Source organism: Heptranchias perlo, chromosome 40, assembly GCF_035084215.1.
Source record: "Heptranchias perlo isolate sHepPer1 chromosome 40, sHepPer1.hap1, whole genome shotgun sequence".
NCBI classification, from domain to species: Eukaryota; Metazoa; Chordata; class Chondrichthyes; order Hexanchiformes; family Hexanchidae; genus Heptranchias; species Heptranchias perlo.
In genome coordinates, this window is record NC_090364.1 from 4366350 (window position 1) to 4501078 (window position 134729).

At 47.3% G+C, this 134729-nt stretch overlaps 17 protein-coding genes and 2 pseudogenes across 17 annotated transcripts; all 19 read left to right on the plus strand.

The window, feature by feature from the left end:
* The first annotated feature begins 1950 nt into the window (after positions 1-1950).
* On the plus strand, positions 1951-4758 carry LOC137305529 (ferritin heavy chain B-like). The gene is made up of 4 exons (XM_067974390.1): positions 1951-2081; positions 3409-3555; positions 3971-4096; positions 4445-4758. The coding sequence occupies exons 1-4, from the start codon at positions 1980-1982 to the stop codon at positions 4598-4600; spliced, it is 531 nt and encodes a 176-aa protein (XP_067830491.1). The 5' UTR covers positions 1951-1979; the 3' UTR covers positions 4601-4758.
* Positions 4759-7374: 2616 nt separating this feature from the next.
* LOC137305335 (ferritin heavy chain, oocyte isoform-like) lies at positions 7375-9993 on the plus strand. Its single transcript, XM_067974177.1, has 4 exons — positions 7375-7552; positions 8295-8441; positions 9118-9243; positions 9644-9993. Exons 1-4 carry the CDS (start codon positions 7451-7453, stop codon positions 9794-9796), a joined length of 528 nt encoding a protein of 175 aa, XP_067830278.1. The 5' UTR covers positions 7375-7450; the 3' UTR covers positions 9797-9993.
* A 2975-nt stretch (positions 9994-12968) lies between these two features.
* On the plus strand, positions 12969-15768 carry LOC137305528 (ferritin heavy chain B-like). The gene is made up of 4 exons (XM_067974389.1): positions 12969-13092; positions 14421-14567; positions 14983-15108; positions 15458-15768. Exons 1-4 carry the CDS (start codon positions 12991-12993, stop codon positions 15611-15613), a joined length of 531 nt encoding a protein of 176 aa, XP_067830490.1. The 5' UTR covers positions 12969-12990; the 3' UTR covers positions 15614-15768.
* A 2670-nt stretch (positions 15769-18438) lies between these two features.
* Positions 18439-21845, plus strand: LOC137305535 (ferritin heavy chain, oocyte isoform-like). Its single transcript, XM_067974395.1, has 4 exons — positions 18439-18571; positions 19342-19488; positions 20529-20654; positions 21068-21845. The coding sequence occupies exons 1-4, from the start codon at positions 18470-18472 to the stop codon at positions 21218-21220; spliced, it is 528 nt and encodes a 175-aa protein (XP_067830496.1). The 5' UTR covers positions 18439-18469; the 3' UTR covers positions 21221-21845.
* A 2459-nt stretch (positions 21846-24304) lies between these two features.
* LOC137305538 (ferritin heavy chain, oocyte isoform-like) lies at positions 24305-27271 on the plus strand. Its single transcript, XM_067974398.1, has 4 exons — positions 24305-24439; positions 25410-25556; positions 25977-26102; positions 26462-27271. The coding sequence occupies exons 1-4, from the start codon at positions 24338-24340 to the stop codon at positions 26612-26614; spliced, it is 528 nt and encodes a 175-aa protein (XP_067830499.1). The 5' UTR covers positions 24305-24337; the 3' UTR covers positions 26615-27271.
* A 2418-nt stretch (positions 27272-29689) lies between these two features.
* On the plus strand, positions 29690-32477 carry LOC137305531 (ferritin heavy chain B-like). Its single transcript, XM_067974392.1, has 4 exons — positions 29690-29812; positions 31130-31276; positions 31692-31817; positions 32167-32477. The coding sequence occupies exons 1-4, from the start codon at positions 29711-29713 to the stop codon at positions 32320-32322; spliced, it is 531 nt and encodes a 176-aa protein (XP_067830493.1). The 5' UTR covers positions 29690-29710; the 3' UTR covers positions 32323-32477.
* Positions 32478-35153: 2676 nt separating this feature from the next.
* LOC137305537 (ferritin heavy chain, oocyte isoform-like) lies at positions 35154-37703 on the plus strand. Its single transcript, XM_067974397.1, has 4 exons — positions 35154-35286; positions 36028-36174; positions 36851-36976; positions 37377-37703. The coding sequence occupies exons 1-4, from the start codon at positions 35185-35187 to the stop codon at positions 37527-37529; spliced, it is 528 nt and encodes a 175-aa protein (XP_067830498.1). The 5' UTR covers positions 35154-35184; the 3' UTR covers positions 37530-37703.
* Positions 37704-40674: 2971 nt separating this feature from the next.
* On the plus strand, positions 40675-44653 carry LOC137305539 (ferritin heavy chain B-like). The gene is made up of 4 exons (XM_067974399.1): positions 40675-40805; positions 42726-42872; positions 43291-43416; positions 43771-44653. The coding sequence occupies exons 1-4, from the start codon at positions 40704-40706 to the stop codon at positions 43924-43926; spliced, it is 531 nt and encodes a 176-aa protein (XP_067830500.1). The 5' UTR covers positions 40675-40703; the 3' UTR covers positions 43927-44653.
* Positions 44654-46775: 2122 nt separating this feature from the next.
* Positions 46776-49716, plus strand: LOC137305530 (ferritin heavy chain, oocyte isoform-like). Its single transcript, XM_067974391.1, has 4 exons — positions 46776-46919; positions 47690-47836; positions 48875-49000; positions 49391-49716. Exons 1-4 carry the CDS (start codon positions 46818-46820, stop codon positions 49544-49546), a joined length of 531 nt encoding a protein of 176 aa, XP_067830492.1. The 5' UTR covers positions 46776-46817; the 3' UTR covers positions 49547-49716.
* A 2366-nt stretch (positions 49717-52082) lies between these two features.
* Positions 52083-54942, plus strand: LOC137305536 (ferritin heavy chain B-like). Its single transcript, XM_067974396.1, has 5 exons — positions 52083-52207; positions 52949-52996; positions 53223-53321; positions 53568-53693; positions 54049-54942. The coding sequence occupies exons 1-5, from the start codon at positions 52106-52108 to the stop codon at positions 54202-54204; spliced, it is 531 nt and encodes a 176-aa protein (XP_067830497.1). The 5' UTR covers positions 52083-52105; the 3' UTR covers positions 54205-54942.
* Positions 54943-57253: 2311 nt separating this feature from the next.
* LOC137305527 (ferritin heavy chain B-like) lies at positions 57254-60331 on the plus strand. Its single transcript, XM_067974388.1, has 4 exons — positions 57254-57395; positions 58469-58615; positions 59044-59169; positions 59535-60331. Exons 1-4 carry the CDS (start codon positions 57291-57293, stop codon positions 59688-59690), a joined length of 534 nt encoding a protein of 177 aa, XP_067830489.1. The 5' UTR covers positions 57254-57290; the 3' UTR covers positions 59691-60331.
* Positions 60332-62808: 2477 nt separating this feature from the next.
* On the plus strand, positions 62809-65612 carry LOC137305540 (ferritin heavy chain B-like). Its single transcript, XM_067974400.1, has 4 exons — positions 62809-62951; positions 64023-64169; positions 64606-64731; positions 65100-65612. The coding sequence occupies exons 1-4, from the start codon at positions 62847-62849 to the stop codon at positions 65253-65255; spliced, it is 534 nt and encodes a 177-aa protein (XP_067830501.1). The 5' UTR covers positions 62809-62846; the 3' UTR covers positions 65256-65612.
* Positions 65613-67963: 2351 nt separating this feature from the next.
* On the plus strand, positions 67964-70511 carry LOC137305336 (ferritin heavy chain, oocyte isoform-like). The gene is made up of 4 exons (XM_067974178.1): positions 67964-68113; positions 68851-68997; positions 69675-69800; positions 70194-70511. Exons 1-4 carry the CDS (start codon positions 68012-68014, stop codon positions 70347-70349), a joined length of 531 nt encoding a protein of 176 aa, XP_067830279.1. The 5' UTR covers positions 67964-68011; the 3' UTR covers positions 70350-70511.
* A 2217-nt stretch (positions 70512-72728) lies between these two features.
* Positions 72729-74996, plus strand: LOC137305541 (ferritin heavy chain, oocyte isoform-like). The gene is made up of 4 exons (XM_067974401.1): positions 72729-72866; positions 73627-73773; positions 74028-74153; positions 74509-74996. The coding sequence occupies exons 1-4, from the start codon at positions 72765-72767 to the stop codon at positions 74662-74664; spliced, it is 531 nt and encodes a 176-aa protein (XP_067830502.1). The 5' UTR covers positions 72729-72764; the 3' UTR covers positions 74665-74996.
* Positions 74997-77317: 2321 nt separating this feature from the next.
* LOC137305409 (ferritin heavy chain, oocyte isoform-like) lies at positions 77318-79666 on the plus strand. The gene is made up of 4 exons (XM_067974238.1): positions 77318-77419; positions 78135-78281; positions 78504-78629; positions 78978-79666. The coding sequence occupies exons 1-4, from the start codon at positions 77318-77320 to the stop codon at positions 79131-79133; spliced, it is 531 nt and encodes a 176-aa protein (XP_067830339.1). The 3' UTR covers positions 79134-79666.
* Positions 79667-82185: 2519 nt separating this feature from the next.
* Positions 82186-84556, plus strand: LOC137305410 (ferritin heavy chain, oocyte isoform-like). Its single transcript, XM_067974239.1, has 4 exons — positions 82186-82287; positions 83040-83186; positions 83438-83563; positions 83916-84556. The coding sequence occupies exons 1-4, from the start codon at positions 82186-82188 to the stop codon at positions 84069-84071; spliced, it is 531 nt and encodes a 176-aa protein (XP_067830340.1). The 3' UTR covers positions 84072-84556.
* Positions 84557-122123: 37567 nt separating this feature from the next.
* On the plus strand, positions 122124-124926 carry LOC137305337 (ferritin heavy chain B-like; annotated as a pseudogene).
* Positions 124927-127776: 2850 nt separating this feature from the next.
* LOC137305341 (ferritin heavy chain B-like) lies at positions 127777-130713 on the plus strand. Its single transcript, XM_067974180.1, has 4 exons — positions 127777-127918; positions 128993-129139; positions 129566-129691; positions 130060-130713. The coding sequence occupies exons 1-4, from the start codon at positions 127814-127816 to the stop codon at positions 130213-130215; spliced, it is 534 nt and encodes a 177-aa protein (XP_067830281.1). The 5' UTR covers positions 127777-127813; the 3' UTR covers positions 130216-130713.
* Positions 130714-132928: 2215 nt separating this feature from the next.
* The window catches only part of LOC137305338 (ferritin heavy chain, oocyte isoform-like), a 2540-nt pseudogene continuing 739 nt past the window's right edge, over positions 132929-134729 (plus strand).

Consider the following 134729-nt stretch of genomic DNA (forward strand, 5'->3'; position numbering starts at 1 on the left):
TGGTTAGATCGAACCCACTATGAGCACCTTCACAAAGGTTGCAGTGCAAGGTACTCCTGCCCATCACCTTAGCAGGAGCCGGAGCTCCATCCTTCCCTGACCGGATTTAGAGAAACGTCAGTAATTCTGATCTCGGAATCATTTCCAATGGATAAGTTTCACCATTCTCCCCGTCTCTTTCCATTTGTACTTTTTGCCTGGACAGTGAAACAGCAAGAGAGATTAATCATTGAGACAGGGGGTTACCAAACACAGAAAATATCAGATAGTCTGTTCACAACTGTGGGTCAATATCTACACAATCAGCGTTACACAGTGTTTGCCTCTCACTGCAATCCCCCCACCCAATCCATTCAGCTTGACTCAAACATCCTGCCCTTTAACCTCTGGCGGATAGACCAGACTTATCACAGCACTTGTAAACTACGTTGAATATACTCGACTTTTCAGGGGTGAGGCAAAGGGAAACGAAGGGATCTGGATAGGTGGGGAAGGTGGGCTGCTGAGTGGATAATAGCATTTAATGTGGGAAAATTCAAGGGAATGAGACTGAGGAATATGGACTGTCCTGTCCACAGTGGGAATATAATCTAAATGGCTTGAGGACACAAGCCACCAACAGGGGAGATGAGTCTGGGGATACTGGAGGAAGATAACGTGGGGAATGTACAGATGACTGAGATAAATATTTGCTAGAGTGGCTGACTGAGAGCTTTCAGTTTTAGGGATCAGTCAATGGTCCACAGTCTCTTCCCCGTGCACTGCTCTGCAATTTATTGTTTGTAAAATTTCATGATGACAAAACAAGAACTCAACATGCCGTGGTCCCCTTCACTTTCCAGCCGATGTGTGTACAGATGCTCACTGACCCTAGAATTGATGGAGTATCGAAGGACTTGTGTTTGACACATTCATCACACCCACTTTCCATTCGCCTGACTCGCTGTTGGTTGCTGTTCACAGGCTCTGATCTGTTTGGATGTTGCCTCAAACCCGCAGCTACCTGCCAAATAACCAACTCACGGACCCATCCAGAATTATTCAAAGACACTGACCCGCAAACAACAATTAAACCTGTGGTTCTGGATCTTTGAACCGTCACTATCAGTGACCATAACCGATGGGATGGGGCAGATCCACCAATTGACAATTTGGTCCATTATGGTCAAGTGCCCGGGTGGCCCCGGAGAGGGAGCATGTGGTGTCCACCGTTACGCTTGATGCCTTCCGCGACCGGTGGGCACCGCAGGGTATAGACTGTCTTGTGGACATCAATAATAGAATCCTGATTTAATTGGGAAAGTATCCTGTTGTTTTTCGTGGCACTTGATGCTTATTTTGGCATCTTTTCAGTTTGATTGGACCATCCAATATTAGTGGTGCCCTGAGAGGGCCACTTGTGATGGTTTATGTTTGGTGACCCTGGGGCAACCCAGAACCTCCCTTATTGGTCCATCAAAGAAAGGTCGATTATGGTCAATAATATGGTCACTATCAGATTTTTTTTTCTTTGGAGTGTGGGATAGAAGAGCAGACATGTTTTTTTAACTTTTTTTTTCCTTTCTTTTTTTGTGTTTTAGGCCCCCCCTTTTATAAGAAGGGGAGGGGGGTTGGGTGTGTTTATGTGCAGTAAATCAATAAACCCAAAATAAGTGTCATTTTATAATTTTATTACATCGATCCAGGATGCACTCCAGTCCCTGCGGTGCCCACCGGTCACGGAAACAGATTTTCCAGTTTGAGGAAAGTCAGAGCAATTGGATCTTTATTGGCTCTGGGTGTCATCTCCCCTCCTCCCTTTTCTTGATTGGTGTTCTGAGAGAGGATGTAATTTCTGATTGGGTATTGCCAACTGTCACTCATCATCTAGGCTGCCACGCCCCGGATTAACCAGCAGTATAAATATGGAGCTTTGGGTGGCTGTTTTTCAGTTTCTTGTTTCAACAGAGTTGTTTAGTTTTGTTAAAGTTAATTTAAAGATGGCTTCCCAAGTGTGTCAGAACTATCACAAGGAGTGTGAGGATGGTGTCAACAAGCAGATCAATATGGAGCTCTATTCCTCCTATGTTTATCTTTCTATGGTGAGTTTTGTTTCTTTGACCCCTTCACATTGGAGACTCTAATGTGAAATTACAAAATTCTGTTTTCTCCAACTCATCTATTGCCTTTCCTCTTGTCTGCCCCCCCCCCCCCACAATTGATTGATGGATGGTGAGTGTCTTTTTAAAGCTGTAATATAATGTGATTTATTGTATGGTCATATCAAACTGTCTCTCTTCCTTGCAGTAGTTGCACCCCATTCTATATCTTAAATCTTAATTGTTCACTTTCCTGGTGTCTGAGCTTTTTATTGAAGTTGTTTTGCAATGCACTCTGCATTCAATGCCTGGGATTCAGATTTCTTACCCTCTATTCTGCATCTCTCCACAGTCTTTCCCCACATTCTCCTTGCAATGAGGGGTCATAATCTTAAATTAGAGCTAGCCCATTTAGAAGGGAAGTGAGGAAGAACTTTTTCCCTCAAAGGCACTGGAAATCTAGAACTTTCTCCCTTGAAAGTCTGTGGATGTTGGGGATTAATTGGTGCTTTCAAGACTGAAATCTTTTGTTGGGTCAGGGTATTGAAGGATGGGTTGATGTACAGATCCATGTTCTAATTAAATCATTGAGTTGGCTCAAATGGCTGTATGTCCCACTCCTGTTTCTATGTTCCTAACCTTCACTTTTTAAGTACCAACTTGTCCCTGTCTGTCTTCTCTCTCTGCCTTTGCTCTATTGGTGGGAGGGCCTTCAGCCATTTTGGTCCTACTCAGTGTAACTGTTAACCCCTCTGCCTTCCTACCTCTGTCTGACTCTCAAGGCACTCAAATGCTAACAGTTTCTAGTCATCTAACTTATTGCTTGGGATCTGTTTCTCCTCTGAAATGCCTTGATGTTTAGTGTTGAAGGTGCTAAGTTAATGCTGTTTGTGGTTGTTGTGGAAAGGGGTTTGCTTCAAATTTCAGTCATGCCCCTGAATTGGTTTGTACAAAATAGATCTGGTCAATAACCAATGATTGGAGATTGTGATACTGGTGAAAAGAAGGATCTTAGTCTTTATGTTTCTTCACTAATTTCTAGAGATATAATTCAATCTTGGGTGTGAAGATTAAAGTGAAGTATTGTGTTGATTATGTTCAAAGCTGAATTGGTAATTTTCCATTAGCCAGCTTCCTGATTGCTAGGAGTGAGATTATCTCACTCTACCAGGTTAGTGAAGCCAGTCAGCCTGTGCTAGTTTTCAGAACCATCTGCATACAAGCTCAGTGAGACTTGAGCCCTTGACAAAAAAAAAATTGTGGTTGGCTTTATGTACAATTCCCCATGATGATCATTCTGATACCAACTACTTCTTTGATCTCTACACAGTCCTATTACTTTGACCAGGATGATGTTGCCCTGCGTCACTTTGCTGAGTTCTTCAAGGAGCAGTCACATGAGGAACGGGAGCACGCTGAGAAACTGCTGAAATTCCAGAATCAGCGTGGGGGCCGAGTCACCTTTGAGGACATCAAGGTTTGATTTAATGACCGAGTGGCCTTCTGAATGGCTCCCCTTAAACTAACAATTTTAAATATTTCTAAAGCAATTTGTTCCAATGCACATAATTACATAGAATGTCCAGCACAGAAACAGGACATTTGGCCCAACTGGTCTATGCTGGTGTTTCTGCTCCACATGAGCTGCCTCCCACCTTCATCTTGCCCTATCAGCACATCCATCTATTACTGTCTCCCTCAGCACTTCCCCCTTAAAGACATCGATACTATTTGACTCCAGTGGTTGTGGTGGTGTAATTCAATATTCTTGGGACAATTGGTTCATGGTGACATGGACCTCTGATTGCTTTTTCACCCCAATTTTCCTTCAATACTTGTGTATTTTGTTGAATCCATTAAGTGAACTGGCTGAGACCTGATTCCCTTTTCAGAAGCCAGAGCAGGATGAGTGGAGCAATGGTCTGGAGGCGATGCAGAGAGCTCTGCAGATGGAGAAGGATGTGAACCAGAGTCTGCTGGATCTCCACAAACTGTCCACTGAGAGGACAGACCCTCATGTAAGTTTTCAATGTGGGCCTTTGGGTAAGTTGGAGGTGGTGGAAATTTACTGTCCTTGAGCTGATTCAAAAGATCTTCATACTCATAGCTTTGTTGGTGTCATGCTCAAATTTTTTTGGGTGAGGGGAGACAGGAAAAGGAGATTGCCCTATTGTCTACATTAGAAGTAAATGTATCTGATCCCAGGATCTAAGCACTTAATAGAGCAAAGTTACTGTGCAATAGTGCATCAATCTGAAGTGCACCACTTGACTATCCTCCAGTCCAAGAGGATTAAAATCCAAACTCTAGGGGAAGTTCCTTGCTATCTGCTGCTGGACATAACTATTCTCCATCTTTTCTTCCAGTTGTGTGACTTCCTGGAGACCCACTACTTGGATGAACAAGTGAAGATGATCAAGAAGCTTGGAGATCACATCACCAACCTGAAGAGACTGGGAGCCCCTGAGAATGGCATGGGAGTGTACCTGTTTCACAAGCTCACCCTGGGGGAGAGTGATTAAACTGACTGCAGGGATAAAGCTGATTGTTTAGTTCTCCTGTTTATATAGTCAAGAACCCCTATCCTGTAGCAATGGTGACTTTGTACAAAGAGCTGTGAGACCTAGACTCTTGATGTGAAAAGTAATAGTAACTGGAAATAAACTGTTACAGAAGACTGGGTTTTGGCTCCTTGTAAATTGAGTGATTGCTTATTTTTCAGATTAACATAATTCAGTTGTTATAACAAATTGCATTGGGCTGTGTATTGGCTTTATGGTGAGATTCTGCCCTGTGAATTTTTTTTCTTCTGGGGTGTGTGGGGCCACTGTGTCTACCTTGAGTGTAAATTGTATTTATGCAGCTCAATGATTACTGCTGATTTCAATGCAAAGAACAATACAGTAACACAAGTTCCTGTTCCTACTGGTACTGCATATTATCAGCTGTTTAACTCATCACTGGTGCAAAATCAGCTGCTGTAACATTTTGTTACAACACAAGGAAAGTAAACTAGTAATTTCAGTCCAAGGGGCAATCTTATTTTAAGAATAGTATCTGCCAGTGGAAAAGCAGTCTTGATGCTTTTCTTTTCAAAGGAAGAGGCTACTGACCTCAGGGGTTAGCTGGGGTAGCTTATGAAATCACTCATTACTGCTCCTAAAAGACTGTTAGTTTGTCATCAAAGGGGTCTCTGATGGGGCAGTGTAGATTCCCGGTCGGGAGGGGATAGGATTGACTGACAACTTCTTCGTCTATTTCCCTTTATTGTCTTCACCACCCCCACTTCTAACCCCCTATTAAGCTCCCACATGAATAATACATTGGGTAAAGTACTGGAATACCTCAAACTAAACTCCAGCAAAAAATGTTTTCCTCCTGGAAGATGTAATAAATGCACAAAACAAATAACTTTAAACATTGTTAAATAGGTAAGGCTCTTAACCTCTTCCATACTGCTATTGTTCCATCAATTCATAAACCAATACAATCAGCTCCTCTATGAATTTGTATTGATCCCATTGTGCAGTTAATACAAATTACAATTTGACTGGATCACCGTTTCATTGAAACAAAGTTAAATAGATATTTTGCCTGAAACTCCACGTCCCTGTTCCATCAATTAATAAACACAATACAATCAGCTCCTCCATAAATGTATCAATTTGCCTGTAGTTCTATTGTGTTCCATACCAAATTGTAATCATCTTTTCCAAATCCTATTTGTTCTCCCTTTGTCTCTTTCACACCTATGAATGGATCAAATGTTGATGCTGTAATTACCCAGTGTTTACAAGTGAAGTTTAGGAGCTGTGTGATTGAATTGCAGTCTTCAGTCATTCCACGTTAATATCTTTACATGGAGTAAATAAGGGGAAACTGTTTCCAGTGGCAGACCAGTTAGTAACCAGCAAACACAGATTTAAGGTGATTGGTAAAAGAACCAGAAGTGACAAGAAACTTTATTTTCCCAGTGTTCTGATCTGGAATGCATTGCCTCATCGGGTGGTGGAAGCAGATTTAATAATTTTCAAAAGGAAATTTGATTATTACTTGAAGGGGGAAAGAGCAGGGGAGTGGGACTAATTGGATAGCTCTTTCAAAGAGCCAGTATAGGCACGATGGGCTGAATGGCCTCCTTTTGTGCTGTAATACTAGGATACTATGATCTCTAAAGGCACTTTTGGGGTATCAATGTCACCACATTTCATACGTTGTTGAGCCACAATTTTACGAGTCAGTGTGGATTATCTGATAGCTGTGACTGCTGCATCGGTCGAACCTTTGAGGTGTAGTCACTGTTGTAATGTAAGAAATGCAGCAGTCAATTTGCCTCCAGCAAGGACCCAAAAACAGCAATGAAATATTGACCTGATAATCTGTTTTAGTGATGTTAGTTGAGGGATAAATATTGGTCCAGACATTGGGGAGAACTCCCCTGCTCTTCCTTGAAATAGTGCTGTGGGATCTTTTACATCCACATGAGAGGGCAGATGAGGCCTCGATTTAATATCACATCCAAAAGACGGCACCTCTGACAGTGCAGCACTCCCTTAGTCAGTCTAGACTTTGTGCTCAAGTCTATGGATTGGGACTTGAACCCACAACCTTCTGACTCTGAGGTGAGAGTGCTGCCACTGAGCCACAGCTGACACAAATGGAGATGTTTGTGTGGGTGACATTGAATTCAGTAATCTTCACTCCCTCTCATTCTCGCTGAATATCCTGAATTTTACCAAACAACATTTCATGAGAATCAAAACTAAAAATGACACATCCCACAATGCTTTGCCCAGTTGATGCCCCCATGCTGCCAATCCTCAGACACACCCATTCTCTATATTAGAACTGGGGACGATTCACACCATCCATGGGATGGAATTTCCATTTCTCTGTCCAATGGTTGGTTTGCAAATTCACTCAAGACTACTTGATTCCTCTGAATATTGTCTCAGCGTCACAATTACTTACAAGTAATAAACTTGACCAGATTATGAAAAGCCACTTCGGTGAAAATATCAAATTATGATCAAATAATTCAAAGTTGTCATTCCGAGAGATTGAAACAAAGAGAAACTTTCAAATTTGAGGGAAGTCAAAGACCCCAAAAGCAGTGACATCACCGAGACTGATTATCCAAATCGGCCTTTATTCCAAACCTCTGATTGGCTCTGGGTATCAACCCCTCCCCACACTGCCTCTCTGTTAATTGGTTAAATGGACGATTCCTGATTGGCGATCATTGGTGCTGTCATTGCTGACCAAAATGCAGGCCGTCCCAGTAGTATAAATACAAAGAGCTTGTGAGTGAAGAGGTTAGTTCTAGAACTTTTTGAGCAATAGTTGAAAGTGTTAATATTGAAATAGTGACAATGGCCTCCCAAGTGTGTCAGAACTACCACAAGGAGTGTGAGGATGGTGTCAACAAGCAGATCAATATGGAGCTCTATTCCTCCTATGTTTACCTCTCCATGGTGAGTCTTTTATTAATTGCCACTGCATTCTAAGTAGTTGGAATTTCTCCTGTTCAATAAACTGGCTCTAAAATGTGTTTCTCTTGATTTTTTTCCACCTCCCTTGGAAGACAAAGCTTTGGCCAGTGAGTACTTCCAGTGTGTAATACAGGATAATCTTGTTGAGTTAATGGACTGCTCCTTGCAGCAGCTGCACTCTATTGAGGGGTTTAATATACTCCTGGCTGAGCTGCTGCCTGAGTTTGGAACAAATGCAGAAACCTGGTCAAGTGCTTGTCAGCATTTGTCCAATTTCAGTTTCAATGGGGTGACTGCAGTCAGTGAAATGTTGACAGGTCCTCACTAGTTTTCTTGCCTTGAGACTCCTAGTAATGAAGCTTTCTTCACTGTTCCTAGATCTCTATTACACTAAATGATTGTCCAGTGTAAAACTGCTGGGAAATGGAGTAATTGTCCCTTATTCCTCCACTAATTTTAGATTAGTATGGAGAGTAAATGGGGTACCACTGGCTCAGAAGTGAAGTTTGAGTTGAGATGAAATGTAATCCCTGACCTTAATTGCTACTTTTCTCTGATCCATTCATTATCCTATTGGGGAGGGGGAAGCTATTGACCATGTTGTGAAGTAAATTGAATTTTACTAGTAAACAAATGCTATCTAATTTCTAAAACTTTGAGCATGAATTGTATGTAGGTGAGATCTAGGTCTGACATGATGCTGTTTTCAATATTCTCTCCACAGTCCTATTACTTTGACCGGGATGATGTTGCCCTCCGTCACTTCGCCAAGTTTTTGAAGGAGCAGTCGCATGAGAAACGGGAGCACACTGAGAAACTGATGAAATTCCAGAATCGACGTGGCGGCTGTATTGTCTTTGAGGATATCAAGGTTAGCTGTGGAGAAATATTAGTGACTGGACCACAGTTGAAAACCACATATGGCAGGACATTGGAGGAACAGACCAGGTGGAAATATAATTCCTTGAGTGCAATTTGCTAAAACCAATAGGGATAAGAGGTACAAAAGCCAAGAAGATTGTTGTGATGAGGGACTAGTTTGACCTTTCACCAAAGACCATTTCTCAAGGGGCAGAGTAGATGAACATGAAGTTGAGAAAGTGGCAATATTGGGTTTATAGAGGATATTGTCCTTCTGTGGTTGTATTAATATAACATTGTCATACATCCTTTGCCTCAAGATAAGTAGGGAAACATTGAAATGTCTGACTTGATATTAATGTATTAATCAATGAGAATAAAACATAACTCCTTTCATGTTGTAGGAGGTACAAGTACCAATAATACTTGCATGTCTATGCTTACAGGTAGGGGAGTGGAATTAATTTAGATTCCTCTGTCAAATCTAGGACACATGATTGGCTGAATGGCCTGTTTTGTGCTGTTGTGTAACTAATCTTGGTGTGACTTCTTGTTTTGGTGATTTCTCATCTTTCTTTGTTCAGTTATCTGGAGTATAAACTAATCTCCATAACTCCAATTCTTGCATGAAGTTAGCAATGAGATCACCAGATGTTCATGGAATTTTACATCTTCTGAACTTTCAGAAGCCCGAGCAGGATGAGTGGAGCAATGGTCTGGAGGTGATGCAGAGAGCTCTGCAGATGGAGAAGAATGTGAACCAGAGTCTGCTGGATCTGCACAAACTGTCCACTGAGAGGACAGACCCTCATGTAAGTTTCTAATGCCTTGTGGTATTAATATATATTTCATAACTTCAGGTTGTCTAAGCCAGTGCCATCCTTCAAACATCAGACCAAATTCTGTCCAATGGCTTTTCACTTCTAAAGCCTGATGTACTGGATTGATTCAATTGGATGATTTTCAGTAATGAAATTCTCATTAGTAAATCTGTTTGTTCAACTTAATGGACACCTTACAATTAGTACTGGTTTTGGTGAGGGGCAGATATCGAACAGAGATCTGGAAACAAAGCCCGGTGGGATGGTTTGGAGTAGGAGTTGACTTGTGTAATGGCAACTTTCTGTCTCCTACTTCAATTCTAATGTGACTAGATCCTGAAAAGCAATGTGGTCAAATAGCTGCCTTAATGAAAATATCTCCCTTTCCCAGTTGTGTGACTTCCTGGAGAGCCACTACTTGGATGAACAAGTGAAGATGATCAAGAAGCTTGGAGATCACATCACCAACCTGAAGAGACTGGGAGCCCCTGAGAATGGCATGGGAGTGTACCTGTTTGACAAGCTCACCCTGGGGGAGGAGTGACTGGACTGTTGTCCATGTTGCAGATATTCAACTTGTGTATTGAAGTGTTATGTTGTCATCTCTCTGAACTGGGAATGGAATTCCAAGTCTAAGATTAACTTCCAAACATTGTAGTTGAGTATTCTTGCAGCTGAAATAAAACATTTTGATGTTGAACTGGTTCCTTTTTTTTCTTCTCAGTAACTGAGCACATTGTAACACCAATGCATATGGCCTTGTGTCAAATAACCTATTTTCTTACCAGAAACTTTTTTTTGTCACCTTAATAAAATCTGATTTGTTTGGGCGCATGGGTGTTTTAACCCCTTCCCCTCCAACAGGCTTAATTGGGTTTTGTAGCAGTCTCGGATGGCCATAGCGACAAGTCAAATTTTGGCCTTCAACAGCTTTTATTATTTATCCTTCTGTAGAAGAGACTGGAGTGTAATCTGATTACAGTAAGACCTCTTGCTCCACACCTTCCCTGTATGCTTGAATCCCTTTTGGTGTGTGTTTTTTTTATTTGTTTGTTAGATGTGGGTGTTGCTGGTGATTACAGTAGTCAACCTTCTGAATAAACAACCCCACTAATTACGGCTGACCCTTCCATTGTAGCACATGAGGAAAGTGTTCCCTGTAGCATGTATTCAAATTTAAGTATTTACAATAATCCTAGAGCAAAATAAGAAATCTCCAGTTTTTCCTTCTATGGTGACCTGGCTCTATCTTCCATTTTCAGCTCATACTATTTTGTTTCAATCTCCTTTCCCAGCCTCTCTCTGCTCACTTCACCCACCTCTTACAGCCTGGACCCCACAGCCTCCAAAATACTTCCATTTGCTACTGCAAATCTGGGCCCTCCTCTAGGTCTCCCTTGCTGAATTCTGCTGTTTTATTAAACAGTTCTTGCCCCATTCCCCTCTTGCTCCTTGTGTGTACGGTCTTCATGTAATCCTATTTGGCTTAGAACCAAATGACACTAGATCCCAATTGCTAAAGCTGCCACTTAGAAATCTATTAGAGAACAGAGTCAGCTAATTATAGGATAAACCACCAACTACTTGGTCTGTTTAAAGCTTTATCTGAATTTGCACTAGTGATGTTCAGGTTATTCTCACACAGGGACCACAATCAGATCAGTCCATCAACCCCACTTTTCGTTGCTTCATCTTTCCTTCACGAGGTTCCACCTTTGACATGTTTTTTTTTTAGCCTGTTTCTTGTTGATCCGACCGTATTCTGATGTGATGTGATCTGGAACACGCTATCCACTGAGCCCCATCCTTCCCTGACCGCATTTAGGGAAATATCAGTAACTCCCCTTTCTAATGAGAAAATTCACCACTCGACTCTTTCCACTTGGTGTTTGACTGTCCAAAAAGTACAAGAGATTAATCATTGAAACAAGGGGTTACCAAACCCAGGAAATACCAGATAGTCTGTTCACCACTGTGGGCCACTGTCCAAACAACCAACGCTACCCACAGTGTTTGCTTCTAACTGCAATCCCTCCCAACACCAAATCCCCACCAACCCCCCAATCCCTTGCACTTCACTCAGACATTCTGCCCTTTGACCTCTGGCGGATAGACCAGACTTATAACAGCTCTTGTAAATTACATGGAATGTATTAGGCCATTCAGGGGTGAGGCAAAGGAAATACGAAGGGATCTGGATAGGTGGGGAAGGTGGGCAGCTGAGTGGAAAATAACATTTAATGTGGGAAGATTCAAGGGACTTAGACTGGGGAATATGGACTGTCCTGTCCGCAGTGGGAATATAATCTAAATGGCTCGAGGCCACGAGCCACCAACAGGGGAGATGAGTCTGGGGATACTGGAGGAAGATAACGTGGGGAATGTACAGATGACTGAGATAAATATTTGACAGTGGCTGACTTGGAGCTTTCAGTTTTAGGGATCAGTCAATGATCCACAGTCTCTTCCCCGTGCACTGCTCTGCAATTTATTGTTTGTAAAATTTCATGATGACAAAACAAGAACTCAACATGCCGTGGTCCCCTTCACTTTCCAGCCGATGTGTGTACAGATGCTCACTGACCCTAGAATTGATGGAGTATCGAAGAACTTGTGTTTGACACATTCATCACACCCACTTTCCATTCGCCTGACTCGCTGTTGGTTGCTGTTCACAGGCTCTGATCTGTTTGGATGTTGTCTCAAACCCGCAGCTACCTGCCAAATAATCAACTCACGGACCCATCCAGAATTATTCAAAGACACTGACCCGCAAACAACAATTAAACCTGTGGTTCTGGATCTTTGAACCGTCACTATCAGTGACCATAACCGATGGGATGGGGGCAGATCCACTAATTGACAATTTGGTCCATTATGGTCAAGTGCCCGGGTGGCCCTGGAGAGGGAGCATGTGGTGTCCACCGTTACGCTTGATGCCTTCCGCGACCGGTGGGCACCGCAGGGTATAGACTGTCTTGTGGACATCAATAATAGAATCCTGATTTAATTGGGAAGGTATCCTGTTGTTTTTGGTGGCACTTGATGCTTATTTTGGCATCTTTTCAGTTTGATTGGACCATCCAATATTCGTGGTGCCCTGAGAGGGCCACTTGTGATGGTTTATGTTTGGTGACCCTGGGGCAACCCAGAGTCTCCCTTATTGGTCCATCAAAGAAAGGTCGATTATGGTCAATAATATGGTCACTATCAGATTTTTTTTTCTTTGGAGTGTGGGATAGAAGAGCAGACATGTTTTTTTAACTTTTTTTTTCCTTTCTTTTTTTGTGTTTTAGGCCCCCCCTTTTATAAGAAGGGGAGGGGGGGTTTGGTTGTGTTTATGTGCAGTAAATCAATAAACCCAAAATAAGTGTCATTTGATAATTTTATTACATCGATCCAGGATGCACTCCAGTCCCTGCGGTGCCCACCGGTCACGGAAACAGATTTTCCAGTTTGAGGAAAGTCAGAGCAATTGGATCTTTATTGAATTGTCAGCCAATGATGTTCCTCCTTCAAAGTTCTGACTGGCTCTGGGTGTCATCTCCCCTCCTCCCTTTTCTCGATTGGTGTTCTGAGAGAGGATGTAATTTCTGATTGGGTATTGCCAACTGTCACTCATCATCTAGGCTGCCACGCCCCGGATTAACCAGCAGTATAAATATGGAGCTTTGGGTGGCTATTTTTCAGTTTCTTGTTTCAACAGAGTTGTTTAGTTTTGTTAAAGTTAATTTAAAGATGGCTTCCCAAGTGTGTCAGAACTATCACAAGGAGTGTGAGGATGGTGTCAACAAGCAGATCAATATGGAGCTCTATTCCTCCTATGTTTATCTCTCTATGGTGAGTTTTGTTTCTTTGACCCCTTCACATTGGAGACTCTAATGTGAAATTACAAAATTCTGTTTTCTCCAACTCATCTATTGCCTTTCCTCTTGTCTGCCCCCTCCCCCCAATTGATTGATTGATGGATGGTGAATGTCTTTTTAAAGCTGTAATATAATGTGATTTATTGTATGGTCATATCAAACTGTCTCTCTTCCTTGCAGTAGTTGCACCCCATTCTATATCTTAAATCTTAATTGTTCACTTTCCTGGTGTCTGAGCTTTTTATTGAAGTTGTTTTGCAATACACTCTGCATTCAATGCCTGGGATTCAGATTTCTTGCCCTCTATTCTGCATCTCTCCACAGTCTTTCCCCACATTGTCCTTGCAATGAGGGGTCATAATCTTAAATTAGAGCTAGCCCATTTAGAAGGGAAGTGAGGAAGAACTTTTTCCCTCAAAGGCACTGGAAATCTAGAACTTTCTCCCTTGAAAGTCTGTGGATGTTGGGGATTAATTGGTGCTTTCAAGACTGAAATCTTTTGTTGGGTCAGGGTATTGGAGGATGGGTTGATGTACAGATCCATGTTCTAATTAAATCATTGAGTTGGCTCAAATGGCTGTATGTCCCACTCCTGTTTCTATGTTTTAAACCTTCACTTTTTAAGTACCAGCTTGTCCCTGTCTGTCTTCTCTCTCTGCCTTTGCTCTATTGGTGGGAGGGCCTTCAGCCATTTTGGTCCTACTCAGTGTAACTGTTAACCCCTCTGCCTTCCTACCTCTGTCTGACTCTCAAGGCACTCAAATGCTAACAGTTTCTAGTCATCTAACTTATTGCTTGGTATCTGTTTCTCCTCTGAAATGCCTTGATGTTTAGTGTTGAAGGTGCTAAGTTAATGCTGTTTGTGGTTGTTGTGGAAAGGGGTTTGCTTCAAATTTCAGTCATGCCCCTGAATTGGTTTGTACAAAATAGATCTGGTCAATAGCCAATGATTGGAGATTGTGATACTGGTGAAAAGAAGGATCTTAGTCTTTATGTTTCTTCACTAATTTCTAGAGATATAATTCAATCTTGGGTGTGAAGATTAAAGTGAAGTATTGTGTTGATTATGTTCAAAGCTGAATTGGTAATTTTCCATTAGCCAGCTTCCTGATTGCTAGGAGTGAGATTATCTCACTCTACCAGGTTAGTGAAGCCAGTCAGCCTGTGCTAGTTTTCAGAACAATCTGCATACAAGCTCAGTGAGACTTGAGCCCTTGACAAAAAAAAAATTGTGGTTGGCTTTATGTACAATTCCCCATGATGATCATTCTGATACCAACTACTTCTTTGATCTCTACACAGTCCTATTACTTTGACCGGGATGATGTTGCCCTGCGTCACTTTGCTGAGTTCTTCAAGGAGCAGTCACATGAGGAACGGGAGCACGCTGAGAAACTGCTGAAATTCCAGAATCTGCGTGGGGGCCGAGTCACCTTTGAGGACATCAAGGTTTGATTTAATGACCGAGTGGCCTTCTGAATGGCTCCCCTTAAACTAACAATTTTAAATATTTCTAAAGCAATTTGTTCCAATGCACATAATTACATAGAATGTCCAGCACAGAAACAGGACATTTGGCCCAACTGGTCTATGCTGGTGTTTATGCTCCACATGAGCTGCCTCCCACCTTCATCTTGCCCTATCAGCACATCCATCTATTACTGTCTCCCTCAGCACTTCCCCCTTGAAGACATCCATACTATTTGACTCCAGTGGTTGTGGTGGTGTAATTCAATATTCTTGGGACAATTGGTTCATGGTGACATGGACCTCTGATTGCTTTTTCACCCCAATTTTCCTTCAATACTTGTGTATTTTGTTGAATCCATTAAGTGAACTGGCTGAGACCTGATTCCCTTTTCAGAAGCCAGAGCAGGATGAGTGGAGCAATGGTCTGGAGGCGATGCAGAGAGCTCTGCAGATGGAGAAGGATGTGAACCAGAGTCTGCTGGATCTCCACAAACTGTCCACTGAGAGGACAGACCCTCATGTAAGTTTTCAATGTGGGCCTTTGGGTAAGTTGGAGGTGGTGGAAATTTACTGTCCTTGAGCTGATTCAAAAGATCTTCATACTCATAGCTTTGTTGGTGTCATGCTCAAATTTTTTTTGGGTGAGGGGAGACAGGAAAAGGAGATTGCCCTATTGTCTACATTAGAAGTAAATGTATCTGATCCCAGGATCTAAGCACTTAATAGAGCAAAGTTACTGTGCAATAGTGCATCAATCTGAAGTGCACCACTTGACTATCCTCCAGTCCAAGAGGATTAAAATCCAAACTCTAGGGGAAGTTCCTTGCTATCTGCTGCTGGACATAACTATTCTCCATCTTTTCTTCCAGTTGTGTGACTTCCTGGAGACCCACTACTTGGATGAACAAGTGAAGATGATCAAGAAGCTTGGAGATCACATCACCAACCTGAAGAGACTGGGAGCCCCTGAGAATGGCATGGGAGTGTACCTGTTTGACAAGCTCACCCTGGGGGAGAGTGATTAAACTGACTGCAGGGATAAAGCTGATTGTTTAGTACTCTTGTTTATATAGTCAAGAACCCCTATCCTGTAGCAATGGTGACTTTGTACAAAGAGCTGTGAGACCTAGACTCTTGATGTGAAAAGTAATAGTAACTGGAAATAAACTGTTACAGAAGACTGGGTTTTGGCTCCTTGTAAATTGAGTGATTGCTTATTTTTCAGATTAACATAATTCAGTTGTTATAACAAATTGCATTGGGCTGTGTATTGGCTTTATGGTGAGATTCTGCCCTGTGAATTTTTTTTCTTCTGGGGTGTGTGGGGCCACTGTGTCTACCTTGAGTGTAAATTGTATTTATGCAGCTCAATGATTACTGCTGATTTCAATGCAAAGAACAATACAGTAACACAAGTTCCTGTTCCTACTGGTACTGCATATTATCAGCTGTTTAACTCATCACTGGTGCAAAATCAGCTGCTGTAACATTTTGTTACAACACAAGGAAAGTAAAGTAGTAATTTCAGTCCAAGGGGCAATCTTATTTTAAGAATAGTATCTGCCAGTGGAAAAGCAGTCTTGATGCTTTTCTTTTCAAAGGAAGAGGCTACTGACCTCAGTGGTTAGCTGGGGTAGCTTATGAAATCACTCATTACTGCTCCTAAAAGACTGTTAGTTTGTCATCAAAGGGGTCTCTGATGGGGCAGTGTAGATTCCCGGTCGGGAGGGGATAGGATTGACTGACAACTTCTTTGTCTATTTCCCTTTATTGTCTTCACCACCCCCACTTCTAACCCCCTATTAAGCTCCCACATGAATAATACATTGGGTAAAGTACTGGAATACCTCAAACTAAACTCCAGCAAAAAATGTCTTCCTCCTGGAAGATGTAATAAATGCACAAAACAAATAACTTTAAACATTGTTAAATAGGTAAGGCTCTTAACCTCTTCCATACCACTATTGTTCCATCAATTCATAAACCAATACAATCAGCTCCTCTATGAATTTGTATTGATCCCATTGTGCAGTTAATACAAATTACAATTTGACTGGATCACCGTTTCATTGAAACAAAGTTAAATAGATATTTTGCCTGAAACTCCACGTCCCTGTTCCATCAATTAATAAACACAATACAATCAGCTCCTCCATAAATGTATCAATTTGCCTGTAGTTCTATTGTGTTCCATACCAAATTGTAATCATCCTTTCCAAATCCTATTTGTTCTCCCTTTGTCTCTTTCACACCTATGAATGGATCAAATGTTGATGCTGTAATTACCCAGTGTTTACAAGTGAAGTTTAGGAGCTGTGTGATTGAATTGCAGTCTTCAGTCATTCCACGTTAATATCTTTACATGGAGTAAATGACGGGAAACTGTTTCCAGTGGCAGACCAGTTAGTAACCAGCAAACACAGATTTAAGGTGATTGGTAAAAGAACCAGAAGTGACAAGAAACTTTATTTTCCCAGTGTTCTGATCTGGAATGCATTGCCTCATCGGGTGGTGGAAGCAGATTTAATAATTTTCAAAAGGAAATTTGATTATTACTTGAAGGGGGAAAGAGCAGGGGAGTGGGACTAATTGGATAGTTCTTTTCAAGAGCCAGTACAGGCACGATGGGCTGAATGGCCTCCTTTTGTGCTGTAATACTAGGATACTGTGATCTCTAAAGGCACTTTTGGGGTATCAATGTCACCACATTTCATACATTGTTGAGCCACAATTTTACGAGTCAGTGTGGATTATCTGATAGCTTTGACTGCTGCATCGGTCGAACCTTTGAGGTGTAGTCACTGTTGTAATGTAAGAAATGCAGCAGTCAATTTGCCTCCAGCAAGGACCCAAAAACAGCAATGAAATAAAGACCAAATAATCTGTTTTAGTGATGTTAGTTGAGGGATAAATATTGGTCCAGATATTGGGGAGAACTCCCCTGCTCTTCCTCGAAATAGTGCTGTGGGATCTTTCAAGTCCATCTGAGAGAGCAGATGAGGCCTCGATTTAGTATCACACACAAAAGACGGCACCTCTGACAGTACAGCACTCCCACAGTCAGCCTGGACTTTGTGCTCAAGTCTCTAGATTGAGACTTGAACCCACAACCTTCTGACTCTGAGGTGAGAGTGCTGCCACTGAGCCACAGCTGACACAAATGGAGATGTTTGTGTGGGTGACATTGCATTCAGTAATCTTCACTCCCTCTCATTCTCGCTGAATATCCTGAATTTTACCAAACAACATTTCATGAGAATCAAAACTAAAAATGACACATCCCACAATGCTTTGCCCAGTTGATTCCCCCATGCTGCCAATCCTCAGACACACCCATTCTCTATATTAGAACTGGGGACGATTCACACCATCCATGGGATGGAATTTCCATTTCTCTGACCAATGGATGGTTTGCAAATTCACTCAAGACTACTTGATTGCTTTGAATATTGTCTCAGTGTCACAATTACCAGCAAGTAATGAACTTGACCAGATTATGAAAAGGCAACTCAGTGAAAATAGCAAATTATTATCAAATAATTCAAAGTTATGATTCCAAGGGATTTAAACAAAGAGACACTTTCAGATTTTTTTTTCTTTACCAGTGACATCACCAAGACTCATCACCCAAACCGGCCCCTGTTCCAAAGCTCTGATTGGCTCTGGTTATCAATCCCTCCCCCACACCGCCTCTCCTTTTTTAATTGGTGCCTGGATTCATGGAAGATTCCTGAGTGGCTATCGGGGATTGTCAATCATCATTGGTGATGTCATTTGTCGTTTCAATGCAGGCTGTCCCAGTAGTATAAATACAAGAGCTTGTGAGGGTTAAGGGTAGTTTTAGAGCAACAGTAAAAAGTATTGATAGAGGAATAGTGAAGATGTGTTCCCAAGTGTGTCAGAACTATCACAAGGAGTGTGAGGATGGTGTCAACAAGCAGATCAATATGGAGCTTTATTCCTCCTATGTTTACTTCTCCATGGTGAGACTTGTATTAATTGTCACTGCATTCTAAGTAGTAAGAATTTCTCCAGTTTAGCACTGGCTTTAAACTATATTTCATTCCTTTTGCCACTGCCCTGGGTGCAGGGAGGGGGTAACAATTTTTGGGTCGTGTGTAATACATGGTGATCTTGTTATGTTATTGGACTGCTCCTTGCAGCAGCTGCACTCTATTGAGGGGTTTAATATATGAACCTGGCTCAGCTGCTGCCTGAGTTTGTAAGAGAAGAGCAGAAACCTGGTCAAGTGCTTGTCAACATTTGACAATTTCCAGTTTCAATGGGGTGACTGTAGCCAGTGAAATGTTGACAGGTCCTCACTAGTTTTCTTGCCTTGAGAATCCTAGTGATGATTCTTTCACTGTGCCTAGATCTTTATTACACTAAATGTAGATTCCAGTGTAAAACTACTAGAATGAAGGAATTGTCTCTTGTTCCTCCACCAATTTTAGATTAGAATGGAGAGTAAATGGAGCTACAACTTGTCCAGTACCTAAGTTTGACATGAAATTCAATCACAGACTTTAATTGTTACTTTTGTCTGAGTGATTGGATCTTTTGCCCTCTTATTGGGGAGGGGGAAGCTATTGAATATCTTGTGAAGTAAATTGAATTTTACTTGTCAACATGGTGTCTAGTCTCTAAAGAAACTTTAAGTGCTCACTGACAAGGGGGTGGGGGGTGAAATAATGAATAATTGTATGTAGGTGAGGTCTCGTCTGACATGATGTTTTTAATATTCTCTCCACAGTCCTATTACTTTGACCGGGATGATGTTGCCCTGCGTCACTTTGCTGAATTCTTCAAGGAGCAGTCACATGAGGAACGGGAGCATGCTGAGAAACTGATGAAATTCCAGAATCAGCGTGGAGGCCGTCTTGTCCTGGAGGACATCAAGGTTAGCTGTTGAGAAATATTAGTGACTGGGCCACAGTTAAACTACAAATGGCAAAATGTTGGAACAGACCAGGGTGGAAATATAATTCCTTGAGTATGGACACACTTTGCTGAAACCAGTAGGGATAAGAGGTACAAAAGCCAAGAAGATTGTTGTGATGAGGGAATAGTTGGACCAAAGACCATTCTTCAAGGGGGAATGGATCAACATGAACTAGAAGAGGCAGTGTTGGGTTTATAGAGGATGTTGTCCTTGTGTGGAGGTTTTAATTATTAATGGTATTGACATAAATCCTTTGCATCTATTACAAGATAGTGTAGGGAAACACTGAAATGTCTGACTTGATTAATACTGTGTTCAATGAGGTAATAAAACACAACTCCTTACATGCTGTATGAGGTACAAGTACCAATAATACTTGCATGTCAATGCTTACAGGCAGGGCAGTGGAATTAGAGGGTCTAGAATGAGGGGTCACAGTCTCTGGATACAGGGTAGGACATTTAGGACAAATGAGAAATTTCTTCACTGGGGGTGATGAACCTGTGGAATTCTCTAACATCGAAGGCTGTTGAGGCCAAGTCACTAAATATACTTACAAAGGAACTGGAAAGATTTCGAGACACAAGGCATCAAGGGGTATGGGGAGAGAGCAGGAATATGGGAGAGAGGATCATACTGAATGGTGGAGCAGGCTTGCCTGGCCTACTCCTGCTCCTATTTTCTATGTTTCTATTCCTCTGTCCAAGATCTAGGACACATGATGGGATGAATGGCCTGACTTGTGCTGCAAATGTGACTAATCTTGGTGTGATTTCTCTAACATGTTTTGGTGATTGGTTTTTTTTAATCTAAAACTTGTTTTGGTCATTAGTTCACAGTACAGTCTCTCCCTCTTTGGGCGGAGCATGAGGCATGTGGTCTCTATTCACATAGCAACAAGTACTTAGTTCAGTTATCTCACTGTCTCCAATTCTTGGATGAATTTAGCAATGAGAGCATCAGATGTTCATGGAATTTTCCATGTTTTGCTCTTTCAGAAGCCAGAGCAGGATGAGTGGAGCAATGGTCTGGAGGCAATGCAGAGAGCTCTGCAGATGGAGAAGAATGTGAACCAGAGTCTGCTGGATCTGCACAAACTGTCCACTGAGAGGACAGACCCTCATGTAAGTCCTTAATGCCTTGTGGTATTAACATTTATTTGTTGATTACTTCAGGTTGTCTCAGCCAGTGCCATTCTTCAAACATCAGACTGAGTTCTGAATAGCTTTTCACTGCCAAGCATGGTGTACTGGGTAGATTCTATTTGGAAACTTTCACCAATGACCTTCTCAAGAGTCCATCTGTTCAGCTTGATGGACACGGTGATGTTAGTACCAGTCTTTGTGAGGGGCAGACATTTGAAAAGAAGCGATGGTGGGAAGTTTTGACGCAGGAGTTGATTCTTGTGGAATAGTCACTTTTTATTAGGACAGATCTCCTGAAGTTGGAGAGTGACTAGATCCAGACTGCCTGAAAAGCAATTTGTTCAATAAACTGATCCAATAGCTGCATTAATGAAAATGTCTCCCTTTTCCAGTTGTGTGACTTCCTGGAGAGCCACTACTTGGATGAACAAGTGAAGATGATCAAGAAGCTTGGAGATCACATCACCAACCTGAAGAGACTGGGAGCCCCTGAGAATGGCATGGGAGTGTACCTGTTTGACAAGCTCACCCTGGGGGAGGAGTGACTGGACTGTTGTCCATGTTGCAGATATTCAACTTGTGTATTGGAGTATTATGTTGTCATCTCTCTGAACTTGGAAAGGAATTCCAAGTCTAAGATTAACTTCCAAACATTGTAGTTGAGTGTTCTTGCAGCTGAAATAAAACATTTTGATGTTGAACTGGTTCCTTTTTTCTTCAGTAACTGAGCACATTGTAACACCAATGCATATGGCCGTGTCAAATACAAAGTTTCTGGTAAGAAAATAGGTTGTCACCTTGATAAAATCTGATTTACTTGGGCACATGTTTTAACCCCTTCCCCTCCACCAAGCTTAATTGGGTTTTGTAACAGCCTCGGATGGCCATAGCGACAAGTCAAATTTTGGCCTTTAACAGCTTTTAATGTTTAGTCTTCTGTAGAAGAGATTGGAGTGTAATCTGATTACAGTAAGACCTCTTCCTCCACACCTTCCCCATATGCTGGAGTCCCTTTGGGTGTGTGTTTTTTTAAAATATTTTTTCATTAGATGTGGGTGTTGCTGGCAATTACAGTAGTCAACCTTCTGAATCAACGACTCCACTAATTACAGCTGACTCTTCCATTGTAGCACATGAGGAAAATGTTCCCTGTAGCAGGTATTCAAATTTAAGTATTTACAATAATCCTAGAGCAAAATAAGAAATCTCCAGTTTTTCCTTCTGTGGTTACCTGGCTCTTTCCTCCATTTTGTTTCAATCTCATTTTCCAGCCTCTCTCTGCTCACTTCACCCACCTCATACAGCCTGGCCCCTACAGCCTCCAAAATACTTCCATTTGCTACTGCAAATCTAGGCCCTCCTCTAGGTCTCCCTTGCTGAATTCTGCTGTTTCATTAAACAGTTCTTGCCCCATTCCCCTCTCGCTCCTTGTGTGTACGGTCTTCATGTAATCCTATTTGGCTTAGAACCAAATGACACTAGATCCCAATTGCTAAAGCTGCCACTTAGAAATCTATTAGAGAACAGAGCCAGCTAATTATAGGATAAACCAGCAACTACTTGGTCTGTTTAAAGCTTTATCTGAATTTGCACTCGTGATGTTCAGGTTATTCTCACACAGGGACCACAATCAGATCAGTCCATCAACCCCTTCCTTCATTAGGTTCCACCTTTGATATGTTTTTTGTTGATCCGACAGTATTCTGATGTGATCTGGAACACAAGATAACCACGGAGCCCCATCCTTTCCCTGACTACATTTGGGGAAATATCAGTAACTCCCCTTTCTAATGAGAAAATTCACCACTCGACTCTTTCCACTTGGTGTTTGACTGTCCAAAAAGTACAAGAGATTAATCATTGAAACAAGGGGTTACCAAACCCAGGAAATACCAGATAGTCTGTTCACCACTGTGGGCCACTGTCCATACAACCAACGCTACCCACAGTGTTTGCCTCTCATCGCAATCCCTCCCAACACCAAACCCCCATCCCCCACAATCCCTTCAACTTCACTCAGACATCCTGCCCTTTGACCTCTGGCGGATAGACCAGACTTATAACAGCTCTTGTAAATTACATGGAATGTATTAGGCCATTCAGGGGTGAGGCAAAGGAAATACGAAGGGATCTGGATAGGTGGGGAAGGTGGGCTGCTGAGTGGAAAATAACATTTAATGTGGGAAGATTCAAGGGACTGAGACTGGGGAATATGGACTGTCCTGTCCGCTGTGGGAATATAATCTAAATGGCTTGAGGCCACAAACCACCAACAGGGGAGATGAGTCTGGGGATACTGGAGGAAGATAACGTGGGGAATGTACAGATGACTGAGATAAATATTTGCTGGAGTGGCTGACTGAGAGTTTTCAGTTTTAGGGATCAGTCAATGGTCCACAGTCTCTTCCCCGTGCACTGCTCTGCAATTTATTGTTTGTAAAATTTCATGATGACAAAACAAGAACTCAACATGCCGTGGTCCCCTTCACTTTCCAGCCGATGTGTGTACAGATGCTCACTGACCCTAGAATTGATGGAGTATCGAAGGACTTGTGTTTGACACATTCATCACACCCACTTTCCATTCGCCTGACTCGCTGTTGATTGCTGTTCACAGGCTCTGATCTGTTTGGATGTTGTCTCAAACCCGCAGCTACCTGCCAAATAACCAACTCACGGACCCATCCAGAATTATTCAAAGACACTGACCCGCAAACAACAATTAAACCTGTGGTTCTGGATCTTTGAACCGTCACTATCAGTGACCATAACCGATGGGATGGGGCAGATCCACCAATTGACAATTTGGTCCATTATGGTCAAGTGCCCGGGTGGCCCTGGAGAGGGAGCATGTGGTGTCCACCGTTACGCTTGATGCCTTCCGCGACCGGTGGGCACCGCAGGGTATAGACTGTCTTGTCATCAATAATAGAACCCTGATTTAATTGGGAAAGTATCCTGTTGTTTTTGGTGGCACTTGATGCTTATTTTGGCATCTTTTCAGTTTGATTGGACCATCCAATATTAGTGGTGCCCTGAGAGGGCCACTTGTGATGGTTTATGTTTGGTGACCCTGGGGCAACCCAGAACCTCCCTTATTGGTCCATCAAAGAAAGGTCGATTATGGTCAAGAATACGGTCACTATCAGATTTTTTTTTCTTTGGAGTGTGGGATGGAAGAGCAGCCATGGTTTTTTTTCTTTTCCTTTTTATGTGTTTTAGGCCCCCCTTTTATAAGAAGGGGAGGGGGGTTTGGTTGTGTTTATGTGCAGTAAATCAATAAACCCAAAATAAGTGTCATATTATAATGTTATTACATCGATCCAGGATGCACTCCAGTCCCTGCGGTGCCCACCGGTCACGGAAACAGATTTTCCAGTTTGAGGAAAGTCAGAGCAATTGGATCTTTATTGAATTGTCAGCCAATGATGTTCCTCCTTCAAAGTTCTGACTGGCTCTGGGTGTCATCTCCCCTCCTCCCTTTTCTTGATTGCTGTTCTGAGAGAGGATGTAATTTCTGATTGGGTATTGCCAACTGTCACTCATCATCTAGGCTGCCACGCCCCGGATTAACCAGCAGAATAAATATGGAGCTTTGGGTGGTTGTTTTTCAGCTTGTTGTTTCAACAGAGTTATTTAGACTTGTTAAAGTTAATTTAAAGATGGCTTCCCAAGTGTGTCAGAACTACCACAAAGAGTGTGAGGATGGTGTCAACAAGCAGATCAATATGGAGCTCTATTCTTCCTATGTTTATCTCTCTATGGTGAGTTTTGTTTCTTTGAACCCTTCACATTGGAGACCATGTAATATGAAATTACTAAATTCTGTGCTATATCCACCCTGCCCCCCTCCCCTGACTCATGTTTGTTAGGTAAGGGTGTCCAGAATATGGTGCTAAGGCTTGTAAATGGAGTTGAGGTCTTGATCTCCCATGATCTAATTGAATGGTGGAGCAGGCTTGAGGGGCTGAATGGCCTAATCCTGTTCAGTGCCAGCTTGTACCCTATTGTAATTTCTCACTCCCTTTGCTCCATTTTGGCCCTATTCAGTGTAAACTCCTTTACTGCCACTACCTTTGTACATCTTCACAAGACACCTCAAATTCTAACTATCTTAACTTAAATTCCTTGGTATCTGATTCTCCTCTGCAATGCTTTGATGTATAGTATTGATGCTGCCTGTTGGTGATTTTGGGAAGTGTATTTTAAGAAAACCTTTTCCATGGGATGAATGCAGCCACTAAAACTCAGGTCAGATTATCTCCTCTTTGAAATAAATGGTTATTGATTAGATCTCTGTTTATGTTTAGGTGATTGCTTGTAGTTCTAGTAATGCCCCTTAATTGGTTTCTATAAAATAGACCTGGCTCAATACATGATTGGGGAGTGTGATACTGGTAAAATTTAGATCCTTTTTCAATGTTGCATCACTAATTTCAAGACTTACAATTGAGTACCAAGTTTAAAGTTAAGCAAGTGTAGCTTTGAGCAATCAAAGCTGAATTGGTAATGATTTTCCATTGGCCAGTTTCCCTATTACTAGGAGTGAGATTATCCGCCATCATGACCAGATTAGTGATGGAAGTTGGCCTGTACTTTATTTCACAAAAGCTGCATACAAGTTCAGTGAGACTTGAACCCTTGACAAAGCCAACTTCAATATTTTACTGATTATGTACAATACCCATGATGAATATTCTGAGATACCCAACTACTCTTTTGATCGCTCCACAGTCCTTCTACTTTGACCGGGATGATGTTGCCCTGCGTCACTTTGCAGAGTTCTTCAAGGAGCAGTCGCATGAGAAACATGAGGATGCTGAGAAACTGCTGAGATTCCAGAATCGGCGTGGGGGCCGAATCATCTTTGAGGACATCAAGGTTTGATTCAGCAATGAAGTGGCCTTCTGTATGGCACCCCTGGGATTGCCTGTTTCAAACACTACCTTAATAGCAATTAGTTTGAATTTGCAGCACTGAATCAGGTCATTTGACCCAATTGGTCTATGCTGTTTATACTCCATGAGCTTCCTCCTACCTTACTTCATCTAACCCTATCACCATATCCTTCTTTTCTCCCTCATATACTTGTCTAGCTTCCCCTTAAATGAATCTGTTCTTTGCCTCATTAATTTCAGTCTGGTGGTTTAGTTCAGTAATTCTGAATTCTTGTGACACAATTGGTTGATGGTAACATGGATTTCTGATTGCTTTTTCACCCCTATTTTTTCCTTCAATGCTTTCTTGTGTATTGTTAGATTAATTCATTGCAAGTGAACTGGCTGAAACTTCCCTTTTCAGAAGCCAGAGCAGGATGAGTGGAGCAATGGTCTGGAGGCAATGCAGAGAGCTCTGCAGATGGAGAAGAATGTGAACCAGAGTCTGCTGGATCTGCACAAACTGTCCACTGAGAGGACAGACCCTCATGTAAGTTCTTAATGCTTTAATGTGGGCTTTTGGATAAGTTGGAGGTGATTGAAATTTACTCTTTAGCCTAATCATAAGATGTTCATACCTAATAATAGCTTTGTTAGTGCCTCTTGGTTTTTTTTTGAGGGGGAGAAGAGACCGGAAGTTAACCCACTGTGTACATTAGATCCTGGGTCACTTACTTCTAAACACTTATTGTACAGTAAGTTTCATCCAATGATGCAAAAAATCCATCAAAGGATCACTAATTGACTCATCCAAACCAAGAGGGTTACAATCCAAACCTTTGTGGGGAAGCTCAGATGTTCCTTTATCTGCTGCTGGACATAACTATTCTCCATCTTTTTTTCTTCCAGTTGTGTGACTTCCTGGAGACCCACTACTTGGATGAACAAGTGAAGATGATCAAGAAGCTTGGAGATCACATCACCAACCTGAAGAGACTGGGAGCCCCTGAGAATGGCATGGGAGTGTACCTGTTTGACAAGCACACCCTGGGGGAAGAGTGACTGGACTGCAGTCTACATTGCAGAAGCATTATATTGTCATCAATCTGAACTAGGAATTAGATTCCGAGTCTAACATTAACTTAGAAACATTCTAGCTGAAATAAAAACTTTTTGGTGTTGAATTGATTACTTTTTTTTTTCTTCAGTTAAGTAACTGAGCACATTTCAGATCAATGATGGTGTCCTTGCATCAAACAAGAATGACTTCTGCTAAGAAATAGATTGGTCTTGATGAAACATGATTTGCTTGGGCATATGGTTGTTTTAACCCTTTCATCTCCAGAATACTGAAGTTGGCTCAGTGGCAGCCTGGGATAGTCTTAGCTGCAAGTCTAATTAGCCTTTTAACTGGTTCTACGATTTGGTGCACAGTAGAAAATAAACTTGCTTATAATCTGGTTAAAGTAAAACCTTACCTCTCATAATTGATTATCTTTTCCAAGAATGTGCTGTTACAGTACTGGCTGCTTGTTGTGAAAAGGTAATCTGCCACATTACTGCTGTTAACTGTTCTAATCTAACTGCCAGGATCTGAGGGGTGACTAAGGCCAATGGTTCAACAGGGTACATTTTAGTCTTGCTCCCCTTTTGGAAAAATTTAAATGGAAGTTCTTAAATCTAAATTTCATTATTCACACTAACAGACAGTCAATTTGTGGATCTGCAACCTTCCCATCAGTATTGTACAACTAAAACCTGCCATTAAAATTCCAAATACCAGGGGGTAGTGGGAGCTGAGGTTTTTTTTTTCACAATAGGTGTGGAATTTTATCCTGCACCATCTCCCTCTCTGTGGTCTTCAAAGGTGCCTTGTTTCAAGCTGTTGTAGGGGTACAGTAGTCCAGTACTTGTTACTAGACGAGTAATCCACGCAATTAATTCAAATTTTTGAAATTAGAAAGCTGGTATAAAGTGACTATGAAGCTGTTGGATTATTAAAATTCCACCCCGTTCACTAATCTTTTAGGGGAAAGGAAACCTGCCATCCTTACCCAGTCCAGCATCGAGGTGAATCCATTCACAGACGAATGTAGTTGTCTCTTCGCTGCTCTCAGAAGTGGCTCAGTAAGCCAGTTGGTTAGATCGAACCCACTATGAGCACCTTCACAAAGGTTGCAGTGCAAGGTACTCCTGCCCATCACCTTAGCAGGAGCCGGAGCTCCATCCTTCCCTGACCGGATTTAGAGAAACGTCAGTAATTCTGATCTCGGAATCATTTCCAATGGATAAGTTTCACCATTCTCCCCGTCTCTTTCCATTTGTACTTTTTGCCTGGACAGTGAAACAGCAAGAGAAATTAATCATTGAGACAGGGGGTTACCAAACACAGAAAATATCAGATAGTCTGTTCACAACTGTGGGTCAATATCTACACAATCAGCGTTACACAGTGTTTGCCTCTCACTGCAATCCCCCCACCCAATCCATTCAGCTTGACTCAAACATCCTGCCCTTTAACCTCTGGCGGATAGACCAGACTTATCACAGCACTTGTAAACTACGTTGAATATACTCGACTTTTCAGGGGTGAGGCAAAGGGAAACGAAGGGATCTGGATAGGTGGGGAAGGTGGGCTGCTGAGTGGATAATAGCATTTAATGTGGGAAAATTCAAGGGAATGAGACTGAGGAATATGGACTGTCCTGTCCACAGTGGGAATATAATCTAAATGGCTTGAGGACACAAGCCACCAACAGGGGAGATGAGTCTGGGGATACTGGAGGAAGATAACGTGGGGAATGTACAGATGACTGAGATAAATATTTGGCAGAGTGGCTGACTGAGAGTTTTCAGTTTTAGGGATCAGTCAATGGTCCACAGTCTCTTCCCCGTGCACTGCTCTGCAATTTATTGTTTGTAAAATTTCATGATGACAAAACAAGAACTCAACATGCCGTGGTCCCCTTCACTTTCCAGCCGATGTGTGTACAGATGCTCACTGACCCTAGAATTGATGGAGTATCGAAGGACTTGTGTTTGACACATTCATCACACCCACTTTCCATTCGCCTGACTCGCTGTTGGTTGCTGTTCACAGGCTCTGATCTGTTTGGATGTTGTCTCAAACCCGCAGCTACCTGCCAAATAATCAACTCACTGACCCATCCAGAATTATTCAAAGACACTGACCCGCAAACAACAATTAAACCTGTGGTTCTGGATCTTTGAACCGTCACTATCAGTGACCATAACCGATGGGATGGGGCAGATCCACTAATTGACAATTTGGTCCATTATGGTCAAGTGCCCGGGTGGCCCTGGAGAGGGAGCATGTGGTGTCCACCGTTACGCTTGATGCCTTCCGCGACCGCTGGGCACCGCAGGGTATAGACTGTCTTGTGGACATCAAAAATAGAATCCTGATTTAATTGGGAAAGTATCCTGTTGTTTTTGGTGGTACTTGATGCTTATTTTGGCATCTTTTCAGTTTGATTGGACCATCCAATATTAGTGGTGCCCTGAGAGGGCCACTTGTGATGGTTTATGTTTGGTGACCCTGGGGCAACCCAGAGCCTCCCTTATTGGTCCATCAAAGAAAGGTCGATTATGGTCAATAATATGGTCACTATCAGATTTTTTTTTCTTTGGAGTGTGGGATGGAAGAGCAGACATGTTTTTTTAACTTTTTTTTTCCTTTCCTTTTTTTGTGTTTTAGGCCCCCCCTTTTATAAGAAGGGGAGGGGGGTTGGGTGTGTTTATGTGCAGTAAATCAATAAACCCAAAATAAGTGTCATTTTATAATTTTATTACATCGATCCAGGATGCACTCCAGTCCCTGCGGTGCCCACCGGTCACGGAAACAGATTTTCCAGTTTGAGGAAAGTCAGAGCAATTGGATCTTTATTGAATTGTCAGCCAATGATGTTCCTCCTTCAAAGTTCTGACTGGCTCTGGGTGTCATCTCCCCTCCTCCCTTTTCTCGATTGGTGTTCTGAGAGAGGATGTAATTTCTGATTGGGTATTGCCAACTGTCACTCATCATCTAGGCTGCCACGCCCCGGATTAACCAGCAGTATAAATATAGAGCTTTGGGTGGCTGTTTTTCAGTTTCTTGTTTCAACAGAGTTGTTTAGTTTTGTTAAAGTTAATTTAAAGATGGCTTCCCAAGTGTGTCAGAACTATCACAAGGAGTGTGAGGATGGTGTCAACAAGCAGATCAATATGGAGCTCTATTCCTCCTATGTTTATCTCTCTATGGTGAGTTTTGTTTCTTTGACCCCTTCACATTGGAGACTCTAATGTGAAATTACAAAATTCTGTTTTCTCCAACTCATCTATTGCCTTTCCTCTTGTCTGCCCCCTCCCCCCAATTGATGGATGGTGAATGTCTTTTTAAAGCTGTAATATAATGTGATTTATTGTATGGTCATATCAAACTGTCTCTCTTCCTTGCAGTAGTTGCACCCCATTCTATATCTTAAATCTTAATTGTTCACTTTCCTGGTGTCTGAGCTTTTTATTGAAGTTGTTTTGCAATACACTCTGCATTCAATGCCTGGGATTCAGATTTCTTGCCCTCTATTCTGCATCTCTCCACAGTCTTTCCCCACATTGTCCTTGCAATGAGGGGTCATAATCTTAAATTAGAGCTAGCCCATTTAGAAGGGAAGTGAGGAAGAACTTTTTCCCTCAAAGGCACTGGAAATCTAGAACTTTCTCCCTTGAAAGTCTGTGGATGTTGGGGATTAATTGGTGCTTTCAAGACTGAAATCTTTTGTTGGGTCAGGGTATTGGAGGATGGGTTGATGTACAGATCCATGTTCTAATTAAATCATTGAGTTGGCTCAAATGGCTGTATGTCCCACTCCTGTTTCTATGTTCCTAACCTTCACTTTTTAAGTACCAACTTGTCCCTGTCTGTCTTCTCTCTCTGCCTTTGCTCTATTGGTGGGAGGGCCTTCAGCCATTTTGGTCCTACTCAGTGTAACTGTTAACCCCTCTGCCTTCCTACCTCTGTCTGACTCTCAAGGCACTCAAATGCTAACAGTTTCTAGTCATCTAACCTATTGCTTGGTATCTGTTTCTCCTCTGAAATGCCTTGATGTTTAGTGTTGAAGGTGCTAAGTTAATGCTGTTTGTGGTTGTTGTGGAAAGGGGTTTGCTTCAAATTTCAGTCATGCCCCTGAATTGGTTTGTACAAAATAGATCTGGTCAATAACCAATGATTGGAGATTGTGATACTGGTGAAAAGAAGGATCTTAGTCTTTGTTTCTTCACTAATTTCTAGAGATATAATTCAATCTTGGGTGTGAAGATTAAAGTGAAGTATTGTGTTGATTATGTTCAAAGTTGAATTGGTAATTTTCCATTAGCCAGCTTCCTGATTGCTAGGAGTGAGATTATCTCACTCTACCAGGTTAGTGAAGCCAGTCAGCCTGTGCTAGTTTTCAGAACCATCTGCATACAAGCTCAGTGAGACTTGAGCCCTTGACAAAAAAAAATTGTGGTTGGCTTTATGTACAATTCCCCATGATGATCATTCTGATACCAACTACTTCTTTGATCTCTACACAGTCCTATTACTTTGACCGGGATGATGTTGCCCTGCGTCACTTTGCTGAGTTCTTCAAGGAGCAGTCACATGAGGAACGGGAGCACGCTGAGAAACTGCTGAAATTCCAGAATCAGCGTGGGGGCCGAGTCATCTTGGAGGACATCAAGGTTTGATTTAATGACCGAGTGGCCTTCTGAATGGCTCCCCTTAAACTAACAATTTTAAATATTTCTAAAGCAATTTGTTCCAATGCACATAATTACATAGAATGTCCAGCACAGAAACAGGACATTTGGCCCAACTGGTCTATGCTGGTGTTTATGCTCCACATGAGCTGCCTCCCACCTTCATCTTGCCCTATCAGCACATCCATCTATTACTGTCTCCCTCAGCACTTCCCCCTTAAAGACATCTATACTATTTGACTCCAGTGGTTGTGGTGGTGTAATTCTATATTCTTGGGACAATTGGTTCATGGTGACATGGACCTCTGATTGCTTTTTCACCCCAATTTTCCTTCAATACTTGTGTATTTTGTTGAATCCATTAAGTGAACTGGCTGAGACCTGATTCCCTTTTCAGAAGCCAGAGCAGGATGAGTGGAGCAATGGTCTGGAGGTGATGCAGAGAGCTCTGCAGATGGAGAAGGATGTGAACCAGAGTCTGCTGGATCTCCACAAACTGTCCACTGAGAGGACAGACCCTCATGTAAGTTTTCAATGTGGGCCTTTGGGTAAGTTGGAGGTGGTGGAAATTTACTGTCCTTGAGCTGATTCAAAAGATCTTCATACTCATAGCTTTGTTGGTGTCATGCTCAAATTTTTTTTGGGTGAGGGGAGACAGGAAAAGGAGATTGCCCTATTGTCTACATTAGAAGTAAATGTATCTGATCCCAGGATCTAAGCACTTAATAGAGCAAAGTTACTGTGCAATAGTGCATCAATCTGAAGTGCACCACTTGACTATCCTCCAGTCCAAGAGGATTAAAATCCAAACTCTAGGGGAAGTTCCTTGCTATCTGCTGCTGGACATAACTATTCTCCATCTTTTCTTCCAGTTGTGTGACTTCCTGGAGACCCACTACTTGGATGAACAAGTGAAGATGATCAAGAAGCTTGGAGATCACATCACCAACCTGAAGAGACTGGGAGCCCCTGAGAATGGCATGGGAGTGTACCTGTTTGACAAGCTCACCCTGGGGGAGAGTGATTAAACTGACTGCAGGGATAAAGCTGATTGTTTAGTACTCTTGTTTATATAGTCAAGAACCCCTATCCTGTAGCAATGGTGACTTTGTACAAAGAGCTGTGAGACCTAGACTCTTGATGTGAAAAGTAATAGTAACTGGAAATAAACTGTTACAGAAGACTGGGTTTTGGCTCCTTGTAAATTGAGTGATTGCTTATTTTTCAGATTAACATAATTCAGTTGTTATAACAAATTGCATTGGGCTGTGTATTGGCTTTATGGTGAGATTCTGCCCTGTGAATTTTTTTTCTTCTGGGGTGTTCGGGGCCACTGTGTCTACCTTGAGTGTAAATTGTATTTATGCAGCTCAATGATTACTGCTGATTTCAATGCAAAGAACAATACAGTAACACAAGTTCCTGTTCCGACTGGTGCTGCATATTATCAGCTGTTTAACTCATCACTGGTGCAAAATCAGCTGCTGTAACATTTTGTTACAACACAAGGAAAGTAAAGTAGTAATTTCAGTCCAAGGGGCAATCTTATTTTAAGAATAGTATCTGCCAGTGGAAAAGCAGTCTTGATGCTTTTCAAAGGAAGAGGCTACTGACCTCAGTGGTTAGCTGGGGTAGCTTATGAAATCACTCATTACTGCTACTAAAAGACTGTTAGTTTGTCATCAAAGGGGTCTCTGATGGGGCAGTGTAGATTCCCGGTCGGGAGGGGATAGGATTGACTGACAACTTCTTCGTCTATTTCCCTTTATTGTCTTCACCACCCCCACTTCTAACCCCCTATTAAGCTCCCACATGAATAATAAATTGGGTAAAGTACTGGAATACCTCAAACTAAACTCCAGCAAAAAATGTCTTCCTCCTGGAAGATGTAATAAATGCACAAAACAAATAACTTTAAACATTGTTAAATAGGTAAGGCTCTTAACCTCTTCCATACCACTATTGTTCCATCAATTCATAAACCAATACACTCAGCTCCTCTATGAATTTGTATTGATCCCATTGTGCAGTTAATACAAATTACAATTTGACTGGATCACCGTTTCATTGAAACAAAGTTAAATAGATATTTTGCCTGAAACTCCACGTCCCTGTTCCATCAATTAATAAACACAATAAAATCAGCTCCTCCATAAATGTATCAATTTGCCTGTAGTTCTATTGTGTTCCATACCAAATTGTAATCATCCTTTCCAAATCCTATTGGTTCTCCCTTTGTCTCTTTCACTCCTATGAATGGATCAAATGTTGATGCTGTAATTACCCAGTGTTTACAAGTGAAGTTTAGGAGCTGTGTGATTGAATTGCAGTCTTCAGTCATTCCACGTTAATATCTTTACATGGAGTAAATAAGGGGAAACTGTTTCCAGTGGCAGACCGGTTAGTAACCAGCAAACACAGATTTAAGGTGATTGGTAAAAGAACCAGAAGTGACAAGAAACTTTATTTTCCCAGTGTTCTGATCTGGACTGCATTGCCTCATCGGGTGGTGGAAGCAGATTTAATAATTTTCAAAAGGAAATTTGATTATTACTTGAAGGGAGAAAGAGCAGGGGAGTGGGACGAATTGGATAGTTCTTTTCAAGAGCCAGTACAGGCACAATGGGCTGAATGGCCTCCTTTTGTGCTGTAATACTAGGATACTGTGATCTCTAAAGGCACTTTTGGGGTATCAATGTCACCACATTTCATACGTTGTTGAGCCACAATTTTACGAGTCTGTGTGGATTATCTGATAGCTTTGACTGCTGCATAGTTCGAACCTTTGAGGTGTAGTCACTGTTGTAATGTAAGAAATGCAGCAGTCAATTTGCCTCCAGCAAGGACCCAAAAACAGCAATGAAATATTGACCTGATAATCTGTTTTAGTGATGTTAGTTGAGGGATAAATATTGGTCCAGATATTGGGGAGAACTCCCCTGCTCTTCCTCGAAATAGTGCTGTGGGATCTTTCAAGTCCATCTGAGAGAGCAGATGAGGCCTCGATTTAGTATCACACACAAAAGACGGCACCTCTGACAGTACAGCACTCCCACAGTCAGCCTAGACTTTGTGCTCAAGTCTATGGATTGGGACTTGAACCCACAACCTTCTGACTCTGAGGTGAGAGTGCTGCCACTGAGCCACAGCTGACACAAATGGAGATGTTTGTGTGGGTGACATTGCATTCAGTAATCTTCACTCCCTCTCATTCTCGCTGAATATCCTGAATTTTACCAAACAACATTTCATGAGAATCAAAACTAAAAATGACACATCCCACAATGCTTTGCCCAGTTGATGCCCCCATGCTGCCAATCCTCAGACACACCCATTCTCTATATTAGAACTGGGGACGATTCACACCATCCATGGGATGGAATTTCCATTTCTCTGTCCAATGGTTGGTTTGCAAATTCACTCAAGACTACTTGATTCCTCTGAATATTGTCTCAGCGTCACAATTACTTACAAGTAATAAACTTGACCAGATTATGAAAAGCCACTTCGGTGAAAATATCAAATTATGATCAAATAATTCAAAGTTGTCATTCCGAGAGATTGAAACAAAGAGAAACTTTCAAATTTGACGGAATTCAAAGACCCCAAAAGCAGTGACATCACCGAGACTGATTATCCAAATCGGCCTGTATTCCAAACCTCTGATTGGCTCTGGGTATCAATCCCTCCCCACACTGCCTCTCTGTTAATTGGTTAAATGGACGATTCCTGATTGGCTATCGGGGATTGTCAATCATCATTGGTGCTGTCATTGCTTACCAAAATGCAGGCTGTCCCAGTAGTATAAATACAAAGAGCTTGTGAGTGAAGAGGTTAGTTCTAGAACTTTTTGAGCAATAGTTGAAAGTGTTAATATTGAAATAGTGACAATGGCCTCCCAAGTGTGTCAGAACTACCATAAGGAGTGTGAGGATGGTGTCAACAAGCAGATCAATATGGAGCTCTATTCCTCCTATGTTTACCTCTCCATGGTGAGTCTTTTATTAATTGCCACTGCATTCTAAGTAGTTGGAATTTCTCCTGTTCAATAAACTGGCTCTAAAATGTGTTTCTCTTGATTTTTTCCACCTCCCTTGGAAGACAAAGCTTTGGCCAGTGAGTACTTCCAGTGTGTAATACAGGATAATCTTGTTGAGTTAATGGACTGCTCCTTGCAGCAGCTGCACTCTATTGAGGGGTTTAATATACTCCTGGCTGAGCTACTGCCTGAGTTTGGAACAAATGCAGAAACCTGGTCAAGTGCTTGTCAGCATTTGTCCAATTTCAGTTTCAATGGGGTGACTGCAGTCAGTGAAATGTTGACAGGTCCTCACTAGTTTTCTTGCCTTGAGACTCCTAGTAATGAAGCTTTCTTCACTGTTCCTAGATCTCTATTACACTAAATGATTGTCCAGTGTAAAACTACTGGGAAATGGAGTAATTGTCCCTTATTCCTCCACTAATTTTAGATTAGAATGGAGAGTAAATGGGGTACCACTGGCTCAGAAGTGAAGTTTGAGTTGAGATGAAATGTAATCCCTGACCTTAATTGCTACTTTTCTCTGATCCATTCATTATCCTATTGGGGAGGGGGCAGCTATTGACCATGTTGTGAAGTAAATTGAATTTTAGTAGTAAACAAATGCTATCTAATTTCTAAAACTTTGAGCACGAATTGTATGTAGGTGAGATCTAGGTCTGACATGATGCTGTTTTCAATATTCTCTCCTCAGTCCTATTACTTTGACCGGGATGATGTTGCCCTCCGTCACTTCGCCAAGTTTTTGAAGGAGCAGTCGCATGAGAAACGGGAGCACGCTGAGAAACTGATGAAATTCCAGAATCGACGTGGTGGCTGTATTGTCTTTGAGGATATCAAGGTTAGCTGTGGAGAAATATTAATGACTGGCCCACAGTTGAAAACCACATATGGCAGGACATTGGAGGAACAGACCAGGTGGAAATATAATTCCTTGAGTGCAATTTGCTAAAACCAATAGGGATAAGAGGTACAAAAGCCAAGAAGATTGTTGTGATGAGGGACTAGTTTGACCTTTCACCAAAGACCATTTCTCAAGGGGCAGAGTAGATGAACATGAAGTTGAGAAAGTGGCAATATTGGGTTTATAGAGGATATTGTCCTTCTGTGGTTGTATTAATATAACATTGTCATACATCCTTTGCCTCAAGATAAGTAGGGAAACATTGAAATGTCTGACTTGATATTAATGTATTAATCAATGAGAATAAAACATAACTCCTTTCATGTTGTAGGAGGTACAAGTACCAATAATACTTGCATGTCTATGCTTACAGGTAGGGGAGTGGAATTAATTTAGATTCCTCTGTCAAATCTAGGACACATGATGGGCTGAATGGCCTGTTTTGTGCTGTTGTGTAACTAATCTTGGTGTGACTTCTTGTTTTGGTGATTTCTCATCTTTCTTTGTTCAGTTATCTGGAGTATAAACTAATCTCCATAACTCCAATTCTTGCATGAAGTTAGCAATGAGATCACCAGATGTTCATGGAATTTTACATCTTCTGAACTTTCAGAAGCCAGAGCAGGATGAGTGGAGCAATGGCCTGGAGGTGATGCAGAGAGCTCTGCAGATGGAGAAGGATGTGAACCAGAGTCTGCTGGATCTGCACAAACTGTCCACTGAGAGGACAGACCCTCATGTAAGTTTCTAATGCCTTGTGGTATTAATATATATTTCATAACTTCAGGTTGTCTAAGCCAGTGCCATCCTTCAAACATCAGACCAAATTCTGTCCAATGGCTTTTCACTTCTAAAGCCTGATGTACTGGATTGATTCAATTGGATGATTTTCAGTAATGAAATTCTCATTAGTAAATCTGTTTGTTCAACTTAATGGACACCTTACAATTAGTACTGGTTTTGGTGAGGGGCAGATATCGAACAGAGATCTGGAAACAAAGCCCGGTGGGATGGTTTGGAGTAGGAGTTGACTTGTGTAATGGCAACTTTCTGTCTCCTACTTCAATTCTAATGTGACTAGATCCTGAAAAGCAATGTGGTCAAATAGCTGCCTTAATGAAAATATCTCCCTTTCCCAGTTGTGTGACTTCCTGGAGAGCCACTACTTGGATGAACAAGTGAAGATGATCAAGAAGCTTGGAGATCACATCACCAACCTGAAGAGACTGGGAGCCCCTGAGAATGGCATGGGAGTGTACCTGTTTGACAAGCTCACCCTGGGGGAGGAGTGACTGGACTGTTGTCCATGTTGCAGATATTCAACTTGTGTATTGAAGTGTTATGTTGTCATCTCTCTGAACTGGGAATGGAATTCCAAGTCTAAGATTAACTTCCAAACATTGTAGTTGAGTGTTCTTGCAGCTGAAATAAAACATTTTGATGTTGAACTGGTTCCTTTTTTTCTTCTCAGTAACTGAGCACATTGTAACACCAATGCTTATGGCCTTGTGTCAAATAACCTATTTTCTTACCAGAAACTTTTTTTTGTCACCTTGATAAAATCTGATTTGTTTGGGCGCATGGGTGTTTTAACCCCTTCCCCTCCAACAGGCTTAATTGGGTTTTGTAGCAGTCTCGGATGGCCATAGCGACAAGTCAAATTTTGGCCTTCAACAGCTTTTATTATTTATCCTTCTGTAGAAGAGACTGGAGTGTAATCTGATTACAGTAAGACCTCTTGCTCCACACCTTCCCTGTATGCTTGAATCCCTTTTGGTGTGTGTTTTTTTTATTTGTTTGTTAGATGTGGGTGTTGCTGGTGATTACAGTAGTCAACCTTCTGAATAAACAACCCCACTAATTATGGCTGACCCTTCCATTGTAGCACATGAGGAAAGTGTTCCCTGTAGCATGAATTCAAATTTAAGTATTTACAATAATCCTAGAGCAAAATAAGAAATCTCCAGTTTTTCCTTCTATGGTGACCTGGCTCTATCTTCCATTTTCAGCTCATACTATTTTGTTTCAATCTCCTTTCCCAGCCTCTCTCTGCTCACTTCACCCACCTCTTACAGCCTGGACCCCACAGCCTCCAAAATACTTCCATTTGCTACTGCAGATCTGGGCCCTCCTCCAGGTCTCCCTTGCTGAATTCTGCTGTTTTATTAAACAGTTCTTGCCCCATTCCCCTCTCGCTCCTTGTGTGTATGGTCTTCATGTAATCCTATTTGGCTTAGAACCAAATGACACTAGATCCCAATTGCTAAAGCTGCCACTTAGAAATCTATTAGAGAACAGAGCCAGCTAATTATAGGATAAACCAGCAACTACTTGGTCTGTTTAACGCTTTATCTGAATTTGCACTCGTGATGTTCAGGTTATTCTCACACAGGGACCACAATCAGATCAGTCCATCAACCCCACTTTTCGTTGCTTCATCTTTCCTTCACGAGGTTCCACCTTTGACATGTTTTTTTTTTAGCCTGTTTCTTGTTGATCCGACCGTATTCTGATGTGATGTGATCTGGAACACGCTATCCACTGAGCCCCATCCTTCCCTGACCGCATTTAGGGAAATATCAGTAACTCCCCTTTCTAATGAGAAAATTCACCACTCGACTCTTTCCACTTGGTGTTTGACTGTCCAAAAAGTACAAGAGATTAATCATTGAAACAAGGGGTTACCAAACCCAGGAAATACCAGATAGTCTGTTCACCACTGTCCAAACAACCAACGCGACCCACAGTGTTTGCTTCTAACCGCAATCCCTCCCAACACCAAATCCCCACCACCCCCCCCAATCCCTTGCACTTCACTCAGACATTCTGCCCTTTGACCTCTGGCGGATAGACCAGACTTATAACAGCTCTTGTAAATTACATGGAATGTATTAGGCCATTCAGGGGTGAGGCAAAGGAAATACGAAGGGATCTGGATAGGTGGGGAAGGTGGGCAGCTGAGTGGAAAATAACATTTAATGTGGGAAGATTCAAGGGACTGAGACTGGGGAATATGGACTGTCCAGTCCGCAGTGGGAATATAATCTAAATGGCTCGAGGCCACGAGCCACCAACAGGGGAGATGAGTCTGGGGATACTGGAGGAAGATAACGTGGGGAATGTACAGATGACTGAGATAAATATTTGACAGTGGCTGACTTGGAGCTTTCAGTTTTAGGGATCAGTCAATGGTCCACAGTCTCTTCCCCGTGCACTGCTCTGCAATTTATTACCTGTAAAATTTAATGATGACAAAACAAGAACTCAACATGCCGTGGTCCCCTTCACTTTCCAGCCGATGTGTGTACAGATGCTCACTGACCCTAGAATTGATGGAGTATCGAAGGACTTGTGTTTGACACATTCATCACACCCACTTTCCATTCGCCTGACTCGCTGTTGGTTGCTGTTCACAGGCTCTGATCTGTTTGGATGTTGTCTCAAACCCGCAGCTACCTGCCAAATAATCAACTCACGGACCCATCCAGAATTATTCAAAGACACTGACCCGCAAACAACAATTAAACCTGTGGTTCTGGATCTTTGAACCGTCACTATCAGTGACCATAACCGATGGGATGGGGCAGATCCACCAATTGACAATTTGGTCCATTATGGTCAAGTGCCCGGGTGGCCCTGGAGAGGGAGCTTGTGGTGTCCACCGTTACGCTTGATGCCTTCCGCGACCGGTGGGCACCGCAGGGTATAGACTGTCTTGTGGACATCAATAATAGAATCCTGATTTAATTGGGAAAGTATCCTGTTGTTTTTCGTGGCACTTGATGCTTATTTTGGTATCTTTTCAGTTTGATTGGACCATCCAATATTAGTGGTGCCCTGAGAGGGCCACTTGTGATGGTTTATGTTTGGTGACCCTGGGGCAACCCAGAGTCTCCCTTATTGGTCCATCAAAGAAAGGTCAATTATGGTCAATAATATGGTCACTATCAGATTTTCATTCTCTGAGGAGTGTGGGATGGAAGAGCAGCCATGGTTTTTTTTCCCTTTCCTTTTTATGTGTTTTAGGCCCCCCTTTTATAAGAAGGGGAGGGGGGTTTGGTTGTGTTTATGTGCAGTAAATCAATAAACCCCAAATAAGTGTCAAATTATAATGTTATTACATCGATCCAGGATGCACTCCAGTCCCTGCGGTGCCCACCGGTCACGGAAACAGATTTTACAGTTTGAGGAAAGTCAGAGCAATTGGATCTTTATTGAATTGTCAGCCAATGATGCTCCTCCTTCAAAGTTCTGACTGGCTCTGGGTGTCATCTCCCCTCCTCCCTTTTCTTGATTGCTGTTCTGAGAGAGGATGTAATTTCTGATTGGGTATTGCCAACTGTCACTCATCATCTAGGCTGCCACGCCCCGGATTAACCAGCAGTATAAATATGGAGCTTTGGGTGCCTGTTTTTCAGTTTCTTGCTTCAACAGAGTTGTTTAGTTTTGTTAAAGTTAATTTAAAGATGGCTTCCCAAGTGTGTCAGAACTATCACAAGGAGTGTGAGGATGGTGTCAACAAGCAGATCAATATGGAGCTCTATTCCTCCTATGTTTATCTTTCTATGGTGAGTTTTGTTTCTTTGACCCCTTCACATTGGCGATTCTAATGTGAAATTACAAAATTCTGTTTTCTCCAACTCATCTATTGCCTTTTCTCTAATCTGCAACCCCTTCCCCCAATTGATGGATGGTGAATGTCTTGTTAAAGCTGTAATGTAATGTGATTTATTGTCCAGTCGTTATCAAACTGTCTCCCTCTTCCTTGCAGTAGTTGCACCACATTCTATATCTTAAATCTTAATTGTTCACTTTCCTGGTGTCTGAGCTTTCTATTGAAGTTGTGTTTTGCAATACACTCTGCATTCAATGCCTGGGATTCATATTTCTTACCCTCTATTCTACATCTCTCCACAGTCTTTCCCCACATTCTCCTTGCAATGAGGGATCATAATCTTAAATTAGAGCTAGCCCATTTAGGACGTAAGTGAGGAAGAACTTTTCCCCTCAAAGGCACTGGAAATCTAGAACTCTCTCTCCCTTGAAAGTCTGTGGATGTTGGGGATTAATTGGTGCTTTCAAGACTGAAATCTTTTGTTAGGTCAGGGTATTGAAGGATGAGTTGATGTACTAATCTGTGTTCTAATTAAATCATTGAGTTGGCTCAAATGGCTGTATGTCCCACTCCTGTTTCTATGTTTTAAACCTTCACTTTTTAAGTACCAACTTGTCCCTGTCTGTCTTCTCTCTCTGCCTTTGCTCTATTGGTGGGAGGGCCTTCAGCCATTTTGGTCCTACTCAGTGTAACTGTTAACCCCTCTGCCTTCCCACCTCTGTCTGACTCTCAAGCACTCTACATTCTAGTCATCTAACTCTTACTGCTTTGTGTCTGTTTCTCCTCTGAAATGCCTTGATGTGTTGAAGGTGCTAAGTTAATGCTGTTTGTGGTAGTTGTAGAAAGGGGTTTGTTTCAAATTTCAGTCATGAAAAGAAGGATCTAAGCCTTTATGTTCCTTCACTAATTTCTAGACATATAATTTAGTCTTGGGTGTGAAGATTAAAGTGAAGTGTTGAGCATGTTCAAAGCTGAATTGGTAATTTTCTATTGGCCAGCTTCCCTATTGCTAGGAGTGAGATTATCTATCACTACCAGGTTAGTGAAGCAAATCAGCCTGTGCTAGTTTTCAGAACAATCTGCCTACAAGCTCAGTGAGGCTTGAACCCTTGACAGAAAGCAAAATATTGAAGTTTGCTTTATGTACAATACCCATGATTGATGAACCGGATTCTTTCCCCTCAGTCTGGTTCAGCAATAACTGAGTCGACTACACCTTTAGAGTTCAACACAACTTTAATAGCAGATCTTAGTCTGTAGCTTCAATTCAGATTCCTGAGGGAGTCCGGACGATTCCAACAGAATAAGGAGACAAAGACATATACAAAAACTCATGCCTTTATACAGAACAATAGGGGTTGGAACATTGTTAAAACAAGAGTCAACACCAATCATCAGCCGGGCACAGGTTGCCATGCGGGGTTACATTATTTCTGGCCAATCATAGATAGTCCATGTGCTGATCATGCTGCTGTTAGACATCAAAGGGGATACTTCCTCAGCTTCCAACTTGGAATGTTCTTCCCTGTTCCTTCTGTTCCTTATCTCCCAACTTGGCATGTCTTTCAACTTTGGCTAAGCTTGTTACCTATATTGATCTTCCATAAACATGGAGACATTCAGACCAGTCCTTGAATCACATCAAAGACTTTTCATTGATAAGACAATGCAGGCCTGCTGACTAAGCAAACATATGGCCCAGCAGTGGGGGGCGCCCTTTACCGACCCCAGCTATCAACTTATTAACCCTTTCTTAACCATTTTGCATTCTGCTATTTTGCCATGTAGGCATTTTAATATTTTACTGGACACTGACCACACAGGGATTCTCATGATGATAATTCTGATACCCAACTACTTTTGATCTCTCCAGTCCTATTACTTTGACCGGGATGATGTTGCCCTGCATCACTTTGCCGAGTTCTTCAAGGAGCAGTCACATGAGGAACGGGAGCACGCTGAGAAACTGCTGAAATTCCAGAATCAGCGTGGAGGCCGAATCATCTTGGAGGACATCAAGGTTTGATTTAATGACCGAGTGGCCTTCTGAATGGCTCCCCTTAAACTGACAATTTTAAATGTTTCTAAAGCAATTTGTTCCAATGCACATAATTACATGGAATGTCCAGCTCAGAAACAGGACATTTGGCCCAACTGGTCGATGCTGGTGTTTATGCTCCACATGAGCTGCCTCCCACCTTCATCTTGCCCTGTCTGCACATCCATCTATTACTGTCTCCCTCAGTACTTTCCCCTTAAAGACATCTATACTATTTGACTCCAGTGGTTGTGGTGGTGTAATTCTATATTCTTGGAACAATTGGTTCATGGTGACATGGACATCTGATTGCTTTTCACCCCGATTTTCCTTGAATACTTTCTCATGTATTTTGTTGAATCCATTAAGTGAACTGGCTGAGACCTGATTCCCATTTCAGAAGCCAGAGCAGGATGAGTGGAGCAATGGTCTGGAGGTGATGCAGAGAGCTCTGCAGATGGAGAAGGATGTGAACCAGAGTCTGCTGGATCTGCACAAACTGTCCACTGAGAGGACAGACCCTCATGTAAGTTTTTAATGTGGGCCTTTGGGTAAGTTGGAGGTGGTGGAAATTTATTGTCCTTGAGCCTTTTCAAAAGATCTTCATACCCATAGCTTTGTTGGTGTCATGCTCAGATTTTATTGGGGAGGGGAGACAGGAAAGGGAGATTGCCCTACTGTCTGCATTAGAAGTAAATGGTCCTGTGACCCCAGGATCTAAGCACTTATTGGAGCAAGGTTACTGTATAAAATGCATCAATCTGAAGTGCACCACTTGACTATCGTCCAGACCAAGAAGATTAAAATCCAAACCCTTGGAGAAGCTCAGATGATCCTTGATCTCCTGCTGGACATAACTATTTTCCATTATTTCTTCCAGTTGTGTGACTTCCTGGAGACCCACTACTTGGATGAACAAGTGAAGATGATCAAGAAGCTTGGAGATCACATCACCAACCTGAAGAGACTGGGAGCCCCTGAGAATGGCATGGGAGTGTACCTGTTTGACAAGCTCACCCTGGGGGAGAGTGATTAAACTGACTGCAGGGATAAAGCTCATTGTTTAGTACTCTTGTTTATATAGTAAAGAACCCCTAGCCTGTAGCAATGGTGACTTTGTACAAAGAGCTGTGACACCTTGGCTCTTGATGTGAAATGTAATAGTAACTGGAAATAAACTGTTACAGAAGACTGGGTTTTGGCTCCTTGTAAATTGAGTGATTGCTTATTTTTCAGATTAACATAATTCAGTTCTTGTAACAAACTACATTGAGATGTGTATTGGCTTAATGGTGAGATTCTGCCCTATGAAATTTTTTCTTCTGGGGTCATATCAATGTTGTGATTTGGGTGTTCAGGGCCACTATCTATCTTGAGTGTAAATTGTATTTATGCATTTTGATGATTACTGCTGATTTCAATGCAAAGAACAATACAGTAACCAAGTTACTGTTCCTACTGGTGCTGCATATTATCAACTGTTTAACTCATCAATGGTGCAAAATCAGCTGCTGTAACATTTTGTTCTATTAAAACACAAGGAAAGTGAACTAGTAATTTCAGTCCAATGGGCAGTCTGATTTAAGAATAGTATCGAACTGGGGAAGAACAATCCAGCTGCTTTTTTTCAAAGATGCTACAGACCTCAGTAGGTAGTTGGGGTAGCTTATGAAATCACTTACTAATGCTCCCAATAGACTGTTAGTTTGTAGTCAAATAGGTCTCATATGGGGGAGTGTCGGTTCCCTTTTTGTCTTCTGCCCCCAAGCCCCTACTAATCTCCCCCACGATTAATAAATTGGGTAAGGTACTAAAAGAATACCTCGAACTAAACTCCAGCAAAAAAAAATCTTCCTTCTGGGAGATGTAGTAAATGCACTAAACAACTAAGTTGAACCATTAAGTTGAATAGATAAGGCTCCTGAACTCTTCCATACCACTACTGTTCCATCAATTCATTAACCCGATACAAGCAGCTCATCCATAAATGTATCAATTTGTATTTATCCCATTGTGCAGTTAATACCAGATTACAATTCTAAATTCTACTGGAGCATCATTTCATTTAAACCAAGTTAAATAAATATTTTGCCTGAAACTCCACATCTCAATTCATAAACACAATCAACTCTTCCATCAATGTGTCGATTTGCCTATAGTCCTATTCTGTGTTCCATACCAAATTGTAATCATCCTTTCCAAATCCTATGGGTTCTCCATTCATCTCCTTCACCCCTATGAATGGTTTCAAATGTTGATGCTGCAGCTGTAATTATCCAGTGTTCACAAGTGAAATTTAGGAACTTAGTTATGACCTGCACTGGGTGTGATGGAATTGCCGTCTTCAGTCAGTCCATGTTAATGTCTTTATATTTATAGAGTAAATAAGGGGAAACTGTTTCCAGTGGCAGACTGGTTAGTAACCAGCAAACACAGATTTAAGGTGATTGGTAAAAGAACCAGAGATGACATGAAACTTTTTTTTTAATGTTCTGATCTGGAATGCATTGCCTCATTGGGTGGTGGAAGCAGATTTAATAACTTTCAAAAGAAAATTGGATAAAAACTTGAAAGGAAAAAAAAATTGCAGGGCTATGGGGAAAGAGCAGGGGAGTGGGACGAATTGGATAGTTCTTTTAAAGAGCCAGTACAGGCACGATGGGCTGAATGGCCTCCCTCTGTGCTGTAATATTAGGATACTATGATCTTTAAAGGCACTTTTGGGGTATCAATGTCACCACATTTCATACGTCGTTGAGCCACAATTTTACGAGTCAGTGTGGATTATCTGATAGCTTTGACTGCTGCATAGTTTGAACCTTTGAGGTGTAGTCACTGTTGTAATGTAAGAAATGCAGCAGTCAATTTCCCAACATCAAGGACCCAAAAACAGCAATGAAATATTGACCTGATAATCTGTTTTAGTGATGTTAGTTGAGGGATAAATATTGGTCCAGACATTGGGGAGAACTCCCCTGCTCTTCCTCGAAATAGTGCTGTGGGATCTTTCACGTCCACCTAAGAGAGCAGATGAGGCCTCGATTTAATATCACATCCAAAAGACAGCACCTCCGACAGTATAGCACTCCCTTAGTCAGCCTGGATTATGTGCTCAAGTCTCTAGATGATCACTTGAACCCATAACCTTCTGACTCTGAGGTGAGAGTGCTGCCACTGAGCCACAGCTGACACAAATGGTGATGTTTGTGTGGGTGACATTGCATTCAGTAATCTTCACTCCCTCTCATTCTTGCTGAATATCCTGAATTTTACCAAACAACATTTCATGAGAATCAAAACTAAAAATGACACATCCCACAATGCTTTGCCCAGTTGATGCCCCCATGCTGCCAATCCTCAGACACACCCATTCTCTATATTAGAACTGGGGACGATTCCCACCATCCATGGGATGGAATTTCCATTTCTCTGACCAATGGATGGTTTGCAAATTCACTCAAGACTACTTGATTGCTTTGAATATTGTCTCAGTGTCACAATTACCAGCAAGTAATGAACTTGACCAGATTATGAAAAGCCACTTCAGTGAAAATAGCAAATTATTATCAAATAATTCAAAGTTATGATTCCAAGGGATTTAAACAAAGAGACACTTTCAGATTTGAGGGAGATCAAAGAGCCCAAAAGCAGTGACATCACCGAGACTCATCACCCAAACCGGCCTGTCTTCCAAAGCTCTGATTGGCTCTGGGTATCAACCCCTCCCCCACATTGCCTCTCCTTTTTTAATTGGTGCTTGGATTCATAGACGATTCCTGAGTGGCTATCGGGGATTGTCAATCATCATTGGTGATGTCATTTGTCGTTTCAATGCAGGCTGTCCCAGTAGTATAAATACAAGAGCTTGTGAGGGTTAAGGGTAGTTTTAGAGCAACAGTGAAAAGTATTGATAGAGGAATAGTGAAGATGTGTTCCCAAGTGTGTCAGAACTATCACAAGGAGTGTGAGGATGGTGTCAACAAGCAGATCAATATGGAGCTTTATTCCTCCTATGTTTACCTCTCCATGGTGAGACTTGTATTAATTGTCACTGCATTCTAAGTAGTAAGAATTTCTCCAGTTTAGCACTGGCTTTAAATTATATTTCATTCCTTTTGCCACTGCCCTGGGTGCAGGGAGGGGGTAACAATTTTTGGGTCGTGTGTAATACAAGGTGATCTTGTTGTGTTATTGGACTGCTCCTTGCAGCAGCTGCACTCTATTGAGGGGTTTAATATATGAACCTGGCTCAGCTGCTGCCTGAGTTTGTAAGAGAAGAGCAGAAACCTGGTCAAGTGCTTGTCAACACTTGACAACTTTCAGTTTCAATGGGGTGACTGTAGCCAGTGAAATGTTGACAGGTCCTCACTAGTTTTCTTGCCTTGAGAATCCTAGTGATGATTCTTTCACTGTGCCTAGATCTTTATTACACTAAATGTAGATTCCAGTGTAAAACTACTAGAACGAAGGAATTGTCTCTTGTTCCTCCACCAATTTTAGATTAGAATGGAGAGTAAATGGAGCTACAACTTGTCCAGTACCTAAGTTTGACATGAAATTCAATCCCAGGCTTTAATTGTTACTTTTGTCTGAGTGATTGGATCTTTTGCCCTCTTATTGGGGAGGGGGAAGCTATTGAATATCTTATGAAGTAAATTGAATTTTACTTGTCAACATGGTGTCTAGTCTCTAAAGAAACTTTAAGTGCTCACTGACAAGGGGGTGGGGGGTGAAATAATGAATAATTGTATGTAGGTGAGGTCTTGTCTGACATGATGTTTTTAATATTCTCTCCACAGTCCTATTACTTTGACCGGGATGATGTTGCCCTGCGTCACTTTGCTGAATTCTTCAAGGAGCAGTCACATGAGGAACGGGAGCATGCTGAGAAACTGATGAAATTCCAGAATCAGCGTGGAGGCCGTCTTGTCCTGGAGGACATCAAGGTTAGCTGTTGAGAAATATTAGTGACTGGGCCACATTTATACTACAAATGGCAAAATGTTGGAACAGACCAGGGTGGAAATATAATTCCTTGAGTATGGACACACTTTGCTGAAACCAGTAGGGATAAGAGGTACAAAAGCCAAGAAGATTGTTGTGATGAGGGAATAGTTGGACCAAAGACCATTCTTGAAGGGGGAATGGATCAACATGAACTAGAAGAGGCAGTGTTGGGTTTATAGAGGATGTTGTCCTTGTGTGGAGGTTTTAATTATTAATGGTATTGACATAAATCCTTTGCATCTATTACAAGATAGTGTAGGGAAACACTGAAATGTCTGACTTGATTAATACTGTGTTCAATGAGGTAATAAAACACAACTCCTTACATGCTGTATGAGGTACAAGTACCAATAATACTTGCATGTCAATGCTTACAGGCAGGGCAGTGGAATTAGAGGGTCTAGAATGAGGGGTCACAGTCTCTGGATACAGGGTAGGACATTTAGGACAAATGAGAAATTTCTTCACTGGGGGTGATGAACCTGTGGAATTCTCTAACATCGAAGGCTGTTGAGGCCAAGTCACTAAATATACTTACAAAGGAACTGGAAAGATTTCGAGACACAAGGCATCAAGGGGTATGGGGAGAGAGCAGGAATATGGGAGAGAGGATCATACTGAATGGTGGAGCAGGCTTGCCTGGCCTACTCCTGCTCCTATTTTCTATGTTTCTATTCCTCTGTCCAAGATCTAGGACACATGATGGGATGAATGGCCTGACTTGTGCTGCAAATGTGACTAATCTTGGTGTGATTTCTCTAACATGTTTTGGTGATTTTTTAAAAAATCTAAAACTTGTTTTGGTCATTAGTTCACAGTACAGTCTCTCCCTCTTTGGGCGGAGCATGAGGCATGTGGTCTCTATTCACATAGCAACAAGTACTTAGTTCAGTTATCTCACTGTCTCCAATTCTTGGATGAATTTAGCAATGAGAGCATCAGATGTTCATGGAATTTTCCATGTTTTGCACTTTCAGAAGCCAGAGCAGGATGAGTGGAGCAATGGTCTGGAGGTGATGCAGAGAGCTCTGCAGATGGAGAAGAATGTGAACCAGAGTCTGCTGGATCTGCACAAACTGTCCACTGAGAGGACAGACCCTCATGTAAGTCCTTAATACCTTGTGGTATTAATATATATTTGTTGATAACTTCAGGTTGTCTAAGCCACTGCCATTCTTCAACCATCAGACCAAATTCTGTTTGATGGCTTTTCACTTCTAAGCCTGGTGGACTGGATTGATTCTATGGGAAGATTTTCACTAATTAATTCTCATTAGTCCATCTGTTTGTTCAGCTTGATGGACACCTTACTATTAGTACCAGTTTTGGTGAGGGGCAGATATCAAACAGATCTGAAATCAAAGCCAAGTGGGACGGTTTGGAGTTGACTGGTGCAATGGCAACTTACATTAGCATTGAAGTAGGAGACAGTGAATAGATCCTGAAAAGCAATCTGGTCAAATAGCTGCCTTAATGAAAATATTTCTTCCTAGTTGTGTGACTTCCTGGAGACTCACTACTTGGATGAACAAGTGAAGATGATCAAGAAGCTTGGAGATCACATCACCAACCTGAAGAGACTGGGAGCCCCTGAGAATGGCATGGGAGTGTACCTGTTTGACAAGCTCACCCTGGGGGAGAGTGATTGAACTGCTGCAGGGATAAAGATTGTTCATGCTCCTGTTTATATAATGTGTGTGAGACCCCCATCCTGTAGAAGTGATTACTTTTTTGATTTGCACAAAGCTGAGACCTGGGCTCTTGATTTGAAATGTAATAGTAACTGTCACTAACTGGAAATAAACTGTTCAACATTGAACTGGATTTTGTTGTCTCAAATTGAGTGGTTGCTGATTTTTCACTAACCTAATTTAGTTTACATCTAACAATTACATTGGGCAGTGTAAGTGCTTCATTGTAAGGTTCAGTCTATTGTCAATTTAACCCCCATTCCAGTTTATTGACTTGGATGTTCAGGATCACATGTTGAAGATCTAATTTCAATTCTGTGTTTACCTTGAATGTTCATAGCACATTCCAATCTTTGCTGGTTTTAATACAAGTTACTGTTGCCACTGAATATTCTTTTTCCAAAATGGCATTTTCCTTTTTAAACATCCCCACCCCAGGACAAGATATCAGCTACTGTAACATTGTGTTAAAATATCAGGATAATGAGCTAATGTTAAACCAGATCAGTCCACTGAACAATCCCATTTTAAACTAGACTTTTGCCCTGCGATAAGAAGTCCAGGTATTAAATTGAGTTGCTACAGATCTCATTTAGTTATTGCTGTGGGATACACTGGAGGTAGCTCATGGAACCAAACTCATCATTGCTGCTCTGGGCTTTCTAGTAAATTTAGTGGTCAAACAAGTACAGACCAGTAATGTGAACTCAGAGTACTTGGGGGAGGGAGGAAATGAACATTGGCACATTTGCTTAGTATCCACTGGCTTCTTAGGGGACAGTATAGATTTGGTGGGGGAGAAGTTACGGTTTGATTAAGAATTTTTTTTGCCCCATGTGTGCACCCACCGTCCAGGTAAAGAATCTGCAACACTCACTGTTGATCTCATGAGAAGCAATTGAGTAATGTCCTCAAGGGAGAGTAATATCTGTGCAACTGAACTCCTTCAGGAAGGAGTAAATACATTCAATTAAATAAAAAAGCAAATTTAAACAAAGCTAAATAGATATTTCTCCTGCAAAACCCTTCCACAACCCTGTTCCATCAAATTATAAACCAATACAATCAGCTCCTCCCTAAAATGTATCAATTTGTATTTAGTCCGATTGTGCATTTCATACCAAATAGTAATCATCCTTTCCAAATCCTATTGGTTCTCCATTTGTTTCCTTCACCCCTATAAATGGATCAAATGTTGATGCTGCAGCTGTAATTATCCAGTGTTTACAAGTCAAGTTTAGGAACTTAGTTGTGAACTGCACTGGGTGTGATGGAATTGCAGTCCTCAGTCATTCCATGTTAATGTCTGCAAATTCACTCCAGATGATTTGATTGCATTGAATATTGTCTCAGTGTCACAATTACTTACAAGTAATAAACTTGGCCAGATTATGAAAAGCCACTTCAGTGGAAATATCAAATAGTTCAAAGTTGTGATTGAGCGATTGATACAAAGAGGCACTTTGACAGAGGTCAAAGAACTCAAAAAGCACCAAAGGTGACCGTCCACAGGTCCAGGCTGGACGCGGCCTGTGGGGTGGTCGCTCCGACTCGGATTCGTGGCATTCTCTGCACCCGGGTGGCCCTGGAGAGGGAGCACGCGGTGTCTGCCGTTATGCTTGAGGCTTTCTGCGACCGGTGGGCACTGCAGGGATTGGAGTGCATCCTGGAACAATATAATAAAATTATTTGACTCTTATTTTTAGTTTAATGATTTGCTGCAAATAAAAACACTCCCTAACCACCTCTTCTTATCAAAGGGGGGTGAAAAACAAAGGAAAAAAAAGAAAACTAGATGAACCTCACTTATAAAAAGTCAACCTGGAGAAAAAAAAACTTTCAATCCTATTCGTGTTTGGACAATTAGCTCCAAACGGGAAAATTTATCTGGAGTTTGGAGCCCGTGTGGAGATTCGAGTGATCCATGGCCACAGAGCACCGAGGGAATGATTGGTCCGTCAACCAGCCGGCACCAGTACCTCAGGCCAGTCCCACCGTCCCTTCAGAGCTCACTGATCTGCACAAAGAAAAAGTGCCCCATCTTAGAGTTATTTTCTTTGGGTTTTTTTCTATTTTTTTTGTGATTTTAGGACGCCCTTCTATGAGAAGGTGGGGGTTTTAGGGTGTGTTTATGTGTGAAAATCCCAAAGCAAAACCAAAACAAGTTCAAATTATAATTTTATTATTCTTGTCCAGGATGCACTCCAGTAGAATTATTGTAGTGAAAAAAAAGCAGTGATATCACCGAGACCAATCACCCAAACCGGCCTGTATTCCAAAGCTCTGATTGGCTCGGGGTATCAATCCCTCCTCCACAATGCTCTTCTCCTTTGTTAATTGGTGCTTGGATTCATGGACGATTCCTGAGTGGTTATCGAGGATTGTCAATCATCATTGGTGATGTCATTCCTTGCTTCAATGCAGGCTGTCCCAGTAGTATAAATACAAGAGCTTGGGATAAAAGAGGTTAGTTGAAGAACGGTTTAGATGATTGTGAAAACATAGGATATAGTAAAGATGGCTTCCCAAGTGTGTCAGAACTACCACAAGGAGTGTAAGGATGGTGTTAACAAACAGATCAATATGGAGCTCTATTCCTCCTATGTTTACCTCTCCATGGTGAGTCTTGTGTTAATTGTCACTGTTTTGTAAGTAGTTAGAATCTCTGTCGTTGAACAAACTGGCTTTAAAAATCTTTTTCTCTTGGCTTTGTTCCACTTCCCTGGGAAGAAAAATCTTGGGGCAGTGAGCATTTCTGGTGTGCAATACAAGGTGATCTTGTTGAGTTAATGGGCTGCACTCGATTGAGGGGTTTAATATATGAACCTGGCTCGGCTGCTGCCTGAGTTTGAAAGAGAAGAGCAGAAACCTGGTCAAGTGCTTGTCAACATTTGACAACTTTCAGTTTCAATGGGGTGATTGTCGCCAGTGAAATGTTGACAGGTCCTCACTAGTTTTCTTGCCTTGAGAATCCTAGTGATGAAGCCTTCATTGTTCCTAGATCTCGATTACACTAAATTGCAGAGTGTAAAATTACTGGAATGAAAGAATTTTCTCTTGTCCTCCATCAATTTTAGATTAGAATGGAGAGCAGAAGGAGGTACAACTTGCTCAGAGTTGACTCTCTCTCTTGATGTGAAATGTAATCTCAAACACACTTTTTGCTGCTTGACTCTTTTCATCCTGTCTTTTATTGGGAAGGGCAGCTAGCCAAACATAGTGAAGTAAATTAAATGTTGCTCGTTATCATGGTAATTATTTTTGAAAGCAATTAATATCTTGAGGAAACAGTAATGAAAAATTTGGAATTGTGTATTGTAATCCAGGTCTAGCATGATATATTTAAAATTCTCTCCACAGTCCTATTACTTTGACCGGGATGATGTTGCCCTGTGTCACTTTGCTGATGTGGCGATGCCGGTGATGGACTGGGGTTGACAATTGTAAACAATTTTACAACACCAAGTTATAGTCCAGCAATTTTATTTTAAATTCACAAGCTTTCGGAGGCTACCTCCTTCCTCATTTTCCACATCGTTCACCTGAGGAAGGAGGTAGCCTCCGAAAGCTTGTGAATTTAAAATAAAATTGCTGGACTATAACTTGGTGTTGTAAAATTGTTCACTTTGCTGAGTTCTTCAAGGAGCAGTCACATGAGGAACGGGAGCACGCTGAGAAGCTGCTGAAATTCCAGAATCAGCGTGGAGGCCGAATCATCTTGGAGGACATCAAGGTTTGATTTAAAAATGAGTGGTCTTCGATGTGGCTCCCCTTGGACTGACTATTTCAAATACTTTCTATAGCAATTAGTTCCAATTTAACTCCAGTGGCTTAATTCAGTCATTCTATATTGTGACATTGGTTGATGGTAACATGGACATCTGCTTTGCTGTTTGAACTCTTCTTTTCCTTCAAAACTTTCTCATGTATTTTGTTTAATCTATTGAGTGATCTGGGTGAGATTTGATTCCCATTTCAGAAGCCAGAGCAGGATGAGTGGAGCAATGGTCTGGAGGCGATGCAGAGAGCTCTGCAAATGGAGAAGGATGTGAACCAGAGTCTGCTGGATCTGCACAAACTGTCCACTGAGAGGACAGACCCTCATGTAAGTTCCTAATGCTTTCAATGAGAGCCTTTTGGGTAAGTTGAAGGTGGAGTGTTATTTCTTGAGATTAAGATCTTCATACTCTAACTTTGTGTGGGGATGTCTATCTTGGATTTTATTTTGAGTGAGATAGGGAGGTTGTCCTGCTGTGGACATTGAGAAGTAAGTGTCCCAGTGACTTGAGGATCTATGCACCTGTCGTACAGTAAGTTTACTCTAATAATGCAGTAATTCCATCAGTCTGAAGTGTACCACTTGACTATCCTCCAGTCGGAGAGGATTAAAATCCAAACTCTAGGGGAGGTTCCTTGATATCTGCTGCTGGACATAACTATTTTCCATCTTTTTCTTCCAGTTGTGTGACTTCCTGGAGACCCACTACTTGGATGAACAAGTGAAGATGATCAAGAAGCTTGGAGATCACATCACCAACCTGAAGAGACTGGGAGCCCCTGAGAATGGCATGGGAGTGTACCTGTTTGACAAGCTCACCCTGGGGGAGAGTGATTAAATTGTATGCAGGAATAAATCTTATTGTTTTGTGCTCCTGTTTATTCAGTAGAAGATGGGAGGTCTCACACCCTGGACTATATGATGACTTGTCTGACTTTTTATACAGACTGAGACCTGGGCTCTTGATGTGGAATGTGGTAGTAACTGTAAATTAAACAGTGAACATTAGACTGGTTTTGTATCCTTGTTAAAATTTTGAGCTGTTGCTTATTCATTAGTAATTTAATTTGCTTTATATCTAACACGAACTATATTGGCCTGTTTGACACTGTCTCACATAATGAGACATTCGGACAGGTGAGCAGGAGGGAGGAAATGCCAAAGCTCAGAAGTGAGGCAGCTGCATACAAGTAACTGTTCCCATTGGTCATGAACATCCTCTCTCTCCCCTGACCATTAATGTTAACTATCCACCTGCCAATCAGCTGCTGTAATTTTTTTGTTAAACCACAATGCCAGTGAATTAGTGTTGCACCATTTCAGTCCAATGTTCAACCTGTAAGAATGGTATTTGCCCTGGGAATAGTAGTGCAGGTCTTTTTACTTAAAAAAAAGTAAAATGCTATAGATCTTCTGTTACTAATTAGAGGGAGCTCACTCAATGAAACTCATCACTGCTGTTATAGACTCTGAAAGTTTGTGAGCAAAGTAGCACATGATGGTTCTACAGAACCAGTAGTGTCTAAATTCACTGTGAGCTCCCTGAACTCATGCAACCAATGGGCTTAGACTTGGGTGAGCCGCCAATAACAACAATTGCTCTTGGGTGGAAGTGTAGATTCTGGGGGTGGTGAGTTGTGATTTTTTTTTTTCATTCTTCCACCACCCCCAAATGGACAATTTTCTACCTCCTTTTCCCCCCTCGACCCTAAACCTGCCTATCTAACCCAACATGTGCAAGAAATTGGGTGAAGTAGTGGAGGGAGAATAATCCCAGTGCCACTGAAGTCAAGCAAAATGCAATCTTACAGGAAGGAGCAAATATTTCATTCAATGCACATCTTGAAACACCAAGTTAACTGCAACTAGTTCACCTGGGGGAAAAACTTCTCGAAACCCCCTACACTGTTCCACTAATTCATAAACCTAATACAAGCAATTCCTCCATGAATGTAACAATTTGACTTTCAGCCCATTGTGCATTGCATTCCACATACTCACCATCCTTTCCAAATCCTGATGGTTCTCCATTTGTCTCCTTCACCCCCATGAATGGATTCAAATGTTGATGCTGCAGCTGTAATTATCCAGTGTTTACAATTCAAGTTTTGGATCTTAATTGTGAACTGCACTGGGTGTGATGGAATTGCAGTCTTCAGTCATTCCACGTTAATGTCTTTGAATCTCTCAAAGCACTTTTGGCGGATCAATGTCACCACATTTCATACGTTGCTGAGCCACGATTGTACGAGTCGGTGTGGATTTGTTGACTGGTTTCATGACTTCATATTTCAGACAAAAAGTTTTCAGCTCGCTCTGTGCTGAATCTGGATGTGGATCAGCTGCAAACATTCCCCACACTGAGGTCACAACTGGGCTAATGGGAGTTAACTGTTTACAACTCACAAAAAATTTTGATCAAAGTTCACCCCACTCCGTGCTGATACGTTTCCTACAGTCTGACCACAAAGAAGCGCGGCCAATGAAGTACATTTGAAGTGTTGTAATGTAGAAGTGAATTTGCCCACAGGAAGATCCCACAAACAGCAATGAAATAAAGACCAGATAATCTGTTTGAGTGATGTTGGTTGAGAGAGAAACATTGGCCAAGACACTGGGGAGAACTCCCCTGCTCTTCCTCAAAATAGTGCTTAGGAACATTTTACATCTACCTGAGAGGGCAGACTGGGCCTCTGTTTAATGAAAGACTCTATCTCCGACACTGCAGCACTCCCACAGTCAGCCTAGACTTTTTCCTCAAGTCTATCGATTGGCACTTGAACCCATAACCTTCTGACTCTGAGGTGAGAGTGCAACGACTGAGCCACAGCTGACACAAATGGAGATGTTTGTGTGGGTGACATTGCATTCAGTAATCTTCACTCCCTCTCATTCTCGCTGAATATCCTGAAGTTTACCAAACAACATTTCATGAGAATCAAAACCAAAAATGATACATCCCACAATGCTTTGCCCAGTTGATGCCCCCATGCTGCCAATCCTCAGACACACCCATTCTCTATATTAGAACTGGGGACGATTCACACCATCCATGGGATGAAATTTCCATGTCTCTGTCCAATGGTTGGTTTGCAAATTCACTCAAGATGACTTGATTGCATTGAATATTGTCTCAGTGTCACAATTACTTACAAGTAATAAACTTGGCCAGATTATGAAAAGCAACTTCAGTGAAAATATTAAATTATCAAATAATTCAAAGTTGTGATTCTGAAAGATTTATACAAAGAGGCACTTTTAGGGAGGTCAAAGAACCCAAAAAGCATCAAAGGTGACCATCCACAGGTCCTGGCTGGATGCGGCCCGTGGGGGCGGTCGCTCTGACTCTCTGCCTCGCTTCCGCAGCATTCTCTGCGCCCGGGTGGCCCTGGAGAGGGAGCACACGGTGTCTGCTGGTAAACTTGAGGCTTTCCGAGACCGGTGGGAGGCGCAGAGCTCGGAGTACGTCCTCGACTCCGACAATAAAGTTATGATTTGATTCTGGTTTTGTTGGATTTCGTAATAAAGAAATGAAGGTGACAAAAATACAGGTGACACTGGGTCTAAAGACAGCAACACAAGTGCCCCATCTTAGAATTATTTTAGTCAAACAGAAGAAAAGAGGGAAAAACAACCCAAAAAGCAGTGACATCACCGAGACCAATCACCCAAACCAGCCTGTATTCCAAAGCTCTGATTGGCTCTGGGTATCAACCCCTCCCCCACACCCCCTCTCCTTTGTTAATTGGTGCCTGGATTTATGGAAGATTCCTGATTGGCTATCAGGGATTGTCAATCATCATTGGTGATGTCATTCCTTGCTCAAATGGAGGCTGTCCCAATAGTATAAATACAAGAGCTTGTGAATGAAGAGGGTAGTTCTAGAATTGTCCAGGTGATAGTGAAGAGTGATAACAGAAATAGATGATGGCTTCCCAAGTGTGTCAGAACTATCACAAGGAGTGTGAGGATGGTGTCAACAAGCAGATCAATATGGAGCTCTATTCCTCCTATGTTTATCTCTCCATGGTGAGTCTTTTATTACATAATCACTGCATTCTAAGTAGTTGGAATTTGTCCAGTTCAATGAACTGGCTTTAAACTCTATTTCTCAAGTTCCTTCCCCCACCCCCATGATGTGCGGAGAATAATTTTGGACAGTGTGTGTTGAGTGTTTTACACAGGGTGATTTTGCTGAGTTAATGGACTGCTCCTTGTAATGGCTGTGTTCTATTGAGGGGTTTAATATGAACCTGGCTCAGCTGCTGCCTGTAGCCAGTGACTTTTTTTTTCATCATTCATGGGATGTGGGTGTCATTGGCAAGGCCAGCATTTATTGCCTATCCCTAATTGCTCTTGAGGGTGGCTGTGAACTGCTGCAGTTTCTTTATTGTAGGATTGTATAACTGAGTCACTTGCTGGGCCACTATAAGAATCCATCACATTGCTGTGTGTCTGGAATCACAGGCCAGACTGGGTAAGGATGGCAAGTTTCCTTCCCCAGAGGTAATTAGTGAACCTGATGGGATTTTTATGATGATCTAGTTTTTTCATGGTCATTACTGATCCTAGCTTTTTATCCTGATTTTTGTTTTAATTAACTAAACTTAAATTCCCCAGCTCTTGTCTCTGGATTACTGGTCCAGTATCATAACCACAATGCTACTGCACCTGATCTTTGTGGACAAGTCCTCACTAGTTTTCTTACCTTTTTTTATTTCATAGTGAAGTACTGAGAATCCCAGTGATGAAACTTTCACTGTGCCTTGATCTCTTTCACTAAATGATTGTAGAACGACAGGAATGAAGGAATTATCTCTTGTCCTCATTAACTGTAGACTAGAATGGGGAGTAAAAGGAGATACAACTTGCTCAGGGTGTTGAGTTTGACCTGACCTGAAATGTAATCCCAAAGTTTAGTGTGTTTTTTTGCTTGTTGAATCTTTATCCTGCCTTTATAGGGAGGGGCAGTGAGCCAACATAGTGAAGTAAATTGAGTTTTGCTAGTTAACAAATGGTAACTATTTTTGAAAGCAATTAATATCTAACTGTAGAAAAATAACATAATGTGTATTGTGATAGTTTTAAAATTCTCTCCACAGTCCTATTACTTTGACCGGGATGATGTTGCCCTGCGTCACTTTGCTGAGTTCTTCAAGGAGCAGTCACATGAGGAACGGGAGCACGCTGAGAAACTGCTGAAATTCCAGAATCAGCGTGGAGGCCGAATCATCTTGGAGGACATCAAGGTTTGATTTAATAATTGAGTGGTCTTCTGACTGGCTCCCCTTAAATGGACAATTTTAAATATTTCTGAAGCAATTTGTTGTAATGCACATAATTACATCGAATGTCCAGCAGAGAAACAGGACATTTGGCCCAACTGATCTATGCTGGTGTTTATGCTCCACATGAGCTGCCTCCCACCTTCATCTTGCCCTATCATCGCATCCATCTCGTACTGTCTCCCTCAGTACTTCCCCCCCCCCCCCTTAAAGACATCTATACTATTTGACTCCAGTGGTTGTGCTGGTGTAATTCTATATTCTTGGAACAATTGGTTCATGGTGACATGGACATCTGATTGCTTTTTCTCCTCTATTTTCCTTCACTATTTTCTCATGTATTTTTGTATAATCCATTAAGTGAACTGGCTGAGACCTGATTCCCTTTTCAGAAGCCGGAGCAGGATGAGTGGAGCAATGGTCTGGAGGCAATGCAGAGAGCTCTGCAGATGGAGAAGAATGTGAACCAGTGTCTGCTGGATCTCCACAAACTGTCCACTGAGAGGATAGACCCTCATGTAAGTTTGTAATGCTTTCATGTGGGCTTTTTGGAAAGTTGGAGGTGGTGGAAATTTACTGTCTTTGAGCCTGTTCAAAAGATCTTCATACCCAATAGCTTTGTTGGTGTCATGCTCAGATTCTTTTTTTGGGGGAGGGGAGACAGGAAAGGGAGATTGCCTGACTGTCTTCATTAGAGGTAAATGTATGTGATCCCATGATCTAAGTACTTCTCAGAGCAAAGTTACTGTGCAATAATGCATCAATCTGAAGTGTACCACTTGACTATCGTCCAGACCAAGATTAAAATCCAATCCCTCGCGGGGAAGCTCAGATGTTCCTCTATCTCCTGCTGGACATAACTATTTTCCATCTTTTCTTCCAGTTGTGTGACTTCCTGGAGACCCACTACTTGGATGAACAAGTGAAGATGATCAAGAAGCTTGGAGATCACATCACCAACCTGAAGAGACTGGGAGCCCCTGAGAATGGCATGGGAGTGTACCTGTTTGACAAGCTCACCCTGAGGGAGAGTGATTAAACTGACTGCAGGGATAAAGCTTATTGTCTCGTGCTCCTGTTTATATAGTTGTGAGGACCTCACCTTTACCAATCCTGTAGCAGTGATGACTTTTGTGACTTTGTATAAAGCTGCGATCTGGGCTCTTGATGTGAAATGTAATAGTAACTGTCAATAAACTGTAACATTGAACTGGAGACATCATAAAGTGAGTGGTGGCTTAAACTGAAAAATAACAGACTTCAGTTTATGTTGAACAAGAATTACACTGGGCTGTGGAACAACTTCATGGGATTCAGTCCTGTGTAAATGTTTTTCTTTCTCCTTCTTCCACGCCCCCGCCCCCCCCACCACTCTCTGGAATAATTCTAATTTATTGACTTGAATGTTCAGGGTCTCATGGTGAGGATCTACCGTCAATTCTGTGTGTACCTTGAATGCAAATTGTATTTGAAACCAGCAGTGAAGAGCAATGCTGTGATACAAGTTCCTGATCGTACTGGTGATGAATATTCTCTTTGCATGAATTACAACTCTCTTTCCAAAACCCACCCCACTACAACAAAATATCAGCTGCTAAAACATTGTGTGTTGTTAAATCAGCAGGGCAGTGAAGTAATGTTAAACCATATCAATCCAATGTACAATTCTATTTAAGAAAAGTATCGACCCTAAGATGAGTAGGTTAGGATTTTATTAAATTAAGTGGTTACAGATCTCATTCAGGTAGCACTGTGGGATACACAGGAAGTAGTTCATTAAATCAAACTCATCATTGCTACTAAAGGCCTTCGAGTAAACTTTGTGGTCAGACCAGTACTGTGTGAACTCATAGTACTAAGGGACCTACAATTGGGGGAGGGAATTAACCAGGATTGGTACATTTGCTCACTATCCACTGGCCTCTTAAGGCAAAGTATGGATTCCCCAGGGGGAAAGATTGGCCCTCGGTTTGGAGGGCTTCTTTCTTTCCTCCACCGCGGGCCTGCCCCCACAAATGATTGAATAACCTGTGAATGCTCTTGGCTCATGTAAATAAGCAATGGGGTTCGGTACTGAAGGGGGAGTAATACCTGTGGGACTAACTATACTCCAGCAAAATATAATCCTTCTGGAAGGAGTAAAAATATTGAAATGCACAAAACAAAATTTAAACCAAGTTAAATAGATATTTTGCCTGAAACTCATCCACATCCCTGGTCCATCAATTCATAAACACAATACGACCAGCTCCTCCATAAATAGATCAATTTGCCTTTAGTTCCATTGTGCATTTCATATCAAATTGTAATCATCCTTTCCAAATCCTATTGGTTTTCCATTTGTCTCCTTCACCCCGATGAATGGATTCAAATGTTGATGCTGATGCTGTAATTATCCAGTGTTTCCAAGTGAAGTTTAGGAACTTAGTTGTGAACTGCACTGGGTGTGATGGAATTGCAGTCTTCAGTCTTCAGTCATTCCACGTTAATGTCTTTCCATTTCTCAAACACTTTTGGGGGAACAACATTTCATACGTTGGTGAGTCACATTTCCAGCTGTTGGTTGGATTTGCTGACGGCTTCATATTTTGAGCAAAAAGTCTTCAGCTCACTCTGTGCTGGATGTGGATCAGCTGCAAACATTCCCCACGTGGAGATCTCAACCGGGCTGTTCACACCTCATAAAAAAAATTAGGTCAATATTCACCTCGTTCCGTGCTGATACATTTCCTACAAAGAAGTGCGGCCAATAAAGTAACTGTTGTAATGTAGAAGTGAATTTGCCCACAGCAATATCCCACAAACAGCAATGAAATAAAGACCAGATAATCTGTTTTAGTGATGTTGGTTGAGGGAGCAATATTGGCCAAGACAGTGGGGAGAACTCCCCTGCTCTTCCTCAAAACCATGCCAAGGGATCTTTTACATCCACCCGAGAGGGCAGACAGGGCCTCGGTTTAATGTCTCATCTGAAAGATGACATCTCTGACAGTGCATCGCTCCCTCAGCTCAGCTTAGATTTTGTCCTCAAGTCTATAGATTGAGACTTGAACCCACAACCTTCTGACTCTGAGGTGAGAGTGCTGCCACTGAGCCACAGCTGACACAAATGGGGATGTTTGTGTGGGTGACATTGCATTCAGTAATCTTCACTCCCTCTCATTCTCGCTGAATATCCTGAATTTTACCAAACAACATTTCATGAGAATTAAAACCAAAACAATGACACATCCCACAATGCTTTGCCCAGTTGATGCCCCCATGCTGCCAATCCTCAGACACACCCATTCTCGATATTAGAACTGGGGACGATTCACACCATCCATGGGATGGAATTTCCATGTCTCTGTCCAATGGTTGGTTTACAAATTCACTCAAGATGACTTGATTGCGTTGAATATTGTCTCAGTGTCACAATTACTTACAAGTAATAAACTTGGCCAGATTATGAAAAGCAACTTCAGTGAAAATATTAAATTATCAAATAATTCAAAGTTATGATTCTGAAAGATTTATACAAAGAGGCACATTTAGGGAGGTCAAAGAACCCAAAAAGCATCAAAGGTGACCATCCACAGGTCCTGGCTGGATGCGGCCCGTGGGGGCGGTCGCTCCGACTCTCTGCCTCGCTCCGCAGCATTCTCTGCGCCCGGGTGGCCCTGGAGAGGGAGCACACGGTGTCTGCTGGTAAACTTGAGGCTTTCCGAGACCGGTGGGAGGCGCAGAGCTCGGAGTACGTCCTCGACTCCGACAATAAAGTTATGATTTGATTCTGGTTTTGTTGGATTTCGTAATAAAGAAATGAAGGTGACAAAAATACAGGTGACACTGGGTCTCAAGACAGAAACACAAGTGCCCCATCTTAGAATTATTTTAGTCAAACAGAAGAAAAGAGGGAAAAACAACCCAAAAAGCAGTGACATCACCGAGACCAATCACCCAAACCAGCCTGTATTCCAAAGCTCTGATTGGCTCTGGGTATCAACCCCTCCCCCACACCCCCTCTCCTTTGTTAATTGGTGCCTGGATTTATGGAAGATTCCTGATTGGCTATCAGGGATTGTCAATCATCATTGGTGATGTCATTCCTTGCTCAAATGTCGGCTGTCCCAATAGTATAAATACAAGAGCTTGTGGGGGAAGAGGGTAGTTCTAGAATTGTCCAGGTGATAGTGAAGAGTGATAACAGAAATAGATGATGGCTTCCCAAGTGTGTCAGAACTATCACAAGGAGTGTGAGGATGGTGTCAACAAGCAGATCAATATGGAGCTCTATTCCTCCTATGTTTATCTCTCCATGGTGAGTCTTTTATTACATATCACTGCATTCCAAGTAGTTGGAATTTGTCCAGTTTAATGAACTGGCTTTAAACTCTATTTCTGAAGTTCCTTCCCCCACCCCCATGATGTGCGGAGAATAATTTTGGACAGTGTGTGTTGAGTGTTTTACACAGGGTGATTTTGCTGAGTTAATGGACTGCTCCTTGCAATGGCTGTGTTCTATTGAGGGGTTTAATATGAACCTGGCTCAGCTGCTGCCTGTAGCCAGTGACTTTTTTTTCATCATTCATGGGATGTGGGTGTCATTGGCAAGGCCAGCATTTATTGCCTATCCCTAATTGCTCTCGAGGGTGGCTGTGAACTGCTGCAGTTTCTTTATTGTAGGATTGTATAACTGAGTCACTTGCTGGGCCACTATAAGAATCCATCACATTGCTGTGTGTCTGGAATCACAGGCCAGACTGGGTAAGGATGGCAAGTTTCCTTCCCCAGAGGTAATTAGTGAACCTGATGGGATTTTTATGACGATCTAGTTGTTTCATGGTCATTACTGATCCTAGCTTTTTATCCTGATTTTTGTTTTAATTAACTAAACTTAAATTCCCCAGCTCTTGTCTCTGGATTACTGGTCCAGTATCATAACCACAATGCTACTGCACCTGATCTTTGTGGACAAGTCCTCACTAGTTTTCTTACCTTTTTTTATTTCATAGTGAAGTACTGAGAATCCCAGTGATGAAACTTTCACTGTGCCTTGATCTCTTTCACTAAATGATTGTAGAACTACAGGAATGAAGGAATTATCTCTTGTCCTCATTAACTGTAGATTAGAATGGGGAGTAAAAGGAGATACAACTTGCTCAGGGCGTTGAGTTTGACCTGACCTGAAATGTAATCCCAAAGTTTAGTGTGTTTTTTTGCTTGTTGAATCTTTATCCTGCCTTTATAGGGAGGGGCAGTGAGCCAACATAGTGAAGTAAATTGAGTTTTGCTAGTTAACAAATGGTAACTATTTTTGAAAGCAATTAATATCTAACTGTAGAAAAATAACATAATGTGTATTGTGATAGTTTTAAAATTCTCTCCACAGTCCTATTACTTTGACCGGGATGATGTTGCCCTGCATCACTTTGCTGAGTTCTTCAAGGAGCAGTCACATGAGGAACGGGAGCACGCTGAGAAACTGCTGAAATTCCAGAATCAGCGTGGAGGCCGAATCATCTTGGAGGACATTAAGGTTTGATTTAATAATTGAGTGGTCTTCTGAATGGCTCCCCTTAAATGGACAATTTTAAATATTTCTGAAGCAATTTGTTCTAATGCACATAATTACATCGAATGTCCAGCAGAGAAACAGGACATTTGGCCCAACTGATCTATGCTGGTGTTTATGCTCCACATGAGCTGCCTCCCACCTTCATCTTGCCCGATCATCACATCCATCTATTACTGTCTCCCTCAGTACTTCCCCCCCCCCCCCCCCCCCCCTTAAAGACATCTATACTATTTGACTCCAGTGGTTGTGCTGGTGTAATTCTATATTCTTGGAACAATTGGTTCATGGTGACATGGACATCTGATTGCTTTTTCTCCTCTATTTTCCTTCACTATTTTCTCATGTATTTTTGTATAATCCATTAAGTGAACTAGCTGAGACCTGATTCCCTTTTCAGAAGCCGGAGCAGGATGAGTGGAGCAATGGTCTGGAGGCAATGCAGAGAGCTCTGCAGATGGAGAAGAATGTGAACCAGTGTCTGCTGGATCTCCACAAACTGTCCACTGAGAGGACAGACCCTCATGTAAGTTTGTAATGCTTTAATGTGGGCTTTTTCAAAAGTTGGAGGTGGTGGAAATTTACTGTCTTTGAGCCTGTTCAAAAGATCTTCATACCCAATAGCTTTGTTGGTGTCATGCTCAGATTCTTTTTTTGGGGGAGGGGAGACAGGAAAGGGAGATTGCCCGACTGTCTTCATTAGAGGTAAATGTATGTGATCCCATGATCTAAGTACTTCTCCGAGCAAAGTTACTGTGCAATAATGCATCAATCTGAAGTGCACCACTTGACTATCGTCCAGACCAAGAAGATTAAAATCCAATCCCTCGCGGGGAAGCTCAGATGTTCCTCTATCTCCTGCTGGACATAACTATTTTCCATCTTTTCTTCCAGTTGTGTGACTTCCTGGAGACCCACTACTTGGATGAACAAGTGAAGATGATCAAGAAGCTTGGAGATCACATCACCAACCTGAAGAGACTGGGAGCCCCTGAGAATGGCATGGGAGTGTACCTGTTTGACAAGCTCACCCTGGGGGATAGTGATTAAACTGACTGCAGGGATAAAGCTTATTGTCTCGTGCTCCTGTTTATATAGTTGTGAGGACCTCACCTTTACCAATCCTGTAGTAGTGATTATTTTTGTGACATTGTATAAAGCTGCGATCTGGGCTCTTGATGTGAAATGTAATAGTAACTGTCAATAAACTGTAACATTGAACTGGAGACATCATAAAGTGAGTGGTGGTTTAAACTGGAAAAATAACAGACTTCAGTTTACATTGAACAAGAATTACACTGGGCTGTGGAACAACTTCATGGGCTTCAGTCCTGTGTAAATGTTTTTCTTTCCCTCCTGGAATAATTCCAATTTATTGACTTGGATGTTCATGGTGAGGATCTAACTTCAATTCTGTGTGTACCTTGAATGCAAATTGTATTTGAAACCAGCAATGCTGTGATACAAGTTCCTGTTACTACTAGTGATGAATATTCTCGTTGCATAAATGACAACTCTCTTTTCAAAACCCACCCCACGATAACAAAATATCAGCTGATGTAACATTATGTGCTATTAAATCACCAGGGCAGTGAGCTAATGTTAAACCATATCAATCCAATGTACAATTCTATTTAAGAAAAGTATCTACCTTGAGCTGTGCAGGCTAGGTTTTTAAAGTAAGCGGTTTCAGATCTCATTCAGGTATCAGTGTGGAATACATTGATGGTAGTTTATTAAACCAAACTCATTATTGCTGGTAAAGGCCTTTGAGTAAACTTTGTGGTCAGACCAGTACTGTGTGAACTTGTAGGTCCTTCAGGACTATAATTGGGTGAAGGAATCAACCAGGATTGGCACATTTGCTTACTATCCACTGGCCTCTTCTGGCAAAGTATGGATTCCCTAGAAGGAAAAGATTGGGGCTAAGTATGGAGGCTTCCTTGTTCCCATCCCCAATGGTTGAATAACCTGTGAGCACTCTTGACTCACATGAATAAGCAATTCGGTTCGGTACTGAAGGGGGAGTAATACCTGTGGGATTAACTATACTCCAGCAAAATGTAATTCTTCTGCAAGGAGTAAAAACATTTAATTAAATGCCCAAAACAAATAATTTAAACCAAGTTAAATAGATATTTTGCCTAAAACTCATCCACATTGCTATTCCATCAATTCATAAACACAATACAACCAGCTCCACTATAAATATATCAATTTGCCTTTAGTTCCATTGTGCATTTCATATCAAATTGTAATCATCCTTTCCAAATCCTGTTGGTTCTCCATTTATCTCCTTCACTTCTATGAGTGGATTCAGATGCTAATGCTGTAATTATCCAACGTTTACAAGTGAAGTTTAGGAACTTAGTTGTGAACTGCACTGGGTGTGATGGAATTGCAGTCTTCAGTCATTCCACGTTAATGTCTTTCCATCTCTCAAAAACACTTTTGGGGGATCAACATTTCATACATTGGTCAGTCACAGTACTCGCTTTGGATTTGCTGATCGGTTTGACGGCTTCATATTTTAAGCAAAATGTCTTCAGCTCACTCTGTGCTGGATGTGGATCAGCTGCAAACATTTCCCCCACATGGAGGTCTCAACCGGGCTAATGGTTAACTGTTTATACCTCACAAAAAAAATTAGATGAATGTTCACCTCGTTCCGTGCTGATACATTTCCTACAGCCTGACTACAAAGAAGTGCGGCCAATGAAGTAACTGTTGTAATGGAGAAGTGAATTTGCCCACAGCAAGATCCCACAAACAGCAATGAAATAAAGACCAGATAATCTGTTTTAGTGATGTTGGTTGAGGGATCAATATTTGCCAAGATAGGGGGGAGAACTCCCCTGCTCTTCCTCAAAATAGTGCTGAGGGATCTTTTACATCTACCCGATAGGGCAGATGGGGCCTCGGTTTAATGTCTCATCTGAAAGACTCTATCTCTGACAGTGCATCGCTCCCTCAGCTCAGCTTAGACTTTGTCCTCAAATCGATTGAGTGGGACTTGAACCCACAAACTTCTGACTCTGAGGTGAGAGTGCTACCACTGAGCCACAGCTGACACAAATGGAGATGTTTGTGTGGGTGACATTGCATTCAGCAATCTTCACTCCCTCTCATTCTCGCTGAATATCCTGAATTTTACCAAACAACATTTCATGAGAATCAAAACTAAAAATGACACATCCCACAATGCTTTGCCCAGTTGATGCCCCCATGCTGCCAATCCTCAGACACACCCATTCTCTATATTAGAACTGGGGACGATTCACACCATCCATGGGATGGAATTTCCATTTCTCTGTCCAATGGTTGGTTTGCAAATTCACTCAAGACTACTTGTTTCCTCTGAATATTGTCTCAGCGTCACAATTACTGACAAGTAATAAACTTGACCAGATTAAGAAAAGCCACTCTGGTGAAAATAGCAAATTATTATCAAATAATTCAAAGTTGCCATTTCGAGAGATTGAAACAAAGAGAAACTTTCAGATTTGAGGAAATTCAAAGACCCCAAAAGCAGTGACATCACCGAGACTGATTATCCAAATCGGCCTGTATTCCAAACCTCTGATTGGCTCTGGGTATCAACCCCTCCCCACACTGCCTCTCTGTTAATTGGTTCAATGGACGATTCCTGATTGGCTATTAGGGATTGTCAATCATCATTGGTGATGCCATTGCTGACCAAAATGCAGGCAATCCCAGTCATATAAATACAAGAGCTTGTGAGAGAAGAGGTTAGTTTGAGAACTTCTTGAGTAATAGTTGAAAGTACTAATATTGAAATAGTGATAATGGCATCCCAAGTGTGTCAGAATTACCACAAGGAGTGTGAGGATGGTGTCAACAAGCAGATCAATATGGAGCTCTATTCCTCCTATGTTTACCTCTCCATGGTGAGTCTTTTATTAATTGCCACTGCAATCTGAGCAGTTGGAATTTCTCCAGTTCAATAAACTGGCTTTAGAGTATGTTTCTCTTGGTTTCTTTCCACCTCCCTTGGAAGACAAAGCTTTGGCCAGTGAGTACTTCCAGTGTGTAATACAGGGTGATCTTGTTGAGTTAATGGACTGCTCCTTGCAGTAGCTGCATTCTATTGAGGGGTTTAATATACTCCTGGCTCAGCTGCTGCCTGAGTTTGTAACAAATGCAGAAACCTGGTCAAGTGCTTGTCAGCATTTGTCCAATTTCAGTTTCAATGGGGTGACTGCAGCCAGTGAAATGTTGACAGGTCCTCACTAGTTTTCTTGCCTTGAGAATCCTCGTGATGAAGCTTTCTTCACTGTGCCTAGATCTTTATTACACTAAATGATTGTCTAGTGTAAAACTACTGGGGAATGGAGTAATTGTCCCTTGTTTCTCCACTAATTTTAGATTAGAATGGAGAGTAAATGTGGTACTAGCTCACAAGTGAAGTTTGAGTTGAGATGAAATATAATCCCTGACCTGAATTGTTACTTTTCTCTGATCCATTCATTATCCTGTTGGGGAGGGCGAAGCCATTGAATATCTTGTGAAGTAAATTTTGTTTCACTAGTAAACAAATGGTATCTAAATTCTAAAACTGAACACTAATTGTATGGAGGTGAGATCTAGGTCTGACATGATGCTGTTTTCCACATTCTTTCTACAGTCCTATTACTTTGACCGGGATGATGTTGCCCTGCGTCACTTTACCAAGTTTTTCAAGGAGCAGTCACATGAGAACTGGGAGCACGCTGAGAAACTGATGAAATTCCAGAATCGACGTGGTGGCTGTATTTTCCTGGAGGACATCAAGGTTAGCTGTGGAGAAATATTAGTGACTGGACCACAGTTGAAAACTAGATCTGGCAGGACATTGGAGGAACAGATCATGTTGGAAATATAATTCCTTGAGTGCAATTTGCTAAAACCAATAGGGATAAGAGGTACAAAAGCCAACAAGATTGTTGTGATGAGGGAATAGTTTGACCCTGGACCAAAGACCATTCCTCAAGGGGCAGAGTAGATCAAAATGAAGTCGATGGTGGCAATATTGGGTTTATAGAGGATATTGTCCTTATGTAGTTGTATTAATATAACATTGTCATACATCCTTTGCCTCAAGTGAAGTAGGGAAACATTGAAATGTCAGACTTGATATTAATAAATGAGAATAAAACATAACTCCTTTCATGCTTGCGGAGGTCCAGGTACCAATAATACTTGCATGTCTATGCTTACAGGCAGGGCAGTGGAATTAATTTGGTTTCCTGTCAAATCTAGGACATGATGGGCTGAATGCCCTGTCTTGTGCTGTCAATGTAACTAATCTTGGTGTGATTTCTTGTATTATTAACATGTATTGGTGATTTCTCATCTTTCTTTGTTCAGTTATCTGGAGCATAAACTATATCTCCATACTCCAATTCATGCATAAAGTTAGCAATGGGAGCATCAGGTGTTAATGGAATTTTACATCTTCTGCACTTTCAGAAGCCAGAGCAGGATGAGTGGAGCAATGGTCTGGAGGTGATGCAGAGAGCTCTGCAGATGGAGAAGAATGTGAACCAGAGTCTGCTGGATCTGCACAAACTCTCCACTGAGAGGACAGACCCTCATGTAAGTTTAATACCTTGTGGTATTAATATATATTTGTTGATAACTTCAGGTTGTCTAAGCCAGTGCCATTCTTCAACCATTGGACCAAATTCTGTCGAATGGCTTTTCACTTCTAAGCCTGGTGGACTGGATTGATTCCATTGGAAGATTTTCACTAATTCTCATTAGTCCAACTGTTTGTTCAGCTTAATGGACACCTTACAATTAGTACCAGTTTTGGTGGGGGGCTAAATTTTGAACAGAGATCTGAAAACAAAGCCAGGTGGGAAGGTTTGGAGTTGGAGTTGACTGGTGCAATGGCAACTTACATTAGCATTGAAGTAGCAGACAGTGACTAGATCCTGAAAAGCAATCTGGTCAAATAGCTGCTTTAACGAAAATATCTTCTTCCAGTTGTGTGACTTCCTGGAGACCCACTACTTGGATGAACAAGTGAAGATGATCAAGAAGCTTGGAGATCACATCACCAACCTGAAGAGACTGGGAGCCCCTGAGAATGGCATGGGAGTGTACCTGTTTGACAAGCTCACCCTGGGGGAGAGTGATTAAACTGACTGCAGGAATAAAGCTTTGGTCGTGCTCCTGTTTATATAATGTGTGCGAGACCCCCATCCTGTCGCAGTGATTACTTTTGTGACTTTGTACAAAGCTGAGACCTGGGGTCTTGATTTGAAATGTAATCGTAACTGGAAATAAACTGTTAACATTGAACTGGATTTTGTTGTGTAATAACTTGGAAAAATAAGCAATCACTTAATTTAACATTTAGTTTCTGTCAAACAAGAATTACACTAGGCTGTGGAACAACTTCATGGGATTAAGACCTTGTAAAGTTTTTTCCCCTGCTGGGGTCATTCCAATTTATTGACTTTGATGTTCAGGGCCACATGTTGAAGATCTAATTTTAATTCTGTGTACCTTGATTGTATTTGTGCATTTCAAACATTGCTCTTCACTGCTGGTTTGAATGCAATGCTGTGATACAAGTTATTGCTACCATTGGTGATGAATATTCTCCTTGCAAAAATGGCAACTTTCTTTAACCCCTCCGTGCAACAAAATATCAGCTGCTGTAATGTTTTTCCCTGGTTAAAAACACCAAGGAAGTGTGCTAGTGTTAAATAATTTCAGTCCAATGAACAATCCTATCTGCCCATGGATGAGGTGTTTATTAAGTGTTTTTAAATAAAGCTGCTCCAGATCTCATTCAGTTATTACTGTGGGATACACTGGAGGTAGCTCACTCAACCAAACTCCTCATTTCTGCTGTAGATGGTTGGGCAAGCTGTGTGGTAAAGCAGCAGATAACTGCTATACAGACCAGTATTGTGTGAACTCCTAAAGGTAAGGAGACTTCCCTTGGGTGAGGAGGGGGGGGCAGTGGTAAAATCAACCAGAATTGCCACATTTGCTAACTATCCACTGACCTCTATGGAGAAAGTATGGATTCCCAGTGGGGAGAGGATTGGGCTTGGTTCTATGAACTCACTTTCTACTGCCACCACCCCCATGATTAAGCAATTGGGTGAGGGACTCAAGGGAGAGTAATATCTGTGGGACTGTACTCCAGTGAAATGTAATCCTTCTGGAAGCAAATAATTTGAATGAAGTTATAGATATTTTGACAAACTCCCACCATATCCCTCTTCTCAATACAATCAGCTCCTCCATAAATATATCAATTTGTATTTAGTCCTATTGTATATTTCATACCAAATAACAATCATCCTTTCCAAATCCTATTGGTTCTCCATTTGTCTCTGTCACCTGAATTAATTCAAATATTGATGCTGTAGCTGTGATTATCCAGTGTTTAAAAGTGAAGTTTACAAGCTCAGTTGTGAACTGCACTGGGTGCGATGACATTGCAGTCTTCGGTGATTCCACGTTAATGTCTTTGAAAATTCAATGACTTGATTGCATTGAATATTGTCTCAGCATCACAATTACTTAAAGTAATAAACGACCAGTTTATGAAAAGCCACTTCAGTGGAAATATCAAGTTATTATCAAATAGTTCAAAGTTGTGATTCCGAGAGATTGATACAAAGAGGCACTTTGAGGGAGGTCACAGAACTCAAAAAGCACCAAAGGTGACCATCCACAGGTCCAGGCTGGACGCGGCACGTGGGGGCGGTCGCTCTGAATCTCGTCTATCATTCTCTGCGACTGGATGGCCCTGGAGAGGGAGCACGCGGTGTCTGCCGTTATGCTTGAGGCTTTCCGCAACCGGTGGGCTCCGGAGGGATTGGAGTGCATCCTGGATCAATACAATAAAATTAGAATTTGACACTTATTTTGGGTTTATTGATTTGCTGCACATAAAAACACTCCCTAACCCCCTCCTCCACCACTTCTTATAAAAGGGGGGCCGAAAACAAAGAAGAAGAAAAGAAAACTAGACGAACCTCACTTATAAAAAGACAACCTAGAGAGAAACAAACTTTCTATCTTATTCGTGTTTGGACAATTAGTTCCAAATGGGAAAGTTTATCTGGAGTTTGGAGCCCGTGTGGGGATTCGAGTGATCCATGGCCACAGAGCACCGAGGGAATGATTGGACCGTCAACCAGCCGGCACCAGTCCCTCAGGACAGTCCCACCGTCCCTTCAGAGCTCACTGACCTGCACAAAAAAAGTGCCCCATCTTAGAATTATTTTAGTCAAAAAGCATTGATATCACCAAGACCAAACACGCAAGCTCTGATTGGCTCTGGGTATCAATCCCTTCTCCACAATGCCCCTGTCCTTTGTTTTTTTTCTTTTTTACCCTGTCCATTGTTAATTGGTGCTTGGATTCATAGACGATTCCTGAGTGGTTATCGAGGATTGTCAATCATCATTGGTGATGTCATTCCTTGCTTCAATGCTGGCTGTCCCAGTCGTATAAATACAAGAGCTTGTGAATGAAGAGGGTAGTTGTAGAACTGTCCAGGTGATAGTGAAAACATAGGATACAGGAAAGATGGAGTCCCAAGTGTGTCAGAACTATCACAAGGAGTGTGAGGATGGTGTCAACAAACAGATCAATATGGAGCTCTATTCCTCCTATGTTTACCTCTCCATGGTGAGTCTTGTATTAATAGTCACTGTTTTGTAAGTGGTTAGAATTTCTGTAGTTCAACAAACTGGCTTTAAACTCTTTCTCTTGGCTTTGTTCCACCTCCCTGGGGAGAAAAATCTTGGGGCAGTGAGCATTTCTGGTGTGTAATACAAGGTGATCTTGTTGAGTTAATGGACTGCTCCTTACAGCAGCTGCACTCTATTGAGGGGTTTAATATATGAACCTGGCTCAGCTGTTGCCTGAGTTTGTAAGAGAAGAGCAGAAACCTGGTCAAGTGCTTGTAAACACTTGACAACTTTCAGTTTCAATGGGGTGACTGTAGCCAGTGAGATGTTGACAGGTCCTCACTAGATTTCTTGCCTTGGGAATCCTAGTGATGAAGCCTTCACTGTGCTGAGATCTCTATTACACTAAATTGCAGAGTGTAAAACTACAAGAATGAAGGAACTTTCCTTTGTCCTCCATCAATTTTAGATTAGAATGGAGAGTAAAAGGAGGTACAACTTGCTCAGGAGTTGAGTTTGACTTGATGTGAAATGTAATCCCAAACATTAGTCGTTTTTTTTGCTGCTTGACTCTTTATTCTGTCCTTTTATGGGGAAGGGAAGCTCACCAAATGAAAGTGAAGTAATTTGAATTTTGTGAGTTAACATGGTAATTATTTTTGAAAGCAATTAATATCTTGAGGAAAAAGGAATGAAAAATTTGTAATTGTATATTGTAATCTAGGTCTAGCATGATTTATTCAAAATTCTATCCACAGTCCTATTACTTTGACCGGGATGATGTTGCCCTGCGTCACTTTGCTGAGTTCTTCAAGGAGCAGTCACATGAGGAACGGGAGCATGCTGAGAAACTGCTGAAATTCCAGAGTCAGCGTGGAGGCCGAATCATCTTGGAGGACATCAAGGTTAGATTTAATAAATGAGTGGTCTTCTATGTGGCTCCCCTTGGACTGATTATTTCAAATATTTTCTACAGCAATTATTTTTTATTTGACTCCAGTTACTTAATTCAGTCATTCTATATTCTTCACATTGGTTGATGGTAACATGGACATCTGATTTGCTTTTTTGACCTCCTCCTATTTTCCTTCAATACTTTGTCATGTATTTTGTTTAATCCATTGTAAGTGATCTGGCTGACCCTTGATTCCCATTTCAGAAGCCAGAGCAAGATGAGTGGAGCAATGGTCTGGAGGTGATGCAGAGAGCTCTGCAGATGGAGAAGAATGTGAACCAGAGTCTGCTGGATCTGCACAAACTGTCCACTGAGAGGACAGACCCTCATGTAAGTTGTTAATGTGGGCCTTTGGGTAAGTTGGAGATGGATTGTTACAGTTCTTGAGTCTATTAAGATCTTTATACCCAATAGCTTTGTGGAGGGATGTCTACCTTGGATTTTTTTGAGGGGAGACAGGGCAAGGAGGTTGACCTACTGTGGCCATTGAGAGGTAAGTGTGTCCCAGTGTCATGAGGATCTATGCACCTGTTGTACAGTAAGTTTACTCTAATAATGCAGTAATTCCATCAATCTGAAGTGTTCCACTTGACTATCCTCCAGTCCAAGAGGATTAAATTCCAAACTCTGGCAAATGCCTTGCTATCTGCTGCTGGACATAACTGTTCTCTATCTTTTCTTCCAGTTGTGTGACTTCCTGGAGACCCACTACTTGGATGAACAAGTGAAGATGATCAAGAAGCTTGGAGATCACATCACCAACCTGAAGAGACTGGGAGCCCCTGAGAATGGCATGGGAGTGTACCTGTTTGACAAGCACACCCTGGGGGAGAGTGATTAAACTGGCTGCAGGGATAAAGTTTATTAGTGCTCCTGTTCATGTTGTCTTGACACTCCCCCATCCTGTAGCAGTCATGACTTATGTGGCTTTGTATAAAGAACTGAGACCGGGGCTCTTGTGAAATGTAATAGGAACTGTCAATAAATTGTTGAACTGGATTTTGTTGTCTCAAATTGAGTGGATGCTGATTTTTCAGTAACCTAATTTAGTTTACATCTAACAATTACATTGGGCAGTGTAAGAGTCAGTCCATTGTCAATTTAACCCCCCTCCCCTGCCATTCCTGTAGTAATTCCAATTTATTGACTTGGATGTTGACGATCTAATTTCAATTCTGTGTTTACCTTGAATACTAATAGCACATTCCAATCTTTGCTGGTTTTAATACAAGTTACTGTTACCACTGAATATTCTCTTTCCAAAATGGCATCTTCCTTTTTAAACATCCCCAGGACAAGATATCAGCGACTGTAACATTGTGTTAAGCTCATTTTCTTGATATTTTATGTTAAACCAGATCAGTCCACTGAACAATCCCATTTTTAAAAAGTTATTGCTATGGGATACACTGGAGGGAGCTCATGAAACCAAACTCATCATTGCTGCTCTGGGCTTTCCAGTAAGCTTAGTGGTCAAACAATTACAGACCAGTAATGTGAACTCAGTGTACTTGGGGGAGGGAGGCAATGAACATTGGCACATTTGCTTTGTATCCACTGGCTTCTTAGGGGACAGTATAGATTCGGTGGAGAAGTTAGGGTTTGATTAAAAACTTTTTTTTTTTGCCCCATGTGTGCACCCACTGTCCAGGTAAAGAACCTGCAACACTCACTGTTGATCTCATGAGAAGCAATTGAGTAAGGTCCTCATGGGAGAGTAATATCTGTGCAACTGAAATCCTTTTGGAAGGAGTAAATATATTTCATTGTTTAAATTTGCTTTTTGATTTCAAGTTAAATCGATATTTCTCCTGCAAAATCCTTCCACATCCCTGTCCCATCAATTCATAAACCCAATACAATCAGCTCCTCCCTGAAATGTATCAATTTGTATTTGGTCCTATTGTGCATTTCATACCAAATAGTAACCATCCTTTCCAAATCTTATTGGTTCTCCATTTGTCACCTTCAACCCTATGAATGGATCAAATGTTGATGCTGCAGCTGTAATTATCCAGTGTTTACAAGTGAAGTTTAGGAACTGAGTTGTGAACTGCACTGTTGTAATGTTGGAAACGCAGCAACAAATATGGCCACAGCTAGATCCCACAAACAGCATGAAATATTGATTAGATAATCTGTTTTAATTACATTGGTTGAGGGATAAATATTTGCAGAGACACCAGGGAGAACTCCGCTTCTCTCACTCAAATTAGTGCCATGGGATCTTTTGCATCCTATGTGAGCAGACGGGGCCTCGGTTTAATGTCTCATCCGACTGTACAGCACTCACTCGGTGCTGTGGTGAAGTATCAGCCTGGACTTTGTGCTCAAGTCCCTAGAGTGGGACTTGAACCCACAACCTTCTGACTCTGAGGTGAGAGTGCTGCCACTGAGCCACAGCTGACACAAATGGAGATGTTTGTGTGGGTGACATTGCATTCAGTAATCTTCACTCCCTCTCATTCTCGCTGAATATCCTGAATTTTACCAAACAACATTTCATGAGAATCAAACATAAAAATGACACATCCCACAATGCTTTGCCCAGTTGATGCCCCCATGCTGCCAATCCTCAGACACACCCATTCTCTATATTAGAACTGGGGACGATTCACACCATCCATGGGATGGAATTTCCATTTCTCTGTCCAATGGTTGGTTTGCAAATTCACTCAAGACGACTTGATTGCGTTGAATATTGTCTCATCATCACTGTTACTTGCAAGTAATAAACTTGACCAGATTATGAAAAGCCACTTCAGTAAAAATGACCAGATTCAGTGAAAATGTCAAATTATTATCAAATAATTCAAAGTTGTGATTCTGAGAGATTTAAACAAAGAGGCACTATGAGGGAGGTCAAAGGTCCCAAAAAGAACCAAAGGTGACCATCCACAGGTACAAGACGGACACGGCCTGTGGGGGCGGTCGCTCCGACTCTCGTCCGCAGCATTCTCTGCGCCCACTTGGCCCTGGAGAAGAGCATTCCGTGTCTGCCGTTATGGTTGAGGCTTTCCGCGACTGGTGGGAGCAGCAGGGACTGGAGCGAATCCTCGACTCTAACAATAAAGTTATAATTTGATTCTGGTTTTGTTTGATATCGTGACAAAGAAAACAAGATGTCTAAAAAAAAATACAGGTGACACTGGGTCTCAAGACAGTTACACAAGTGCCCCATCTCAGAATTATTTTAGTCCAAAAAAAAGCAGTGATATCACTGAGACCAATCACCCAAACCAGCCTGTATTCCAAAGCTCTGATTGGCTCTGGGTATCAACCTCTCCTCCACCACGCCCCTGTCCTTTGTTAATTGGTGCCTGGATTCATGGACGATTCCTGATTGGTTATCGGGAATTGTCAATCATCATTGGTGATGTCATTCCTTGCTTCAATGCGGGCTGTCCCAGTAGTATAAATACAAGAGCTTGTGAGGGAAGTGGGTAGATGTAGAACTATCTAGGTGATAGTGAAAATATAAAGATATAGTGACAATGGCTTCCCAAGTGTGTCAGAACTATCACAAGGAGTGTGAGGATGGTGTCAACAAGCAGATCAATATGGAGCTCTATTCCTCCTATGTTTACCTCTCCATGGTGAGACTTGTATTAATTGTCACTGTTTTGTAAGTAGTTAGATTTTCTGGCTTTAAACTCTTTCTCTTGGCTTTGTTTCACCTCCCTGGGAAGAAATATTTTGGGGCAGTGAGCATTTCTGGTGTGTAATACAAGGTGTTCTTGGTGAGTTAATGGACTGCTCCTTGAAGCAGCTGCACTCTATTGAGGGGTTTAATATATGAACCTGGCTCAGCTGCTGCCTGAGTTTGAGGAGCAGAAACCTGGTCAAGTGCTTGTCAACATTTGACAACTTTCAGTTTCAATGGGGTGATTGTTGCCAATGAAATGTTGACAGGTCCTCACTAGTTTTCTTGCCTTGAGAATCCTAGTGATGAAGCCTTCACTGTGCTGAGATCTCTATTACACTAAATTGCAGAGTGTAAAACTACTGGAAGGAAGGAGCTTTCTCTTGTCTTCTGCCAATTTTAGATTAGAATGGAGAGTAAAGGAGGTACAACTTACTCAGTAGTTCAGTTTGACTTGATGTGAAATGTCATCCTAAACATTAGTTTTTTTTGCTGCTTGAATCTTTATCCTGTGTTTTTGTAGTGAAGTAAATTGAATTTTGCTAGTTAACAAATAGTAACTATTTTTGAATGCAATTAATATCTTGAAGTGGAGGAAAAATAACAAAATTTGGAATTGTATATTGTAATCTAGGTCTAGCACGATATATTTAAAATTCTCTCCACAGTCCTATTACTTTGACCGGGATGATGTTGCCCTGCGTCACTTTGCTGAGTTCTTCAAGGAGCAGTCACATGAGGAACGGGAGCACGCTGAGAAACTGCTGAAATTCCAGAATCAGCGTGGAGGCCGAATCATCTTGGAGGACATCAAGGTTTGATGTAATAAATGACTGATTGTTTCAAATACTTTCTATAGCAATTAGTTCTCATTTGACTCCTGTGGCTTAATTCAGTAATTCTATATTGTGACATTGGTTGATGGTAACATGGACATCTGATTTGCTTTTTGAACTCCTCCTATTTTCCTTCAATACTTTCTCATGTATTGTTTAATCCATTGTAAGTGATCTGGGTGAGACTTGATTCCTTTTCAGAAGCCAGAGCAGGGTGAGTGGAGTAATGGTCTGGAGTTGATGCAGAGAGCTCTGCAGATGGAGAAGAATGTGAACCAGAGTCTGCTGGATCTGCACAAACTGTCCACTGAGAGGACAGACCCTCATGTAAGTTCTAATGTGGGCCTTTGGGTAAGTTGGAGGTGGTGGAATGTTACAGTTCTTGAGCCTATTCAGATCTTTATACCCAATAGCTGTGTGTTGGGATGTCTATCTTGGATTTTTTTTGAGTGGAGACAGGACATGAAGGTTGACCTAATGTGGACATTGAGAGGTAAGTGTGTCCCAGTGTCATGAGGATCTGTACAGTGAGTTTACTCTAATAATGCAGTAATTCCATCAATCTGAAGTGTTCCACTTGACTATCCTCCAGTCCAAGAGGATTAAAATCCAAACTCGAGGGGAAGTTCTGTGATATCTGCTGCTGGACATAACTATTTTCCCTTCTCTTCCTAGTTGTGTGACTTCCTTGAGGCACACTACTTGGATGAACAAGTGAAGATGATCAAGAAGCTTGGAGATCACATCACCAACCTGAAGAGACTGGGAGCCCCTGAGAATGGCATGGGAGTGTACCTGTTTGACAAGCTCACCCTGGGGGAGAGTGATTAAATTGACTGCAGGGTTATAGCCTATTGTTTATGTCGTCTTGAGACTGCCCATCCTTGACTGAATGATGATTTGTGACTTTGTAGAGAGCTGAGAGTGCTGGGCCCTTGATGTGGAATGTGGTAGTAACTGTCAATAAACAGTGAACACTGGACTGGTTTTGTTTCCTTGTTAAGAGCTTGAGCTGTTGCTTATTTATCAGAAACATAATTTGCTTTACATCTAAGAACAACTACATTATGTGCCTGAGTGCAAACAGCCCAATGAGATGTTTGATCAGGTGAGCAAAAGGTCGGTTTTAGGAGGGAGGCAGAGATTGAGGGTAAATGCCAAAGCTTAGGACTGAGGTCGCTGTATACAAGTAACTGTTCCCATTGGTGGTGAATATCCTCTCTCCCCTGTCTGTAAATGTTAACTCTCTACTACCCCCCCTGCCAATATTTGTGTGGGTGACTTTTTTTTCTCTTTTGTTAAACCACAATGCCAGTGAAATAGTATTGCACCATTTCAGTGCAATAGCCAACCTGTAAGAATGGTATCTGCCCTGGGAATAGCAGTTCACGGTTTGATTAAAAAGTCAAATGCTATAGATCCTCAGTTAATTTGGGGAGCTCACTAAACCAAACTCATCACTGCTGCAATAGACTTTCTGAAGGTTTGTGAGCAAAGCAGCACATGATGGCTCTAGAGTACCAGTAATGTTGCAGTTCATTGTGAGCTTCCTGAACTCATGGCATAAAAGGGCTTGATGTGAGTGAGCAATCAACAGCAATTAGTCTCTTGTGTGTATTCTGGGGGTGGAGAATCTTTTTCCTTTTTTTAAACCCCCTCCACCCCCAATCCTGCCTATTTAAGATCTTCTGTGAACAAGAATTTGGGTGAGGTACTGGAGGGAGAATTATTCCTCTGGAACTGAATTCAAGCAAAATGTAATCATTCAGGAAGGAGCAAATATTTCCATAAATGCACATCTTAAAACAGTTAAATATCACTAGGTCTCGGTGGGGGGTTAACTTCCAGCACCCCCACTGTTCCATTACTTCATAAACCCAATAAAATCAATTCCTTCATGAATTGAACAATTTGCCTTTAGTTCCATTGTGCATTTCATTCCAAATCCTATTGGTTCTCAATTTGTCTCTTTCACCTCTATGAATGGATTCAAATGTCGATGCTGTAATTATCCAGTGTTTACAAGTGAAGTTTAGGAACTTAGTTGTGAACTGTACTGGCTGTGATGGAATTGCAGTCTTCGGTTATTCCATGTTCATGTCTTTGCTTCTCCCACTTGCACTTTTGGGGGATCAATGTCATCCCATTTCATATGTTGCTGAGCCACAATTGTACAAGTGGGTGTGGATTTGTTCGGTTTTATGACTTCATATTTCAGACTAAAAGTCCTCAGCTCACTCTGTGCTGAACCTGGATGTGGATCAGCTGCAAACATTCCCCACACTGAGGTCACAACTGGGCTAATGGGGGTTAACTGTTTACACCTCAAAGCAAAATAAGGTCAATGTTCACCTCACTCTGTGTTGATATGTTTCCTGCAGTCTGATTACAATGAAGAATAGCTCTGGTAGCAGCTTCCCCTGGTGATGGGCTAGAAAATACATGTTTGTTCTTCTGGAAGAGGAATTTCTGTGTTTACATTCAAAGGGATTGTGTGATGGGGGAAATAGTTTTATTCCAAGGGAACACATCTCATCACCTAATCCAGGACTGGAAACCTCAACCATTTTGCAATAAAACCAGATGTCAAGACTTTGGATCTCAGAGAAATACCAATATGATGAGCCAGACTGTTGGAGAACATCAGAATCTCATCATTTCAATCAGATTCAAATACTCTTTAGCCTCACTGAAAGCTGACCATAAAAGGACTCATCTAATATGCTGGAGGACATAGAAAGAAAGAATTGCATTGAAATAGTGTCTTTAATGACCTCAGGACATCCCAAAGTGCTTTACAGCCAATTAAGTACTTTTGAAGTGTAGTCCCTGTTGTAATGTGGGAAAAGCATCAGCCAATTTGCCCACAGCAAGGTCCCACCAAAAGCAATTAAATAATAACCAGATAATCTGTTTTAATTATGTTGGTTGAGGACTAAATATTAGCACGGACACCACAAAGTACTCCCCTACTCTTGCTCAAAATAGTGCCGTGGGATCTTTTACATCTACCAAAGTGAGTAGACAGGGCCTCAGTTTAATGTCTCCCTCGGTATTGCACTGAGGTATCAGTCTAGACTTTGTGCTCAAGTTCCTGGAGTGGGACTTGAACCCACAACCTTCTGACTCTGAGGTGAGAGTGCTACCACTGAGCCACAGCTGACACAAAAGGAGATGTTTGTGTGGGTGACATTGCATTCAGTAATCTTCACTCCCTCTCATTCTCGCTGAATATCCTGAATTTTACCAAACAACATTTCATGAGAATCAAAACATCCCACAATGCTTTGCCCAGTTGATGCCCCCATGCTGCCAATCCTCAGACACACCCATTCTCTATATTAGAACTGGGGACGATTCACACCATCCATGGGATGGAATTTCCATTTCTCTGTCCAATGGTTGGTTTGCAAATTCACTCAAGACTACTTCACTGCTTTGAATATTGTCTCAACATCACAATTGCTAAGAAGTAATAAACTTGACCAGATTATGGTGAAAATATCAAATTATTCTCAAAAATTCAAAGTTATGATTCCATGACATTTCAACAAAGAGACACTTTCAGATTTGAGGAAGGTCAATGAGCCCAAAAGCAGTGACATCACCGAGACTCATCACCCAAACCGGCCCCTGTTCCAAAGCTCTGATTGGCCTGGGTATCAATCCCTCCCCCGCAGCGCCTCTCCTTTGTTAATTGGTGCCTAGATTCATTGACTATTCCTGATTGGCTATTGGGGATTGTCAATCATCATTGGTGATGTCATTGATTACCTCAATGCAGGCTGTCCCAGGAGTATAAATACAAGAGCTTGTGATGGATGAGGGTAGTTCTGGAACTTTTTGAGTAATAGTAAAAAGTACTAACACAGAAATAGTAAAGATGGCTTCCCAAGTGTGTCAGAATTACCACAAGGAGTGTGAGGATGGTGTCAACAAGCAGATCAATATGGAGCTCTATTCCTCCTATGTTTACCTCTCCATGGTGAGTCTTTGATGAATTGTCACTGCATTCTGTGTAGCTAGAATTTCTCCAGTTCAATAAATTTGCTTTGAAGTATGTTTCTCTTGATTTCTTTCCACCTCCCTGGGAAGAAAAATCTTTGGCCAGTGAGTAATATGGGGTGATCTTGTAGAGTTAATGGACTGCTCCTCACAGCACCTGCACTCTATTGAGGGGTTTAATATATGAACTTGGCTCAGTTGCTGCCTGAGTTTGTAAGAGAAGAGCAGAAACCTGGTCAAGTGCTTGACAGCATTTGAAAACTTTCAGTTTCAATGGGGTGACTGTAGCCAGTGAAATGTTGACCGGTTCTCACTAGTTTTCTTGCCTTGAGAATCCAAGTGATGAAGCTTTCACTGTGCCTGGATCTCTATTCCATTAAATGATTGTCCAGTGTAAAACTACTGGAATGAAGGAATTTTCTCTTGTCTTCCACCAATTTTAGATGAGAATGGAGTAAAAGGAGGTACAACTTGCTCAGGAGTTGAATTTGACTTGATGTGAAATGTAATCCTGAATATTAGTGTTTTTTTTTGCTGCTTGAATCTTTATCCTGTGTTTTTATAGTGAAGGGAAGCTTCCCAAACATAGTGAAGAAAATTGAATTTTGCTAGTTAACAAATAGTAACTATTTTTGAAAGCAATTAATATTTTGAAGTTGTGGAAAAATAACAATTTGGAATTGTATATTGTAATCTAGGTGTGGCATGATATATTTAAAATTCTCTCCACAGTCCTATTACTTTGACCGGGATGATGTTGCCCTGCGTCACTTTGCTGAGTTCTTCAAGGAGCAGTCACATGAGGAACGGGAGCACGCTGAGAAACTGCTGAAATTCCAGAATCAGCGTGGGGGCCGAGTCATCTTGGAGGACATCAAGGTTTGATTTAATAAATGAGGGGTCTTCTATGTGGCTCCCCTTCGACTGATTATTTCATACACTTTCTAAAGCAATTAGTTCTCAGTTGATTCCTGTGGCTTAATTCAGTAATTCTATATTATGACATTGGTTGATGGTAACATGGACATCTGATTTGCTTTTTGAACTCCTGCTATTTTCCTTGAATACTTTCTCATGTATTTTGTTGAATCCATTGTAAGTGATCTGGGTGAGACCTGATTCCTTTTCAGAAGCCAGAGCAGGATGAGTGGAGCAATGGTCTGGAGGTGATGCAGAGAGCTCTGCAGATGGAGAAGGATGTGAACCAGAGTCTGCTGGATCTGCACAAACTGTCCACTGAGAGGACAGACCCTCATGTAAGTTGTTAATGTGGGCCTTTGGGTAAGTTGGAGATGGAATGTTACAGTTCTTGAGCCTATTCAGATCTTCATACCCATAGCTTTGTGTAAGGATGTCTATCTTGGATTTTGAGTGGAGGCAGGACAGGAAGGTTGACCTACTGTGGACATTGAGGGGTAAGTGTCCCAGTGTCATGAGGATCTATGCACCTGTTGTACAGCAAGTTCTCTTGGAATTACTGCATTATTAATCAATCTGAAGTGTACCATTTGACTATCCTCCAGTCGGAGAGGATTAAAATCCAAACTCTCGGGGAAGTTCTGTGATATCTGCTGCTGGACATAACTATTTTCCATCTTTTCTTCCTAGTTGTGTGACCTCCTGGAGAGCCACTACTTGGATGAACAAGTGAAGATGATCAAGAAGCTTGGAGATCACATCACCAACCTGAAGAGACTGGGAGCCCCTGAGAATGGCATGGGAGTGTACCTGTTTGACAAGCTCACCCTGGGGGAGAGTGATTAAATTGACTGCAGGGTTATAGCCTATGGTTTAGTATTCCTGTCTTATATATTCTAGTGTGTGAGACCTCCTACTGAATGATTAATTGTCTGAATTTGTACAGAGCTGAGAGAACTGGGTTCTTGATGTGGCAGTAACTGTAAATAAACAGTTAACATTAGACTAGTTTTTGTTTCCTTTTTCAAAACTTGAGCTGCTGCTTATTTATCAGTAACACAATTTGCTTTATAACTAACAAGAACTACATTTGGCTGTTTGACACTGAGGCACATAATGAGCTATGAGGACAGGTGACCAAAAGGTAGGTTTTAAGAAGGGGAGGAAATGCCAAAGCTTAGGATTGAGGCAGCTGCATACAAGTAACTGTTTCCATTAGTGATGAATATCCTCTCTCCTGTCCATAAATGTTAATTCTCTCCCCCTCAAAAATATCAGCTGCTGTAACTTTTTTTCTTTTCTGTTGACACCACAATGTTAGTGAGTTAGTATTGTACCATTTCAGTGCGATGAACAAGCTGTAACAATGGGATCTGTCCTGGGAATAGCAGTTTGGGTTTTTTAAAAAGTAAAATGCTGTCGATTTTCAGTTACTAATGTGGGGGGAGCTCATTAAACCAAACTCATCACTGCTGCTAGAGACTTTCCAGAGGTTTGTGAGTAAAGCAGCACATAATGGGTCCACAGCACCACCACTGTCTAAGTTCAATGTGTGAGCCCCTGAACTCATGCAACTAATGGGATTAGACTGGGGTGAGAGGGTGATCAACAACAATTGGCCTCTTAGGTGGAAGTGTAGATTCTGAAGGTGGAGAATCTTTGCTTTTTTTCTTTCCTTACTACCACCCCCACCTCAAATGCAAAATTCTGTACCTCTTTTTCTCTCCTCCAACCCCCAATCCTGCCTATTTGAGATCCTCCATGAACAAGAAATTGGATGAGGTACTGGAGGGCGAATAATCCCTCTGGCACTGAACTCAAGCAAAATGTAATCTTTCTGGAAGCAGCAAATATTTCATTAAAGGCACATCTTTCAACACCAAGTTAACAACGAGTTTTCCTAGGGGGGGGGGGAACTTCCAGCACCCCCGCTGTTCCATTAATTCATAAACCCAATACAATCAACTCCTCCATGAATGTAACAATTTGCCTTTTATCCCATTGTGCATTACATTCCAAATACTCACCATCCTTTCCAAATCCTATTGGTTCTCTATTAGTCTCCTTCAAACCTATGAATGGATTCAAATGTTGATGCTGTAGCTGTAATTATCCAATGTTTACACGTGAAGTTTAGGAACTTAGTTGTGAACTGCACTGGGTGTGATGGAATTGCAGTCTTCAGTCATTCCACGTTAATGTCTTTGATCCCCCAAAAGTGCTTTTTGAGAGAAGCAATGTCACCACATTTCATACGTTGCTGAGCCACAATTGGAGTTCAGAAGAATGAGAGGCGATCTTATTGAAACATATAAGATTGTGAAGGGGCTTGATCGGCTGGATGCGGTAAGGATGTTCCCAAGGATGGGTGAAACTAGAACGAGGGGGCATAATCTTAGAATAAGGGGCTGCTCTTTCAAAACTGAGATGAGGAGAAACTTCTTCACTCAGAGGGTAGTAGGTCTGTGGAATTTGTTGCCTGTGGAAGCTACATCATTAAATAAATTTAAAACAGAAATAGACAGTTTCCTAGAAGTAAAGGGAATTACGGTTTACGGGGAGCGGGCAGGAAATTGGACATGAATTTAGATTTGAGGTTAGGATCAGATCAGCCATGATCTTATTGAATGGCGGAGCAGGCTCGAGGGGTTGATTGGCCCAGTCCTGCTCCTATTTATTATGTTCTTATGTAATTGTACAAGTGGGTGTGGATTTGTTGATGAGTTTAATGACTTCATATTTCAGATGAAAAGTCTTCAGCTCACTCTGTGCTGAACCTGGATGTGGATCAGCTGCAAACATTCCCCACACTGAGGTCACAACTGGGCTAATGGGGGTTAACTGTTTACACCTCAAAGCAAAATAAGGTCAATGTTCACCTCACTCTGTGCTGATATGTTTCCTACAGTCTGATTACAATGAAGAATAGCTCTGGTAGCAGCTTCCCCTGGTGATGGGCTAGAAAATACATGTTTGTTCTTCTGGAAGAGGAATTTCTGTGTTTACATTCAAAGGGATTGTGTGATGGGGAAACAGTTTTATTCCAAGGGAACCCATCTTATCACTTCATCCAGGACTGAAAATCTCAACTATTTTCAATAAAACCAGATGTCAAGACTTTGGATCTCAAAAAGAAATACCAATGTGATGAGCCAGACTGTTGGAGCACATCAGAGTCTCATCATTTCAATTAGATTCAAATATTCTTTAGCCTCATTGAAAGCTGATCATAAAAGGACTCATCCAACATGCCAGAGGACACAAAGAAAGAATTGCATTGATATAGTGACATTCATGACCTCAGGACATCCCAAAGTGCTTTACAGACAATTAAGTACTTTTGAAGTGTAGTCCCTGTTGTAATGTGGGAAAAGCATCGGCCAATTTGCCCACAGCAAGGTCCCACCAATAGCAATTAAATAATAACTAGATAATCTGCTTAAATTAGGTTGGCTGAGGAATAAATATTCGGAAGGACACCACAAACCACTCCCCTACTCTTGCTCGAAGTAGTGCCATGGGATCCTTTACATCCACCAAAGTGAGCAGACAGGTCCTCAGTTTAATGTCTCCCTCGGTGTTGCACTGAGGTATCAGTCTAGACTTTGTGCTCAATTCCCTGGAGTGGGACTTGAACCCACAACCTTCTGACTCTGAGGTGAGAGTGCTGCCACTGAGCCACAGCTGACACAAATGGAGATGTTTGTGTGGGTGACATTGCATTCAGTAATCTTCACTCCCTCTCATTCTCGCTGAATATCCTGAATTTTACCAAACAACATTTCATGAGAATCAAACATAAAAATGACACATCCCACAATGCTTTGCCCAGTTGATGCCCCCATGCTGCCAATCCTCAGACACACCCATTCTCTATATTAGAACTGGGGACGATTCACACCATCCATGGGATGGAATTTCCATTTCTCTGTCCAAGATTTGGTTTGCAAATTCACTCAAGACGACTTGATTGCGTTGAATATTGTCTCATCATCACTGTTACTTGCAAGTAATAAACTTGACCAGATTATGAAAAGCCACTTCAGTGAAAATATCAAATTATTATCAAATAATTCAAAGTTGTGATTCTGAGAGATTTATACAAAGAGGCACTATGAGGGAGGTCAAAGAACCCAAAAAGCACCAAAGGCGACCATCCACAGGTACAAGACGGACACGGCCTGTGGGGGCGGTCGCTCCGACTCTCGTCCGCAGCATTCTCTGCGCCCACTTGGCCCTGGAGAAGAGCATTCCGTGTCTGCCGTTATGGTTGAGGCTTTCCGCGACTGGTGGGAGCAGCAGGGACTGGAGCGAATCCTCGACTCTCACAATAAAGTTATAATTTGATTCTGGTTTTGTTTGATATCGTGATAAAGAAATCAAGATGTCCAAAAAAAAATACAGGTGACACTGGGTCTCAAGACAGTTACACAAGTGCCCCATCTTAGAATTATTTTCGTCCAAAAAAAAAGATATCACCGAGACCAATCACCCAAACCAGCCTGCATTCCAAAGCTCTGATTGGCTCTGGGTATCAACCTCTCCTCCACCACACCCCTGTCCTTTGTTAATTGGTGCCTGGATTTTTTTTTTTTTTTTTTTTTTTTTTTCCTTTCTTTTTTCTTTTTTTTTTTCTCTTTTTTTTTTAATTATTAGGCCCCCCTTTTATAAGAAGGGGGGGTGTGGGGTGTGCTTAAATACTAAAAACCAAATAAACCAAAACCAAGTGTTCAAATTAAAATTTTATTATCCTCGTCCAGGATGCACTCCAGCCCCTGCGGTGCCCACCGGCCGCGGAAAGCCTCGAGCGTACCGGCAGACACCGCGTGCTCCATCTCCAGGGCCACCCGGGCGCGGAGCATTCCGCGGAAGAGAGGCAGACAGGCCGAGCGACCGCCCCCACGGACCACGATCATCCTAGACCTGTGGATGGCCACCTTGGACAGGCCCAGGAGCAGGCCCACGAGAACGTCCACCGACCTGCCCGCCCCCCTCCTCACCGGGCGGCCAAAGATCAGGAGCGTGGGACTGAAATGCAGCCAGAACTTGAGGAGCAGCCCCTTCAAATAATGGAACAGGGGCTGCAGTCTCGCACACCCAGTGTACAGATGGAACACGGACTCCTCCAGGCCGCAGAAATCACACGCGGCCTGGGTGTCCGTGAAATGGCGTAACCGCCGGTTGCACGCGACTGCTCCGTGCGCCACCCTCCACCCCAGATCCCCAAAGTAACACGGGAGGACCCCTGTATAGAGAGCCTCCCAATGGGGACCCCCGTCTCCGCCGGACGGCAGGCTGGCACGCCAGGGCGTGTCCGGCCGAGAGACGAGGGCGAGGAAGTGGATGGTGTGCAGGAGCAGCCCGTACAGGAAATCCCTCCGCGCGGTGTGAAACGGCACGGAGGGAATTTCCGAGAGACGACTCAAGTTGTGAGGCGCGGCCCCCCGAGGGAGGTTCCGGGGTTTGGCGCCGAGGAGGAATTCCGTCCGAACGGGGGTCAGGTCGGACGGGATGGCTCCGCACGCCTGAGCCGCCTCCACATCCCGAGTGGAGTCAGGGCCGAGCGCCGATTTCAACGCCCGGATGGCGATGGCCGCGTCCCCGGCACGCCACGAGGACATCCGTGCGGCGAGCGCCCACGGCTCCAACCAACCCGACCCACCGCCATCCAGGACGTCCCTGACTCTGGTCACCCGACCGGCCACGGCCCTCCGCACCGACAGCCGCGAGCGGCCGAAGCCGATATCGCGGAGGAACGGATTCCCGAGCAGCGGCTCCTGCAGGACGGCCGCTACCCCTGACGGGCGAGAGCTCCGACCGGAGGCGACCATGTTCCAGACCCTGAGCAGATCCTGGTAAAAGACAGGCAGCTCCTGCAAAGACGTGCGGCCGCCCACCAGCGAGATGAACAGGAGCTGCGTGTCGTAGTTCAGGCCGTGCAGCTGGCGGAAAAAATACGTCGCCAGCGCACGCCATCTAAGAGGACGCTCAACGTACAGGTATCGCCGCAGCGTCCGAAGGCGGAAAGTTGCCACCTGGGTGCGGACGCACACCAGCCCCTGACCGCCCTCCCTAAGCGGGAGACTCAGGACCGCGGCAGCGACCCAGTGTATCCCTCTGGCCCAGAAGAAGTCGACAAACTTCTTCTGAATCTTGGCGACAAACTCAGGGGGGGGGGTCAAAGTGACCAACCGGTACCACAACATGGCGGCCACCAGCTGGTTTATGACCAGCACACGACCCCTGTAGGATAACACTCGGAGCAGTCCTGTCCAGCGCGCCAGGCGAGCGGCGACCTTGGCCTCCAGCTCTTCCCAGTTCGCCGGCCAGGCTTCCTCGGCAGGGCCGAGGTAGACTCCCAGGTACCGGAGGTGCGTGGTACTCCAGGCGAAAGGCCAGAGCTCCTCCGGCAGGGAGTCCACCCGCCACTGACCCACCAGGAGTCCGGAACATTTCTCCCAGTTGATCCTTGCGGAAGACGCCGCAGAGTAGACCTCTTGGCACTCGCGCATCCTCCGCAAGTCAAGGGGATCCGTGACCACGAGGAGCACGTCGTCGGCGTAAGCCGAAAGGACGACCTCCACGTCCGGCTCGCGCAGAGCCAGTCCCGACAACCTCTTGCGCAAGAGGCGCAGGAAAGGCTCCACGCAGACGGCGTATAATTGGCCGGACATGGGGCACCCCTGACGCACTCCTCTCCCGAAGCGAAGGGGCGCCGTCAAGGATCCGTTAACCTTAATCAGACACTCCGCGGCGGCGTACAGAAGTCGGATCCGGGCGACGAAATGCGACCCGAACCCGAAAGCGCGCAGAGTCCCGAATAGATACTCGTGATCCACCCTGTCGAACGCCTTCTCCTGATCTAAGGAAAGGAAGGCGACCGACAGACCAGCCCTCTGGGAATGGTGGATCAGGTCCCGGACCAGATGGATGTTATCGTGGATCTTCCGGCCCGGGACCGTGTAGGACTGGTCGGGGTGGATCATGTGGGCCAGCACGGTGCCCAGGCGAGCAGACATCGCCTTGGCAAAGACCTTATAATCCGTGCTGAGGAGGGAGACCGGGCGCCAGTTTTTAAGGTTGCGGAGATCCCCCTTCTTAGGCAGCAGGACCACGACCGCCCTGCGCCACGAAAGGGGCATCTCCCCGGTCGCCAGACATTCCCCCAGGACCCGCGCGTAGTCGCCCCCCAGGACGTCCCAGAAGGCCCTGAGGAACTCCACGGTCAGCCCGTCCAGCCCCGGGGACTTGCCCCTGGAGAGCTGGTGGAGGGCGCCGGTCAGCTCCGCCAAACTGAGCGGAGCGTCCAGACGCTCGGCGTCCTCCGGGCCGACCTTCGGCAAGTCCTCCCACAAAACTCTGCGCGCCTCCTCGCTGGACGGATCCGGAGAGAACAGAGCCTCGTAGAAAGATCGAGCCCGGGCCCTGACTCCCTCCGGGTCCGAGACGAGGGACCCGTCGTCGGCCAGCAGTGTAAGGAGCTGCTTACGAGCCCCCCGCCGCTTTTCCAGCGAGTAGAAGAAGGGAGAGCCGCGGTCCAGGTCCCGCAGGAGCTGGAGCCGCGACCTCACGTACGCTCCTCGGGACCCGACCAGTTGCAGGTCCCTCAGAGCGTCCTTCCTCTCCTCGTACACCTGCCGCAGGGCCGGATCCTCGGCGGCCTGACCGAGACGGGACTCCAGGCCAAGCACCTCCTGCTCCAACCGCCTGACCTCGGACTCCCGCCTCTTAGTCGACCCCCTCGCGTACTCTTGACAGAAGAGGCGGACGTGAGCCTTGCCCACGTCCCACCATAGCCTCAAGGAGGAGAAGCCTCCCCGCTTCCCTCTCCAGTCGCTCCAGAACAGACGGAACGAGTCCCGGAACCGCGCGTCCTCCAGCAGCCGGTTGTTAAAGTGCCAGTACGCGGACCCCGAACGGGCGCGGAGCAGAGCGAGCTCCATCCACACCAGGTGGTGGTCCGAGCACGACACCGGCCGGATGGAGGCCGACGGGACGCAGGAGGCGTACGCCCGCGAAACGTACAGGCGGTCGATTCTGGTGCTCCCCCCTCCGGCCCTCACAAAGGTGAACTGGCCGGAGTCGGGATGGAGATTCCGCCAGACGTCCACCAAGTCGAAGGACCCGACCAGGTCCCTCAACTTCTCCGTCGCCGTTCGGGCACGCGCGGGACCGGAGCGGTCCCTCGCCTCGAGGGTACGGTTAAAATCCCCCCCGAGGATAATGCACTCGCCGGCGTCGACGGAGTTTAGGTAAGTGGACACTTCTTCAAAGAAGCTCACTTGCTCGCCCTCGGACCAGGGGGCGTACACGTTCACCAGGTGAAGCGGCACGTCCCCGTGGCGAAGGGCTACGTGGAGCAAGCGGCCCGGCACCGGCTCCTTGACCCCCAAGATCTCCGGCTGAAAAGTCGGGGCCAACAAGATGGCCACCCCGCTCGAAACGCTGGCGAGGTGACTCAAGTAGACCCCCCCTCCCCATTCCAGGATCCACGTGGCCTCGTCTCCCGGAACGGTGTGGGTTTCCTGCAGAAAGCACACCGCATACTTCCCATCCCGCAGGACCGAGAACTTGTCAAATCTACGGCGGGCGTCTCTGCCGCCGTTGATGTTGAGGCTGGCTATGGTTATCTCCATGGCAAGAGCACAGCGCAACCTACTTAAAGCTAACGCGCGGAGGGAGCGGGGCCGCTCGTCGACCGCCACTCCCTCAAGAGCCCGGTGAGGAGGGATCTGAGCCGACGCAGCCCGACCCCGCCGTCGTCCCCTTCCGCGGCCACGGACGCGACGGCGGCCAGGACCGAGCGGATTAACTGCGCCGGCTCCGACCAACGGTCGAGGGCCAGCCGGACGCCATCGCGACGACGGCTCCAACCGGACGCAAAATCCCGGAGTTCCTCAACGGGGATGAGGGGAGACTCGGTGCCGGGCACGAGGGCGTCCACCACCTCACTGGCGGCGAACTCTAAATCCTCCCCAGTGCCCACCACCGAGTCCCCGTCCTCCTCCGGGTCATCGTCGCCCGCGGCCGACCCACTCCCCGCACAGGGTGCGGAGAACGAGACGGCCGCGCCGGCCAGCCCCGCCTCCGCCACGATCCCACCCCCAGGATCGTCGGCAGAGGAGTCCTCCCCGGGCTCCACCGGGGGGTCCGAGTCAGACGGCGGCGCCGGGCGGGGACCCTCCCCAGCCTCCGAGCGGTGAAAAACCGGCACCCGGATATAAGGGGAACCCGGGGAAACCGGGGAGAACGTGTACTCAAGTTCTCCCACCTCCCCCGGCTCCGAGCCCAGAGACTGAGAGGAGGGGGTCTCCCCACCCACGTCGCCACCGACCGACCCGGCCGGTGAGATATTCTGGTTAAAACCCACCACCAGGTCGAGCAGGTCCTGGGAGAGGTCGAGCCGGGGGCAGACGAATTTGGCCGCAACGGCCTCGCCCACCCCGGCACCCAGGACGCCCGACCCGGTGAACAGGGTAGTGTCGGGTAAATGCGGATCCGCGACCCCCCCTATCGGCGGGGTCTCTCCATCCCCCCCGGGAGGCACGGGCACGATCTCCTCCCCCCGAGAGGTGGATGACCCCCGCCGCTGTTCGGATGTCACGGGCGGGGCCGCAGGATCCGCGACCGGCACCGACTCCCCTTCCACGGGGGGCCGTCCCTTAGCAGGGAGCCCGTTCGCTTCCGGGGAGTGGCGCCTCTTTTTCTTCCCGGGGGGTCGCGGAGGGAGGGGGAACTCCACGTCTGCTGGGACCCCCACCTCCGCTCCCTCCTGATCACCCGCCAGCCCGGGCTCTGTCGCGACCGCGAGATGTTGACTGGCCGCGGTCACGGCCTCGGGCTGACTCAGATCTTCTCTGTCCCGGGGACCAGCCTCTAAATTCTTCCTCTTTCTCCGCGCCTTTCTCTGGCGAGGGTTCCCCTCCTCCCCCCTGGCGGAGGCCTCGACGCCAACCTCCACCCGCGCAGTTGACTGTCCCGACGCGGGGGCGGGGTTGGGGGGAGGAGCGGTGGCGGCGCCAGCCCCGGCCGCCGTAGCTGTTTTGGCGGCCTGAGAGGCAGGGCAGTTCCTCTTCAGGTGCCCCACCTCCTTACAGGCATGGCACCGCCCACCCTCTGCCGTCCAAAAGACGCGGTAAGGGATCCCCTCGTGGAGGGCGTTAAAGCCCCCCTCCGTAACCTCCTCCCGTGCCAGCTTGACGAATGCCTGGCGACGGAAGGAGTAAACATGCCGGAGGCTGTTCTCCCTGAGTCCGAGCGGCAGCGGCGTTACCCCCGACCTCACCTCCCCCAGTTGACGTAGGTGGGGGAGGAGGAGCTCGTCCGACAGGAAAGGCGGGACGTTGGATAAAATGACTCGCTGCGCGGTGGCCTCCAGCGGGTCCACCGGCAGGAAGGTCCCGCCAACCGTGAGCCCCTTACTAAGGGCCAGGGACACCGCCCGCTCGGACCTCAGGAAGAACACCGCCCTCCCGTACATTTTTGAGGCCGCGACGATGGCCGAGGGGCCGACAACCTCGGCCATGGCCTTTACGCAGGCCTCAATGGTCATGTTGGGGTGGGCGTAGCTCTTCACCCCATGCTTCCTCGTAATGAGGCGGAAAGGCGCCGGCCCAGCAGGAGCGGCACGAACTGTAGGAGCGGCCCCCGAGGTAACCGCCGCATACGTCCTGCTGGGTCCCGGCACCGGCGAAGATGGTGAAGCCATGACTGAGAGCCACACCCACCCCAAGTCTCAGGCCTTTGGATGGAAATTGGCCTTTTTTTTTAAAAGAATTCTTGAGGATACCTCTCTCCCCGAATCCCAGTGCTTGGTTGGGAGAGGGCCCCTTTGTTGTTTTTATATATTCCCAGAATACCCCGGAGAGCAAGGGAATATCCCAGAGAGCAGGAGAAGGTGGGAGGGATGGATGGCAGAATGGGAAGGAGGGAGTCTGCAGGGGTCGGCTGCTGCAGAAGTGGGTGGAAGAGGGGCGGGGTTGCACCTTAAAAGGTGGATCCTCTTCTGCCTGTCTTCCGGTGGGCAGGGGGAGGAGATGTCTTCCCCTAGACAGCTGGAGCTGCCTAGGCTCAGCCCTCCAAAGATTTGAAAAAGAAAGTAACTTCACCCAGGCAGCTCCAGCTGTCCCGGGCCAGACACTTGGGGGGGGACCCCTGTCCTCTGAAGTCTTCTTCCTCCCCCTACCTTCAGCCGACACACCTCACTGCACCGACCACCTCTTCCTCCCACTGGTTGGTGCTCTTTTTCTCCTTCTCCCTCCCTCCTTGTTGATGGTGGTTTCTCCTTCTTTCTCCTTCTCCTTCTCCTTCTCCCCAAGGGACCCAGGCAAGGGCCTGCTCTCTCTGCTCTCTCTGCTCTCCACTCCACTCAGTGGCAGTCCAGCCACAAACACCTCCAAGGCCTTGCTGGTCTGTATTGCAAAGCTCTGATTGGCTCTGGATATCAATCTCTCCCCCAGAGCCCTGTCCTTTGTTAATTGGTGCTTGGATTTTTTTTCTTTTTTTTTATTAGGCCCCCCTTTTATAAGAAGGGGTGGTGTGGGGTGTGCTTAACAACTAAAAACCAAACAAACCAAAACCAAGAGTTCAAATCAAAATTTTATTATCCTCGTTCAGGATGCACTCCAGCCCCTGCGGTGCCCACCGGTCGCGGAAAGCCTCGAGTGTACCGGCAGACACCGCGTGCTCCATCTCCAGGGCCACCCGGGCGCGGAGCAACCCGCGAAAGAGAGGCAGACAGGCCGAGCGCCCACCCCCGCGGACCGCGAGCATCCTGGACCTGTGGATAGCCACCTTGGACAGGCCCAGGAGCAGGCCCACGAGAACGTCCACCGACCTGCCCGCCCCCCTCCTCACCGGGCGGCCAAAGATCAGGAGCGTGGGACTGAAATGCAGCCAGAACTTGAGGAGCAGCCCCTTCAAATAATGGAACAGGGGCTGCAGTCTCGCACACCCGGTGTACAGATGGAACACGGACTCCTCCAGGCCGCAGAAATCGCAAGCGGCCTGGGTGTCCGTAAAATGGCGTAACCGCCGGTTGCACGCGACTGCTCCGTGCGCCACCCTCCACCCCAGATCCCCAAAGTAACACGGGAGGACCCCTGTATAGAGAGCCTCCCAATGGGGACCCCCGTCTCCGCCGGACGGCAGGATGGTACACCAGGGCGTGTCCGGGCGAGAGACGAGGGCGAGGAAGTGGATGGTGTGCAGGAGCAGCCCGTACAGGAAATCCCTCCGCGCGGTGTGAAACGGCACGGAGGGAATTTCCGAGAGACGACTCAAGTTGTGAGGCGCGGCCCCCCGAGGGAGGTTCCGGGGTTTGGCGCCGAGGAGGAACTCCGTCCGAACGGGGGTCAGGTCGGACGGGATGGCTCCGCACGCCTGAGCCGCCTCCACATCCCGAGTGGAGTCAGGGCCGAGCGCCGATTTCAACGCCCGGATGGCGATGGCCGCGTCCCCGGCACGCCACGAGGACATCCGTGCGGCGAGCGCCCACGGCTCCAACCAACCCGACCCACCGCCATCCAGGACGTCCCTGACTCTGGTCACCCGACCGGCCACGGCCCTCCGCACCGACAGCCGCGAGCGGCCGAAGCCGATATCGCGGAGGAACGGATTCCCGAGCAGCGGCTCCTGCAGGACGGCCGCTACCCCTGACGGGCGAGAGCTCCGACCGGAGGCGACCATGTTCCAGACCCTGAGCAGATCCTGGTAAAAGACAGGCAGCTCCTGCAAAGACGTGCGGCCGCCCACCAGCGAGACGAACAGGAGCTGCGTGTCGTAGTTCAGGCCGTGCAGCTGGCGGAAAAAATACGTCGCCAGCGCACGCCATCTAAGAGGACGCTCAACGTACAGGTATCGCCGCAGCGTCCGAAGGCGGAAAGTTGCCACCTGGGTGCGGACGCACACCAGCCCCTGACCGCCCTCCCTAAGCGGGAGACTCAGGACCGCGGCAGCGACCCAGTGTATCCCTTTGGCCCAGAAGAAGTCGACGAACTTCCTCTGAATCTTGGCGACAAACTCGGGGGGGGGGTCAAAGTGACCAATCTGTACCACAACATGGCGGCCACCAGCTGGTTTATGACCAGCACTCGACCCCTGTAGGGTAACACTCGGAGCAGTCCTGTCCAGCGCGCCAGGCGAGCGGCGACCTTGGCCTCCAGCTCTTCCCAGTTCGCCGGCCAGGCTTCCTCGGCAGGGCCGAGGTAGACTCCCAGGTACCGGAGGTGCGTGGTACTCCAGGCGAAAGGCCTGAGCTCCTCCGGCAGGGAGTCCACCCGCCACTGACCCACCAGGAGTCCGGAACATTTCTCCCAGTTGATCCTTGCGGAAGACGCCGCAGAGTAGACCTCTTGGCACTTGCGCATCCTCCGCAAGTCAAGGGGATCGGTGACCACGAGGAGCACGTCGTCGGCGTAAGCCGAAAGGACGACCTCCACGTCCGGCTCGCGCAGAGCCAGTCCCGACAACCTCTTGCGCAAGAGGCGCAGGAAAGGCTCCACGCAGACGGCGTATAATTGGCCGGACATGGGGCACCCCTGACGCACTCCTCTCCCGAAGCGAAGGGGCGCCGTCAAGGATCCGTTAACCTTAATCAGACACTCCGCGGCGGCGTACAGAAGTCGGATCCGGGCGACGAAATGCGACCCGAACCCGAAAGCGCGCAGAGTCCCGAATAGATACTCGTGATCCACCCTGTCGAACGCCTTCTCCTGATCCAAGGAAAGGAAGGCGACCGACAGACCAGCCCTCTGGGAATGGTGGATCAGGTCCCGGACCAGATGGATGTTATCGTGGATCTTCCGGCCCGGGACCGTGTAGGACTGGTCGGGGTGGATCATGTGGGCCAGCACGGTGCCCAGGCGAGCAGACATCGCCTTGGCAAAGACCTTATAATCCGTGCTGAGGAGGGAGACCGGGCGCCAGTTTTTAAGGTTGCGGAGATCCCCCTTCTTAGGCAGCAGGACCACGACCGCCCTGCGCCACGAAAGGGGCATCTCCCCGGTCGCCAGACATTCCCCCAGGACCCGCGCGTAGTCGCCCCCCAGGACGTCCCAGAAGGCCCTGAGGAACTCCACGGTCAGCCCGTCCAGCCCCGGGGACTTGCCCCTGGAGAGCTGGTGGAGGGCGCCGGTCAGCTCCGCCAAACTGAGCGGAGCGTCCAGACGCTCGGCGTCCTCCGGGCCGACCTTCGGCAAGTCCTCCCACAAAACTCTGCGCGCCTCCTCGCTGGACGGATCCGGAGAGAACAGAGCCTCGTAGAAAGATCGAGCCCGGGCCCTGACTCCCTCCGGGTCCGAGACGAGGGACCCGTCGTCGGCCAGCAGCGTAAGGAGCTGCTTACGAGCCCCCCGCCGCTTTTCCAGCGAGTAGAAGAAGGGAGAGCCGCGGTCCAGGTCCCGCAGGAGCTGGAGCCGCGACCTCACGTACGCTCCTCGGGACCCGACCAGTTGCAGGTCCCTCAGAGCGTCCTTCCTCTCCTCGTACACCTGCCGCAGGGCCGGATCCTCGGCGGCCTGACCGAGACGGGACTCCAGGCCAAGCACCTCCTGCTCCAACCGCCTGACCTCGGACTCCCGCCTCTTAGTCGACCCCCTCGCGTACTCTTGACAGAAGAGGCGGACGTGAGCCTTGCCCACGTCCCACCATAGCCTCAAGGAGGAGAAGCCTCCCCGCTTCCCTCTCCAGTCGCTCCAGAACAGACGGAACGAGTCCCGGAACCGCGCGTCCTCCAGCAGCCGGTTGTTAAAGTGCCAGTACGCGGACCCCGACCGGGCGCGGAGCAGAGCGAGCTCCATCCACACCAGGTGGTGGTCCGAGCACGACACCGGCCGGATGGAGGCCGACGGGACGCAGGAGGCGTACGCCCGCGAAACGTACAGGCGGTCGATTCTGGTGCTCCCCCCTCCGGCCCTCACAAAGGTGAACTGGCCGGAGTCGGGATGGAGATTCCGCCAGACGTCCACCAAGTCGAAGGACCCGACCAGGTCCCTCAACTTCTCCGTCGCCGTTCGGGCACGCGCGGGACCGGAGCGGTCCCTCGCCTCGAGGGTACGGTTAAAATCCCCCCCGAGGATAATGCACTCGCCGGCGTCGACGGAGTTTAGGTAAGTGGACACTTCTTCAAAGAAGCTCACTTGCTCGCCCTCGGACCAGGGGGCGTACACGTTCACCAGGTGAAGCGGCACGTCCCCGTGGCGAAGGGCTACGTGGAGCAAGCGGCCCGGCACCGGCTCCTTGACCCCCAAGATCTCCGGCTGAAAAGTCGGGGCCAACAAGATGGCCACCCCGCTCGAAACGCTGGCGAGGTGACTCAAGTAGACCCCCCCTCCCCATTCCAGGATCCACGTGGCCTCGTCTCCCGGAACGGTGTGGGTTTCCTGCAGAAAGCACACCGCATACTTCCCGTCCCGCAGGACCGAGAACTTGTCAAATCTACGGCGGGCGTCTCTGCCGCCGTTGATGTTGAGGCTGGCTATGGTTATCTCCATGGCAAGAGCACAGCGCAACCTACTTAAACCTAACGCGCGGAGGGAGCGGGGCCGCTCGTCGACCGCCACTCCCTCAAGAGCCCGGTGAGGAGGGATCTGAGCCGACGCAGCCCGACCCCGCCGTCGTCCCCTTCCGCGGCCACGGACGCGACGGCGGCCAGGACCGAGCGGATTAACTGCGCCGGCTCCGACCAACGGTCGAGGGCCAGCCGGACGCCATCGCGACGACGGCTCCAACCGGACGCAAAATCCCGGAGTTCCTCAACGGGGATGAGGGGAGACTCGGTGCCGGGCACGAGGGCGTCCACCACCTCACTGGCGGCAAACTCTAAATCCTCCCCAGTGCCCACCACCGAGTCCCCGTCCTCCTCCGGGTCATCGTCGCCCGCGGCCGACCCGCTCCCCGCACAAAGCGCGGAGAACGAGACGGCCGCGCCGGCCAGCCCCGCCTCCGCCACGATCCCACCCCCAGGATCGTCGGCAGAGGAGTCCTCCCCGGGCTCCACCGGGGGGTCCGAGTCAGACGGCGGCGCCGGGCGGGGACCCTCCCCAGCCTCCGAGCGGTGAAAAAACCGGCACCCGGATATAAGGGGAACCCGGGGAAACCGGGGAGAACGTGTACTCAAGTTCTCCCACCTCCCCCGGCTCCGAGCCCAGAGACTGAGAGGAGGGGGTCTCCCCACCCACGTCGCCACCGACCGACCCGGCCGGTGAGATATTCTGGTTAAAACCCACCACCAGGTCGAGCAGGTCCTGGGAGAGGTCGAGCCGGGGGCAGACGAATTTGGCCGCAACGGCCTCGCCCACCCCGGCACCCAGGACGCCCGACCCGGTGAACAGGGTGGTATCGGGTAAATGCGGATCCGCGACCCCCCCTATCGGCGGGGTCTCTCCATCCCCCCCGGGAGGCACGGGCACGATCTCCTCCCCCCGAGAGGTGGATGACCCCCGCCGCTGTTCGGATGTCACGGGCGGGGCCGCAGGATCCGCGACCGGCACCGACTCCCCTTCCACGGGGGGCCGTCCCTTAGCAGGGAGCCCGTTCGCTTCCGGGGAGTGGCGCCTCTTTTTCTTCCCGGGGGGTCGCGGAGGGAGGGGGAACTCCATGTCTGCTGGGACCCCCACCTCCGCTCCCTCCTGATCACCCGCCAGCCCGGGCTCTGTCGCGACCGCGAGATGTTGACTGGCCGCGGTCACGGCCTCGGGCTGACTCAGATCTTCTCTGTCCCGGGGACCAGCCTCTAAATTCTTCCTCTTTCTCCGCGCCTTTCTCTGGCGAGGGTTCCCCTCCTCCCCCCTGGCGGAGGCCTCGACGCCAACCTCCACCCGCGCAGTTGACTGTCCCGACGCGGGGGCGGGGTTGGGGGGAGGAGCGGTGGCGGCGCCAGCCCCGGCCGCCGTAGCTGTTTTGGCGGCCTGAGAGGCAGGGCAGTTCCTCTTCAGGTGCCCCACCTCCTTACAGGCATGGCACCGCCCACCCTCTGCCGTCCAAAAGACGCGGTAAGGGATCCCCTCGTGGAGGGCGTTAAAGCCCCCCTCCGTAACCTCCTCCCGTGCCAGCTTGACGAATGCCTGGCGACGGAAGGAGTAAACATGCCGGAGGCTGTTCTCCCTGAGTCCGAGCGGCAGCGGCGTTACCCCCGACCTCACCTCCCCCAGTTGACGTAGGTGGGGGAGGAGGAGCTCGTCCGACAGGAAAGGCGGGACGTTGGATAAAATGACTCGCTGCGCGGTGGCCTCCAGCGGGTCCACCGGCAGGAAGGTCCCGCCAACCGTGAGCCCCTTACTAAGGGCCAGGGACACCGCCCGCTCGGACCTCAGGAAGAACACCGCCCTCCCGTACATTTTTGAGGCCGCGACGATGGCCGAGGGGCCGACAACCTCGGCCATGGCCTTTACGCAGGCCTCAATGGTCATGTTGGGGTGGGCGTAGCTCTTCACCCCATGCTTCCTCGTAATGAGGCGGAAAGGCGCCGGCCCAGCAGGAGCGGCACGAACTGTAGGAGCGGCCCCCGAGGTAACCGCCGCATACGTCCTGCTGGGTCCCGGCACCGGCGAAGATGGTGAAGCCATGACTGAGAGCCACACCCACCCCAAGTCTCAGGCCTTTGGATGGAAATTGGCCTTTTTTTTTAAAAGAATTCTTGAGGATACCTCTCTCCCCGAATCCCAGTGCTTGGTTGGGAGAGGGCCCCTTTGTTGTTTTTATATATTCCCAGAATACCCCGGAGAGCAAGGGAATATCCCAGAGAGCAGGAGAAGGTGGGAGGGATGGATGGCAGAATGGGAAGGAGGGAGTCTGCAGGGGTCGGCTGCTGCAGAAGTGGGTGGAAGAGGGGCGGGGTTGCACCTTAAAAGGTGGATCCTCTTCTGCCTGTCTTCCGGTGGGCAGGGGGAGGAGATGTCTTCCCCTAGACAGCTGGAGCTGCCTAGGCTCAGCCCTCCAAAGATTTGAAAAAGAAAGTAACTTCACCCAGGCAGCTCCAGCTGTCCCGGGCCAGACACTTGGGGGGGGACCCCTGTCCTCTGAAGTCTTCTTCCTCCCCCTACCTTCAGCCGACACACCTCACTGCACCGACCACCTCTTCCTCCCACTGGTTGGTGCTCTTTTTCTCCTTCTCCCTCCCTCCTTGTTGATGGTGGTTTCTCCTTCTTTCTCCTTCTCCTTCTCCTTCTCCCCAAGGGACCCAGGCAAGGGCCTGCTCTCTCTGCTCTCTCTGCTCTCCACTCCACTCAGTGGCAGTCCAGCCACAAACACCTCCAAGGCCTTGCTGGTCTGTATTGCAAAGCTCTGATTGGCTCTGGATATCAATCTCTCCCCCAGAGCCCTGTCCTTTGTTAATTGGTGCTTGGATTTTTTTTCTTTTTTTTTATTAGGCCCCCCTTTTATAAGAAGGGGTGGTGTGGGGTGTGCTTAACAACTAAAAACCAAACAAACCAAAACCAAGAGTTCAAATCAAAATTTTATTATCCTCGTTCAGGATGCACTCCAGCCCCTGCGGTGCCCACCGGTCGCGGAAAGCCTCGAGTGTACCGGCAGACACCGCGTGCTCCATCTCCAGGGCCACCCGGGCGCGGAGCAACCCGCGAAAGAGAGGCAGACAGGCCGAGCGCCCACCCCCGCGGACCGCGAGCATCCTGGACCTGTGGATAGCCACCTTGGACAGGCCCAGGAGCAGGCCCACGAGAACGTCCACCGACCTGCCCGCCCCCCTCCTCACCGGGCGGCCAAAGATCAGGAGCGTGGGACTGAAATGCAGCCAGAACTTGAGGAGCAGCCCCTTCAAATAATGGAACAGGGGCTGCAGTCTCGCACACCCGGTGTACAGATGGAACACGGACTCCTCCAGGCCGCAGAAATCGCAAGCGGCCTGGGTGTCCGTAAAATGGCGTAACCGCCGGTTGCACGCGACTGCTCCGTGCGCCACCCTCCACCCCAGATCCCCAAAGTAACACGGGAGGACCCCTGTATAGAGAGCCTCCCAATGGGGACCCCCGTCTCCGCCGGACGGCAGGATGGTACGCCAGGGCGTGTCCGGGCGAGAGACGAGGGCGAGGAAGTGGATGGTGTGCAGGAGCAGCCCGTACAGGAAATCCCTCCGCGCGGTGTGAAACGGCACGGAGGGAATTTCCGAGAGACGACTCAAGTTGTGAGGCGCGGCCCCCCGAGGGAGGTTCCGGGGTTTGGCGCCGAGGAGGAACTCCGTCCGAACGGGGGTCAGGTCGGACGGGATGGCTCCGCACGCCTGAGCCGCCTCCACATCCCGAGTGGAGTCAGGGCCGAGCGCCGATTTCAACGCCCGGATGGCGATGGCCGCGTCCCCGGCACGCCACGAGGACATCCGTGCGGCGAGCGCCCACGGCTCCAACCAACCCGACCCACCGCCATCCAGGACGTCCCTGACTCTGGTCACCCGACCGGCCACGGCCCTCCGCACCGACAGCCGCGAGTGGCCGAAGCCGATATCGCGGAGGAACGGATTCCCGAGCAGCGGCTCCTGCAGGACGGCCGCTACCCCTGACGGGCGAGAGCTCCGACCGGAGGCGACCATGTTCCAGACCCTGAGCAGATCCTGGTAAAAGACAGGCAGCTCCTGCAAAGACGTGCGGCCGCCCACCAGCGAGATGAACAGGAGCTGCGTGTCGTAGTTCAGGCCGTGCAGCTGGCGGAAAAAATACGTCGCCAGCGCACGCCATCTAAGAGGACGCTCAACGTACAGGTATCGCCGCAGCGTCCGAAGGCGGAAAGTTGCCACCTGGGTGCGGACGCACACCAGCCCCTGACCGCCCTCCCTAAGCGGGAGACTCAGGACCGCGGCAGCGACCCAGTGTATCCCTCTGGCCCAGAAGAAGTCGACAAACTTCTTCTGAATCTTGGCGACAAACTCAGGGGGGGGGGGTCAAAGTGACCAACCGGTACCACAACATGGCGGCCACCAGCTGGTTTATGACCAGCACACGACCCCTGTAGGATAACACTCGGAGCAGTCCTGTCCAGCGCGCCAGGCGAGCGGCGACCTTGGCCTCCAGCTCTTCCCAGTTCGCCGGCCAGGCTTCCTCGGCAGGGCCGAGGTAGACTCCCAGGTACCGGAGGTGCGTGGTACTCCAGGCGAAAGGCCTGAGCTCCTCCGGCATGGAGTCCACCCGCCACTGACCCACCAGGAGTCCGGAACATTTCTCCCAGTTGATCCTTGCGGAAGACGCCGCAGAGTAGACCTCTTGGCACTCGCGCATCCTCCGCAAGTCAAGGGGATCCGTGACCACGAGGAGCACGTCGTCGGCGTAAGCCGAAAGGACGACCTCCACGTCCGGCTCGCGCAGAGCCAGTCCCGACAACCTCTTGCGCAAGAGGCGCAGGAAAGGCTCCACGCAGACGGTGTATAATTGGCCGGACATGGGGCACCCCTGACGCACTCCTCTCCCGAAGCGAAGGGGCGCCGTCAAGGATCCGTTAACCTTAATCAGACACTCCGCGGCGGCGTACAGAAGTCGGATCCGGGCGACGAAATGCGACCCGAACCCGAAAGCGCGCAGAGTCCCGAATAGATACTCGTGATCCACCCTGTCGAACGCCTTCTCCTGATCTAAGGAAAGGAAGGCGACCGACAGACCAGCCCTCTGGGAATGGTGGATCAGGTCCCGGACGAGATGGATGTTATCGTGGATCTTCCGGCCCGGGACCGTGTAGGACTGGTCGGGGTGGATCATGTGGGCCAGCACGGTGCCCAGGCGAGCAGACATCGCCTTGGCAAAGACCTTATAATCCGTGCTGAGGAGGGAGACCGGGCGCCAGTTTTTAAGGTTGCGGAGATCCCCCTTCTTAGGCAGCAGGACCACGACCGCCCTGCGCCACGAAAGGGGCATCTCCCCGGTCGCCAGACATTCCCCCAGGACCCGCGCGTAGTCGCCCCCCAGGACGTCCCAGAAGGCCCTGAGGAACTCCACGGTCAGCCCGTCCAGCCCCGGGGACTTGCCCCTGGAGAGCTGGTGGAGGGCGCCGGTCAGCTCCGCCAAACTGAGCGGAGCGTCCAGACGCTCGGCGTCCTCCGGGCCGACCTTCGGCAAGTCCTCCCACAAAACTCTGCGCGCCTCCTCGCTGGACGGATCCGGAGAGAACAGAGCCTCGTAGAAAGATCGAGCCCGGGCCCTGACTCCCTCCGGGTCCGAGACGAGGGACCCGTCGTCGGCCAGCAGCGTAAGGAGCTGCTTACGAGCCCCCCGCCGCTTTTCCAGCGAGTAGAAGAAGGGAGAGCCGCGGTCCAGGTCCCGCAGGAGCTGGAGCCGCGACCTCACGTACGCTCCTCGGGACCCGACCAGTTGCAGGTCCCTCAGAGCGTCCTTCCTCTCCTCGTACACCTGCCGCAGGGCCGGATCCTCGGCGGCCTGACCGAGACGGGACTCCAGGCCAAGCACCTCCTGCTCCAACCGCCTGACCTCGGACTCCCGCCTCTTAGTCGACCCCCTCGCGTACTCTTGACAGAAGAGGCGGACGTGAGCCTTGCCCACGTCCCACCATAGCCTCAAGGAGGAGAAGCCTCCCCGCTTCCCTCTCCAGTCGCTCCAGAACAGACGGAACGAGTCCCGGAACCGCGCGTCCTCCAGCAGCCGGTTGTTAAAGTGCCAGTACGCGGACCCCGACCGGGCGCGGAGCAGAGCGAGCTCCATCCACACCAGGTGGTGGTCCGAGCACGACACCGGCCGGATGGAGGCCGACGGGACGCAGGAGGCGTACGCCCGCGAAACGTACAGGCGGTCGATTCTGGTGCTCCCTCCTGCAGCCCTCACAAAGGTGAACTGGCCGGAGTCGGGATGGAGATTCCGCCAGACGTCCACCAAGTCGAAGGACCCGACCAGGTCCCTCAACTTCTCCGTCGCCGTTCGGGCACGCGCGGGACCGGAGCGGTCCCTCGCCTCGAGGGTACGGTTAAAATCCCCCCCGAGGATAATGCACTCGCCGGCGTCGACGGAGTTTAGGTAAGTAGACACTTCTTCAAAGAAGCTCACTTGCTCGCCCTCGGACCAGGGGGCGTACACGTTCACCAGGTGAAGCGGCACGTCCCCGTGGCGAAGGGCTACGTGGAGCAAGCGGCCCGGCACCGGCTCCTTGACCCCCAAGATCTCCGGCTGAAAAGTCGGGGCCAACAAGATGGCCACCCCGCTCGAAACGCTGGCGAGGTGACTCAAGTAGACCCCCCCTCCCCATTCCAGGATCCACGTGGCCTCGTCTCCCGGAACGGTGTGGGTTTCCTGCAGAAAGCACACCGCATACTTCCCGTCCCGCAGGACCGAGAACTTGTCAAATCTACGGCGGGCGTCTCTGCCGCCGTTGATGTTGAGGCTGGCTATGGTTATCTCCATGGCAAGAGCACAGCGCAACCTACTTAAACCTAACGCGCGGAGGGAGCGGGGCCGCTAGTCGACCGCCACTCCCTCAAGAGCCCGGTGAGGAGGGATCTGAGCCGACGCAGCCCGACCCCGCCGCCGTCCCCTTCCGCGGCCACGGACGCGACGGCGGCCAGGACCGAGCGGATTAACTGCGCCGGCTCCGACCAACGGTCGAGGGCCAGCCGGACGCCATCGCGACGACGGCTCCAACCGGACGCAAAATCCCGGAGTTCCTCAACGGGGATGAGGGGAGACTCGGTGCAGGGCACGAGGGCGTCCACCACCTCACTGGCGGCGAACTCTAAATCCTCCCCAGTGCCCACCACCGAGTCCCCGTCCTCCTCCGGATCATCGTCGCCCGCGGCCGACCCGCTCCCCGCACAAAGCGCGGAGAACGAGACGGCCGCGCCGGCCGGCCCCGCCTCCGCCACGATCCCACCCCCAGGATCGTCGGCAGAGGAGTCCTCCCCGGGCTCCACCGGGGGGTCCGAGTCAGACGGCGGCGCCGGGCGGGGACCCTCCCCAGCCTCCGAGCGGTGAAAAACCGGCACCCGGATATAAGGGGAACCCGGGGAAACCGGGGAGAACGTGTACTCAAGTTCTCCCACCTCCCCCGGCTCCGAGCCCAGAGACTGAGAGGAGGGGGTCTCCCCACCCACGTCGCCACCGACCGACCCGGCCGGTGAGATATTTTGATTAAAACCCACCACCAGGTCGAGCAGGTCCTGGGAGAGTTCGAGCCGGGGGCAGACGAATTTGGCCGCAACGGCCTCGCCCACCCCGACACCCAGGACGCCCGACCCGGTGAACATGGTAGTGTCGGGTAAATGCGGAGCCGCGACCCCCCCTATCGGCGGGGTCTCTCCATCCCCCCCCGGGAGGCACGGGCACTATCTCCTCCCCCCGAGAGGTGGATGACCCCCGCCGCTGTTCGGATGTCACGGGCGGGGCCGCAGGATCCGCGACCGGCACCGACTCCCCTTCCACGGGGGGCCGTCCCTTAGCAGGGAGCCCGTTCGCTTCCGGGGAGTGGTGCCTCTTTTTCTTCCAGGAGGGTCGCGGAGGGAGGGGGGACTCCATGTCTGCTGGGACCCCCGCCTCCGCTCCCTCCTGATCACCCGCCAGCCCGGGCTCTGTCGCGACCGCGAGATGTTGACTGGCCGCGGTCACGGCCTCGGGCTGACTGAGATCTTCTCTGTCCCGGGGACCAGCCTCTAGATTCTTCCTCTTTCTCCGCGCCTTTCTCTGGCGAGGGTTCCCCTCCTCCCCCCTGGCGGAGGCCTCGACGCCAACCTCCACCCGCGCAGTTGACTCTCCCGACGCGGGGGCGGGGTTGGGGGGAGGAGCGGTGGCGGCGCCAGCCCCGGCCGCCGAAGCTGTTTTGGCGGCCTGAGAGGCAGGGCAGTTCCTCTTCAGGTGCCCCACCTCCTTACAGGCATGGCACCGCCCACCCTCTGCCGTCCAAAAGACGCGGTAAGGGGTCCCCTCGTGGAGGGCGTTAAAGCCCCCCTCCGTAACCTCCTCCCGTGCCAGCTTGACGAATGCCTGGCGACGGAAGGAGTAAACATGCCGGAGGCTGTTCTCCCTGAGTCCGAGCGGCAGCGGCGTTACCCCCGACCTCACCTCCCCCAGTTGACGTAGGTGGGGGAGGAGGAGCTCGTCCGACAGGAAAGGCGGGACGTTGGATAAAATGACTCGCTGCGCGGTGGCCTCCAGCGGGTCCACCGGCAGGAAGGTCCCGCCAACCGTGAGCCCCTTACTAAGGGCCAGGGACACCGCCCGCTCGGACCTCAGGAAGAACACCGCCCTCCCGTACATTTTCGAGGCCGCGACGATGGCCGAGGGGCCGACAACCTCGGCCATGGCCTTAACGCAGGCCTCAATGGTCATGTTGGGGTGGGCGTAGCTCTTCACCCCATGCTTCCTCGTAATGAGGCGGAAAGGCGCCGGCCCAGCAGGAGCGGCACGAACTGTAGGAGCGGCCCCCGAGGTAACCGCCGCATACGTCCTGCTGGGTCCCGGCACCGGCGAAGATGGTGAAGCCATGACCTAAAGAGCCACACCCACCCCAAGTCTCAGGCCTTTGGATTGAAATTGGCCTCTTTTTTTTAAATGAAAACCTTGAGGAAAACCTCTCTCCCCGAATCCCAGTGCTTGGATGGGAGAGGGGCCCCTTTGTTGGTTTTTAAATTCCCCAAGAACACCCCGGAGAGCAAGGGAATATCCCAGAGAGCAGGAGAAGGTGGGAGGGATGGATGGCGGAATGGGAAGGACCGACCACCTCTTCCTCCCACTGGTTGGTGCTCTTTTTCTCCTTCTCCCTCCCTCCTTGTTGATGGTGGTTTCTCCTTCTCCCCAAGGGACCCAGGCAAGGGCCTGCTCTCTCTGCTCTCTCTGCTCTCCACTCCACTCAGTGGCAGTCCAGCCACAAACACCTCCAAGGCCTTGCTGGTCTGTATTGCAAAGCTCTGATTGGCTCTGGATATCAATCTCTCCCCCAGAGCCCTGTCCTTTGTTAATTGGTGCTTGGATTTTTTTTCTTTTTTTTTATTAGGCCCCCCTTTTATAAGAAGGGGTGGTGTGGGGTGTGCTTAACAACTAAAAACCAAACAAACCAAAACCAAGAGTTCAAATCAAAATTTTATTATCCTCGTTCAGGATGCACTCCAGCCCCTGCGGTGCCCACCGGTCGCGGAAAGCCTCGAGTGTACCGGCAGACACCGCGTGCTCCATCTCCAGGGCCACCCGGGCGCGGAGCAACCCGCGAAAGAGAGGCAGACAGGCCGAGCGCCCACCCCCGCGGACCGCGAGCATCCTGGACCTGTGGATAGCCACCTTGGACAGGCCCAGGAGCAGGCCCACGAGGACGTCCACCGACCTGCCCGCCCCCCTCCTCACCGGGCGGCCAAAGATCAGGAGCGTGGGACTGAAGCGCAGCCAGAACTTGAGGAGCAGCCCCTTCAAATAATGGAACAGGGGCTGCAGTCTCGCACACCCAGTGTACAGATGGAACACGGACTCCTCCAGGCCGCAGAAAATGCAAGCGGCCTGGGTGTCCGTAAAATGGCGTAAACGCCTGTTGCACGGGACTGCTCCGTGCAACACCCTCCACCCCAGATCCCCAAAGTAACACGGGAGGACCCCTGTATAGAGAGCCTCCCACTGGGGACCCCCGTCTCCGCCGGATGGCACGCCAGGGCGTGTCCGGCCGAGAGACGAGGGCGAGGAAGTGGATGGTGTGCAGGAGCAGCCTGTACAGGAAATCCCTCCGCGCGGTGTGAAACGGCACGGAGGGAATTTCCGAGAGACGACTCAAGTTGTGAGGCACAGCCCCCCGAGGGAGGTTCCGGGGTTTGGCGCCGAGGAGGAACTCCGTCCGAACGGGGGTCAGGTCGGACGGGATGGCTCCGCACGCCTGAGCCGCCTCCACATCCCGAGTGGAGTCAGGTCCGTGCGCCGATTTCAACGCCTGGATGGCGGCGGCCGCGTCCCCGGCACGCCATGAGGACATCCGTGCGGCGAGCGCCCACGGCTCCAACCAACCCGACCCACCGCCATCCAGGACGTCCCTGACTCTGGTCACCTGACCGGCCACGGCCCTCCGCACCGACAGCCGCGAGTGGCCGAAGCCGATATCGCGGAGGAACGGATTCCCGAGCAGCGGCTCCTGCAGGACGGCCGCTACCCCTGACGGGCGAGAGCTCCGACCGGAGGCGACCATGTTCCAGACCCTGAGCAGATCCTGGTAAAAGACAGGCAGCTCCTGCAAAGACGTGCGGCCGCCCACCAGCGAGACGAACAGGAGCTGCGTGTCGTAGTTCAGGCCGTGCAGCTGGCGGAAAAAATACGTCGCCAGCGCACGCCATCTAAGAGGACGCTCAACGTACAGGTATCGCCGCAGCGTCCGAAGGCGGAAAGTTGCCACCTGGGTGCGGACGCACACCAGCCCCTGACCGCCCTCCCTAAGCGGGAGACTCAGGACCGCGGCAGCGACCCAGTGTATCCCTCTGGCCCAGAAGAAGTCGACAAACTTCTTCTGAATCTTGGCGACAAACTCAGGGGGGGGGGTCAAAGTGACCAACCGGTACCACAACATGGCGGCCACCAGCTGGTTTATGACCAGCACACGACCCCTGTAGGATAACACTCGGAGCAGTCCTGTCCAGCGCGCCAGGCGAGCGGCGACCTTGGCCTCCAGCTCTTCCCAGTTCGCCGGCCAGGCTTCCTCGGCAGGGCCGAGGTAGACTCCCAGGTACCGGAGGTGCGTGGTACTCCAGGCGAAAGGCCTGAGCTCCTCCGGCAGGGAGTCCACCCGCCACTGACCCACCAGGAGTCCGGAACATTTCTCCCAGTTGATCCTTGCGGAAGACGCCGCAGAGTAGACCTCTTGGCACTCGCGCATCCTCCGCAAGTCAAGGGGATCCGTGACCACGAGGAGCACGTCGTCGGCGTAAGCCGAAAGGACGACCTCCACGTCCGGCTCGCGCAGAGCCAGTCCCGACAACCTCTTGCGCAGGAAAGGCTCCACGCAGACGGCGTATAATTGGCCGGACATGGGGCACCCCTGACGCACTCCTCTCCCGAAGCGAAGGGGCGCCGTCAAGGATCCGTTAACCTTAATCAGACACTCCGCGGCGGCGTACAGAAGTCGGATCCGGGCGACGAAATGCGACCCGAACCCGAAAGCGCGCAGAGTCCCGAATAGATACTCGTGATCCACCCTGTCGAACGCCTTCTCCTGATCTAAGGAAAGGAAGGCGACCGACAGACCAGCCCTCTGGGAATGGTGGATCAGGTCCCAGACCAGATGGATGTTATCGTGGATCTTCCGGCCCGGGACCGTGTAGGACTGGTCGGGGTGGATCATGTGGGCCAGCACGGTGCCCAGGCGAGCAGACATCGCCTTGGCAAAGACCTTATAATCCGTGCTGAGGAGGGAGACCGGGCGCCAGTTTTTAAGGTTGCGGAGATCCCCCTTCTTCGGCAGCAGGACCACGACCGCCCTGCGCCACGAAAGGGGCATCTCCCCGGTCGCCAGACATTCCCCCAGGACCCGCGCGTAGTCGCCCCCCAGGACGTCCCAGAAGGCCCTGAGGAACTCCACGGTCAGCCCGTCCAGCCCCGGGGATTTGCCCCTAGAGAGCTGGTGGAGGGCGCCGGTCAGCTCCGCCAAACTGAGCGGAGCGTCCAGACGCTCGGCGTCCTCCGGGCCGACCTTCGGCAGGTCCTCCCACAAAACTCTGCGCGCCTCCTCGCTGGACGGATCCGGAGAGAACAGAGCCTCGTAGAAAGATCGAGCCCGGGCCCTGACTCCCTCCGGGTCCGAGACGAGGGACCCGTCGTCGGCCAGCAGTGTAAGGAGCTGCTTACGAGCCCCCCGCCGCTTTTCCAGCGAGTAGAAGAAGGGAGAGCCGCAGTCCAGGTCCCGCAGGAGCTGGAGCCGCGACCTCACGTACGCTCCTCGGGACCCGACCAGTTGCAGGTCCCTCAGAGCGTCCTTCCTCTCCTCGTACACCTGCCGCAGGGCTGGATCCTCGGCGGCCTGACCGAGACGGGACTCCAGGCCAAGCACCTCCTGCTCCAACCGCCTGACCTCGGACTCCCGCCTCTTAGTCGACCCCCTCGCGTACTCTTGACAGAAGAGGCGGACGTGAGCCTTGCCCACGTCCCACCATAGCCTCAAGGAGGAGAAGCCTCCCCGCTTCCCTCTCCAGTCGCTCCAGAACAGACGGAACGAGTCCCGGAACCGCGCGTCCTCCAGCAGCCGGTTGTTAAAGTGCCAGTACGCGGACCCCGACCGGGCGCGGAGCAGAGCGAGCTCCATCCACACCAGGTGGTGGTCCGAGCACGACACCGGTCGGATGGAGGCCGACGGGACGCAGGAGGCGTACGCCCGCGAAACGTACAGGCGGTCGATTCTGGAGCTCCCTCCTCCGGCCCTCACAAAGGTGAACTGGCCGGAGTCGGGATGGAGATTCCGCCAGACGTCCACCAAGTCGAAGGACCCGACCAGGTCCCTCAACTTCTCCGTCGCCGTTCGGGCACGCGCGGGACCGGAGCGGTCCCTCGCCTCGAGGGTACGGTTAAAATCCCCCCCGAGGATAATGCACTCGCCGGCGTCGACGGAGTTTAGGTAAGTGGACACTTCTTCAAAGAAGCTCACTTGCTGGGCTCCGGACCAGGGGGCGTACACGTTCACCAGGTGAAGCGGCACGTCCCCGCGGCGAAGGGCCACGTGGAGCAAGCGGCCCGGCACCGGCTCCTTGACCCCCAAGATCTCCGGCTGAAAAGTCGGGGCCAACAAGATGGCCACCCCGCTCGAAACGCTGGCGAGGTGACTCAAGTAGACCCCCCCTCCCCATTCCAGGATCCACGTGGCCTCGTCTCCCGGAACGGTGTGGGTTTCCTGCAGAAAGCACACCGCATACTTCCCGTCCCGCAGGACCGAGAACTTGTCAAATCTACGGCGGGCGTCTCTGCCGCCGTTGATGTTGAGGCTGGCTATGGTTATCTCCATGACAAGAGCACAGCGCAACCTACTTAAACCTAACGCGCGGAGGGAGCGGGGCCGCTAGTCGACCGCCACTCCCTCAAGAGCCCGGTGAGGAGGGATCTGAGCCGATGCAGCCCGACCCCGCCGCCGTCCCCTTCCGCGGCCACGGACGCGACGGCGGCCAGGACCGAGCGGATTAACTGCGCCGGCTCCGACCAACGGTCGAGGGCCAGCCGGACGCCATCGCGACGACTGCTCCAACCGGACGCAAAATCCCGGAGTTCCTCAACGGGGATGAGGGGAGACTCGGTGTCGGGCACGAGGGCGTCCACCACCTCACTGGTGGCGAACTCCAAATCCTCCCCAGTGCCCACCACCGAGTCCCCGTCCTCCTCCGGGTCATCGTCGCCCGCGGCCGACCCGCTCCCCGCACAAAGCGCGGAGAACGAGACGGCCGCGCCAGCCGGCCCCGCCTCCGCCACGATCCCACCCCCAGGATCGTCGGCAGAGGAGTCCTCCCCGGGCTCTACTGGGGGCTCCGGGTCAGAGGGCGGCGCCGGGCGGGGACCCTCCCCAGCCTCCGAGCGGTGAAAAACCGGCACCCGGATATAGGGGGAAACCGGGGAGAACGTGTACTCAAGTTCTCCCACCTCCCCCGGCTCCGAGCCCAGAGACTGAGAGGAGGGGGTCTCCCCACCCACGTCGCCAGCGACCGACCCGGCCGGTGAGATATTTTGGTTAAAACCCACCACCAGGTCAAGCAGGTCCTGGGAGAGGTCGAGCCGGGGGCAGACGAATTTGGCCGCAACGGCCTCGCCCACCCCGGCACCCAGGACGCCCGACCCGGTGAACAGGGTAGTGTCGGGTAACTGCGGAGCCGCGACCCCCCCTATCGGCAGGGTCTCTCCATCCCCCCCGGGAGGCACGGGCACGATCTCCTCCCCCCCGAGAGGTAGATGACCCCCGCCGCTGTTCGGATGTCACGGGCGGGGCCGCAGGATCCGCGACCGTCACCGACTCCCCTTCCACGGGGGGCCGTCCCTTAGCAGGGAGCCCGTTCGCTTCCGGGGAGTGGCGCCTCTTTTTCTTCCCGGGGGGTCGCGGAGGGAGGGGGAACTCCATGTCTGCTGGGACCCCCGCCTCCGCTCCCTCCTGATCACCCGCCAGCCCGGGCTCTGTCGCGACCGCGAGATGTTGACTGGCCGCGGTCACGGCCTCGGGCTGACTGAGATCTTCTCTGTCCCGGGGACCAGCCTCTAAGTTCTTCCTCTTTCTCCGCGCCTTTCTCTGGCGAGGGTTCCCCTCCTCCCCCCTGGCGGAGACCTCGACGCCAACCTCCACCCGCGCAGTTGACTCTCCCGACGCAGGGGCGGGGTTGGGGGGAGGAGCGGTGGCGGCGCCAGCCCCGGCCGCCGTAGCTGTATTGGCGGCCTGAGAGGCAGGGCAGTTCCTCTTCAGGTGCCCCACCTCCTTACAGGCATGGCACCGCCCACCCTCTGCCGTCCAAAAGACGCGGTAAGGGGTCCCCTCGTGGAGGGCGTTAAAGCCCCCCTCCGTAACCTCCTCCCGTGCCAGCTTGACTAATGCCTGGCGACGGAAGGAGTAAACATGCCGGAGGCTGTTCTCCCTGAGTCCGAGCGGCAGCGGCGTTACCCCCGACCTCACCTCCCCCAGTTGACGTAGGTGGGGGAGGAGGAGCTCGTCCGACAGGAAAGGCGGGACGTTGGATAAAATGACCCGCTGCGCGGTGGCCTCCAGCGGGTCCACCGGCAGGAAGGTCCCGCCCACCGTGAGCCCCTTACTAAGGGCCAGGGACACCGCTCGCTCGGACCTCAGGAAGAACACCGCCCTCCCGTACATTTTTGAGGCCGCGACGATGGCCGAGGGGCCGACAACCTCGGCCATGGCCTTAACGCAGGCCTCAATGGTCATGTTGGGGTGGGCGTAGCTCTTCACCCCATGCTTCCTCGTAATGAGGCGGAAAGGCGCCGGCCCAGCAGGAGCGGCACGAACTAGGAGCGGCCCCCGAGGTAACCGCCGCATACGTCCTGGGTCCCGGCACCGGCGAAGATGGTGACGCCATGACTCAAGGAGCCACACCCACCCCAAGTCTCAGGCCTTCTGAAGGATATTGGCCTTTTTTTTTAAAGTCAACCTTGAGGAAAACCTCTCTCCCCGAATCCCAGTGCTTGGTTGGGAGAGGGCCCCTTTTTTTGGTTTTCAAATTTTCCCCAAGAACACCCCGGAGAGAAAGGGAATATCCTGGAGAGCAAGAGAAGGAGGGAGCGATGGATGGCAGAATGGGAAGGAGGGAGTCTGCAGGGGTCGGCTGCTGCAGAAGTGGGTGGAAGAGGGGCGGGGTTGCACCTTAAAAGGTGGATCTTCTTCTGCCTGTCTTCCGGTGGGCAGGGGGAGGAGATGTCTTCCCCAAGACAGCTGGAGCTGCCGAGGCTCAGTCCTCCAAAGATTTGAAGAAGTAAGTAACTTCACCCAGGCAGCTCCAGCTGTCCTGGGCCGGACACTTGGGGGGGAGCCCCCTGTCCTCTGAAGTCTTCTTCCTCCCCCTACCTTCAGCCGACGCACCTCACTGCACCGACCACCTCTTCCTCCCTCTGTTGGTGCTCTTTACTTCTCCCTCCCTCCTTGTTGATGGTGGTTTCTCCTCCTTCTCCTCCTTCTCCCCAAGGGACCCAGGCAAGGACCTGCTCTCTGCTCTCTCTGCTCTCCACTCCACTCAGTGGCAGTCCAGCCACAAACACCTCCAAGGCCTTGCTGGTCTGAACAAAGAGTCACTTTCAGATTGGTGGGAAGTCAAAGAGCCCAAAAGCAGTGACATCACTGAGACTGATCATCCAAACCGGACTGTATTCCAAACCACTGATTGGCTCTGGGTATCAATCCCGCCCCCATAACCCGTCCTTTGTTAATTGGTGCCTGGATTTTTTTTTTTTTTTTTTCTCTTCTCTAATTAGGCCCCCCTTTTATAAGAAGGGGGGTGTGGGGTGTGCTTAACAACTAAAAACCAAACAAACCAAAACCAAGAGTTCAAATCAAAATTTTATTATCCTCGTTCAGGATGCACTCCAGCCCCTGCGGTGCCCACCGGTCGCGGAAAGCCTCAAGCGTACCGGCAGACACCGCGTGCTCCATCTCCAGGGCCACCCGGGCGCGGAGCAACCCGCGAAAGAGAGGCAGACAGGCCGAGCGCCCACCCCCGCGGACCGCGAGCATCCTGGACCTGTGGATAGCCACCTTGGACAGGCCCAGGAGCAGGCCCACGAGGACGCCCACCGACCTGCCCGCCCCCCTCCTCACCGGGCGGCCAAAGATCAGGAGCGTGGGACTGAAGTGCAGCCAGAACTTGAGGAGCAGCCCCTCCAAATAATGGAACAGGGGCTGCAGTCTCGCACACCCAGTGTACAAATGAAAAACGGACTCCTCCAGGCCGCAGAAAATGCAAGCGGCCTGGGTGTCCGTAAAATGGCGTAAACGCCTGTTGCACGGGACTGCTCCGTGCAACACCCTCCACCCCAGATCCCCAAAGTAACACGGGAGGACCCCTGTATAGAGAGCCTCCCACTGGGGACCCCCGTCTCCGCCGGACGGCAGGATGGTACGCCAGGGCGTGTCCGGGCGAGAGACGAGGGCGAGGAAGTGGATGGTGTGCAGGAGCAGCCCGTACAGGAAATCCCTCCGCGCGGTGTGAAACAGCACGGAGGGAATTTCCGAGAGACGGCTCAAGTTGTGAGGCGCGGCCCTCCGAGGGAGGTTCCGGGGTTTGGCGCCGAGGAGGAATTCCGTCCGAACGGGGGTCAGGTCGGACGGGATGGCTCCGCACGCCTGAGCCGCCTCCACACCCCGAGTGGAGTCAGGGCCGAGCGCCGATTTCAACGCCTGGATGGCGGCGGCCGCGTCCCCGGCACGCCACGAGGACATGCGAGCGGCGAGCGCCCACGGCTCGAGCCAACCCGACCCTCCGCCATCCAGGACGTCCCTGACTCTGGTCACCCGACCGGCCACAGCCCTCCGCTCCGTCAGCCACGAGCGGCTGAAGCCGACATCGCGGAGGAACGGATTCCCGAGCAGCGGCTCCTGCAGGACGGCCGCTACCCCCGACGGGCGAGAGCTCCGGCTGGAGGCGACCATGGTCCAGACCCTGAGCAGATCCTGGTACAAGACAGGCAGCTCCTGCAAAGACGTGCGGCCGCCCACCAGCGAGACGAACAGGAGCTGCGTGTCGTAGTTCAGGCCGTGCAGCTGGCGGAAAAAATACGTCGCCAGCGCACGCCATCTAAGAGGACGCTCAACGTACAGGTATCGCTGCAGCATCCGAAGGCGGAAAGTTGCCACCTGGGTGCGGACGCACACCAGCCCCTGACCGCCCTCCCTAAGCGGGAGACTCAGGACCGCGGCAGCGACCCAGTGCATCCCTTTGGCCCAGAAGAAGTCGACGAACTTCCTCTGAATCTTGGCGACAAAATCAGGGGGGGGGGTCAAAGGAACCAACCGGTACCACAACATGGCGGCCACCAGCTGGTTTATGACCAGCACTCGACCCCTGTAGGATAACACTCGGAGCAGTCCTGTCCAGCGCGCCAGGCGAGCGGTGACTTTGGCCTCCAGCTCTACCCAGTTCGCCGGCCAGGCTTCCTCGGCAGGGCCGAGGTAGACTCCCAGGTACCGGAGGTGCGTGGTGCTCCAGGCGAAAGCCCTGAGCTCCTCCGGCATGGAGTCCACCCGCCACTGACCCACCAGGAGTCCGGAACATTTCTCCCAGTTGATTCTTGCGGAGGACGCGGCAGAGTAGACCTCTTGGCACTCGCGCATTCTCCGCAAGTCAAGGGGATCGGTGACCATGAGGAGCACGTCGTCGGCGTAAGCCGAAAGGACGACCTCCACGCCCGGCTCGAGCAGAGCCAGTCCCGACAGCCTCTTTCGCAAGAGGTGCAGGAAAGGCTCTACGCAGATGGTATATAATTGGCCGGACATGGGGCACCCCTGACGCACTCCTCTCCCGAAGCGAAGGGGCGCCGTCAAGGATCCGTTAACCTTAATCAGACACTCCGCGGCGGCGTACAGAAGTCGGATCCGGGCGACGAAATGCGACCCGAATCCGAAAGCGCGCAGAGTCCCGAATAGATACTCGTGATCCACCCTGTCGAACGCCTTCTCCTGATCCAAGGAAAGGAAGGCGACCGACAGACCAGCCCTCTGGGAATGGTGGATCAGGTCCCGGACCAGGTGGATGTTATCGTGGATCGTCCGGCCCGGGACCGTGTAGGACTGGTCGGGGTGGATCATGTGGTCCAGCACGGTGCCGAGGCGAGCAGACATCGCCCTGGCGAAGACCTTATAATCCGTGCTGAGGAGGGAGACCGGGCGCCAGTTTTTAAGGTTGCGGAGATCCCCCTTCTTAGGCAGCAGGACCACGACCGCCCTGCGCCACGAAAGGGGCATCTCCCCGGTCGCCAGACATTCCCCCAGGACCCGCGCGTAGTCGCCCCCCAGGACGTCCCAGAAGGCCCTGAGGAACTCCACGGTCAGCCCGTCCAGCCCCGGGGATTTGCCCCTAGAGAGCTGGTGGAGGGCGCCGGTCAGCTCCGCCAAACTGAGCGGAGCGTCCAGACGCTCGGCGTCCTCCGGGCCGACCTTCGGCAAGTCCTCCCACAAAACTCTGCGCGCCTCCTCGCTGGACGGATCCGGAGAGAACAGAGCCTCGTAGTAAGATCGAGCACGGGCCCTGACTCCCTCCGGGTCCGAGACGAGGGACCCGTCGTCGGCCAGCAGCGTAAGGAGCTGCTTACGAGCCCCCCGCCGCTTTTCCAGCGAGTAGAAGAAGGGAGAGCCGCGGTCCAGGTCCCGCAGGAGCTGGAGCCGCGACCTCACGTACGCTCCTCGGGACCCGACCAGTTGCAGGTCCCTCAGAGCGTCCTTCCTCTCCTCGTACACCTGCCGCAGGGCCGGATCCTCGGCGGCCTGACCGAGACGGGACTCCAGGCCAAGCACCTCCTGCTCCAACCGCCTGACCTCGGACTCCCGCCTCTTAGTCGACCCCCTCGCGTACTCTTGACAGAAGAGGCGGACGTGAGCCTTGCCCACGTCCCACCATAGCCTCAAGGAGGAGAAGCCTCCCCGCTTCCCTCTCCAGTCGCTCCAGAACAGACGGAACGAGTCCCGGAACCGCGCGTCCTCCAGCAGCCGGTTGTTAAAGTGCCAGTACGCGGACCCCGACCGGGCGCGGAGCAGAGCGAGCTCCATCCACACCAGGTGGTGGTCCGAGCACGACACCGGTCGGATGGAGGCCGACGGGACGCAGGAGGCGTACGCCCGCGAAACGTACAGGCGGTCGATTCTGGAGCTCCCTCCTCCGGCCCTCACAAAGGTGAACTGGCCGGAGTCGGGATGGAGATTCCGCCAGACGTCCACCAAGTCGAAGGACCCGACCAGGTCCCTCAACTTCTCCGTCGCCGTTCGGGCACGCGCGGGACCGGAGCGGTCCCTCGCCTCGAGGGTACGGTTAAAATCCCCCCCGAGGATAATGCACTCGCCGGCGTCGACGGAGTTTAGGTAAGTGGACACTTCTTCAAAGAAGCTCACTTGCTGGGCTCCGGACCAGGGGGCGTACACGTTCACCAGGTGAAGCGGCACGTCCCCGCGGCGAAGGGCCACGTGGAGCAAGCGGCCCGGCACCGGCTCCTTGACCCCCAAGATCTCCGGCTGAAAAGTCGGGGCCAACAAGATGGCCACCCCGCTCGAAACGCTGGCGAGGTGACTCAAGTAGACCCCCCCTCCCCATTCCAGGATCCACGTGGCCTCGTCTCCCGGAACGGTGTGGGTTTCCTGCAGAAAGCACACCGCATACTTCCCGTCCCGCAGGACCGAGAACTTGTCAAATCTACGGCGGGCGTCTCTGCCGCCGTTGATGTTGAGGCTGGCTATGGTTATCTCCATGACAAGAGCACAGCGCAACCTACTTAAACCTAACGCGCGGAGGGAGCGGGGCCGCTAGTCGACCGCCACTCCCTCAAGAGCCCGGTGAGGAGGGATCTGAGCCGATGCAGCCCGACCCCGCCGCCGTCCCCTTCCGCGGCCACGGACGCGACGGCGGCCAGGACCGAGCAGATTAACTGCGCCGGCTCCGACCAACGGTCGAGGGCCAGCCGGACGCCATCGCGACGACGGCTCCAACCGGACGCAAAATCCCGGAGTTCCTCAACGGGGATGAGGGGAGACTCGGTGTCGGGCACGAGGGCGTCCACCACCTCACTGGTGGCGAACTCCAAATCCTCCCCAGTGCCCACCACCGAGTCCCCGTCCTCCTCCGGGTCATCGTCGCCCGCGGCCGACCCGCTCCCCGCACAAAGCGCGGAGAACGAGACGGCCGCGCCAGCCGGCCCCGCCTCCGCCACGATCCCACCCCCAGGATCGTCGGCAGAGGAGTCCTCCCCGGGCTCTACTGGGGGCTCCGGGTCAGAGGGCGGCGCCGGGCGGGGACCCTCCCCAGCCTCCGAGCGGTGAAAAACCGGCACCCGGATATAGGGGGAAACCGGGGAGAACGTGTACTCAAGTTCTCCCACCTCCCCCGGCTCCGAGCCCAGAGACTGAGAGGAGGGGGTCCCCCCACCCACGTCGCCAGCGACCGACCCGGCCGGTGAGATATTTTGGTTAAAACCCACCACCAGGTCAAGCAGGTCCTGGGAGAGGTCGAGCCGGGGGCAGACGAATTTGGCCGCAACGGCCTCGCCCACCCCGGCACCCAGGACGCCCGACCCGGTGAACAGGGTAGTGTCGGGTAACTGCGGAGCCGCGACCCCCCCTATCGGCAGGGTCTCTCCATCCCCCCCGGGAGGCACGGGCACGATCTCCTCCCCCCCGAGAGGTAGATGACCCCCGCCGCTGTTCGGATGTCACGGGCGGGGCCGCAGGATCCGCGACCGTCACCGACTCCCCTTCCACGGGGGGCCGTCCCTTAGCAGGGAGCCCGTTCGCTTCCGGGGAGTGGCGCCTCTTTTTCTTCCCGGGGGGTCGCGGAGGGAGGGGGAACTCCATGTCTGCTGGGACCCCCGCCTCCGCTCCCTCCTGATCACCCGCCAGCCCGGGCTCTGTCGCGACCGCGAGATGTTGACTGGCCGCGGTCACGGCCTCGGGCTGACTGAGATCTTCTCTGTCCCGGGGACCAGCCTCTAAGTTCTTCCTCTTTCTCCGCGCCTTTCTCTGGCGAGGGTTCCCCTCCTCCCCCCTGGCGGAGACCTCGACGCCAACCTCCACCCGCGCAGTTGACTCTCCCGACGCAGGGGCGGGGTTGGGGGGAGGAGCGGTGGCGGCGCCAGCCCCGGCCGCCGTAGCTGTATTGGCGGCCTGAGAGGCAGGGCAGTTCCTCTTCAGGTGCCCCACCTCCTTACAGGCATGGCACCGCCCACCCTCTGCCGTCCAAAAGACGCGGTAAGGGGTCCCCTCGTGGAGGGCGTTAAAGCCCCCCTCCGTAACCTCCTCCCGTGCCAGCTTGACTAATGCCTGGCGACGGAAGGAGTAAACATGCCGGAGGCTGTTCTCCCTGAGTCCGAGCGGCAGCGGCGTTACCCCCGACCTCACCTCCCCCAGTTGACGTAGGTGGGGGAGGAGGAGCTCGTCCGACAGGAAAGGCGGGACGTTGGATAAAATGACCCGCTGCGCGGTGGCCTCCAGCGGGTCCACCGGCAGGAAGGTCCCGCCCACCGTGAGCCCCTTACTAAGGGCCAGGGACACCGCTCGCTCGGACCTCAGGAAGAACACCGCCCTCCCGTACATTTTTGAGGCCGCGACGATGGCCGAGGGGCCGACAACCTCGGCCATGGCCTTAACGCAGGCCTCAATGGTCATGTTGGGGTGGGCGTAGCTCTTCACCCCATGCTTCCTCGTAATGAGGCGGAAAGGCGCCGGCCCAGCAGGAGCGGCACGAACTAGGAGCGGCCCCCGAGGTAACCGCCGCATACGTCCTGGGTCCCGGCACCGGCGAAGATGGTGACGCCATGACTCAAGGAGCCACACCCACCCCAAGTCTCAGGCCTTCTGAAGGATATTGGCCTTTTTTTTTAAAGTCAACCTTGAGGAAAACCTCTCTCCCCGAATCCCAGTGCTTGGTTGGGAGAGGGCCCCTTTTTTTGGTTTTCAAATTTTCCCCAAGAACACCCCGGAGAGAAAGGGAATATCCTGGAGAGCAAGAGAAGGAGGGAGCGATGGATGGCAGAATGGGAAGGAGGGAGTCTGCAGGGGTCGGCTGCTGCAGAAGTGGGTGGAAGAGGGGCGGGGTTGCACCTTAAAAGGTGGATCTTCTTCTGCCTGTCTTCCGGTGGGCAGGGGGAGGAGATGTCTTCCCCAAGACAGCTGGAGCTGCCGAGGCTCAGTCCTCCAAAGATTTGAAGAAGTAAGTAACTTCACCCAGGCAGCTCCAGCTGTCCTGGGCCGGACACTTGGGGGGGAGCCCCCTGTCCTCTGAAGTCTTCTTCCTCCCCCTACCTTCAGCCGACGCACCTCACTGCACCGACCACCTCTTCCTCCCTCTGTTGGTGCTCTTTACTTCTCCCTCCCTCCTTGTTGATGGTGGTTTCTCCTCCTTCTCCTCCTTCTCCCCAAGGGACCCAGGCAAGGACCTGCTCTCTGCTCTCTCTGCTCTCCACTCCACTCAGTGGCAGTCCAGCCACAAACACCTCCAAGGCCTTGCTGGTCTGAACAAAGAGTCACTTTCAGATTGGTGGGAAGTCAAAGAGCCCAAAAGCAGTGACATCACTGAGACTGATCATCCAAACCGGACTGTATTCCAAACCACTGATTGGCTCTGGGTATCAATCCCGCCCCCATAACCCGTCCTTTGTTAATTGGTGCCTGGATTCATGGAAGATTCCCGAGTGGCTATCGGGGATTGTCAATCATCATTGGTGATGTCATTCCAAGGTTGAATGCCGGCTGTCCCAGTGGTATAAATACAAGAGCTTGTGCAGAAAGTGGATAGTTCTATAATTTTCCGGGTAATAGTATTCATATATTAAAAAAAAGTGAAGATGGCTTCCCAAGTGTGTCAGAACTATCACAAGGAGTGTGAGGATGGTGTCAACAAGCAGATCAATATGGAGCTCTATTCCTCCTATGTTTACCTCTCCATGGTGAGTCTTTTATTTATTGTCACTGCATTCTAAGTAGTTTGAATTTCTCCAGTTCAATAAACTGGCTTTACATTTTATTTCTCTTGACTTCCTTCCACTGCCCTCCATGGAGGAAAACATTTTTTGAGCAGTGAGTACTTCCAGTGTGTAATGTCGAGTGATCTTGTTGAGTTAACAGACTGTTCCTTACAGCAGCTGCACTCTATTGAGGGGTTTAATATGAACCTGGCTCAGCTGCTGCCTGAGTTTGTGAGAAGAGCAGAAACCTGGTCAAGTGCTTGTCAGCATTTGACAGTGTTCAATTTCAATGGGGTGACTGTAGCCAGTGAAATGTTGACTGGTCCTCACTAGTTTTCTTGCCTTGAGAATCCTAGTGATTTCTTCACTGTGCTGAGATCTCTATTACACTAAATGTAGACTCCAGTGTAAAACTATCGGAATGGAGGAATTGTCTCTTGTTCATCCACCAATTTTAGATTAGAATGGAGATTTTAAGAAGGTACAAATTGCTCAGAAATAGAGTTTTGGATGAAATGTGATCCCTGACCTTAATTGCTACTTTTCCCTGAGTGAACCTTTCATTTATCCTATTGTGGGGGGGGGGGGGCTATTAAACAACTTGTGAAATAAATTGAATTTTACTAGTTAACAAATGTTAGCTAATTTCTAACAAAACATTGAGCACTCACTGGGGTTCAGGGGAAGAATAGATAATTGTATGTAGATGAGATCTGGGTCTAACGTGACTCTGTCTAATATTCTCTCTGCAGTCCTATTACTTTGACCGGGATGATGTTGCCCTGCGTCACTTTGCTGAGTTCTTCAAGGAGCAGTCACATGAGGAACGGGAGCACGCTGAGAAACTGCTGAAATTCCAGAATCAGCGTGGAGGCTGAATCATCTTGGAGGACATCAAGGTTAGCTGTGGAGAAATATTAGTGACTGGATGACAAATGGCAAGATGTTGGAGGAACAGACCATGGGTGGAAATGTAATTCCTTGAGTATGAATAGTTTGCTGAAACCAATAGGGATGAGGTACAAAAGCAAACAAGATAGCTGTGATGAGGGAATAGTTGAAGTGAAGAGTGGATAAACATGAAATGGAGCCAGTGGCAGTGTTGGGTTTATGTAGGATATTGTCCTTGTGTGGAGGTGTTATATGGGATTGTCATACATCTATCCCTCTAAAACAAGGTTGAGGAGTAGGGAAACATGAAAATGTCTGATTTTAATACTATATTAATCAAGTCAATGAGGTAATAAAACATACTCCTTAAATGCTCTGAGATAGGTCCCAACAATACTTGCATGTCTATGCTTTAGGCAAAGGCAGTGTAATTAATTTTGGATTGTTCTGGCTAAGATCTATGACATGATGGGCTGAATGGCCTGCCTTGTGCTCTATATGTAACTAATCTTAGTGTGATCTCTTGTATTATTAACATGTTTTGGGGATTGATTTCTCATCTCGAGCTTGTTTTGGTCATTCGTTCACAATACAGTCTCAGCCTTCAGACTGAGGATGGAGCATGAGGAATTGTTTCACAGCAGAAAATGTGTATTGGGCTGTAATCTTTAACTGATGGATGTAACTTTATTTGTGTCGGAACAAGTACTTTGTTCAGTTGTCTTGGGTATAAACTGTATCTCCATAACTCCAATTCTTGTATGAAGTTAGCCATGAGAGCATCAGATGTTCATGGCATTTTAAACATTCTGCTCTTTCAGAAGCCAGAGCAGGATGAGTGGAGCAATGGTCTGGAGGTGATGCAGAGAGCTCTGCAGATGGAGAAGAATGTGAACCAGAGTCTGCTGGATCTGCACAAACTGTCCACTGAGAGGACAGACCCTCATGTAAGTTTGGAATGCCTTGAAGTGTTTAATATTTTGTTTGGGTGAAAGGAATAGTAACTTCAGGTTGCCAAAGCCAGTGCTGTTCTTCAGATATCAGACTGAGTTCTGTCTAATAGCTTTTCACTTCTCAGGCTGATATACTGGGTAGATTGTATTGGACTGTCATTGGTGAAAATTTTCCATCTGCTTTATTCAGCTTAATGGATGCCTTGGAATTCGTATCAATTTTTGGTGAGGGGCTGAGCTCTGAAAACAAGTGATGATGGGAAAGTTTTGTGTCGGGAGTTGATTCTTGTACAGTAATCACAGATTACTTTTCTCCTGAAGTAGGAGAAAATGACTCGATCCAGACTGCTTGAAAAGCAATTTGTTCAATAAACTGATAATAGCTGCCTCAATGAAAATGTCTCCCTTTCCTAGTTGTGTGATTTCCTGGAGACCCACTACTTGGATGAACAAGTGAAGATGATCAAGAAGCTTGGAGATCACATCACCAACCTGAAGAGACTGGGAGCCCCTGAGAATGGCATGGGAGTGTACCTGTTTGACAAGCTCAGCCTGGGGGAGAGTGATTCAACTGGCTGCAGGGATCCAGACTATTGTTTAATGCTCCTGTTTATATAGTTGTGAGGACCCCCTCGCCTCTGCCAATCCTGTAGCAGTGATGACTTTTTTGTGACTTTGTACAAAGCTGAGATCTGGGCTCTTGATGTGAAATGTAATAGTAACTGTCAATAAACTGTAACATTGAACTGGAGACATCATAAAGTGAGTGGTGGCTTAAACTGAAAAATAACAGACTTCAGTTTATGTTGAACAAGAATTACACTGGGCTGTGGAACAACTTTATGGGATTCAGTCCTGTGTAAATGTTTTTCTTTCTCCTTCTTCCACGCCCCCCCCCCCCCACCACTCTCTGGAATAATTCTAATTTATTGACTTGAATGTGCAGGGTCTCATGGTGAGGATCTACCGTCAATTCTGTGTGTACCTTGAATGCAAATTGTATTTGAAACCAGCAGTGAAGAGCAATGCTGTGATACAAGTTCCTGATCGTACTGGTGATGAATATTCTCTTTGCATGAATTACAACTCTCTTTCCAAAACCCACCCCACTACAACAAAATATCAGCTGCTAAAACATTGTGTGTTGTTAAATCAGCAGGACAGTGAAGTAATGGTAAACCATATCAATCCAATGTACAATTCTATTTAAGAAAAGTATCGACCCTAAGATGAGTAGGTTAGGATTTTATTAAATTAAGTGGTTACAGATCTCATTCAGGTAGCACTGTGGGATACACAGGAAGTAGTTCATTAAATCAAACTCATCATTGCTACTAAAGGCCTTCGAGTAAACTTTGTGGTCAGACCAGTACTGTGTGAACTCGTAGTACTAAGGGACCTACAATTGGGGGAGGGAATTAACCAGGATTGGTACATTTGCTCACTATCCACTGGCCTCTTAAGGCAAAGTATGGATTCCCCAGGGGGAAAAGATTGGCCCTCGGTTTGGAGGGCTTCTTTCTTTCCTCCACCGCGTGCCTGCCCCCACAAATGGTTGAATAACCTGTGAACGCTCTTGGCTCATGTAAATAAGCAATTGGGTTCGGTACTGAAGGGGGAGTAATACCTGTGGGACTAACTATACTCCAGCAAAATATAATCCTTCTGGAAGGAGTAAAAATATTGAAATGCACAAAACAAAATTTAAACCAAGTTAAATAGATATTTTGCCTGAAACTCATCCACATCCCTGGTCCATCAATTCATAAACACAATACGACCAGCTCCTCCATAAATAGATCAATTTGCCTTTAGTTCCATTGTGCATTTCATATCAAATTGTAATCATCCTTTCCAAATCCTGTTGGTTTTCCATTTGTCTCCTTCACCCCGATGAATGGATTCAAATGCTGATGCTGTAATTATCCAGTGTTTCCAAGTGAAGTTTAGGAACTTAGTTGTGAACTGCACTGGGTGTGATGGAATTGCAGTCTTCAGTCATTCCACGTTAATGTCTTTCCATTTCTCAAACACTTTTGGGGGAACAACATTTCATACGTTGGTGAGTCACAGTTCTAGCTGTTGGTTGGATTTGTTGACGGCTTCATATTTTGAGCAAAAAGTCTTCAGCTCACTCTGTGCTGGATGTGGATCAGCTGCAAACATTCCCCACGTGGAGATCTCAACCGGGCTGTTCACACCTCATAAAAAAAATTAGGTCAATATTCACCTCGTTCCGTGCTGATACATTTCCTACAAAGAAGTGCGGCCAATAAAGTAACTGTTGTAATGTAGAAGTGAATTTTCCCACAGCAATATCCCACAAACAGCAATGAAATAAAGACCAGATAATCTGTTTTAGTGATGTTGGTTGAGGGAGCAATATTGGCCAAGACAGTGGGGAGAACTCCCCTGCTCTTCCTCAAAACCATGCCAAGGGATCTTTTACATCCACCCGAGAGGGCAGACAGGGCCTCGGTTTAATGTCTCATCTGAAAGATGACATCTCTGACAGTGCATCGCTCCCTCAGCTCAGCCTAGATTTTGTCCTCAAGTCTATAGATTGAGACTTGAACCCACAACCTTCTGACTCTGAGGTGAGAGTGCTGCCACTGAGCCACAGCTGACACAAATGGAGATGTTTGTGTGGGTGACATTGCATTCAGTAATCTTCACTCCCTCTCATTCTCGCTGAATATCCTGAATTTTACCAAACAACATTTCATGAGAATTAAAATCAAAACAATTACACATCCCACAATGCTTTGCCCAGTTGATGCCCCCATGCTGCCAATCCTCAGACACACCCATTCTCTATATTAGAACTGGGGACGATTCACACCATCCATGGGATGGAATTTCCATTTCTCTGTCCAATGGTTGGTTTACAAATTCACTCAAGATGACTTGATTGCGTTGAATATTGTCTCAGTGTCACAATTACTTACAAGTAATAAACTTGGCCAGATTATGAAAAGCAACTTCAGTGAAAATATTAAATTATCAAATAATTCAAAGTTATGATTCTGAAAGATTTATCCAAAGAGGCACATTTAGGGAGGTCAAAGAACCCAAAAAGCATCAAAGGTGACCATCCACAGGTCCTGGCTGGATGCGGCCCGTGGGGGCGGTCGCTCCGACTCTCTGCCTCGCTCCGCAGCATTCTCTGCGCCCGGGTGGCCCTGGAGAGGGAGCACACGGTGTCTGCTGGTAAACTTGAGGCTTTCCGAGACCGGTGGGAGGCGCAGAGCTCGGAGTACGTCCTCGACTCCGACAATAAAGTTATGATTTGAATCTGGTTTTGTTGGATTTCGTAATAAAGAAATGAAGGTGACAAAAATACAGGTGACACTGGGTCTAAAGACAGCAACACAAGTGCCCCATCTTAGAATTATTTTAGTCAAACAGAAGAAAAGAGGGAAAAACAACCCAAAAAGCAGTGACATCACCGAGACCAATCACCCAAACCAGCCTGTATTCCAAAGCTCTGATTGGCTCTGGGTATCAACCCCTCCCCCACACCCCCTCTCCTTTGTTAATTGGTGCCTGGATTTATGGAAGATTCCTGATTGGCTATCAGGGATTGTCAATCATCATTGGTGATGTCATTCCTTGCTCAAATGGAGGCGGTCCCAATAGTATAAATACAAGAGCTTGTGAGTGAAGAGGGTAGTTCTAGAATTGTCCAGGTGATAGTGAAGAGTGATAACAGAAATAGATGATGGCTTCCCAAGTGTGTCAGAACTATCACAAGGAGTGTGAGGATGGTGTCAACAAGCAGATCAATATGGAGCTCTATTCCTCCTATGTTTATCTCTCCATGGTGAGTCTTTTATTACATATCACTGCATTCTAAGTAGTTGGAATTTGTCCAGTTCAATGAACTGGCTTTAAACTCTATTTCTGAAGTTCCTTCCCCCACCCCCATGATGCGCGGAGAATAATTTTGGACAGTGTGTGTTGACAGTGTTTTACACAGGGTGATTTTGCTGAGTTAATGGACTGCTCCTTGCAATGGCTGTGTTCTATTGAGGGGTTTAATATGAACCTGGCTCAGCTGCTGCCTGTAGCCAGTGACTTTTTTTTTCATCATTCATGGGATGTGGGTGTCATTGGCAAGGCCAGCATTTATTGCCCATCCCTAATTGCTCTCGAGGGTGGCTGTGAACTGCTGCAGTTTCTTTATTGTAGGATTGTACAACTGAGTGACTTGTGAGGCCACTATAAGAATCCATCACATTGCTGTGTGTCTGGAATCACAGGCCAGACTGGGTAAGGATGGCAAGTTTCCTTCCCTAGAGGTAATTAGTGAACCTGATGGGATTTTTATGACAATCTAGTTGTTTCATGGTCATTACTGATCCTAGCTTTTTATCCTGATTTTTGTTTTAATTAACTAAACTTAAATTCCCCAGCTCTTGTCTCTGGATTACTGGTCCAGTATCATAACCACAATGCTACTGCACCTGAACTTTGTGGACAAGTCCTCACTAGTTTTCTTACCTTTTTTTATTTCATAGTGAAGTACTGAGAATCCCAGTGATGAAACTTTCACTGTGCCTTGATCTCTTTCACTAAATGATTGTAGAATGACAGGAATGAAGGAATTATCTCTTGTCCTCATTAACTGTAGATTAGAATGGGGAGTAAAAGGAGATACAACTTGCTCAGGGAGTTGAGTTTGACCTGACCTGAAATGTAATCCCAAAGTTTAGTGTGTTTTTTTGCTTGTTGAATCTTTATCCTGCCTTTAGAGGGAGGGGCAGTGAGCCAACATAGTGAAGTAAATTGAGTTTTGCTAGTTAACAAATGGTAACTATTTTTGAAAGCAATTAATATCTAACTGTAGAAAAATAACATAATGTGTATTGTGATAGTTTTAAAATTCTCTCCACAGTCCTATTACTTTGACCGGGATGATGTTGCCCTGTGTCACTTTGCTGAGTTCTTCAAGGAGCAGTCACATGAGGAACGGGAGCACGCTGAGAAACTGCTGAAATTCCAGAATCAGCGTGGAGGCCGAATCATCTTGGAGGACATCAAGGTTTGATTTAATAATTGAGTGGCCTTCTGAATGGCTCCCCTTAAATGGACAATTTTAAATATTTCTGAAGCAATTTGTTCTAATGCACATAATTACATCGAATGTCCAGCAGAGAAACAGGACATTTGGCCCAACTGATCTATGCTGGTGTTTATGCTCCACATGAGCTGCCTCCCACCTTCATCTTGCCCGATCATCACATCCATCTATTACTGTCTCCCTCAGTACTTCCCCCCCCCCCCCCCCCTTAAAGACATCTATACTATTTGACTCCAGTGGTGGTGTAATTCTATATTCTTGGAACAATTGGTTCATGGTGACATGGACATCTGATTGCTTTTTCTCCTCTATTTTCCTTCACTATTTTCTCATGTATTTTTGTATTATCCATTAAGTGAACTGGCTGAGACCTGATTCCCTTTTCAGAAGCCAGAGCAGGATGAGTGGAGCAATGGTCTGGAGGCAATGCAGAGTGCTCTGCAGATGGAGAAGAATGTGAACCAGTGTCTGCTGGATCTCCACAAACTGTCCACTGAGAGGACAGACCCTCATGTAAGTTTGTAATGCTTTAATGTGGGCTTTTTGGAAAGTTGGAGGTGGTGGAAATTTACTGTCTTTGAGCCTGTTCAAAAGATCTTCATACCCAATAGCTTTGTTGGTGTCATGCTCAGATTCTTTTTTTGGGGTAGGGGAGACAGGAAAGGGAGATTGCCCGACTGTCTTCATTAGAGGTAAATGTATCTGATCCCAGGATCTAAGTACTTCTCAGAGCAAAGTTACTGTGCAATAATGCATCAATCTGAAGTGTACCACTTGACTATCGTCCAGACCAAGAAGATTAAAATCCAATCCCTCGTGGGGAAGCTCAGATGTTCCTCTATCTCCTGCTGGACATAACTATTTTCCATCTTTTCTTCCAGTTGTGTGACTTCCTGGAGACCCACTACTTGGATGAACAAGTGAAGATGATCAAGAAGCTTGGAGATCACATCACCAACCTGAAGAGACTGGGAGTCCCTGAGAATGGCATGGGAGTGTACCTGTTTGACAAGCACACCCTGGGGGATAGTGATTAAACTGACTGCAGGGATAAAGCTTATTGTCTCGTGCTCCTGTTTATATAGTTGTGAGGACCTCACCTTTACCAATCCTGTAGTAGTGATGATTTTTGTGACTTTGTATAAAGCTGCGATCTGGGCTCTTGATGTGAAATGTAATAGTAACTGTCAATAAACTGTAACATTGAACTGGAGACATCATAAAGTGAGTGGTGGTTTAAACTGGAAAAATAACAGACTTCAGTTTACATTGAACAAGAATTACACTGGGCTGTGGAACAACTTCATGGGCTTCAGTCCTGTGTAAATGTTTTTCTTTCCCTCCTGGAATAATTCCAATTTATTGACTTGGATGTTCATGGTGAGGATCTAACTTCAATTCTGTGTGTACCTTGAATGCAAATTGTATTTGAAACCAGCAATGCTGTGATACAAGTTCCTGTTACTACTAGTGATGAATATTCTCATTGCATAAATGACAACTCTCTTTTCAAAACCCACCCCACTACAACAAAATATCAGCTGATGTAACATTGTGTGCTATTAAATCACCAGGGCAGTGAGCTAATGTTAAACCATATCAATCCAATGTACAATTCTATTTAAGAAAAGTATCTACCTTGAGCTGTGCAGGCTAGGTTTTTAAAGTAAGTGGTTACAGATCTCATTCAGGTATCAGTGTGGAATACATTGAAGGTAGTTTATTAAACCAAACTCATTATTACTGGTAAAGGCCTTTGAGTAAACTTTGTGGTCAGACCAGTACTGTGTGAACTTGTAGGTCCTTCAGGACTATAATTGGGAGAAGGAATCAACCAGGATTGGCACATTTGCTTACTATCCACTGGCCTCTTACGGCAAAGTATGGATTCCCTAGAAGGAAAAGATTGGGGCTCAGTATGGAGGCTTCCTTGTTCCCATCCCCAATGGTTGAATAACCTGTGAACACTCTTGACTCACATGAATAAGCAATGGGGTTCGGTACTGAAGGGGGAGTAATACCTGTGGGATTAACTATACTCCAGCAAAATGTAATTCTTCTGCAAGGAGTAAAAACATTTAATTAAATGCCCAAAACAAATAATTTAAACCAAGTTAAATAGATATTTTGCCTGAAACTCATCCACATTGCTATTCCATCAATTCATAAACACAATACAACCAGCTCCACTATAAATATATCAATTTGCCTTTAGTTCCGTTGTGCATTTCATATCAAATTGTAATCATCCTTTCCAAATCCTGTTGGTTCTCCATTTATCTCCTTCACCCCGATGAGTGGATTCAGATGCTGATGCTGTAATTATCCAATGTTTACAAGTGAAATTTAGGAACTTAGTTGTGAACTGCACTGGGTGTGATGGAATTGCAGTCTTCAGTCATTCCACGTTAATGTCTTTCCATCTCTCAAAAACACTTTTGGGGGATCAACATTTCATACATTGGTCAGTCACTGTACTAGCTTTGGATTTGCTGATCGGTTTGACGGCTTCATATTTTAAGCAAAATGTCTTCAGCTCACTCTGTGCTGGATGTGGATCAGCTGCAAACATTTCCCCCACATGGAGGTCTCAACCGGGCTAATGGTTAACTGTTTATACCTCACAAAAAAAATTAGATCAATGTTCACCTCGTTCCGTGCTGATACATTTCCTACAGCCTGACTACAAAGAAGTGCGGCCAATGAAGTAACTGTTGTAATGGAGAAGTGAATTTGCCCACAGCAAGATCCCACAAACAGCAATGAAATAAAGACCAGATAATCTGTTTTAGTGATGTTGGTTGAGGGATCAATATTTGCCAAGATAGGGGGGAGAACTCCGCTGCTCTTCCTCAAAATAGTGCTGAGGGATCTTTTACATCTACCCGATAGGGCAGATGGGGCCTCGGTTTAATGTCTCATCTGAAAGACTCTATCTCTGACAGTGCATCGCTCCCTCAGCTCAGCTTAGACTTTGTCCTCAAGTCGATTGAGTGGGACTTGAACCCACAAACTTCTGACTCTGAGGTGAGAGTGCTACCACTGAGCCACAGCTGACACAAATGGAGATGTTTGTGTGGGTGACATTGCATTCAGTAATCTTCACTCCCTCTCATTCTCGCTGAATATCCTGAATTTTACCAAACAACATTTCATGAGAATCAAACATAAAAATGACACATCCCACAATGCTTTGCACAGTTGATGCCCCCATGCTGCCAATCCTCAGACACACCCATTCTCTATATTAGAACTGGGGACGATTCACACCATCCATGGGATGGAATTTCCATTTCTCTGTCCAATGGTTGGTTTGCAAATTCACTCAAGACTACTTGATTGCTTTGAATATTGTCTCAACATTACAATTACGAACAAGTAATAAATTTGACCAGATTATGAAAAGTCACTTCAGTGAAAATATCAAATTATTATCAAATAATTCAAAGTTGTCATTCTGAGAGATTTAAACAAAGAGAAACTTTCAGATTTGAGCGACGTTAATGTCCCCAAAAGCAGTGACATCACCGAGACTGATAATCCAAATCGGCCTTTATTCCAAACCTCTGATTGGCTCTGGGTATCAACCCCTCCCCACACTGCCTCTCTGTTAATTGGTTCAATGGACGATTCCTGATTGGCTATTAGTGATTGTCAATCATCATTGGTAATGCCATTGCTGACCAAAATGCAGGCAATCCCAGTCATATAAATACAAGAGCTTGTGAGAGAAGAGGTTAGTTTGAGAACTTCTTGAGTAATAGTTGAAAGTACTAATATTGAAATAGTGATAATGGTATCCCAAGTGTGTCAGAATTACCACAAGGAGTGTGAGGATGGTGTCAACAAGCAGATCAATATGGAGCTCTATTCCTCCTATGTTTACCTCTCCATGGTGAGTCTTTTATTAATTGCCACTGCAATCTGAGCAGTTGGAATTTCTCCAGTTCAATAAACTGGCTTTAGAGTATGTTTCTCTTGGTTTCTTTCCACCTCCCTTGGAAGACAAAGCTTTGGCCAGTGAGTACTTTGTGTGTAATACAGGGTGATCTTGTTGAGTTAATGGACTGCTTCTTGCAGTAGCTGCACTCTATTGAGGGGTTTAATATACTCCTGGCTCAGCTGCTGCCTGAGTTTGTAACAAATGCAGAAACCTGGTCAAGTGCTTGTCAGCATTTGTCCAATTTCAGTTTCAATGGGGTGACTGCAGCCAGTGAAATGTTGACAGGTCCTCACTAGTTTTCTTGCCTTGAGAATCCTAGTGATGAAGCTTTCTTCACTGTGCCTAGATCTTTATTACACTAAATGATTGCAGAGTGTAAAAGCACTGGGGAATGGAGTAATTGTCCCTTGTTTCTCCACTAATTTTAGATTAGAATGGAGAGTAAATGTGGTACTAGCTCAGAAGTGAAGTTTGAGTTGAGATGAAATATAATCCCTGACCTTAATTGTTACTTTTCTCTGATCCATTCATTATCCTGTTGGGGAGGGCGAAGCTATTGAACATCTTGTGAAGTAAATTTTGTTTCACTAGTAAACAAATGGTATCTAATTTCTAAAACTGAGCAGTAATTGTATGTAGGTGAGATCTAGGTCTGACATGATGCTGTTTTCAATATTCTCTCCTCAGTCCTATTACTTTGACCGGGATGATGTTGCCCTGCGTCACTTTACCAAGTTTTTCAAGGAGCAGTCACATGAGAACTGGGAGCACGCTGAGAAACTGCTGAAATTCCAGAATCGACGTGGTGGCTGTATTTTCCTGGAGGACATCAAGGTTAGCTGTGGAGAAATATTAGTGACTGGACCACAGTTGAAAACTAGATCTGGCAGGACATTGGAGGAAAAGATCATGTTGGAAATATAATTCCTTGAGTGCAATTTGCTAAAACCAATAGGGATAAGAGGTACAAAAGCCAACAAGATTGTTGTGATGAGGGAATAGTTTGACCCTGGACCAAAGACCATTCCTCAAGGGGCAGAGTAGATCAACATGAAGTCGATGGTGGCAATATTGGGTTTATAGAGGATATTGTCCTTGTGTGGTTGTATTAATATAACATTGTCATACATCCTTTGCCTTAAGTGAAGTAGGGAAACATTGAAATGTCAGACTTGATATTAATAAATGAGAATAAAACATAACTCCTTTCATGCTTGCGGAGGTCCAGGTACCAATAATACTTGCATGTCTATGCTTACAGGCAGGGCAGTGGAATTAATTTGGTTTCCTGTCAAATCTAGGACATGATGGGCTAAATGCCCTGTCTTCTGCTGTCAATGTAACTAATCTTGGTGTGATTTCTTGTATTATTAACATGTATTGGTGATTTCTCATCTTTCTTTGTTCAGTTATCTGGAGTATAAACTATATCTCCATAACTCCAATTCATGCATAAAGTTAGCAATGAGAGCATCAGATGTTCATGGAATTTTACATCTTCTGCACTTTCAGAAGCCAGAGCAGGATGAGTGGAGCAATGGTCTGGAGGTGATGCAGAGAGCTCTGCAGATGGAGAAGAATGTGAACCAGAGTCTGCTGGATCTGCAC

What these genes read in the sequence shown, in the direction of transcription:
- LOC137305529 (XM_067974390.1), top strand. Translation starts at nt 1,980, where the DNA reads ATGGCTTCCCAAGTGTGTCAGAACTATCACAAGGAGTGTGAGGATGGT. An exon ending in CCTATGTTTATCTTTCTATG is followed by an intron (nt 2,082 to 3,408) that starts GTGAGTTTTGTT and finishes ATCTCTACACAG; the next exon opens with TCCTATTACTTTGACCAGGA. An exon ending in TCACCTTTGAGGACATCAAG is followed by an intron (nt 3,556 to 3,970) that starts GTTTGATTTAAT and finishes TTCCCTTTTCAG; the next exon opens with AAGCCAGAGCAGGATGAGTG.
- LOC137305335 (XM_067974177.1), top strand. Translation starts at nt 7,451, where the DNA reads ATGGCCTCCCAAGTGTGTCAGAACTACCACAAGGAGTGTGAGGATGGT. An exon ending in CCTATGTTTACCTCTCCATG is followed by an intron (nt 7,553 to 8,294) that starts GTGAGTCTTTTA and finishes TTCTCTCCACAG; the next exon opens with TCCTATTACTTTGACCGGGA. An exon ending in CTGAGAGGACAGACCCTCAT is followed by an intron (nt 9,244 to 9,643) that starts GTAAGTTTCTAA and finishes TCCCTTTCCCAG; the next exon opens with TTGTGTGACTTCCTGGAGAG.
- LOC137305528 (XM_067974389.1), top strand. Translation starts at nt 12,991, where the DNA reads ATGGCTTCCCAAGTGTGTCAGAACTATCACAAGGAGTGTGAGGATGGT. An exon ending in CCTATGTTTATCTCTCTATG is followed by an intron (nt 13,093 to 14,420) that starts GTGAGTTTTGTT and finishes ATCTCTACACAG; the next exon opens with TCCTATTACTTTGACCGGGA. An exon ending in CTGAGAGGACAGACCCTCAT is followed by an intron (nt 15,109 to 15,457) that starts GTAAGTTTTCAA and finishes CTTTTCTTCCAG; the next exon opens with TTGTGTGACTTCCTGGAGAC.
- LOC137305535 (XM_067974395.1), top strand. Translation starts at nt 18,470, where the DNA reads ATGTGTTCCCAAGTGTGTCAGAACTATCACAAGGAGTGTGAGGATGGT. An exon ending in TTGTCCTGGAGGACATCAAG is followed by an intron (nt 19,489 to 20,528) that starts GTTAGCTGTTGA and finishes TTGCTCTTTCAG; the next exon opens with AAGCCAGAGCAGGATGAGTG. An exon ending in CTGAGAGGACAGACCCTCAT is followed by an intron (nt 20,655 to 21,067) that starts GTAAGTCCTTAA and finishes TCCCTTTTCCAG; the next exon opens with TTGTGTGACTTCCTGGAGAG.
- LOC137305538 (XM_067974398.1), top strand. Translation starts at nt 24,338, where the DNA reads ATGGCTTCCCAAGTGTGTCAGAACTACCACAAAGAGTGTGAGGATGGT. An exon ending in CCTATGTTTATCTCTCTATG is followed by an intron (nt 24,440 to 25,409) that starts GTGAGTTTTGTT and finishes ATCGCTCCACAG; the next exon opens with TCCTTCTACTTTGACCGGGA. An exon ending in CTGAGAGGACAGACCCTCAT is followed by an intron (nt 26,103 to 26,461) that starts GTAAGTTCTTAA and finishes TTTTTCTTCCAG; the next exon opens with TTGTGTGACTTCCTGGAGAC.
- LOC137305531 (XM_067974392.1), top strand. Translation starts at nt 29,711, where the DNA reads ATGGCTTCCCAAGTGTGTCAGAACTATCACAAGGAGTGTGAGGATGGT. An exon ending in TCATCTTGGAGGACATCAAG is followed by an intron (nt 31,277 to 31,691) that starts GTTTGATTTAAT and finishes TTCCCTTTTCAG; the next exon opens with AAGCCAGAGCAGGATGAGTG. An exon ending in CTGAGAGGACAGACCCTCAT is followed by an intron (nt 31,818 to 32,166) that starts GTAAGTTTTCAA and finishes CTTTTCTTCCAG; the next exon opens with TTGTGTGACTTCCTGGAGAC.
- LOC137305537 (XM_067974397.1), top strand. Translation starts at nt 35,185, where the DNA reads ATGGCCTCCCAAGTGTGTCAGAACTACCATAAGGAGTGTGAGGATGGT. An exon ending in CCTATGTTTACCTCTCCATG is followed by an intron (nt 35,287 to 36,027) that starts GTGAGTCTTTTA and finishes TTCTCTCCTCAG; the next exon opens with TCCTATTACTTTGACCGGGA. An exon ending in CTGAGAGGACAGACCCTCAT is followed by an intron (nt 36,977 to 37,376) that starts GTAAGTTTCTAA and finishes TCCCTTTCCCAG; the next exon opens with TTGTGTGACTTCCTGGAGAG.
- LOC137305539 (XM_067974399.1), top strand. Translation starts at nt 40,704, where the DNA reads ATGGCTTCCCAAGTGTGTCAGAACTATCACAAGGAGTGTGAGGATGGT. An exon ending in CCTATGTTTATCTTTCTATG is followed by an intron (nt 40,806 to 42,725) that starts GTGAGTTTTGTT and finishes TGATCTCTCCAG; the next exon opens with TCCTATTACTTTGACCGGGA. An exon ending in TCATCTTGGAGGACATCAAG is followed by an intron (nt 42,873 to 43,290) that starts GTTTGATTTAAT and finishes TTCCCATTTCAG; the next exon opens with AAGCCAGAGCAGGATGAGTG.
- LOC137305530 (XM_067974391.1), top strand. Translation starts at nt 46,818, where the DNA reads ATGTGTTCCCAAGTGTGTCAGAACTATCACAAGGAGTGTGAGGATGGT. An exon ending in CCTATGTTTACCTCTCCATG is followed by an intron (nt 46,920 to 47,689) that starts GTGAGACTTGTA and finishes TTCTCTCCACAG; the next exon opens with TCCTATTACTTTGACCGGGA. An exon ending in CTGAGAGGACAGACCCTCAT is followed by an intron (nt 49,001 to 49,390) that starts GTAAGTCCTTAA and finishes ATTTCTTCCTAG; the next exon opens with TTGTGTGACTTCCTGGAGAC.
- LOC137305536 (XM_067974396.1), top strand. Translation starts at nt 52,106, where the DNA reads ATGGCTTCCCAAGTGTGTCAGAACTACCACAAGGAGTGTAAGGATGGT. An exon ending in CCTATGTTTACCTCTCCATG is followed by an intron (nt 52,208 to 52,948) that starts GTGAGTCTTGTG and finishes TTCTCTCCACAG; the next exon opens with TCCTATTACTTTGACCGGGA. An exon ending in CTGAGAGGACAGACCCTCAT is followed by an intron (nt 53,694 to 54,048) that starts GTAAGTTCCTAA and finishes TTTTTCTTCCAG; the next exon opens with TTGTGTGACTTCCTGGAGAC.
- LOC137305527 (XM_067974388.1), top strand. Translation starts at nt 57,291, where the DNA reads ATGATGGCTTCCCAAGTGTGTCAGAACTATCACAAGGAGTGTGAGGAT. An exon ending in CCTATGTTTATCTCTCCATG is followed by an intron (nt 57,396 to 58,468) that starts GTGAGTCTTTTA and finishes TTCTCTCCACAG; the next exon opens with TCCTATTACTTTGACCGGGA. An exon ending in TCATCTTGGAGGACATCAAG is followed by an intron (nt 58,616 to 59,043) that starts GTTTGATTTAAT and finishes TTCCCTTTTCAG; the next exon opens with AAGCCGGAGCAGGATGAGTG.
- LOC137305540 (XM_067974400.1), top strand. Translation starts at nt 62,847, where the DNA reads ATGATGGCTTCCCAAGTGTGTCAGAACTATCACAAGGAGTGTGAGGAT. An exon ending in CCTATGTTTATCTCTCCATG is followed by an intron (nt 62,952 to 64,022) that starts GTGAGTCTTTTA and finishes TTCTCTCCACAG; the next exon opens with TCCTATTACTTTGACCGGGA. An exon ending in CTGAGAGGACAGACCCTCAT is followed by an intron (nt 64,732 to 65,099) that starts GTAAGTTTGTAA and finishes CTTTTCTTCCAG; the next exon opens with TTGTGTGACTTCCTGGAGAC.
- LOC137305336 (XM_067974178.1), top strand. Translation starts at nt 68,012, where the DNA reads ATGGCATCCCAAGTGTGTCAGAATTACCACAAGGAGTGTGAGGATGGT. An exon ending in CCTATGTTTACCTCTCCATG is followed by an intron (nt 68,114 to 68,850) that starts GTGAGTCTTTTA and finishes TTCTTTCTACAG; the next exon opens with TCCTATTACTTTGACCGGGA. An exon ending in CTGAGAGGACAGACCCTCAT is followed by an intron (nt 69,801 to 70,193) that starts GTAAGTTTAATA and finishes ATCTTCTTCCAG; the next exon opens with TTGTGTGACTTCCTGGAGAC.
- LOC137305541 (XM_067974401.1), top strand. Translation starts at nt 72,765, where the DNA reads ATGGAGTCCCAAGTGTGTCAGAACTATCACAAGGAGTGTGAGGATGGT. An exon ending in CCTATGTTTACCTCTCCATG is followed by an intron (nt 72,867 to 73,626) that starts GTGAGTCTTGTA and finishes TTCTATCCACAG; the next exon opens with TCCTATTACTTTGACCGGGA. An exon ending in CTGAGAGGACAGACCCTCAT is followed by an intron (nt 74,154 to 74,508) that starts GTAAGTTGTTAA and finishes CTTTTCTTCCAG; the next exon opens with TTGTGTGACTTCCTGGAGAC.
- LOC137305409 (XM_067974238.1), top strand. Translation starts at nt 77,318, where the DNA reads ATGGCTTCCCAAGTGTGTCAGAACTATCACAAGGAGTGTGAGGATGGT. An exon ending in CCTATGTTTACCTCTCCATG is followed by an intron (nt 77,420 to 78,134) that starts GTGAGACTTGTA and finishes TTCTCTCCACAG; the next exon opens with TCCTATTACTTTGACCGGGA. An exon ending in TCATCTTGGAGGACATCAAG is followed by an intron (nt 78,282 to 78,503) that starts GTTTGATGTAAT and finishes ATTCCTTTTCAG; the next exon opens with AAGCCAGAGCAGGGTGAGTG.
- LOC137305410 (XM_067974239.1), top strand. Translation starts at nt 82,186, where the DNA reads ATGGCTTCCCAAGTGTGTCAGAATTACCACAAGGAGTGTGAGGATGGT. An exon ending in CCTATGTTTACCTCTCCATG is followed by an intron (nt 82,288 to 83,039) that starts GTGAGTCTTTGA and finishes TTCTCTCCACAG; the next exon opens with TCCTATTACTTTGACCGGGA. An exon ending in TCATCTTGGAGGACATCAAG is followed by an intron (nt 83,187 to 83,437) that starts GTTTGATTTAAT and finishes ATTCCTTTTCAG; the next exon opens with AAGCCAGAGCAGGATGAGTG.
- LOC137305341 (XM_067974180.1), top strand. Translation starts at nt 127,814, where the DNA reads ATGATGGCTTCCCAAGTGTGTCAGAACTATCACAAGGAGTGTGAGGAT. An exon ending in TCATCTTGGAGGACATCAAG is followed by an intron (nt 129,140 to 129,565) that starts GTTTGATTTAAT and finishes TTCCCTTTTCAG; the next exon opens with AAGCCAGAGCAGGATGAGTG. An exon ending in CTGAGAGGACAGACCCTCAT is followed by an intron (nt 129,692 to 130,059) that starts GTAAGTTTGTAA and finishes CTTTTCTTCCAG; the next exon opens with TTGTGTGACTTCCTGGAGAC.